The sequence below is a fragment of the Ochotona princeps genome, chromosome 2 (genome assembly GCF_030435755.1).
Source record: "Ochotona princeps isolate mOchPri1 chromosome 2, mOchPri1.hap1, whole genome shotgun sequence".
Lineage (NCBI taxonomy): Eukaryota > Metazoa > Chordata > Mammalia > Lagomorpha > Ochotonidae > Ochotona > Ochotona princeps.
The window spans coordinates 99,869,376-100,013,554 of NC_080833.1; the positions used below are offsets into that span (position 1 = coordinate 99,869,376).

At 44.1% G+C, this 144,179-nt stretch overlaps 2 protein-coding genes, 1 long non-coding RNA gene and 1 other non-coding gene across 5 annotated transcripts; 2 read left to right on the forward strand and 2 right to left on the reverse strand.

Annotated features, from left to right (window-relative positions):
* Positions 1 to 10,932: 10,932 nt before the first annotated feature.
* TRIM45 (tripartite motif containing 45) lies at positions 10,933 to 20,742 on the reverse strand. 2 transcript variants are annotated; one of them, XM_058660112.1, is made up of 7 exons: positions 20,319 to 20,742; positions 19,237 to 19,487; positions 16,959 to 17,692; positions 15,276 to 15,405; positions 14,558 to 14,672; positions 12,233 to 12,359; positions 10,933 to 11,195 (listed from the first exon to the last, which is right to left on the reverse strand). In XM_058660112.1, exons 1-7 carry the CDS (start codon positions 20,406 to 20,408, stop codon positions 11,047 to 11,049), a joined length of 1,596 nt encoding a protein of 531 aa, XP_058516095.1. In that variant the 5' UTR covers positions 20,409 to 20,742; the 3' UTR covers positions 10,933 to 11,046. The 2 variants fall into 2 exon arrangements, with proteins under 2 accessions (XP_058516095.1, XP_004581925.2); XM_004581868.3 differs by lacking the exon at positions 20,319 to 20,742 and having other exon boundaries at positions 19,237 to 20,085.
* A 30-nt stretch (positions 20,743 to 20,772) lies between these two features.
* LOC131479497 (uncharacterized) lies at positions 20,773 to 44,179 on the forward strand. The gene is made up of 4 exons (XR_009244907.1): positions 20,773 to 21,856; positions 36,854 to 36,900; positions 42,897 to 43,170; positions 43,257 to 44,179. It is a non-coding gene; the product is annotated as an uncharacterized LOC131479497 (long non-coding RNA).
* A 1,402-nt stretch (positions 44,180 to 45,581) lies between these two features.
* On the reverse strand, positions 45,582 to 80,455 carry VTCN1 (V-set domain containing T cell activation inhibitor 1). Its single transcript, XM_058655298.1, has 6 exons — positions 80,450 to 80,455; positions 77,303 to 77,403; positions 71,004 to 71,068; positions 51,731 to 52,078; positions 50,156 to 50,434; positions 45,582 to 45,827 (listed from the first exon to the last, which is right to left on the reverse strand). The coding sequence occupies exons 1-6, from the start codon at positions 80,453 to 80,455 to the stop codon at positions 45,703 to 45,705; spliced, it is 924 nt and encodes a 307-aa protein (XP_058511281.1). The 3' UTR covers positions 45,582 to 45,702.
* A 51,136-nt stretch (positions 80,456 to 131,591) lies between these two features.
* On the forward strand, positions 131,592 to 131,698 carry LOC118758658 (U6 spliceosomal RNA). The gene has a single exon (XR_004995759.2). It is a non-coding gene; the product is annotated as a U6 spliceosomal RNA (small nuclear RNA).
* The last annotated feature ends 12,481 nt before the right edge of the window (positions 131,699 to 144,179 follow it).

Consider the following 144,179-nt stretch of genomic DNA (forward strand, 5'->3'; position numbering starts at 1 on the left):
TCCTGGCCCTGGCCATCATAGCCACTTGGGGAATGAATTAGTGAACTAGCAGAGAAGGGTAAACCTCTCCCTGCTTCCTCTCCCTACCTCCTCTGTAATTCTGTTTTGTTTTTGGTTTAATTTAAGATAAATTTTTACTTTAAAGGCAAAACTACAAAGAGAATGAGAAGCAAAGAGATCTTTATCTGCTAGTTCACTCCCAGATGGCCACAGTGGCCAGAGCTGAGCCAATCCAAAACCAGGAGCCAAGAGCCTCCACTGGGTTTCCCACGTGGGGTACAGTAGTCCTAGGACTTAGCCCATCCTCTGCTGCCCAAGCCACAAGTGATGGAGTGCAGCTGGGTGAATGTGCCCCACAGCGGTGGACAATTGGGCCTGTTGGAATGCAAGGGGCCGAGAGAATCAAGATGGCAGAATAGGGTAAGGACACATTTAAACGGACAGAAAAACATTTAATCAGGATGAAGCAGAGAGGACATATTTCAGGAAATAGGAAAGGACAGAACAACAGCAGAGGGGTACCTGGAGACTGACACAGGAAAGCAGAGGACACAACAGTGTGGTGTTGCAGTGACTGATACTCAACTGGCATTCAGCTAACGGCCATCTGAACTCCACCAGCAGCTGGAACTCCACCAGCAACCAGATGGGAAGGGACTTTCACTGAGAGCTTGGGAGGTAAACCCAGGCAAAGAATTGTCTGTCCTGCTGCTCCGTTTGATTTGATCAGGAACAGAGACAGCAGACCTCAGATGGGCAGTGCAAAAACAGGGTGGATTTCCATAGCCCAGTCAGCCCCATAGAGCTGAATTGGGCGTCATTTTGCATAAAGAGGAAAGGGCAAAGGAAAGGACTGAGCATGCGTTGAGCTGGGAGATAGCTCATTTCTGACTCGGTGAACTACATCGATGTGGCATTCTACGGGTTCCACCCAGGGCAGGTCTGGGTAGCCCTCGGATCTGACGGCCAGCAGATCAAGAACTGTAGTGGTGGTATGTCAGGCGCCATTTTCGGCACTGTGGCAATAGCTTTGGGACTGCAGGGGACAATAGTGAACTGCACATATGCTGATCTCAGGAGAACTTGCTGAGTTCACTGGATTGCACTGGCCCCACAGGAAAATAATACTGACTGTGGCAGCCTACTGGTCAAAATAGGTCCGTGTGGCACCCAGACCTGACGTCCAACAGGTTCCAGCAAGATCAGGGCCACCAACAACTTAATTATATAGGACACCTGGTGTATCTCTAATCCTGGGGACCTGCTCCAACCAGAAGTGGGAGAAAGGATGCGGAGACAACGGTGTAGCCCCAGCACGGTATCACAAGAGGAGGAGAGTGGTGAGCCAAGAGCTGGGGCTGTGGAGACCATGGTGGAAATCTGACATAAGAACCCAGACCTGGAACTCGCTGGAGGTTGTGGCACTAGTGGCTGCAAGCAAAACTTGTGTATCAACTGCAATAAGTAAAATCACATTGTAGCCCTGTGGGTGACACAACTTAGAAACCTGCCCCAAGCAGAAGACTCTGCTAACCAGAAGTGCAATGAAGAGACAAAGGCACAATGAATATTATTGAAGACTCCCCTGCAAAGGAGCAAAACCCTATGCCAACCTCAGAGTTAACTGAGGAAGACATCGAGAAAATGGGGCACACAGAATCCATAAGACTCATTTTAAAGATTCTGATCAACAAGAGTTCAAAGACTTTAAGGAAGCAATAAAGCAAATCAAGGCTGATATATCAGAAATTAAGAACACAGTAGAGCAAATTAAAAGTACAATGGAGAGTCTCCAAAATAGAATGAAGCAAGCAGAAGAAAGAATCTCAGAATTAGAAGATATTTCTTGTCACCAAGGGGAAGCAAACAAAAAGCTGGAAGCAGAGCTGGATCAGGCTAAAAAAAGTATTCAAGAATTGAAAGACACTATTAAGAGGCCAAATGTAAGAGTATGGGAGTCCCAGAAGGTGCAGAAAGAGAAGCTGAGTTTGCAAATGTATTTAATGAAATAATAAAGGAAAATTTCCCTAATCTAGAGAAAGAATTGGGAAACAAGATCCAGGAGGGGCACAGAACTCCCAACAGGCCTGATCAAAAGCGATCTTCAGCAAGACACATGATCATCAATTTGTCTTCAATCGAACATAAGGAAAAGATCCTTAAATGTGCACGTAAAAAAAATCAATTGACATATAAAGGAATGCCAAGTAAACTCACAGGAAACTCTACAGGCAAGAAGAGAATGGAGTGACATATTCCAGATTCTAAAAGAAAAAAATTATCAGCCTAGGATAACATCCAGCAAAGCTTTCTTTTGTCTTTGAAAATGAAATAAAATTCTTCCACAGTAAAGAAAAGCTAAAAGAATTTGCCTCTTCCAATCCTGCCCTACAAATGATACTTCAAGATGTTCTCTTCACAGAGAAGAGGAATAGCACCTACCAAAACCAAAGGCAAATGTGAAGAACATCCCACTAAAATGACAACAGAAGACTAAACCAATGAACAACCCATTCCTAAAATGACAGGACCAAAGTACCATCCATACATATTAACCCTGAATGTAAATGGCTTAAGCTCAATCAAACGTCATAGATTAGAAGACTGAATTAAAAACAAAACCCGTCTGCTATTGTCTGGAGGAGACACACTTCACCAACAAAAAGCAGCGGAAACTATCGCATGGGTTTTGTTGTTTTCTGTTGGTTTCATCTCTTCAAAACACTTTCTTCTGATTAAATTATTCAATGACTCATAGATCATGCAGTGGCATCATTTTCTTCAAGAAGGTTCTTGATTTTCACTTCTTCAGCTACACATTAGTGATTTAGTAGCATGTTATTTAACTTGGTGTTATTAATTTATTTTTTCTCCCGGATGTTGATTTTGTTTTGTGGCTCTTCATTTAGGGGGATGTATAGTAGCTGTGTAATGGACTGTCATATCTAGTAACATGTTATTTAACTTCATGGCATTGTAAATTTCTATTTTTCTTTCTATTGTTGATTTTGTATCATGAATTTTCATTTAAGGGGATGTACAGTAGCTGTGAAATGAAGACTAACATCCAGATGTGAGGATGTAGTGTAGTATGCATTTCTGTGTCCAGACAAAGGTGGACTTACAATGAAACTGTTTACTATATCTTGACAATAGGATGCTGGACTCTCTGCCATTGTCCATGCCCACAATGATGGACATATGACTGAGTATGAAGAACTATATGTTAGTAATGATATAGAGGAACTAGGTGGGGGGGGGGAAAGAATAGGGGAGGGGATAAGGGAATATGGAACTGTATCATAAAATGATAATAATAAAATGTAAAAAAAAAAATCTTAAAAAAAAAATGGAATGCAAGGGTCCAGGCCCACTTGTGGGAGGTTAGGGCAGTTGGAAGGCAGTTCAGTTAACCACTCTTGCTTTTTGAGAGCTTAAAAGCCCCTGACTTCAGCCAGGCAGTGCAGTGTCTCCTAGACTAGCAGGAGCTGCTGTTGCCAAGCTTGCCAATAAAGATTCCTCCTGACACTGCCCAGCCTTAACTCTCTCACTGTCCACAATACAGGCAGGGAGCTATGTCAGAATGGAGCAGCCAGGGCTCCAATTGGATTGGGCTTCCAAAGGGAGAAACTTAGCCTACTATGCCATGGTACTGACCTCAGTTCTTTCACATAAGTAAATAAATATTCTAAGAAAAAAAATAATTATTCCTCACATGAAATATTTCTAACTTTGAGTTGGGTTAGGAGAAAGCCCTAGGTTAGCCTAGTCCCAGCATGGTCCGATGGGGACACTGGAGCCTGTTTAAGCAAAGATCCCCGAGGACAAGATCGGAAGGCTTATAAAATTAAGGACAGTGTTTGGTGGGGAGAGTTGTAATCTAGAACCTAGACTTAATTGCAATTTTGGGTGTGTAACCTGGGAAGAATATGAACTTTGCTGCACTGTGCTTTCCTTATTTGTAGGATAGTCCTTGTTTTTGGAACTCAGCAACTACAGTGTGGACCCTGATAAATGCAGTAAAGGAAAGAGGTACGATTGCCCTCTTAAAATGCTGTTACATCAACATAAGATGGACTCACCTAAAAGCATAGCTTACAAGCCAGTTAGAATGTACAAACCTGGTTCAGCCATTGCTAAAATTATACAAAAATAGGCTGGTTAGATTCCTTGGGCATCTTGGGCTTTCCATGTGTAAGTTGTGTGGATTAACATGTATGAGTGGTCTTCACAAGTTCCTGCAAAACACATATTATGAAAAAGACTACACTGATGTAACAATTCTTTTGTGCCAAAATAGCTCTTTTTCAGAAAGCTTCATATCTCATTTCTACCAGAATTTAATAACACTTATGCACACTATATCTTGTTTGCCCAGGTAGTTTAGTAGTATTGTCAATCAGAAGCTAGCAAGATGACCCTTATCAGTGCCCATTTGTTCAGGGGAGAGGAAGTCTTAACTTTCAGGTTCAAGTTTTCTGACTTCTGGTTTGGAGAGGCACGCGGGAATTACGACTTATAACTTTTAAGATATTCAGAGCCCACTGACACATGTAATCTCTAGAAGATCGATTACTCCAGGAATCCAGGTATTAGATAAACATTTCTTTTAATGTTCTGATTGTAAGCTAGCAGAGCTGTCTAATTACTGTCTTGAGTAGGTGAGATGCTATCAGTGTCATTTGGATGTGAAACAAGTTGGCATCATTGTCCTAAACGGATAGAGTGTATCAAGTGTGTATTTGATCCCAATCCTGAGATGTAAATGTCTCATTAGGAATTAACAGGAGTGTCATTCTGGTGTCTGTCTCAGGCTTTTGTTTGCTTTAGTTAGCCTGGGGCAATTTTTCGGGGTCTGCCTATGACAAGGCAGGTCTTTGCACCCTCTAGCCATGGTGAGTTACTGCACAGAGATCTGCCAGCGCCGGCTTGCTTGCCTGTATGCGACACCACTACTGCTGCATTTTTATTTCACCACTACCTCCCCAGGTGGGCATGGATGGTGTGCCTTTGGGACACAAATGCCACTCAGTGGGGCCTGACATCAGAATGCCTTGGGAGAACTGGATTTACAAGGTGGGATGTGGTGCTGGTGATATTCCTGAATATTTCCTAGATATTTCCTATATTTCCTAGATATTCCTAGATATATTTCCTAGATATTCCTAGATATTCCTGAATATCTAGGAAAGGGAAGGAAGGAAAAACTGAACAGCTAAAAATAATTAGAATAGAAACTCAGAATTGTTTAGCATATAACCCAGATTTAAATATTTACATATTTTCATATGTGAAAATGAAATCAAGGTCAGTTACAGTGCAAAGCGCTTTAGGAATCAGCTTGAGAATGAAGATGGAGCTGAAAGCAGTCTAACCCCTAGGAGTGGGACACAGATATGGGTACGTAGCTATATCGCTATCTGGAGTCCTCTTTACCTAGAATCCACAACTCAAACTTGTGTTGACAGAGTATGTAGGAAAGGAAGGAGAGAATCCTACTCCTGCTGTTTAATTATTCACACACTAGTTAAAAAATACATAATGAGTATTTACTATGTGCCAGACACTAATGGAGATGCAAGGGTATGCAAAACTGACATGATCCTGTGTTCCTGAGGCCTGGTGGCCAGTAAGCAAGACAGGCAAGAATGAAATAGTCACAGAAGGCTGTGAGACAGGATTGTGATGGCAGTGATAAAGTGTACAGAGCTAGAGCACACACAGACAGGTGTGTCCCAAGCACCAGAGGTCTTTGGAGAAGTGATTAACTGCAGTCAATACACAGGAGCTAACAAGGCAGACTACAATGTCTTTTCCTACATTCTGTTCCTACTTAGCACCCACTTCATCAAACCACCTCTTGATTTAATCAAACCCAATACCCAGGTTTGCATCCTTGGGCAAAGTTGAGCTCCAGCTGCATTTTTGAAATCAGAAAAAAGATGGACTGACGGGTTTATGTGCATATTTACCATCCAAGATGGTTGAGGTGTTTATCCTGTTAGAACATCCCAGAGGACTGAGGCTCTAATTTGTAGCTCTTTTCTCTTACCTGTTACACTAGGGGCATCCTCAGAACTCAAAGGCGATTTCTGAGGCACACTGCTAAGATAATTCTTCCATGCTCACCTTCCACACTCCTCACCCTGCAGTCTTGGGTTCTGGAGATCAATCACACTGGTCTTTCAGCTGGCAGGGCAGTTGAGACTTCACTGGGCAGGGCAAGGAGCAGCCTCCATGTTTCACTCCCATAAACTTCAGATCCTGACAACATTTTACTGCTTAAAGGCTAAGGCATTAGCTAGAAACTAGAGGCCTTAAGGAAATTTTCTATAGTAGTATTGTTGGTTACTGAAACTAACTGAAATAAATGGTGGCTTTTTTTTAACTTTTTTTTTTTTTAAATCGGTCAAAGATACATGGGAAAGATGATGTAATATAACAAGCTCTTCATGGCCAGCAGTTCCCTAGATGGCTGACGTAACTGGAAAAGTCAAGGCTAGTCCCTCAGGTGCATTTAGTTTATCCAACAGGTTTAAGAGAAGGCCTAGATTTTCTCCCAAGTGGTCTTTGGTTAAGTGACAAACAGAGCAGTTCGTAAGAAGGAAGTGTGGTTTTTGAAAACAGACTATTAAGGAGATTCCAACTAGACACAGCAATAGCCAACGAGATGGGAGAATTAAGAACAGAGCTGGAGCAGGTGCTGTGGCTCAGCAAGCTATAAACTGCCATCTGCAGCACTGTTACCTCGTACAGCAGTTCAAGCCCTGGCTGCTCCACTGCAGTCCAGCTCCCTGCTCGTGTGCGGGATGGCCCAAGCGCTGGAGCCCCTGTACCCACATGGGGAGCCTGAATGAATCTTTTGGTCCCTGGCTTTAACCTGGACCAACCCCGACCATTCCACTGCAGCCATCTACGGAGTGAATCAGCAGCGGGAAGATCTGTCCTTCCCTTCCTACAGACACCTCAGGCTTTCAAAAAATAAGGAAAACAAATCTTAACATAATAGTGATTCTGCATAAACGAAGAAAATGTTTCCTAGTGGGGAAAGTGATCAGCTGTAGTAAATGCTGCCAACAACACACTGTCACATGGACTCTAGTGGTGATTTTGACAAGGCTGTTTCAGTGTAGATCTGGGGAGCAAAGACATGATTAGAGAGCTGAAAGGAAAGAAAGCAAAGATAGTGAACAATTCTTTTGGGGTCTTTGAAAAAAAGGGAGCACAGCAATGACAGGTTGCTAAAAGATGTAAATTTGTTCTGGACCTTTATATTCTCCAAAATGCATAGATTACAGCTCTAGTCCCTAGTGTGGCTCTATGTGAAGGCAGGGCCTTTAAGGAATTAACTAAGGCTAAATAGGGTTCTAGGATTGGGGTCCTTGTAAGCAGTGGGAGAGATACCAGGAGCATGTGCAAAAGAGGAGCGGCCATGTGAGGAAGCAGCAAGAGGGCCTGCAAGTGAAGGAGCAAAGCCTCACCAAACACCATCCTTGTCAGCACCTTAGTCCTGTGCTGTGGGCTAAGGAGTTGATTAGTGCTCATTAGGCTGAGTAGGAACAGGAACTGGGTTTGTGGCTAAAAAGCACCTAGACTAATTGGACTTACCTGTATCCAATATTCTGCTAAATGAGGATGTGGGGGGAAGAGTATATAAGGAGAGGTGAAGGAGCAATAAAGCGAGACTTCCCAGAGACTTCCACCATCACTGGTCTCCTGTTGGTGCTTCACCCCCAGGCCCTCTTCGTGTCCACAGCTCTGCTGATCAGAGCAGTCCTGGGCTTCCAGACTCCAGAACTGCTGACTGAGCCACTCAGTCTGTGCTATAGTCACAGCAGCTCTAGAAACGCAAAAATCAAGGAAAACTGGTGTTTGAATTATTGTAGCATGTTTGTTTTCTGAAATGAACACTCTTGTGTGCCGGGCTATGAGGGGTTCCTGGAGCAATGTTCCTGGAGTGGGATCTAGCAGACAGTGTGAAATTTTCACAGGAATAAAAGTAGACTGGCAGAATATAGAAAGACAGGGAAATTGTCTTTTAAATCCTTTTTATGTTTGTGGTAGAACAGGAAGCAAGGTCTTAAGTGGACAAGAGAGTTGGGGGCTGAGATTGGAATTTGAGAAGAATCATTATTTCAGGAGAGTGGGAGAGTAACACCAACCAAAATTAATGGTCATAAATCTAGAGTGAGACTAGTCAACATGCATTGTGTTTTCCTGCAGGATCATTCATTTGAGCAAGATGGAGGGCTGCATCTGATCTGGGCTGGGATTTTGCCAGGCAGGAATGACAGAAGTGGACTATTCCCAGGAGAGTGACAATAGTGATGGTGGAATCAAAGCTGAGAACAGGAAAGCAAAGGCTATAGGGGAGGTGAGAGGAACAGTAAGTAGGCAGTGGAGCCAGTGCGTTGTGGGTTTCCAGGAGGCAGCATTAGTTATGCCAGGATAGTACAGTGTGTGGGTTGGGAGGATGGGGAAACTATAGGATGTCTGAGATTAAAATAGTGCAGAGGATGCATTGTTTTTTTTTTTAATTATTTATTATTTAACTTCATTAATTACATTGTATTATGTGACAGTTACATAGATACTTGAGTTCTCCCCACCCCTCTCCAAACCCTCCCACCATGGTGGATTCCTCCACCTTGTTGCATAACCACAGCTCAAGTTCAGTTGAGATTCCCCCATTGCAAGCGTATACCAAACATAGAGTCCAGCATCTTATTGTCCAGTCAAATTCAACGGCTTCTTAGGTATGCATTGTAATTAAGGTCTAAGGTGTGGTATATGGCAAGAGGAAAACAAAACTACACTGGGAAACTGGCCATAGAACTAATTCTGTGTAACTGTAATCATTCCAAGATTGACAAGGAACAGAACTGCAGTGACAGTAAGTTAGGTGCCATACACTTCAAGGAATGAGGAGGAATCACTTGGGCTCTACAGATGGCCAAACCACGGGGCTGGATGAAGACAGGGAGCCTTTAGGCAGCCCGTCCATTTTTTAGAGATGATGATCTAGAGTCAGATTTCTCAACTGAAATTTGGGATGGAATAATTTTGTTTTGGGAAGCTGTCGAGCTCTGTTAGCATTATTGACCTCTACACAGTAGCACTTTACCCCACTAAAAACAACCAGTTCTCCCCAGAGTTTGTCACTTGTTCCCTGGAGGGCAAAATCATCCCTGAGAACCAGAGATCTTTATTGCAACAACGAGCTGAAAGAACACCTCGCTAACTCTGGGCTCAGTGATAGCAGAGTAGTATCACTGAGTGACAGAAGAGCAATTGGCTAATAAGTTGGAGGCTGAGAGGCAACAGTGTCTTCTGGAAAGATTAGATTTTGGACATAGAATGAGGCTCAAGGAAATGTTCCCAGAAAGGGTTAAGAATGTGGAGAATATCCTCAGATTTTTGGCTGTGGTGTACTCCACACTTGTCAGTTTCAAGGAGGAAATTACTCCATGAAGCCCTGACAGTATCTAATTACTTCACTCCTTTGTCTGACCCAACTTAAATAAGTTACTCACTTCCTAAGGGTCTTACAATAGAGATTTAAAGAACCACAAAAAAAGATTTTGCTCGAAAAAGTTACAGGATGTGGAAGAGATCTTCCATCTGCTGGTTCACTCCCCCTAAAAAGCTGCAATGGGTGGAGCTGGCTGTATCTGAAGCTGGGAGTCACGAGCTAAGGACTTGGGCCATCCTCTGCTGATTTCCCAGGCCATTAGCAGGGAGCTGGATCTAAAGCAGAGCAGTTGTATGGGATACTGGAGCCACAGGCAGATTTTTTTTTTTTTTTTTAAGATTTCTTTATTTCTTATTGGAAAGTCAGACATACAGAGAGGAGGAAAGACAGGGAGGAAAATCTTCCGTTTGCTGATTCACTCCTCAAGTGGCCACAAAGGCTAAAGCTCAGCTGATCCAAAGCCAGGAGCTTCTTCCAGGTCTCCCATATGGGCGTAGGGTCCCAAGGCCTTGGGCTGTCCTCAATTGCTTTCCCAGGCCACAGGTAGGAAGCTGGATGAAAAGTGGGGCTGCTGGGATTAGAACCTGTGCCCATATGTGATCCCAGTATGTGCAAGGTGAGGACTTTAGCTGCTAGACTACCGTGCCAGGCCCCACAGGCAAATTAACCTGTATTCTGCACCCCCCGATTATGGAGATTTTAGTAACAATATTTAATACTTGCTGAGTTTGTTGCTCTATAAGAAACAAAGAGTCCTAGAAGGGCACATAAATGGCCACAGTGAAGACCTGGGTAGGGGTTCAGGTATTATCACCACATCTCCCCAGAGTTCTCTAGCAGCTAAAAGCCACCCTGACTTTCAAAGCTGTGAGGTTCTAGGTATGAGTATGCAAGTAATCTTTTAGAAATCCCTTTGTATAGACAAAAGCAAAGACCGATAATTAGACTTGAGATCTAGATTGCTTGGCATGAAGAGAATTGCAATAAATGGATGATGTTCTGTTTCAACACCAGTACCTTTATTAACTTTGTATGCCCTTGAGCAAATAGTAACCTTCCAGGATCAGTGTGGAGAGGAAAGAGGTGGATAACCATTAAAACAGCAAAGTATGTTATGAAGCTCATGACAGCCATTTATCAATAAATCCACAGAAAGTGGACAGGAAGATTTTATTTTTTGAGGGAAAATAGCTAGTATGTAGTTCAGTGAAAAATAACATAGGCTAGATAGAATGTATTAGAAGGTAAAGAACTAAATTACCACCAATTCCCCACACACACCATGTTCTCTAAATTCTAATGGTACAGACACTTGCATACCTGTACAGAAGAGAAAGGAGACTCCTGTATTATAGAAAGGACATTCCCAACTGACCCTTCAAGAGAAATGTCTCTTGTTCACAACCACCCACAAAAGCAAGCAGTGAGTAACTCATAAAAAAAGCACTTGAACTGTAACATAAGATAAGGCACTTTGTTTTTAATTCTGTCTCTTTGGAAGTAATCAAGGTCTGGGGCACTCTGATAATTTGAATTCCCACTGGCTACAGCTTGAACAGGCCAAGTTCACAGTGTCAGAGTGCCACGGTCCTGAGCAAGCTCCTTGGTGCACTCTGCCCACTCGTGTTTGTACATTCGGACTTCTCGGTAAACTTTCCACAGCATGACCAGTGGGGACGACCTGGGTGGCCTTTGTGTCCGTGGCCACAGCCTTGGTACCCACCTACATGATGCAAAAAAACAGAGGGGAAAAACAACCGTTAGAATGGAGTCCAGCAGTTTTCATGGACATTAAAACTCATGGCAACATCTGGCATCAGGAGAATGAAAATACGAAGAAACCTGACAAGAGGAACAAGCCATCTGAATCCTCTATCATCAAGACTCCCACCAAAACCAAGTATAGCAAATCAGGTAATGTTAGCCAAAGTTCTAAGATAATTTGAGAATTTATGGGGCCTAGTGTGTGGCATTGCTAAATAGCTGCTTATGATGCCAGTATCCCATATGAACTGTAGCTTGAGTTCCAGCTGCTCCACCTTCATTCCAGCTCCCTGCTGATGCACACAGGCATTAGCATACACAATGGAAGATGACCCAAGTCCTTAAGCCCCTGCCAGCCTTGTGGGAGACCCAGATGAAGCTCCTGGCTCCTGACTTCAGCTTGGCCCAGCCCTCACACTGCAGGCATTTGGGAGTGAACCAGTGGACAGAAGACCTGCCTGTCTCTCCTCTCTGTAACTCCTTTCAAATAAATAAATAAATCTGGAAGAAAAAATTGCTCAAACAAGGAGATGAGTTATTTTTGGACATGAACTGTAGATGAACTGGTTTGTATCTTAACTGTAAAGTGCTTAAAAAAAAAGAGTGGAAATTTAAAAAATGAGGGGAGGGAGATCCTGAAATGTGCAACTGGGTATTTTAAGGCCCACCATGTTAGAGTTATTTATTTATTTATTTATTTTTAAATAATTACAGATCTTGTCTGGTTGGCCTCCCTCCACTCCCACCCAAAGAACTGGACTTGATTGCCTTTGTTTATTATCCACTCTCCAGCCCTAGCTGCATCTGGAAATCTCTTTCATATTTCCATTTAAAACAAAGGATCTTAATGAAACTTAGAGCACTGTTATCTCTCTACATATATCAGAATGTACTCCCTAAAATGTCCTACACCTTCTGGTTGGTGATAGTGAGGGGTTGTCACCTGATTCTCACTGCTGGCTGGCAGGCCCAGCTGGTAATGACCGTCCTCCTTACCTGGCATGGTGCCGCCACAGGCACAGCGGGCAGTCTTCTGTCCTCCACTGGAGCAGAAGGTACAACAATGAAATACACCTGTGTGTGGGCGGTGCTTTCTCCTCACAGTCACAGTGAATGGCGAGCCCTTCAGTGTTGAGAGCAAGAGCAAAGAACAGCACCTTATGAGTGAACAGGATTTGCTGAGCATCACTGCAGGATGCACAGTCTAAAGTCACAGAGCCTTCTTTTGGAGGGTCAAGGACAGCAAGTAGGAGATCACAAGACAGGACCTTTGCTCAGTTGGGTGGGGAAGATAAAAATGCAGTGAAAAGAACCAAGCAGTGGGGCCAGTACTGTGGTGCAGCAAATTCAGCTTGTGACACTGACATACCACATCAGAGTGTTGTTTGAGTTCCAGTTGTTCCACTTACAATCTAGCTCCCTGGTAACATGCCTGGGAGAACCATAATTGTAGCTCAAGTACTTGAGCCCCAATCAACCAAGTGGGAGATCCAGATGGAATTCCTGGTTCCCGATTTCAGCTTGGTCCAGTCCGAACCACTGTGCCTATTTGGGGAGTAACCAATAGATGGAAGATCTTTCCTTCTCCCCACTACCCCCATCAGTCTCCATAACTGTGACTTTCAAAAAAAATCTCTAAAAAAGAACCAGTCTGTGTAGCCCTTCCACCATGCCTTTCACTGCAAATTCTAAAGACTCTTCACCACCATGAATCCTTCCCTTGTAGCTAGATGTGCACAGCTGACGCAGACACCAGGTAAGCTCTGGTTTCAACGACATCTGCCTTAGCAGGCGCTTGTGCATTCAAGATGAGCGGAGGCCAGCTCCACAGTAGGGTTAACCTTCCTGAATGGATTCTGCGTTACTTGAACCTTGCATGGAGTGGAAGCACATGGACCTATGACATGTCAGTCATCCAATGTGTGCTCTTGATGTGACTGACTCTGCTCTGCAATTCTGAAGAACCTCAGGGGATACAAGGAAAAGGTTGTGACCAAAGAGGGAGGATGGCCTGTGGGCCTTTGTTCACTTTTGTAGACAGGTGCCGCCTCTCCTCACATACTGAGCTAGCTTCTCTTTCCACCTCTTTACCCTAGACTCAACACACCTGTTTACTCATCCTCCTAGTCTGGGACTGTGAGGGGACAGAGAAGGGTTAGATATGCATAGCCAACAACTGTTAAATCAGAACTCTTTCATCTGCCTCTTGTCCTTCAAGGATAACTTTACTTCTGTAGTCTCCATTCTATGTTAAATGAGAAATACCTACTAAGTGTTGTAATGTGTCTGTTACTGTGTGACATCCATGTAGCTTGAGAAAACACAAAGCAGACAGTCACACAGGGGTGGGGACCCTTTTTTTCTGCTGAGGGCCATCTGGATATTTATAGCATCATTCACGAGCCATACAAAATTAGCAGCTTAAAAATCAGCCTGCTGTAGATTTACAAGTCCCTCCTGGCCTTAGCATGGCACTCCTGGCCTAGAACTTCAGAAGCGTTTACTGATTCAGTCTAGCTGAATGATGGGTGATGTTCCTGAGTAGTTCTGAGGAAAATGGAAAAATGGATGTAACCTGTTGCCATTTCTGACACCGCCATGTAGCTATGCTGAGCGTGAGTCTTTGTAGGACACAGAGTATCAACCACACATGAATGCCATATGCTATTGTATTGTTCTTGTCAGGGTGATTTCTGGCTGCAAGGACTTCTGAGTACTCCGATGTCAGCAGAGAAATATTGCTGAATATGTATTACTCAATTCTCAAAGCTTCACAGTCTCTAAACCAGAAAGTTATGCTTGTTTGTGGAGATGGCACAGTCATCATGGCAACAGACAAGCGCATCTCTAAAACAGACTGGAGAATCCCATGGTTAGGCAGACAGATGACTGGTCAGTTGAGAGGACACAACCCTCCCAGATGCTTTCCAGTAAGTTCACAGGCTGAACAGAACTGGGAAACGCTGAACCTGTTTATCTCTTGAAGGTGCATGCTTGTCTGCTATTAGACTGCATCCTCAGAATAACACATCTTGCTCAAATTAATAATTCTAACAAACCCACTATGAGAATGGCGAAACATAAGCATAACCACTAGGAAGTAAAACGGGAGAGCTCTTATGGACATCAGCAGCTTCTAGCAGGAAAATGAGTAGTAAAATCTGGGCCATTTCTGTAGCGATGAGGAGTGAAGAAGAGTATCCTATTCAATCTCTGTATTCAGCTGACCCTGTGATAAAATGACTCCAGATCCTGAGACAGCAGAACCAAAGAGGGACGGGGAAAGGAAGGGAGGCAAGCACAGTCTCAGGTGGTACTCACCTGCACATGCTGTTCTTTGATACAGACCCACACGGTGTACAGACCAGGCTCCTTGGGGGTATAGGAAACAAAGTATGTCCCATCCTTGTTATCCTGGACCACTGTTCTGACTGGACTGGGAAGGGATGGAAGTAAGAATTCAAAATACCACTCATGCCCCTGGGGCTACGTCAGTTCTCTGCTATCTTAGGATGTGAACTCCATCCCATCCCATTCAACACTGATTATAAATGTCCCCCAAACAGGATGCTTCTTCCCCTTGCCTCTGAATGTAATTGTATAATGGAGGGTAAGTAGCATAAATTCTAAAGTTCAGCTGAATTCCTTGAAAATGTTATTGTGGGACTGTCAGGGGCCTCAGGTATATCCTGTTGTGCTCTATCATTCTTCCTTACTCCAAATGCAGAAGTAATATAAATCTGCTCCTGGCACAATTTAGTAACAAGGGAGGGATGAATTTTGAAGGCATCACTTAGCCCAACAGGAAATTTCCAGTCTAATCCAAACCTTGGGGTGAACACATTACAGGGCAGACTTGTGTTGGAGAGAACACAACAAAGACGTAAACCCACCGAAGACAACCCATTTGCATGGCTGGGCACGTCATGTGTCTTTATAGCATCCCAGGAAGGGAAGATAAACCACTGCCTCAAAAGACCTCATGTTCCCAGTTTCCACGTTGCTTAGTACCCATGACACACAACTGTGTGATACAAACCTGTCTTTCTTATCCTTAGGGACAACAGCAACACGAATGTTGTCTCCGCCTCTTCCCATGTTCTCTCCTGTGGCATCCTTACAGAGCACAGTGAAAGAAGCTGTCTGTTTCTCTCGGGCTCGGTGGAGATCTGCAAATGACAAGTATTCATCCTCACTTGAAGGCAAACTGCAGTGATCACATCCCCAGACCAGACACCCTTTGCTTTGTCTTCAGAACAAAGGGCTGTGCTTCCTGTTTACTGCAATTGCGCAGCTGTCTTCTCTTCCCCTGTCTCCCTCTTGGGAATCCCTCCCAGCAAGTCAGGTTATCTCTTAGCCAGCAGCTGCTCTTGGATCAGATGGGATCCTGGACCTTACTTTTAGCCACAAGGCAGCCCTGAAAAACACTCAGAATTTACCCAGAGAATTGAGGAAAAAACCTGTAGAGAGGCTAGTATCACCCAAAGCTATCCTCTCCTAGCTTTGGATCATACTGGAACAGCCAGGAGTTCAGCTGACCAGCTGGGACCCTGCCTGCCACGATACTCCCCAACATGCCAAGGTTGTAATACCCAACAGTTATAGACTCTTATCAAGCATCCTCATGGAATAGGGTTACTTAATCTAGGGTTCATGAACTACCTATGAGTCTATGAAGAAGTTTACGAAGAATCTAAGACTCTGCTGGAATTGTTTGTCCACATTGACAATATTCTCAAAGGGATCTGTAACTTCCCAACAGTTACAAATTCATGTACCAAAGCCAGGATGACTCTAGGATACAATTTTCTCACCAGGACTGACTCATGAAATATACCTTTGAAGAATGTGCTTCCTTTAGGGAGAGAATACGGGTCAAGAGAAACCATTTTCTTCCTCACTAAACATTTATCACATCCTTTTAAATCCCAACACTATGAGGTGTACACAAATCAAAAGAAGCATCAAATGTAAGAGAAACACCATCTTGTCTCATGTTTCCCTCATTCTTCTCAAAGTCCCTTTGGATCTTGATATAAACAGGTATACCACAATAGCCTAGTGGCTAAATCCTTGCCTTGCATGTGCTGGGATACCATATGGGCACAAGTTGGTGTCCTGGCTGCTTCACTTTCCTTTCAGCTCCATGCCTGTGGTTTGGGAAAGCAGCAGACGATGGCTCAAAGCCTTGGGACTCTGCACCCACGTGGGAGACCTAGAAGAAGCTCCTGATTCAGGTTTTGGATCAGCTCAGCTCTGGCCATTGTAGCCATTTGGGGAGTGAACCAACAAATGCAAGATCTTTTGTCTCTCGCTCTCTCTGTAAATCTGACTTTCCATTAAAAATAAATCTTATAAAATGAAAAAAATATAATAAAAAGAACTTGACACAAGCAACTCAGGGTCTGCCACACCCCCCTCTGAGCAGGCACCACTCTCCCTGACATGCTCAATGAAGATATCTCCTACGGGCACTGTCCCAGCCCTGTCACCTGACAGAAACAAAGCATGATGTCTTGGTTTCTTAGTGGTTGCTCCTTTCCTAAAGTGAGAAAGTGCCCAGCCCCCCATGACACTGAATAAGTGAATCTTGCCTGTCCTCTAGGAACAGAACGAATCAGAAGGAAAGGGGCCAGGAGATGGTGAGGGGAAGGTTCATTGCCCTTTAGATTCTTTTAGCAGGTCACTGCCCTTTTGGTGCCAGCAAGAAAGGCCCTCCTACCTTCTCCTTGAAGAACACATTTGGTGGGATCAACCTCTTTGGTATTAATGGCCCCATAAACTTCGTAGCCACGGCACTGGCCTGCTTTCTCCTGAGGAGAGAAGTAGATCTTATCATTCACTCCAGGGCGGGCACTGTACTCAATTTTGTTGAGCTTCCTGAGCCGTTCTACCACCACACCCTTGGTGATGAGGATCTCCAGGTCCGAGCCACTGGTCAGCAAGTGCTCAGTGAACTCCACTCCAGTCCGCATATCTGCCAGCAGCTGTTCCAGCTGTGCCTTCTGCAGGTGCAGCGAGTTCTCCTTCTGGACCCTTATGTCTTCCAGCTGCTTCAGCAGCTTATCCCGGTGCTCCTGGATGGCCTTGATGTAGCCCTCAGAGAAGGTGCGGATGTCGGCGGCCACAGCCTCCACCCGCTCCTGGAGCGCACTGCTGAGATCTTTTATCTGAACCAGTGCTTCCTCCAGGGCCTCCACGTGGGGCTGAGTGCCTTTGAGAATCTCCCGCACGGAGTCCCCATGCTTGTGGATGACGTTGCTGGTGAAGTCACAAGGATGCTCTCGGTGCTCCCCCACCACGCAGTCCCGGCACACAGGGCGGTCGCAGCGCTCACAGAACAGACTGAGCTCCTCGGTGGGGTGAGTAGGACATGGTATAGGCTTCCCAATCCGGCTGTAGCCTTTCAGGTCTTTGAGGTCCACCATGGTGTGGTAAGTGGTTTTCTTCTGCCGCCTAGGGGCAAAGTCAGAACAAGACATTATGGAATAGGCTCAGCAGACAGGTGGTTCCTTCCTCTAACCTCTAACTGCTTTAGCCTCTCTGATAGTGGTTCCTCAGCTGTAAAGTAGTGGGAATAACATTTATATGAAAAGGCTGCTGTTGAAGAGTACATTAGGGCTGTCTGTTGCAATAACACTCAACCTAAATACCTCCAGAAAACCCTGCCCAGAGTTCATGTTGCAAATGTAGACACAAGCTACAGCCTGCTCCCTACGTCAAGCCAGAACTGACAGCATGATGGAAAACCAACACCAAGAGATGGAAACTGCCATATGACATAGCAACAACCCAAGCAGTTCAAAAGCAGCTAGCTGGGTCTGACAGCGAAGTATCACCAGCTGCCATCCAGAGTATAATGAGGCATTTCCCTTGACCAATAACTCTATCACCCAACTCAGCAGGCTACAATGTCCCTCAAGGCATTAGCATTATTAGAAAGTGAAATCAGCGGACAGCCGAATAAAAGCTCTCTTTCAATTCCCTTTTCTGGAGGCCTCCAGAGATTCAGGGAAATTCCTAAGAAACCACAGTGACAGCTCACGGTTTCTCCATTAGCATCTTATCAACTGGAGGCTCATGTGCCTGTCCAGGCACCAGAAAAATGGCTGCAGCGAAAACGGGGGCAGCTGTTTAGCTAGATGCAAGGTAGTCATAGTTACAAGCTAAAAATAGAAAGACTGAAGACTACTCAGCGGTTCTGTTGGTGAGGCCAGAAAACAAATGGAAGCCAGAACTTAACAACTGTTTTAGGCTAGTCCTAAACCCTGGCTCATTCTATAATCTGATGTCCTGGAACGGGTAGGGGACAAAGGGTTGGAATAAAGACAAAGAACGATCTGTCTGTACGCTGTTCACCAAATGTAATGAAAGGCATCATCTGCCCCATTCAGTTCCCCCAACCAGCACACTCACCGAGTTCTAAAGTGACTCGAGGGCACAGGGGCAGCCTACGTGAGGGCGGCCTCTCAGCACCTATACGGGCAGGGCAGCACAGGTCAGTGCTGAGCAGAGATCATAACCAGAAAAGGATCTGACACGGGGCTCCACTTCACACTTGGTACCAGCTCTGCAGAGGCCAAATAACATAGTTTGTTCCCTCAATTAATAACGTGATAACAATTGTGCTCGCCCTTCTGTTAGAGAGGTAATGACCAAATGAGACTGGGGGTAGAGTTATGCTATTGTATTCCTCTTCCTGTTTCTCCAGGACCCAACACATCCATTTACTATATAAACAACTGATGACTGCAGGGAACTGGGGAGCATCATTTAGGTCTATAGGAACTTTTACTACTATTATGACTACACGTACTCTACCAGGCTGACCAGGGTTAACCATTGCTTTAAAACATTTGCTGTCACACCATATATTGCTCATTGGCATTCAGTAGTGTTTGAGGAAGCTTTCCTTTTCATCTGCTCGCCAACAGATTTCTGTATCTGATCCCTCTGTTCTTTGCTCCTAAGCCACACCCAGTAGGGTTTCCCATCTTTACCTATGAGCCTGGCAGCAGAAGTGGCAGAGATTGGCTTTGCAGGTCTGACACCTCTTCTCCACTTCCCTGTCGCTGCACAGGTCACACACCAGGCCCTGGCCTTCCCCACGCAGGCTCTCCAGCATCACATCGTTCATGGCCAGGTGGTCTATGGTCAAAGCCTTCACTCCACCCTTGGGCAGGTCCACCTGAGCATCACATACCGGACAGAGGATACCAATCTGCGGCTGCATGCTGCGTGGCTTGAGTTCCTGGAACATGGACCCTTCAGAGCTCGTGTCTGAGTCGCCTCCTCGGATGTCCACTACCGAGAAGGGTTCCAGCTGCTCCAGACACTTGATGCAAACCGTGTGCAAACAAGGCAAGAGCCGGGGGGCTTGGAAAAGCTCAAAGCAGGAAGGGCAGTGCGTCTTGCCTGAATTCCCGGGTGCAGTCCCACTGGGGAGTTTGCGCATGAAGCCCAGCAGCGGCTTCCCGTTTGCTGACATAATCCCCACTTATCAGAATCAACCCTGGGTCGTTCTAAAGTAAAGGAGTCGCTGAGGAAACCCACCCAATGAGAAAGTTTCCAGAACCTGAACAGAGACCATGGGGACTCTCTTCTCTGCAAATAAAAGGGCACCCGGTAGGAGGCCGCCTCGAAGGACCCACCCACAGATCTAGGCAGGATCTGTGGCGAGGACCCCTCCTTTCCACGGCATCCCATACCAGACCCGCTGCCGCCCTTCTCGGCCTCCCAATCCTTCCTTGGATGCGCTTCCAGGTCTAAGCCTCACGCTGGTAGCACAGCCCAGCTCCTTGACCCCTGCATCTCACGCCCTCCACCGCCACCCCCTCCAGGTGCCCTCCCGCCCCACTGGCCCCGCAGCCGACACGCGACAAGCGCCACCTTCTCCCCTCCGCCCTCAATGTAATGAGGTAGGGCGCCCTCCGTGGAGGGCGCGCGGGGGGCGACAGAGCCGCCACGCCCCGCCGGTTCCTCGGCGGCCACAGCACCTCCGCTCCTCAGCCCATGCAGGCCGGAGAAACGCGCCTCTCATTGTACCAATCCCAGCCCCGGCTGCTCCCGCAGGTCCAATCACCGTCCGAGAGGGGCGGTCCTCGCCGCTCAGGGCCCCGCCGTCCTCCAGAGTGACGCTACCACCATCCAATAAGCTTTGGAAATTCCACATCTTCGTCTGTCCCCTCCCACGGGGGATGGGATCGAACTAAGGGCCGGAGGTGGGGCGGCCGAAGGGCTTGGAGCGGCGGAGAGGAAGGAAAAGAGCGAGGCAGGGAGGGAGTGACATAGTGTAGGCAGCGTCACCATGTTACGGAGCCTGTCCCTTTCTCTAGCTCTGTGGCGACCAGAGGCCTCAGGCCCACTGATACAGCCGCGCAGGTGTGCCACACACACGGCCTGATTTCCGCCCTTGGATTGGCCCCGCGAGTGCAGGCTGGGCTCTCCCATTGGTCCGCGGCGCCGTCAGTTGCCTTCGGACGTGCTCCGCCCGGAGCTTGCTGGGAGTTGTAGGAGCTTTTTTCTATCCGGCGCTGAGGTGTCTTCCAGGATAAGGGCATGTCTCTTCTCTTTTGCTGCGCTGTGAGCTTCGGGGGTTCTTGCGTGGCCTTGGGGTTGTTTTATTTCAGGAATCCGTCAGGCCTAACATGCGGGTTACAAGAAGCTCCGAGGTTCGGTCTGGGGAGCAGTCAGGGAAGCCTTTCGATAGGGCTTCACTGTAGTTTGGCCCACTAGGGAACGAGTGGTGGTGACCTGAGAGGCGAAGTGTTTGTCACCTGGAATCCTACAGTTCTGTGTAACGGAAACCAGCAAGCAGAGCCAGTTTGACGCTGCTTTTACCTGTCAACCAAGGAGTGGTCACAATGCGACAGTGGAGGATGTTGTCCGTGAGCAGACAAGCCTTTGTCGGCCCACAGGCGAATTGGGAAATGAGCACCTCTAGCTCCTTTCAGTTTTATCATTTTGTTGTCTTCTTTGCGAAGACTCCTCTTGATTTGCCCTCGGAGGGCTCTGCTACACCTGACATCTGAGACCCCTATCTCGCATATTCCACAGACGGTACCAGCTCGCTGGCTGCTCCTGCCCGGCGGGAGGTCTGCCGTGGCCCGAGCCTGTGCAGAGGGCCAGACTGCCTCACTGGTCATGACATTCCTTACTGGATTTGGACCCCGTGGACAGCTGGGTAACTGATGTCTTCATTACCCATTTTGGGCATAGTGCATGGAGCTTTTTAAAAATACAGCAGGAGAGCGGCAGAGGTGAACTTGGTGCAATATGAAAACTATCAAGTAAAACTACTGAAATGTGGCCGCTTCAAAAATATAACATTTCAATGAATTAAAAACCACTTTTATGTGACACTCACATGTATTTTCCAAATGTAAGCATGTCTATAAAGGCCTCAAATAGTCCTTACCTAGACGTTGTCAGTCTCTGGTCCCTCTCCACACTTGTGCTGCCTCAGAAGCTGCAGTTTCTCTGCTCAAGCATGTTGGACTAAGTTACTAAACCGGGCCTGGGTGTGCCATATATCCTTGCTCTGAACTTGGACTCTGCCCTCCCAGGTACTTGGCTGTGCTTTGCTTCATCTCTTATTCATGCTGGGTTGCATTTCCAAAGGTAGGAGTTCCTCACTTTTCTTATTAAGAAGGGCTTTTAATTTATGGGAGCGTTATCTCAATTCTCTTGGAACAGCTTTTGGAGGCAGTTGTCTTTTTTTTTTAATTCTCTATTTTGTTGATAATCTTTACATAGTTGATTAGGGCGCAAAGGGTTAAGGGCTAGAGGAAAATGAATAAGACCATTGTTATCACATTCTTTTTTCGTCCTGCAGCTGGGGGGGAGGGGAGAGACAAAGGGAAAAGCCCCATCCAGCCTCCCAGCCATCCCAGGATTCCGGATGTGGGGCATGCTCCAAGGGCTCCGCTCAAGTGGGTTTGATACTTCATCAGTTCTGAATTGTTGCCAGTCTCGCCATTCCAAGCACGATGAAATCACTCCAGAATCCACTGGCTGATATATCCCACCTTAGAATCCATTTACCTAGATTGTCACTGTTTGAGGCAGTTGTCTTAAGAGAAGTTTGGTGACCAGCCCATGGTAACCTGACTGGGACTTGGACACAGTCTTGGGATACCCTGTTGCCTCTGCTACCTTTTCAACTTGTTAAACATGCAATCCTGGACACTCTGAGCAGCTGCATCCAACTGCAGAAAGACAGAGCTGTCTGGAGAACTCCCTCACCTTTCTGCTTCAGAATCGGTGATTCCTCTCACCTCATCCCTCTCATGATTGCTGTTTTTCTCTTCCAGGGTTGGCCCATCAAGATCTTTCTTTGCTCATCCCGAGCTCTCTGGCCTCCTGAGAACTGTTCTGTTTTCAATGAGTCCTTTATTAACATTTTGTTAATAAAGCCTGATGCTTTCTGAAGGGCGAACAAGTCTTCCCTTAGCCTCACCTCTTTTTCAGCTAATTCAGTTTGGGGGAATCTCACCACCGTGTTCCTCTAAAGATACTCTCAACTCTGTTTTCATCACCATTTTCTCTTTTTTACCATTACTATCTGATTATCCCTCACCTCTTTTCTATTGAAACTTGTAGCTCAGGAGTGACCGTACTTCTGGCCATTTCTCAATCATTTCTGGAGTATTTTTCATGTCTCCTTAACCAGGAAACCTGCTTCTTCCGATTTCCTGCCCATCCAAGCCAGGATGCTTCTCCAAATCTTCATCACCAGTTCTCCTTCCTGTGGTTCCCCTCCTTTTTCCATCTTCTTGGGCTCATGATTCTGAGATTGACACTTTTAATACTGGCCTATTCCCAGTGGTTTTGTCCCAACCTTCCATAATCTACATCCAGTTGTGTTCCCATCACTGCTAGCCCCACGTCTTATTCTTTCCTGGACTCCTTGGCTTACCAAACTGTCTTCTGAATGTTCCTGCTTTATTCTTTCCAGGGTGCTATCAGTCTCCCTTCTCTCCAACTTGAAAGCTTACAGTGCCACTGGCCTACTTTTCCTTTTCCCATGTCTAGGCAGGTATAGTCTTTTTTTTCCCCCATCTCCATTGCCAACTTTATTGTGTAGAATTTTAAAGATGATACAGAGCTTTATCACCATCACATTAAGTATCACTGTGGTCTCTAATGATCTACACAGTTATTCCACATTCACTGTAAAAACATTATGTAAGTCCGTCTTCATCCTGAAAACCCTCAGGATTCTCCACCTCCAGAGGAGGAGATCTGGATTCCTTAATGGAACCATGAAATTGGTCTTAAAATTGTTCAAGCACATTTAAGGCCAATTTGCCTGGAACATTTTCCTACCGTTATTATTTAAATCTACCCTTCCTCCTAAGTCAGGCCTGCTCCCCATTGCTTCCCTGAAGCTTTTCTCATTATTTCAAGGGTCTACTTTGAACTCTCTTAGCTCTTTTACCAATATTATTCATTTTGCAGTTTGTGTTATCTTGTTATATTGCTTTCACCTATGTATGTGTGTATATATTATATCTATATATGTGATAAATATGTACACACATATGAAGGCTATTACATCTCTCTCTGTTAAAATGAAAGATCCTTGGTAGCCAACCTTGTACCTACACTGTAGGCATTTAGTAAGGGTCTGTTATTGACGAGACAGAATGATGAACTCAAACAATGGAAGAACAACAATCCCACAATGATGGGAAAGGGAGCAGCCGGGATGTGGACTGGCGCCCATATGGGATGTGCTGTGCTACAATACCACCCCTTTCTTCCTTTTTGTAGCCAAGATTCTTGTCCTGTAATTGTTGCTGTTGTTGCATTTTACTCCCCAAAACAGGGAAATCTAGTGTCTGCTCTCAGCTGTGCCCCTGAAATCACGCTTGTCAGTCACCAGTTACTTCCTATTTGCTAAATCTTGTGTCTTCTCTTCATTGCTTGCCTCACTGAGTTCACTGTAGCTGACACATCTGTCTTGAAGCTCTCATCTAGCTTGCTGTCCACTAACCCTAAATTTCCTTCCACCTCCTTCTCTACCTATGCCTGTTTTTCCCTGCAGTGTAGTACTTCTTCCACTGGACTCAAATGTTGCTATTTCCCAGAACTCTTGGCCCTCTTTTGTTGTAACTTTTTTTTGAATCCTTTCATAATTGTTTTGGTATTTGGAGGTGAGCCATACAAAACACCAATCTGTTTGCTGTCTTGGGACTCTTTTTACTGTTAGTATTTTTATCATATCTGAATTCAGTTCCTCCTTTCCATCCATACTCCTTATTTTAGCTCTTTTTATTTATTTCTTTATTATTATTATTATTTTGTATTTATTTGGAAGGGAGTAGAGTGTAGGAGAGTAGCAGAGAGAAGGAGAGCCAGTGAGTGAAAGAGATATTTCCCATCTTCTGGTTCACTCTCTAAATGGCCACAGCAGCCAGGGCAAAACAAGGCCAAGGCCAAAGACAAGAACCAAGAGCTTCATTCAGGTCTCCCATGTTGGTAAAGGAGCCCAAGAACTCAAGCCATCTTCTGCTGCTTTCCCAGGTGCATTAGCAAAGAGCTGGTTCAGAAGTAATGCAGCCGGGACTGGAACCTGCACCCGTGTGCATTGCAGGCAGTGGTTTAAATCATTGTATCACAACGCCAACACCCAGCTCTTGTTCTTACACTTTGTCTGGGTTCTCTATTCCATGTCCCTATTTCTGATCCACTCTCTTTTATCCTGCTAGTGATTTTTCTTTAATTTTTTTTCTGTTCCCTGTCATTCTTTAGTACCTTCATTTATTCATCATGTATGATTCAACTTAGAATGTGTTTTCCCAGCTGTCTTCATGGCTTACTTCCAATAAGAAGAGTACATTCCATGAAGAAAGGGACTTTTGACTATGTGTCGGGCACCAGATGTGGATCTGTCATTGTTAGAGCAAGCAAAAATTTCTGCTCTTGTGGGTATTGTCTTCTAGGATGAGAAAGCAGTGAATAAACATTGAGCATAGTGACTCAACTCTACAGGGTGTCCAAATGTGAGATGTGCCATGAAGCGGAGTGAGGGACATCTGCAGTACGGGATGGGGTGGGGTGCAATGGAAATGGAGTGATCAGGACAGTTGTTATTGCGATGGTAATATTTGAGCAAAGATTTAAAGGTGGAAGAATGATTCAGACAGATGATTGGAGGAAAGGTATAGAGAAGAGGCTGTAGTTATGAAAGAAATGCCTAATGCATTTCAGCAGTGCATGGGAGTCTGGAGGCCAGGACAGTCTGAGCAAGATACACGGCTGTGTATGTTTCCTCCCAACCTACTGCTGCCAATGCCAGCCTGCCTCATTTCTTGCATTGCCTTATCCCAACCCCAGTATGCATCCTGAGCATCAGCTGCCTTTTGTGCTTGTCCAAGCTACTTGTTCTGCTTAGAAGGCACCCTGGTAACTATCTTTTAAAGCTCAGTTGAGAATCACCTATTTACCGGGTCTTCAGTAGGCACCCCTCTGTGCGCTACCCACGTTATCCTGGTACTCTGATAATGTCTATTAATTTTTCGTATTTCACTTTTCTACTTGTGTGATTCTGACTTCTGCCCTCGTTACAGTTTCACCACACTGCAGTAGGACAATGCCTGTCTGTCTGGTTTGGTTTTTTAAAGATTTTATTTATTTTTATTGGAAAGACAGATGTACAAACAGAGAAACAAACAGATCTTCCATCTGTTGATTCACTCCCCGTGTGGCCCCAACAGCTGGAGTTGAACCAATCTGAAGCCAAGAGCCAGGAGCTTCTTTCGGGTCTCCCGCGTAGGTGCAGGATACCAAGGCTTTGGGCAGTTCTCAACTGCTTTTCTTTTCTTTCTTTGTGAAAAAAAAAATGCGTGATTTAATTATTAAAATGGAGTTACGGGGAGAGGGAGGAAAGGATGGAGGAAGAAAAGAGAAAGAGAGACAGCCTCTGTTTCATTGCTAGAATTGAATTCCATATGATCTCCCTCATGGGTGCAAGACCCCAAGTGTATGAGCCATTCTGCTTTTCTATGTGCATTAGGGAGTTAGATTGGAAGTAGAATACCTGGGACTCAAACTGGTACTCCTACGAATTCAGACATTATGTCTAATTGGGGACACAGAACAACATGGTCCTGCAGTTGACGTTGTGGGTTTAAGAAATGTTCAATGAGCAAATAAATGAGTGATATTAATGTTTCATTCCTAAAGAGTGGATTATAATGACAACAAATAATTTCTGCTTGTGATTTTAAAAAGGGCATGGTTCCTAAAAAAATGAATCTCTAGTGCCATCTAGTGGGTGGCTGCCATGAAAAATATATAAATTATGATTGCTTCTGTGGTTTTTTTGTTCTGAACTGAGAGTAGGAAAGACATAATTGCATAGATTTCACAATGCATTGCTTTATGAGTGTTTGGAATTTTAAGTTTAAATGTATTTGAAATGCCAAGTAGGAGAAGGATGAAGATTTTCCATCCATTCTTTACAACCCAAATGCCCACAATAGCTGGGCTTGGGGCAGGAGAGAGCCAGGAGCATGGAACTTAAAAATTCTGGGTCACGGGCCCGGCGGCGTGGTCTAGCGGCTAAAGTCCTCGCCTTGAAAGCCCCGGGATCCCATATGGGCGCCGGTTCTAATCCCGGCAGCTCCACTTCCCATCCAGCTCCCTGCTTGTGGCCTGGGAAAGCAGTTGAGGACGGCCCAATGCTTTGGGACACTGCACCCGCGTGGGAGACCCGGAAGAGGTTCCAGGTTCCCGGCATCGGATCGGCGCGCATCGGCCCGTTGCGGCTCACTTGGGGAGTGAATCATCGGATGGAAGATCTTCCTCTCTGTCTCTCCTCCTCTATGTATATCTGGCTGTAATAAAATGAATAAATCTTAAAAAAAAAAAAAAATTCTGGGTCACATGGATGATAAGGACCCTAGTATCTGACCCATTGCCTACTGTATCTCCTGATGGGCATTGGCAAGCAGCAGGCACGGGGAACAGAGCTGAGCTCAAAATTGAGATGCCCCAAATAGCATCTTAACTGCCACAGTGAATGCTTGCCTTGGAGATTGGGTTTTTATCTAGAAATCATTATGTCCTGAGATGATTCTGACTGTGGTATCTAATAAACATGAAATAAACCTTCTTCATTTATACAAAATGTGGTATGGTAAGTGGGTAACTCTTCAAGTTGCAGGTACAGGTGAAATAGCTAGAATACAGTAGTTATTAAGTTCTTGTGTAACTTCTTTCAGGTCAGACTGGGAATATACAAGATATCAGTTCCATTATTACATAACTACCTACTATTTTAGAAAAAAACTTCTACTGTGTCGTTCAAGCTCTTCTAGCTCTTCTCATTTAACTCCTAGTTGTCTGACCAAATCTTTACCATAATTCCAGACATTCTATAGTTGATGCAGTGTGGGAACCACACCAAATCTATTTAATATGAATTTCAGTGATTCCTAGACTGTGTACCTTTATTTTCTTGGAGAACTCCCTTTTTTTGGTTTATCACAAATAGGATTAATTTTTAACCTATTTTGAAATGTTCTTTAAAGTACCTGCTATATAAATACATCTTATTAAAAATAAATGTAGTGAGCAGGCATTTAGCTTAGCAGTTAAGATGCCTGAGGTCTCTATTGCACTGTCTGGGTTTGCTCCTTAGCTCTGGCTTCAGACTGCAGCTCCTCACCAATGTGGGCCTTGAGAAGTCATGATGGCTCTGGTCTTTGGATTCCAGGGACTGATGTAGTAGTTGAGGTCCCAGCTCTCAGTTCCAACCAGTGTGAGCATTTGGGTAGTGAACTAGCATGTGGGAGCTTGTTTGCTTGCTCTTTCTCTGTCTCTGCCTTTTGAATAAAAAAATTCTTTTAAAAATGGGGATAAATGCTTTGTGTTTACATGATATTTTATATAAATCAATTTTCCATATAAAACATAATAAAATGGGTAGTAATAGAAATAGCACAGTTAGAGATTGGATTTCATACTGCATATGGCAACATGCCTCTGGTTAAAATTAGAGCAGCAGCTGGGAGTGCTCATACTGCTGTGTTAGAACATCAGTTACAACATTCATGTTGCTAATATTTTGAGAACATTGCATTACAACTTGACATGCACTATTTTTTTATTTTAGGATTCTTTGATTATATTTAGTAAGTGTGTCAACTTTCAAGATTAGTTATGCAAATTTTTGTTTAAAAGGGGGCCTTTGCGAAGGGAGTCTACAGTATGTTTGCCTCAGATACATTCATGGTTTGCTCCTTACCAGAGTGGTAAATCAGTGAGGGCAAAGACTATTGTCTGTTGAATTTCTTTGCATACCCATTATTTAGGTACATTTCCAGCCCATAAATATTTGTTAAGTGAATGCATGAAAAAAACTGAGGCATGGTGAGGTAGAAACATTGGCTTAAGGACACATGCAGCTACTGGTAGAATTAGGGTAAGAATCGTGTCAACTATATCATTGAATTGTTCAATATCACACCTGTCTCCAATCAGCATAGCTTTTAGATCCCTCTCCTGTGATCCCTGGGCCCTTTGCTTTTTTTTTTTAAGATTTATTTTATTTTTATTACAAAGTCAGATATACTGAGAGGAGGAGAGATAGAGAGGAAGTGGAGCTGCCGGGATTAGAACCAGCGGCCATATGGGATCAAGGCGAGGACCTTAGCCTCTAGGCCACGCTGCCGAGCCCGTGCCCTTTGCTTTATTAGAAAAGATTTATTTATTTTTATTGCGAAGTCAGATATATATAGAGAGAAGGAGAGACAGAGAGGAAGATCCTCCATCCAATGATTCACTCCCCAAGTGACTGCAATGGTTGGAGTTGTGCCGATCCGAAGCGAGGAGCCAGGAGCTCTTCTGAGTCTCCCATGCAGATGCAGGTCTCAGGGCCTTGGGCCGTCCTTGACTGCCTCCCCAGGCCACAAGCAGGGAGCTGGATGGGAAGCAGGTCCCATATGGGATCCCGGCACGTTCAAGGCGAGGACTTTAGCTGCTTGGCCACTGTGCTGGGCCTGCCCTTTGCTTTGAAAAGAGCCATCCTGGCCTTTCTTCAGCCACACAACATTGTATGGGCCAGAGAATTCCAAAAATACAACTCCTGGAATATATTTGCTAATTTAAATGTTATTTGTACATAAGAAGGCTGAGACATAATTTGCTCAAGAACACACACTGCTAAACTGTGTGCATTTTCAGTGTCCTCAGGAAGTTAATTCCTCTGCACTGACCAGATTACCTATGTGTGTATTGAGATATAAGGTGGTCTATCACTTCTCGGCCTTTTGGCTAAGATCAAGTGAGATATAGGCTGGTCTGCCAGATGTATACATTTTGACATTACATCCAAGAACTTAGCCAAATGTTGATTAAAATATAGTATTTTAAAATTGTGTCTATATTGAACATACAGACTCATTTTTGTTATTATTTCCTAAATGATACATAGCCACTATTTACAAGGCATTTACGTTGTGTGAGTTTGAGTATTACAAATAACTTGGTTAAATGCAAATCCTTTATATGAGGAACTTGATCATTCGTAGATTTTGGTGTCTACTGAGAGTCCTGGAACCAATTCCCCATTGATTAATTGATTCCCAAGGATCACTGGGTATGTTGTTGCTGTGTACACTTGGCTATATATATATATATATATATATATATATATATATATATATGCTTTAATTGAGAACATGTGTTTGATAAAACATGCAAAAAATTTTTAAAAGTATAAGAACATAGTAAATCCCCTATAGCTGGTCCCAGGTCTGAAACAAAAAATTTTAAATGTTTTTGTTAAAAAATACCCATGCATTTAAAATTTTTATGAGCAATGTTTAAAGTTTTTTTGGGGGGGGGTGACATTATGCCTCTGATGTAGATACTTAGTATCCTCCACTCAGCTGCACCAGTGCACAACATTCTGTCTTTGTCTAACATGCTTCCCCACCCTTTTTTTTTTTTTAAGATTTGCTTTTACTGGAAAGGCAGATTTACAGAGAGAAGGAGAGAAAGATCTATCTGCTGGTTCAATCCCCAAGTGGCTGCAACAGCTGGAATTGAGCCAATCCGAAGCCAGGAGCCAGGAGCTTCTTCCAGGTCTCTATCATTGGTGCAGGGTCCCAAAGCTTTAAGCCATCCTCCACTGATTTCCCAGGCCATAAGCAGGGAGCTGGATGGGAAATGGTACAGCTTGGACATGAACCAGAGCACATATGGAATTCCTACACTTGCAAAAGGGAAGATTAGCCAATTGACCCATCAGACCAGCCTATTTCCCCAACTTTTCCTTTTGTTATTATTTTCTTTGCTGGTGCATTCTCAAGAAAATCCCAGATACCAATTTGATTTAATTATGGTGAGGTTATTTTGAGATGCTTATTTGTAACTGGATATAAAGTTGGAAAATATTTTGCCTTTAACTTTTAAAATTTCCTACTTCATTGCAAAGAAGACTCATTGAAAGTCGGGTCTTTAATACTAACTTTATGAGGGCCCAGCACAGTAGCCTAGAGGCTAAAGCCCTCATCTTACATGCACAGGGAAGCCATATGGGTGCCAGTTCATATCCTAGCTGCTCCACTTCCCATCCAGCTCCCTGCACTTGTGGCCTGGGAAAGCACTAGAGGATGGCCCAAAGTTCTGGGACTCTGCACCCACCTAGGAGACCCGGAAGAAGCTTCTGGTTTTGGATTGGCTCAACTCCAGCTATTGCAGCCACTTGGGGAGTGAACCAGTGGATGGATGGAAGATCTTCTGTCTCTCCTTCTCTCTGTAAATCTGCCTTCCAATAAAAATAAATAAATCTTTAAAAAATAATGACTTTGTGACTGTAGCACTTACATGCATGCACATATGTATGTATACTTGTCATGTCCTGCTGCTCACGTCAAGCAGGTTTTTTTTTTTTTTCCCAGGATTAGGTGAGTCATTTATCTTACAGGCAGAGAACACATGTCTTTTTGTCTTACAGGCATTCCACTCTGTGTTTCCTTTTTTTTTTTTTTTGGAAGAGCTGTTGAAAATGATAAGCAAATAAATGCCTTTTTTCCTCCCTCACTTTTTTTTTTGGGTGACAAAATCTGAAAGTGATGACTGTAAAAGGGCAGATGATGATTTAATGTAGGGCCCTAGTCCTAACGCCAGCCTACTTTCCTGAGCTACAGTGCACTCACATCTTGGTAATAGCACTAGAGCATGAGTAGGTAATAATATATCATGGCACATACAGAAGCCCATGCATTAGTTCCAGGAATGTTGCTAGGAAATAATGTCTCTGGTTGCAAAGAAATATAAATAACCCTCACCTACAGAACCAAAGCCTAGCTGATTATTTATGTATTGACAGTAACTTTTTTTTCCCTTAAGTACCTATTTTCTCAGTAACATCTAAATCTTTTCTGCACTTTAATAATACATTTTTCATTCTTCGTGCAGTGTGCCAGACATGAAAACCGTCTCCCCATTTAGTCATGAGGAGTAAGTGATATTTTCAGGAGATTATGATGTGATAAAGTCCTCTTACTCCTCAGTATCCCAAGCCTCTCTTTTAGTGTTTCATCCAGCAAAATCCTTTGAGTGGTGGTCTGCAGCTGCACTGCAGGCAGGGTATGGGGGATGATGCACCTGCATGTCTGTTGCCAAGAGAGAACGGTCAGTGAGGGATGAGATTGATTTGGCAGCTGCCTTTGCAGTGCAAAAGCACATTTCCCTCCTACCTGGATACAGAGTAGCTTGGATTGTGAAGTAGGAAGAGTAGAGGGTGGGTGAAGCCCCTCTCCCTGGCCCCCTTTCCAGCCTCCTGAACTGCCAGGATACTGTCACTGTATCAGACTGGTACTGGCTGACACGAAGGCCAGTGTCCAGAAGCGGCTTTTAGGCCCTTGAAATGTTAAGGGTAACACAAATTAAGGTAATACTTGTAGTGTGTACTACATACTGATCTTCAAAAATGTATTGTGGGAAAATATAGATACTTCATTAAGAACGTATGTTAATTGATTGTTAAAGTAATAATGTATGTTACATTTTCAAAGATTTACTTATTTCTTTGGAAGACAGAGTGACAGGAAGAGAGATACTGATCTTCCATCTGCATGTTCACTGCCTAAATGGCCAAGATGGCCAAGGTTGGTCCAGACTGAAAGCAGGAGCCTGGAACTCCATGTGGGTCTCTGCTTGGGGGGCAGAAACCCAAGTACTGAGCCATCCTTCTCTGCCTACTCATTCACATCAGCAGGGAGCTGAATCAGAGGCCATGACTTTACCAATGCCATCTCTTATTTTTATTATTTTAAAATGCAGACTATTTATTTTTAGAGTAGTCTCAGGTTCACAGCAGAATGCTCACGTACTGCTTCCGAGACATAGGCCCTGGCTGCTTCACCATCAACACCCAGTGCTGGAGCGATGCATATGTTACAGTTTTTGAGCCCAAATGAACACACCACTATTTCTCAAAGTTCTTAATTTGCATCAGGAATCACTCTGAATATTACACATTCAGTGAATTTTGACAAAACTGTATGATATGCATCAACCATCCTACATAATTAAAAAATTTGAGGGTGGCTGGCGTGGTGGCTAGCTGGCTAGTCTTTCATCTGTGGTGGTAGCATTCCATAAGGGTGCTAGCTGGCATTCTAGCTCCTCCACTTCTGATCTAGCTCTCTGCTAGTGTTGCCTGGTAAAGCAGCAGAGGAGATGGCCCAAGGGTTTGGGCCCTACCACCAACGTGGGAGACATGGGAGAAGCTTCTGGCTACAGACTGGCCCAGTTTTGGCCATGGTGGCTATTTGGGAGTGAACTAGCAGATTGACAATGTCTCTGTGATTCTGACTTTCAAGTAACAATAAATCTTTAAAAAAAAAATTGTGGAGAATGAAATTGAAAAGGTAGACTTATATAGAAGCAAAGTGTTGCAATCCATGCTTAGCTTTTTCCACCACTGAAGATCTCTCATAATATTACACAAATTGTTTTTAAAGCTTTAAAAGTCTTTTGGCACCACCTACTTATCCCTTCCTTCCTCCTTCAAGCGCCTGATAACCCCCATCTCTGCTGTGGCCAGCAAAGCCAGTAACGTAGACAGGAAGAGGGTCTGGGGATGAAGCACAGATAGGAGACCAGTGATGGTGGAAGTCTTTGCCAAGTCTCCTTTTATTGCTCCTTCACCTCTCTTTATATACTCTTCCCCCCACATCCTCATTTAGCAGGATATTGGATATAGATGAATCCAATTAGTCTAGATGTTTTTAGCCACAAGCCCAGTTCCTGTTCCTACCCAGGCTAAGGAGCACTAATCAGCTCCTTAGCCCACAACACATCTCTCTAGCTTCATCTTTTCCAGAGGGCCATATGGTCAGAGTCATTCAGTACAGAGCCTTCCAGATGACCTTCTCGCTTAGTCAGATGCACTGACATATCCTCCATATCAGTCTGTGGCTTGGTGGTTCATTTATTTTCAGCACTGAATAATATTTCATTGTATGGGTGCACTACAGCTTTCCTAAAAAGTATTATTTTAACAAAAATATGGTAAAGCAAGCCCATTAGTAAAATTAACTTCCACTGGTTGATTTCTACTTTTTAAGAATAGAATATAATTATGTAATTAGAGTGAAGTTTTGATCTTGTGCTTAATACTGCTTAAGATGCTTGAATCCCTCATTAATCAGAGTTCTTGGGTTTAATCCCTGGTTCTGGCTTTTGTTGCCAGGATCATCCAATGCAGACTCTGTGAGACAACTGTGATGGCTTAAGGAATTGGGCTTCTTCTACCCACATGGGAGACCTTGATTGAGCTCCTGGATGCTGTCTGTAACTTGTTGTAGTCCCAAACGTTGTGCATATTTGACATGCAGAATCACAGAGCTCACTGTTTCTCCTCCCAAATGGCTGAATTGGTAGGGTTTGGGCAAGGCTACAGCCGGGAACCTGGGACTCTGTTTGGGTTTACCATGTGGATGATAGTGCTCTGAGTGATTGGGCTATCTTCTGCTGCTTCCGCAGGGACATTGGCATGGAGATGGATTTGAAGGGGAGCAACTGGGACTCCAACAGGTGCTCATAGGGGAAGCCAGTGTTGCAGGTGGTGACTTTAACTGTGCCACACAGTGTCAGCCCCTCAGTAAATTTTAGTGTGTGTGTATACAAGTTCTTTCTTATACTGAAGCTGAGAATCACCTGTCTTTAGTCCTACTCATAGATTCTTGGCTTTTTGAACCCACTGGTTGAATAGTCACTTCTGTGTTTTCCCAGCTGTGCTCAAGAGCATCTAAGGGACTTGTCAGAATTATTGAATTGGATCAATGTACACTACAGTGATCTGGTAAAATCCTGTTCTATTTCTAAACTTTAGCATTCAGACAAGGCCTACTGAATGCTTGCTTTTTCCTTCCTAAGTCATAATGAAACTGGAGGCAGGAAGATTACTTGATAGACTGAGGCAATTGTTACCTAAATGCAACTGCTCATCCGAGCAGAGTCCTGCAGTTCTCTCCTTCCTACCTCTGGCAGGGACCTTGCTCACTCTGCACTTGTGACCAACCACAAACCCTTGTGAGAGTTCTTGCCAAAAGGTGGGCACCCTTTGTGTTGGCTTTTTGACTGGTCATTGCCCTACCATATGCACATGTTGTGTGGAGAACCTGTGCCTCCCTGTGAACGTTGGTAGGAAGGTCTGATTAGCCCTTTTCCTTGACTGAGCAGATACTCATGTGAAGGACTCAGGAAGCCTTTGACAGTAGAACAATCTAACATCAGCGCCGAGGTTTATGGCATCCCCTCTAATAAGAACTTTTTCTTAGTCAGTGGCCAGGAGGGAGAATGGGGAGGGTGGAAGGGAAAATCCCTGAGTCTATGAATTTATCATGACACTTTTTTTAAAAAAAGACCTTCTTCTGCACTGGAGGCTTCTACAGTGTCATAATTGCCTGTCCTTCTTTCCCTACAATTATAATAGTGATCATAACTGTGGGGTAAGGTTCATCCTTCATTGTGATGGGACTGGGGAGGCTTCCTTATACTTGATCTCAGCCAGAAGACTAAGAAGCAATGAGGACACCAGTCTGTTTGGACACATGGCCCTAAAGGATCCAGATATGTCCAATCTAAGCACAAACCAAGACCTCAGAGGACTATTCTCCTTTAAATTAAGTGTAAATTTTTCCTCCAGATAAGCCCTTTTTTGTTTACACTATGTGGCACTAGAGGAGAGCCTGTGTGTGTCCCTTTAACACCTTGTTCAGTACACAGATATTTTCAATCGTGAAGGACTGCAAAAAGTTAAGAGTTTTAGTGAGAAGAAAAGAAGAAAGAAAAAAAAAATTCCCAGGATCCCCAGGACAGAAAAGATTGTAATCTGCCTGGCCCAAAAGCAGTCCTAGTACTCAGCAATTTCATTCAGTCCCATGGAGCCCAGCTGCCCCACGATGATTCAGTTCTCCTTTTCTGAAGATTGGTCCCATGCTGGTTTTATTTTTCGTCTTTTCATGCCCCGTGGTCCTTTGTAACATTGAAAATAGTAGCCTGGGGTTTGGGGAGGCCATTAGCCAATTCAGTCCCCTTAGCAGCATGCACCTGCTGAGTCATTGTGCTCTAAGTTTCAAGTGTCCTCTGACATTGCTTGAATCAGTTATCTATTTGGACAAGACTTTCCATTGTGTCTCAGCTGTTCAAACGTTAAACTGTATATTCTTGGTCAAATGGAGGTAAAAAAGCAAAATTGCTTCTATCTTTCCTGTTGTAGTTTCTTGATATTCTTTGGCCCTGCCTACCCCATCAATGTGCTTAAGAAATTTTTTTTTTAATTCTTTTACACAAGGTTAATGTTAGGGACTGCGTTCTATCTTCCGAAATTTACATGTTGAATTCCTAATCCCCAGTGCACCTCAGAGAGTGATTATATTTGGGGATATGGTCTTTTAAAAGGTCATTAGTTATAGGAAGCCAGATGGGTAGATCTCAATCAAGTGTCCTTGTAAAAAGATGAGGGAGAGATGCCAGACCTACACAGGTGCAGAGGGAAGGCCCTGTGGGACATAGCAAGCACACAGTTGTCTTCTCTGCAAATCAGAGGAATCAGGGTAAACAAGACCGTTAGCACCTTGATCTTGGACTTTGGCCTCCAGAGCTGAGAAAGTAAACTTATGTTGGCTAAGCTGCCAGGTTTTAGCATTTCATAATGGCAGCCTCGCCAAACTGTTATAACCATACAGTGTCATAAACTGTTTCATTTTATCTATTTATCATTGCCTTATTTGAAAGACAGACACAGCAAAATTGTCCACCTGCTGGTTCATTCATCACAATACCTGCAACAGCCAAGTCCTGGCCATGCCCAAGCCAGGAGCCTCAAGCCCCATCCAGGTCTCCTGGGTGGCGGTAGAGACTCAGGTGCTTGAGCCATCACTTGTTGCACCCTGTATTGTACAGCAGCAACAGGATGAGTAAGAAATGGAGGAACTAGGGATGTAACCAGACACACTGACATAGGATATGGGTGCCTCCAAAATGCATTTTTAACTATTGAGCCTATGAAGGATTTAATTGTCATGGTTACGAACTGAATCGGGTGTTATTTAGGCATGGATTCCTAATATAAATTTTTTCCCACTGCAGGAACTCATTCTGAAGTACACTCAGACCTGATCTGACCTTGAAAGTAGGTAAGTGGAGTGCTCTGGCTTGTGAATGTGTGAGATGGAGAGGGGCATTTAATGGTGTCAAGTGTTTGCCTGACAGGTGTGATTCTTAATCCAGATTGTGTTGATTTCTTGCTCATTACACTTAAGGAGCACAAAATGATGTCCTTAGAGTATGGTAGGCTTACTGTTTTTCCTAGTCTTGTTTCTGTTGGTGCAACAGAATGAATTGTGAAGCTAAGTAAATCACAAAACTAAGGGGTTCGTTTGATTTATGATTCTGGTGGCAGGAGGTGCTGGCATCTTGGCCAGGGCATCACAACATGGCAGAGAAATGGAAAGAGACTAGATCCTGATTTATAACAGCCCATTCTCATGGGAATAGATGCAGTCCAAGACCAGCATTATTCCCTAATTATATTCTAACTGGTTCCACCTCTTTGAAAAAAAGATTTATTTATTTTTATTGGAGAGTCAGATATACAGAGAGGAGGAGAGACAGAGAGGAAGAACTTCTACCTGCCAATTCACTCCCCAAGTGGCCACAACAGCTGGAGTTGACCCTATCCAAAGTTAGGAGCCAAGCACTTCCTCCAGGTCTCCTGTGTGGATACAGGGTCCCCAGGCTTTGGGCTGTCCTCGATTTCTTTCCCAGGCCACAAGTGCAGGGAGCTGGATGGGAAGTGGGACCGCTAGGATACGAACTGGTGGGATCCTGGCACATACAAAGTGAGGACTTGCACCACTAGGCTACTGTGTAGGCCCAGGTGCCACCTCTTTAAGGATCCATACCTCTTCCCCTCCTCACTGTGCTGGGGAGGCCTCCAGTACAGGACCTTTTGCAGGGACACACTCAGACTCTCTCCAAACCACAGCACCCAGGCAGCCCCTGTGAGCCGGGGAGGGCCTGAGCACAGAAAGGGGTCATTGCAGTGCCCTCCAGGGAGAGGAGCTGTCCTCCCTGCAGGAACTGACAGTCGTCATCAGCAACCAATTCAGAGCAACACGACCAACACTTACATAATGTGTGAGCTTATAAGTAGCACTTGTATACATGCTCAGACTCTCAGGCATGGTGTGGCTTGTGAAGATAGAATTGGATTTGGTTTTGTTTAACCTATTGGGGGGATTTGGGATGTATTAGGGAACCTCTTAGAACCTGTTTTCTGTCTTCAATCAATTGCTGACAATGCAAGAACCATCGTGATACCCACCTTAATAGGAAAAGGATGAAATAAGAAATATCTAGAATGATATTTGACATGCAGGAGCACACAGTTTTTCCTTCAGTACAGGCTATAATTGGTTTCAGTTGACTTTCATGTGAATTACATACATGTTCATATGGATAACATTTTCTTTGACATCTTGTTTTGTTCCAAAATGCTTGACTCCAATAGCTGGGTGTGGAAGCAGTAGCAGTCTGTATTATCAGCAAGTGTCTCCTTCTTCCTTGTTGAGAATCACATCTTTGTTGTGACAACACATCATCTTTCACTCTTATTGCTTTTTTTCAGTGAAGCAAGGATTTGACCCCATGGGAGGGCAGTGAATTAATCTAATGAAAGAGATACTTGAAAAACTACTCTTTCACATGGAGCTAGACATCAGGGAGGATCTGCAGAGAGTTGTGGAAAGATAAGATAAATAATACACAGGGCCTCGACGAAGATTGACTGGATCATTTGGGGAATGTGAATAAAAGAGAAAGAGGTATTGAAGATGATTTTGATTTTTCTTATACAATCTCATGTAGCTGGCTGTGATTTGGCTTTTTTCGGGGATGCCTGCTTCCTTTCACTATAACTAGCATCTATGCTGGAACCCTGTTACACGTCGAGTCTCGCCTACTCCAGGTCTAAGATCTGGTCCCAGGACTTGGATCACATGTGTATCTTGAATACTAAAAAATTCTATACTTTTATCTCTTAGAATCTAAAATCTTTTACCTGTAATGCTGCATGAATTGTTTTTAAAAAAAATTTTTTTGGATGATTTGTACATACTTAATTAGGGTGATAAGGGTCAAGGGCTATAGGAAGATGGGTGCTACCATTATTTCCATATTCTCTCTCTCTCTCTCTCTCTCTCTCTCTCTCTCTCTCTCTCTCTCTCTCTCTCTTTCCTTCCTGTATTGGGGAAAGAAAGAAGATAAGGCGAGAAGCCACACCTAGCCTCCAAAATACCACTGTATCCTGGGATAGAGGACAGTCACTTGACACCACCCCAGGGTCCCAATTGTGGGGCATGCTGCGAGGGTCCTACTCAATAGGCTTTGATAGTTCAACAGTTCTGAATTATTGCTGATCTTGCCACTGCAAGCACAATGAAATCTCTCCAAACTCCACTGGTTGATATAGTCTACCTTAGAGTCTCCATTTACCCAGATATTCATTGCCAACACTTGGCTGGGGTAGTTGATCAATTTGTTCTGTCCTCCATCCTCTGTTATGTTACCAGGTGTCCTCTGTAAACTCCAATGTATTGCCATATCTTCCATGTGCACCTGGATATGCTGTCCGCTGCTCTAAGCCACTGAGGAGGCCCAGCTCTGACATATACACTGTAGGATCAGACCATGGAATCTGCAATTCTTTCCATGGTTGGGGTTCTGAGTCCAGCAGTTCAGTTGGGGGAATCCCCAAAGAAACTTCATCTGAGGTGATCCCAGACCTGACTCTTGTATGTGCTTACCAAAAATACAGGGTATGGCACAGATCATTGACCCAGCCAGCTTATGCACATGATGGTGGTTGCAATTGCTAGGTCAATTCTATTTCCAGCCCTATCTGCTGCACAAATCAATGTATGTTAGAGCCTAGTCCGAACCAGCCACCCACACACTTGGCCTTCATGCAAACCAGTGGGAGCTGTAGCCTAGTGAGAGCAACCTGCAATAACCCCCATCAGGCCTGCCTCTTCCCTGGTTCCCGTGTTTGCCAGCTTGTACAGCAGATTGGTCCAGTCTGTCCTACATCCCATCCAGCTCTCCTACATGTCAGTGAGCCTTGAAGCCTAGTTCAACCCACCCAGTCCCCTTATCCAGCTCATACATGTGCCGGTGGGTTCCATTTTCTGACTAGCCATGCTTGCCCCAGTCCTGGTTCTCATGCTCACCAGTTGGAGTGGCAAACCAAGAGGGAGGTGCCCACTATTTCCCCACTGGGCCCACTCCCACTCCCAGATCTTGCACTTTTCAGGTGGTACTACAGTTTAACTTGACAGAATTTGCCACCCCCATGCCAGCATCTGCCAGCTGATGCTGTGGCAAAGCCCAACAAACCCACACCTACTCTGGCTTATGCATGCACCAATAGGAACAGTAAATCCAGCCTGGCTTTCCCCTGATCCAGCTCACATGAGACCAACAGTGTTGTACCCTGCCTGGCCTGGTCTGAGCATGGAAGACTAGATAGAAAGGATCTGGTCTCTGTTTTGAACAGTTTATAGGCTAAATTAACTGAGTGTTATTGGTTGTTGTAAAGGAAAAGATACACTACCAAAGTGTCTATAAAGTTCAGAGTTAGAGCAATGATTATCATTTGGAGTAAAGGACGTTATAACTGAAAATACTAAGCATATCTCTTAGGCCAGGCAATTATATTTGAACTGAGAAGTTAAGATTAAGCTCAAGGTCAAAGTTATGGCTTTGAGATGAGTCAGGCAATATTATCATTTGGAGCAGCCATGCCTCTTGTAGCCAGGAACTCCTGGAGTGATAATGACAGAGTCCTCTTTCCAATCAATGACTTAACTGCTGTGACCCAGCACACACCATCAGTAAAGGAGTAAAACAATCTTCCTGGGGAATGCACTTGACCTCTTTCACAGAGCAAATCTTTAAGGACTGTCTGAGCCTCCCTTATTATGTTATCATCTTTAAGGAAGCCAAAGTGCCATCAGTGGAAAAAATAACAGTGTATGATTTTTGTGGTAAGTTGCATGGATTGGCTTTGGATCATTCAGAGAACTTAAGGTGGAAAGAATACTTTTTGGACCTTCAGGGTGGGTAAAATGTAAAGAAAGATAGGAAGGAGCACAGTGATGCTTCTGCTTGTATGTCTCTGTGTATTTTCATAGGTGATGTTCACATTGAAACTCCTGAGAATGTTTCTTGTGAAAGGGGGAAAAGGCTGAGGTTAGAAGGCAGTTAGAGTCTGAATTAGAGCAGTCAGGTATATGTATGAAAACTTCACCATCTGGAGAGAGAATGGGAATTACAAGTTTCACCAATAGATCCAAAGCACCCTTACATATTCCACAGGGCAGAATTCTTTTTATTTATATAATAATGACCCCATACCCCTTGGCTCCTCAATAACCTATAGATTTAAGTCGTTGAACTTATAAAACAGGTTTACTTATTACCTATGCATCGCTGGTATACTGTATTTCATTTTTGTACAGTCGTTTGTCCCATCAAGTTTGTTCTTTCTTCTGAAATGGCTTGACCTTTTGTATTAAGAGTTGAACATCACTGGAAATTTAAGGCATATGTCATATTCTAGTCCATACAGTGGAGTTGATCAGAGGCATCTGTTGTCATGTGCATTTGTTATATGCTCACCAGTAAGGCCAGAGGATTAACCTGTGTTAGAAGTGTTTCTGCAACTAGAGTTTGGTTCAGGAACAATCTTTCCTAGAAAAGTATGTCAGGTACAACTGGTAATATACCAGGGCAGAGATGTTCATAGAGTCCCCAGGAAATCTGCCCTTTGGCAGTTAGATTTTCTGTGGATTACATCCCTCACTGACTACCAGTGTGGCTTTGGCAAAGTTTTGTAACCCAGGAAAACCAGTTGCTCACACTTTACCTGGAATCTTCAGGTATTTATCTGAAAGGTGAGAAGATCGGCAAGTAAGATTTTAGGTTCTTACAGTTCTAGAGTTGGAGATTCGATAATTCCTCAACAGAAGACAGACTTTTTGAACTTACAGTAATTCATTTGTCTCTCTCTGTGTATTTTTCTATTTATCTGGCTCAAGCCCACTGCTGCAACTATTTCCTAACTTGTATTAACCAGGGTGACATAAATCTAGTGGAATTTCCTTAAGAAACTATACCCAGGCACCTGGTTGTATTCACAGCTCCCACATTTCCCTGCCATAATGTACTTATTCATGCAAGAAATGTTCTGAAGGTTTGTTATGTGATAGACATTAATATTTAGAAACTTCCCTACGGTATTTTCGAACCCATCTTCCACATCACTCACTTTCTTTGACAAAGCAGACAAGTAACAATGTAGGAAATGTGTATTTAATCATTCTGAATGGTCAGACTCTAAAATCAAGCTTTCTGTAACTGTGTAATACATTTGTGGTGAGTCCCAAGTTCCAGGAAGGCAGTAGTCATCACACAAAAAGTATGGGAGAAGGCCTAGAAACACAACATCCTTTTCCATCCGAGCTTCATTCCACAAGGCCTTATTTCAATTCCTGCTTTCAGAAGTCTCCGTGTGTTTCAAGGAGGGGCCCTGGATTGCAAGAACAGGGTCCTGAGAACTGAATTCAGAGAGACCTTGAGATGGAATTCTGGCATCTCTGTCAACAGAACTTAGTTTGCAGGGTAGTTGGAAGGGAGAGATCCTAAATGGTCATGGAGTTGAAGATACTCCTCTCAGAAATTCCCCACAGGCCTTGTCAACTCAGTTTGTGGGAAGATGCCATCCTGGTTGCCTGACATGGGGTTCCAACTCTCCATGCTGGGGCAGTCGTCAAAGACACAGAAGCCAAACATGTATTTGCTCCCTTATCTTCCACTCTAAGTCAGGGTTTCTAACCTTGGCATGATTGGCAGGAGCTGGATAGTTCCTTACTGAACAGGAATTTCTTCCCTATATATTGCAAGATGTTGAACAACAGTTCTGGGCCCCATTTACCAAGTGCTAATAGCACCATGTCCCTACCTCTCAAGTTGTGACTACCAACATTATCAACAGACATTGTCAAATGTCCCTTGAGGAATAGGGGTGGACAGGGTGTGCAAACTTGGGCCCAGTGAGTCTTCATTGCTGTAGATGGTGATGGAAACTGAACCTCCAGTTGTCAACACAGGATGGAAAGTTGAAGCCCACTCCTTGTGATGACATCATAAGTCCTTCCCAGATAAAGTGACATTGGTTTGTTTTTGTTTTATTGGTGCTCAGATTATTTAGAAAGTGAGTGTCATCCAACTACTTTTGCTTACTAAAATTATTTTTTCATTCTTTGGCATGTATAAGATGGGGAGGGAGCCAAGGTACTTTCAAAGGCATTGAAACGAACGTGAAACATTTGATGTACCTTTGAGTGGTGCAACAGCAGCTGACCAAGTTTTTTCATGGCATGCACATCAGTTTAGTTTGTGGAACACAAGATGTGAATATGCCATGAGGGAGACTTGCCAGGAGCTTCCCCAGAGCAAAATCACAGCACGCGAGACTGAAATTTCAGAGCCGAAGCAGATACACTTCCCATCCTCTCACTGCCCGGGAGTCTACAGGAGGTCCTTGAGAAATGGGATGTGCCTCTGGTACTCATATTCAGTCTCTGCACACTTCTCCAGTTCTTCTGAATTAGTTCCCTAATCTTTCATGTATGTCCTTAAAGACAGACTTGCTTGTATAGGAGTCTTCCATGGGCTGCTTTTGATGCCCTTTTGTTTCCTGTTTTTGTTTGTTCACTCCAGGCTTCTAGATGTGAATGTATTCCCCCTACCCCAGAAATATAAAAGTAGGTCATCTCTTCTGGTAAAATAGCTCCGTAGATTCCTGGGATTCTGAAAATAACAGCAATAAGGCATCATTATAGCCATTCAGCAAACTTCTTTTGAGAACTGAAACTCCCTGCCACTGTACCAGTGGATATATTGTTTAGAAATGGGCTGGTTTTTCTGTATTTTGATGTCCTATTGAGGTTACATGGTCCCACAGGTTGCTTGAGCAAGGGACATGGTTTGGAATTTGCCCTTATAGGAGGTCATTCCAGTGGACATGTCAGGGAAGACAGACAGATCCTCTGAGCAAACAGAACTAAGATATGAGGTGTGGCCAGGCTCCCAGGTAGGGGTGGAAAAATGGCTTCTGCCCCAGTTCTCAAGCAAGATATATGTGTGACCTAAAATGTCACGGTCAGTCATAATATATGTCTCGAATAATGACTGGATCATTTCCAATTATCTGTTGGATTGAAGGTTTTTCCTGTGTGGTTCTAGAGAGGAAGAGGTGAGGTGGCAGCTGATTGTATAACACTGTATCATCCTAAGTGCACTGCCTGTGAACATCATCCATTCTGTGTATGTTACGGCTTTTTATATAAATATATATATATATATTAAGGAGCTGCAAATGATTGCTTTTAGAGGAAAATGTACAGATAATAAGCTGTACTTTATAGGTCCAGCTGTCTAGTTGTAGGTTATTAAAAAGTCTTTTGCAGTGTTGTGAGAATTCAGGGAAGAAAGAAAGGGTTCCTTCTACTTGTAAGATTGCCAAGGGGCACTTTCCTCAGGGAAACCTTCTTCCACTGATGACAACTGTGAAGAATGAGAAATGAGGGTAACAGGTAAGTTTTCTTATGAAGAATTTACTGTGTGCTCTGCACGGTAATAAGAGCTTAGGAAGCAAAAGGAAGCATGAAAAGAGGCAGGTCAGATCTTTGCCTGACCTGGGGACTGAGCAATCTAGGCAAGGACTTGAGAACCACTCGGAGAGTGTAAGATCAAGGATGTGTGTATGTCACAGGGGTGAAAAGTCCAAGGACCCCCAGAAAAGGGGCTGGGAGCTAGGAAGTGGCATATGCGAGTTGCTATAGAGTAGAAATTTACAGAAAGGGGCAGTGGGAGAGGGAGCAAGGGTGTGAGAGGAGGAGGAGGATGCTCAGGGAGGGAGGTCGTTAGAGGGTTGTGACTGCAGAGCTGAGAACCGTATCCATGCAGCGGTGCCCCAGAGTCCATTTATCTTCCAGTGCAAAAGAATTGGGTGATGACAGTAGTGTGGGACCACCCCGAATACGTTACCTTGCTTCAAATCAGCTGAAAGAGGAAAAGGAAGCAGCAAGTACCAAGGTTTTAGAACTAGATGAGGTATGAAATGAGGAAGATGGGCTTAGGATCAATCCGAGAAATGATGCAACGGGAACCATGTTCTGGGGTTGATAATCCACTGACATGGAGAGCAGAGAAGACACAAAAAAATTGCTCTGATGCTGTGAGCCAGTGACCTGGCGAGGAAGCCACTGAAAAATGGAGGGAGTGCTGGCTTTAGGGCCTTGAGGAGCTCTCTCACACACGGATTCCACATGCTGGAGGAGGAGAGGTCCTAGCAGTAATTGGAACTAGAGGAATACAGTGAGTAAGAAAAATCTCAAGACGTGCCCTTGGTGAGTCATCTGCCCATCTGCTGCCCACAGGGACCCTACTGGAAGGACAGGAGAGAGGTGACTTAGGTGAATGATTATGTCATTATGGGTAGCAGTGGAATTTGGGGTAATTCAAGCTAAATTTCTCCTCAATAAGATATTTTTACCTTTGTTGATGACTCAGTAAATGAAAAGGTATTTGAGTTTACACAAATATTGAATTGTGTGGAGGTTTTTTCCTTTTTTTTTCTTTTTTCCTCTATCAGTAAGATCTTTGCGCTTCATTAAGCTAACAAATGCTTACTTTTCATAATCCTGCTGGAAATCATGTCAGAGCCCTGGCCTCATTAAATGGTTCTCTCAGCAGCTGCTACTTAACTCTCATTAGGCACGCACGCTCGCCCAGAATCAGTCACCCACACAATTTGTGACTCATCTCACCTGTGGCACCAGGGACTTTGCGTACTTTTGTATGGCGGGGACATGTTATGTCAGCATCAGGTAACAGGAGAGGGGCAGGAGTACCAAGCTGATGGCGGAGGATGAGGAGACACACAGGGAAGCCTTTGAGTTCAGCAGCTGCAGGTGACTCCGCCTTTTGATCTCAGAGTCTGTGAAGGGGGAGAAAAGTACTCGAGGTCATGCAGGAGAAGCAGGGTGTCATCTTTGCCTGTCTGCAGAGCCAGGCACTTCCCAGCACAAGCACTGTTGTAGCCCTCTCTCCATGTTTGAAAACAGAGTTCTCCCTTTCGGTAAAGAAAGTTTCATTCCTTGGTTCACTTAAGTAAGCCCTTAGCCAAATGAAAAATTACACTATCAAAGAAGTTGTTATGGGTCACCAAATGAAGAATATGCTAAACAAACAGCCTTGGCCAGGTGTTGGCCTCAGACACACTTTCCCTCCAGGCAGTGACCTTCCCAAGTTCTTTGTCATTGGCTTTCCTCACACCACTGTAAAGTAAGAAGGAAGAATTAATTGTCTTCATTCTGAAGTAGAGAGAGATGAAGTCAGAACATCACTGTTCCTTAGATAATCCAATCTCATTTAGTTCATTTCTGTTCTGTCACTGTGTGACTTTAGGCAACTTATTCAGCATGTACTGGCTCCAGATTCTTTATAAAATAGGATTAAACTAGTAATAACCTACTTCACATGGTTTTTAAGTGAGGATTAATGGGTTAATGTACTCTCTCCCTTTCAGAATCAACAGATGGAAAACACATGAAAGTGAATTAAAGATTTAAACTAAAATAATAATAAAAAAAAGCAAAGCACTTGGAACAATGGCTGGCACACAGTCAGCCCTCAGTTTGTATTAGCAATAAAAGCAACAGCAATCCCGGTTGTCCCCATCTGATCAGTTCTAATTCTGCCTCCACAGTTAGCATTCTGTATCAAGTCACACTTCTAGATTTAGAGTTGCCACTAAATGTGTCTGTTAAAATGTAACAATCCACCTACTGCTTTGAGTGCCTACTTCTGCAGTTCAAAGAAATCCAAGAACTAGTATCTTTTCCAGATTAGCTCTGAACCAATTAAAGAAAAGAAAGAAAAGAACAAAAAGGATAAGGCAGAACTGGATGACCAAGACATCACTTCACTTAAATTACTAAAAAAAAAAATCAGCTAACAAGGGATGAAACACTGTAGGTGGACTGCAGCTGCAGCCCCGTCTTCCCAGTGGTTTCCAGAACCGCACTGAGGAAGGTTTCCTCCTGCCAGGGCAGGTTCTACCCCTGAAAGATGGATTACTTGGAGACTTGGAGGAGCAAAGAATGCACAGTTATGGAGAGTTAGTTAAAGAGAAAAGGGAAAAAGGAACTGAATTGGATATATGTTGCATACACTGCGATTGGCTCCTGGGTGGTTTTCTAGTCTATTAAAATAATTTTTCTTCTCCTTCGTCACCCAAGTTGAACTCTAGCTTATGCACACAATCCCCTGATTCATCACAATCAGTATTATCAGCTCCATCTGGATTATCTCTCCATCTCTACTTGGTTTCTATAACTCTGTCTTCCAAAAAAAATTTTTTTGAAATGAAGTTAAAAGATTTATTTTTATTTGAAATGGAGAGCTACAGTGAGCCAGAAAGAGAGAGGGGGGGAGAGGAGAGTGAGCGAGGAGACAGATCTGTCTTCTGTCCAGTGATTTACTTCCCAAATGGCTGCAATAGCCTGAGCTGGGCTGGTCTGAAGCCAGGAACCAGAAACTTCTTCCAGGCCTCCCATGAGGGTGCAGGGGCCCAAGGACTTCAGTTATCCTCTGCTACTTTCCCAGGCCATAAGCAGGGAGCTGTATTAAAAGTGGAACAGTTGGGGGCCTGGCGCGATAGCCTTGCATGCTGGTTCATGTCCCAGCTTCCCCGCTTCCCTTCCAGCTCCCTGCTTATGGCCTGGGAGGGCAGTTGAGGATAGTCCGGGGCCTTGGGACCCTGCACCGCGTAGGAGACCCAGAAGACGCTCCAGGCTCCTGGCTTTGGATCAACTCAGTGGTCACTTGGGAAGTGAATCCATGGATAGAAGGTGTTCCTCTCTGTCTCTCCTCTTTGTATATCTGACTTTCCAATGAAAATAAATATAAATCTTTTTTAAAAATGGAGTAGTTGGGACATAACACCCATATGGGATGCTGGTGCTGCAGAGTTGCAGGTGGAGGCTTTCTTTTAGAAAATACGTGAAGACCTACTTTGTGAATGGCATTATTTTCTTAATTTAGAGTTTTCAAAAGTTATATTTAGTCCTAATACTAACACTTGGAATATATATTCCAATAGAATTAGAATGTAAGGGGAAAATGCTTACTGAAATAAAGGTGTTCTCAATTTACATGTATATATACACATATTTACACATATATTAGCTATTGCCTTTCCAGTAATAGGCATTAGATATATAGTTTGGAGCTTTTCACTGACTTTTTAAAACTGAGGTACTGATGTCAATAACTATTGTTTAAAAGATTGGTGATTCATTCCCTCCCCTTGCCTATTGGTCTAACCTATCAGAGACTGCCTCATTGGTCTAGGTATGGTCACATGACCCACATTGTTTTTGGGAGTACAGAATGGGATTGATGGATGAGGTCAGCTGGATCCATCTCTTGAGAGAAAGAGATTTTTTAGATTCAGGAGCTTTAGCAACCACATCTTGCCATATACATTTAAAGAGTGAAGAGAGAGTACTATGGAAATGAGAGACAATCCCAATGAAATTTAAATTCCTGGCTCCACCTGTTTCTGAAATCCATATTTTTGATTCCATGAAATATCAATATCTTTTCCATAAATATCCGTAGCAATTCATTTGAATGGGTTTTCTGTTACAGGCGCCTGAGAGCATCTTAACCAGGATAGTCACTATTTTGTTCTTCAATAGATCTGTATATGTTTGGTTTCTGTTTCTGTGAATCTGACTACTTTAGATGCCTCATTTTAGTAGACATATCCAGTATTTGTTTTTCCTGACTGCCTTGTTTCATTTAGCATAATATCCTAAATAAGTGTTTATTCATGTTGTGCATGTGATAGGATTTCATTCCTTTTAAAAGTCTGAACAATTTTGTATATTATATATGACCTTTTGTCTATCCACTGATGCATTCATGGACCCTTGGAGGTTGCTGCTAGCTTTTGTCTAGTCAGTAGTACTGTTATCCACATGGATGTGAAACTGTCTTTGTGTGACTGTGCTTTTAATTCTTTTGAATATACATACAGAAGTAGGATTGCTAGTTTATAAGGTAGCTCAGTTTTTAATTTTTGAGAACCTCCTATACTGTTTTCAGTAACCATTGCATCATTCCAGAATCCCACCAACGAGTGCAAATGTTCTCTGCATTTCTCCAAGTCCTCCTGAACACTTATATTTTCTTGTTTTTGTTTTGCTTTTGATAATAGCTGTCCTAATGGGTGTGAAGTGATGTCCCATTGTGGCTCTGATTTGCATTTTCTGATCATTTGTGATGTGACGCATCTTTTCATGTGCTCCTTTGGTCATTGGCATATACTGGTATATTATCTTTGGAAAAATGCCCCTTGTTCATTTTAAAATTGGACTCCTTATTAGATATATTATACATGTATTTTCTTAGTCTCTAAGTTTCCTTTTTGTATAATTTTAAATTAAAAACATAAGCTGGTAGGAATATGTTTTATTCAGTTAAATTCAGCATTTATATAACAGGGCACTTAGAGTGTGCAGGATAGTTTCTGCCTAACACTGACCTTGACATAGAATGTGGCTTTCTTAGCATACTCTTTTCTCTATAGTCTGAATCCAGTCTATTCCCAGGAGAAATGATCTTCAAAGTCATCATTTCAGTCTGCACATTTTCTTGACCACTAGCTAGCTCCACCTTAAATTTTGTATGTACTAACACACTGCAGGGAAGCTAGGACATGGACTCTGTCTCAGTCAGTGCTCAATAAGAGAGCTGGGAGACCAGCTGAGTCTGTAGCATTCAGTTCAACCTGGGCAGCTATCAGCAGGATTACAAATCAGTTCCAGGATGGCAGAGTAAGTCTTGACCTATCATCAGATTCAAAGCTGGGAGGTGGCAGGGGACTCAGTTGGTATTTAATATATCAACTGACTATACCGAATGTGTCAAGGAATCATTACTTTCATCATTAACACACAAAATTAGTCCTGCTGAGTTAGACAGAGCCTCTGAGCCCTGAAGTCTGCACTCCAGAAAGCCAGTTGGTGAACAGGTGCAGAAGATGGAGCCTGTTGCCATTGCTGACCCTGTGCCATGAATGCGTCTCCTGTCAGATTTACCCTCAGGTAATCCCACCTGGAATTGTGATCCAGGTCTCAATGATGAGGACTAGAAGTTTTTGTGCCCTGATACATAGTATATTTGTTACAAGAATTGAATTTTGATTTTATATTCTATCCCCCAATAAAGTCACACCCAAACCACAGAGGAACCCACCTGTAACTTTGATATCCCCTGTAGCTTTGGCAATGTCATTTTCAATCATACAGGAGTAGGTGTTGTTGATGGTGACATTGTAGAGCACAGAAACCACCTTCATGGTCACATTCTCTGAGTTCAGCTCAAAGCTAGTATTGGAAACTTTGGAGAAGTTTGCTCCCTGGTCCATTTGGGACGCCCAGACCACAGTGGGCTGGGGGAACCATCGAGGAGCCTCACATCGCAAGCTCTCTGAACTGGCATTATAGTCCACATTTACCTCTGGTATGCTGAAAGCTGCAAGGTCAAAAGGCCAAAAGGGCAGATGTCAAAGTCAAATAAGACAATAGAACATTTGAACTGCTAAATCTTAAAAACACAGTTGCTTCCACCATTGAAGTGACTTAATACCTCTTTAGAGAGCTACCTTTGTAAAACCTTTTGTGTTAGACACAAACAATGATTTGCTTATGGTGTTGCTATATATCACAACCCTTTGGACAGTATCACAAGTATTTAAGTTCTATGTATAGTATTACTATAATGAATCATTTTCTCCAAGAAAGTCCTTGGAATCACACACACACACACACACACACACACACACAAAGCTTATTCCTCAGGGAAATTGGGCATTTTCTCAGAAACCAGTCTTCTAGATTTTATATATTTTTCTACCTGGTAGATAAACTTAGGGTGAAGGGGGAAAGGCAAAGGGAAGAAACAAATAGCATTCTTCTGTCACCCACAGAAATTCCTTCCTTAGACCTTTTCATCAGAAGGGCTTGGAGTTGACTTGGCTGGAGAGTGACTAGCCCTGATATTCAGGTATTTAAATAGGCATTTGTCTTCTTCTGAGATAATTTGAATTGGGGAGATAACTGTATTTTGAAATTAAGATTAGCTTCCTGCCATATCAAAGCAGAGAGACACTTGTGGGACAGTGTTAAGAACTTTTTATTATGCCAGAATGACAAGATACAATCTACTGATTAATTTAACATCTTCTTTTGTTCAGGGATTGGCTGGTTCTGAGTGAGTGGAAAAAGAAAAACCTTAGCCTTGGCCTTAATAAGCCTGTTATCTAGCAGGGGAGATGAGCTCTGTCTGCTTGGAGCAGACAGGGAACAACTCCTGGGAAATGACTAGGGAAACTACATCTGACAAGAAATCACCATCGATTGAGGGTGTATTCTGTGCCATCACTGTATTCCCAGTGTCACTTCATTCCATCTTCATGACAGGTCTATGGATGTCTATTACTACCCCCATTTTAATCAACAATTTTAGAACAATTTTAGATTCACAGAAGTTTGCAAAGATAACACAGAGTCTCTATAGATCTATATACAACATCCAGTTTCCTCTAATGTTAACATCTAAGATAACCATGGTGTATTTGTCAAATATGAGGAGCCATCAGAAGTACAATAATACTAAGGAAACTCCAGATTTTTGTCTTCTACCAGTTTACTCACTAATATTCTGATGTTGTCTTTCATGAACACAACATACTTTTTATTAGCAACCCCTGTTTTTTTGTCTCAAATAACTTTTGGTACTTTCTGTCCCTTCTTCCAAAAATTAACTTACCTCCAGTTTTATACTCAAGGTTAGCATTTCCCTTGCCTTTAGAAGTGATGATGTAACACTTGTAGGTGCCGGCATCTTCCAGTTGCACATTCCTCAACCTCAAAGAGGCATTACCAACTATCACTTGATCTGTGAACACTGCTGTTCGGCCTCGGAATACTTCATCCTGTTCTGAAAGGTCATCTTTGCCATCTTTGAACTCGTGGACCAAGCCTGTAACACCTTCCTTCAGCCACTGTATCACAATATCAGAAAGTCTGATGTCAGGTTCAAAGGTGCAGCTCAGGATTCCATCCTCTCCAATGTTCCCAGCCGAGGTTAGAGTTGTGACTGTGATGGAGTGTCTCCCTAGAATTCAGGAGCAAGAGTCAAGGCCAAGGGTAGACTTGGGGTTTCCGCAACCACACCACTCATGATCTTTTTGCTTTTTGTTTCTTCTTAGAGATTTACTTATTAATTTGAAAGTTAGAATTACACAGAGAGAGGGGGAAGAGAGAGATCCATCCATTGGTTTATTCCCCAAATGACCACAACAGTCAGAGTTGGGCCAGTCTGAAGCCAGAAGCCAGGAGCTTCTTCCGGGTCTCCCATAAGGGTGCAGGGTTATGCTCAGCAGTTTTCCCAGGCCATTAACAGTGAGCTGGAATAAAAGTGGAGAAGCCGAGACTTAAGCCAGCATCCATATGGAATGCCAGTGCTGCCAGTAATGGCTTTACTCACTTTTGTCACAGCACTGGCCCCTAGGTCACACACTATTACAAGCCAGAGTCTTCTAGGCTAAGTTAGAAACACCGAAGAACAGGTGAGATACTTGAAAAAGCCAACAAGAATCAAAGTAAAGGAAGACAATGATTTTATTACCTATGGCAGATCTGCCCTACGTTATAGCCTTTGTGAGACCGAGAAATCCAGACTCTGGAGGTAGCAAGAGAACATGTTGGACTTGGGTTTATCAGATTAGAATTCAAATCCTGCCTTTGTCACTTTAAGGTTGCGTGATCTTGGACAAGTCATGTAACTTCCTGCATTTCAGAAAAACTGAGGCAACACTGTCTTACCTATGTTAAGGAGATCTTTTGAGGGTCAAGTCAAATGGATGTGAGCTTCATTTACAAACTGTAATTATACACATAAGGTGTTATTCTCAGCTAACTGGAAGTGACATTAAAATGAAATCTCATGTTAGCTAAATGAAGCTAGTACCTATGAAGGATGTTAAATTATAAAGTGCTGCTATTTTTTCTCCATTTGAATGATGAAAATAAGGAAGAGAGGATAAGGGATTTGGGCAAGGTTGTAATTCTAACTTAGGTATAATGAAAAATGGCATGAATTCAGTTGATATTTGCCTAAAATACAGGCTACACTCTCCTTTCTGAAAGCATCACCAGTAGAAATATTAATTATGACACCAGCTATTTGCAACTGCCTTTTTACCACTTTCCAGGGAAAAGGGAAAGGTCCACTAGCTGTTCTTTATGAACTGGAGATGGACTTGGGCCACCTTCTGGGAGGATTTAATTTTGCTGGATCTGCTTGAGAGATTTTGTGAAGCTAAGGAGGCGATGGCCTTGGAGCCCAAGATACACACACGCACACACACACACACGGAAGAGCCCTGCTTGTGGCCTTGGGAAAGCAACTGAGGACAGCTCAAAGCATTGGGGCCCTGCAGCTACATGGGAGACCCAGCAGAAGCTCCTGGCTCCTGGCTTTGGATCGGCTCAGCTGCGGTTGTTGCAGCCACTTGGGGAGTGAATCAACAGATGGAAGATCTTTCTCTCTGTCTCTCCTTCTCTTTGTAAATCTGACTTTCCAATGAACAAATAAACCTTTAAAAAATCTTCCAGTACATTCGGAACATGTCTGTTTTCTAATGACCAGTCTTTCATGGCTCATCAGCACTGTGGGATGACTGTCAAGTTGGCTAGCATGATCTTCAAAACCAAACACTGTCTGGCATATACCAGATGCTGCACAGATACTAGCTGCTACCTTGGCAGCTGCATTTCCCACTCCATCGTTCATAATCCATCCTATTTCCCTCAAATGATTTGTTGATTTCATGCCTTTGAAAACCTATTGTCTATCTATCCATGTAAACAAAACATATATTTTCATTCCTAATGTAAGCAGTAAACATTATGAACATAGGAATGTCCTCGGCTCTTCTCTTCTTCCCTTAGCTTTGGAATGGCATAGTTGACTCCAAGATCTTCATAAAGCAGATTAGAGTAATAAATGAGTAACAGTTCTAGAAAAGCAAAGCTGGATTTATTTCCACTAGAAAAAAGCAATTGATGGTACAAGAAAAATTAAAAGCAGAAAAAGAGGCATAGGAAACAAAAATATGTGCCTAGACCAGAGTGGGAAGATGTTTTGGAGGCTTGACAAAGTGGGACAGCATAGACTTCAAGAGCTGCTCCCGTGCATGGCCATTCATGTGGGAAACTGAGAGAAAAATTTAAAGAGAGGACAGTTTGAAATTTTCCCTACTGAATATGAATGCACTACATTCCTGTCCCTGCCTGGGCATCTTCTTGAGCAGTGCTTTTAGGATTCACTTTGCATTTCAGTTGTTTTTGCTGGGCAGACTGATAACCAGGGCATGCCAGGCTAGCATGAGTCATGCAAGTATGCTCCCTGCTTATTTTGCATCTACTTTTCATAGTGGCCTCTTCACTTTTATTCACATTCTACTTATGTATGAGTCTGTTCAGATGACAGCCCTCCCAAGAAATTTTCTTTTAATCCACCTAGATAGAATTTGTAGATTCTCTATTCTTCCTTAACACTTTCTTTCCTGTTCATTATAGCAGCTATCACTGTCTACCCTTGTTTCTAGTCTATGTCTGGAACTAATTTGCCAGCTTTTCAAAGGAAAGATTGTCTTAATCATATCTGTCAGTATTAACAATGGCTAGGGTTATGTTTCTACAAAAATACTCTTTACTGAGTACATGAATAAATGTGTGGATGGATGGAAATCAATAAAATCAAAGCCCTGTTAACATAACCTATCGAGGCACTAAGTAGTACTAAGAAACATTTAGAAGAAATACCACATTTAGACTTTGGAGAAATGTGAGCCAGCAAAAAAGGTAATACAAATGCCCAGAAATTCTCAATAAAATTATGGAGCAAATGTAACTATATTAGAGCAAGATTTGATTATAGTTTGTAAAGTGCCATTAAAGTTGAGAAATTACTTTTCAGGAGAAAAATATATGATTAACATAGTATAAAGGGAAAATGAGATGATAATGACATATTTTAGTTTAGTGATCATGTCACTGAGTTAATTTTAATGTCTTGGCCTTGAGCCCACAGGTAGGGAATCCATTGAGATATCTCCTAGAGAACTTAATGATTAAAAGTAGGCAGCTGTGAAGTGCCCCAGGGACCTGCTGCAAGTTCTAGTCATTTAAGGTTTGCATTAATGATGTGGCAGATGGAATGAGTGTAATGTCAATTAAATCCCCCTCCCTCCTCATATTCAATATAGAGGAGGAATACAAACCAGGAAGGTCTTAAGCTGTAAGTACCTTGACATTGCTTTGCAACCAGAAAGTTGTGTTAAGAGAATCAGTGGGAATTAAAAGCAATTTAATTTACAAGCAACAATTTGTGTAACTGTTATTCTCACAAGAGTAAATCTGGGGCTGGGTTAAACAACTGCCTATGACACTAGCATTTTCTGTTAAATACCAGTTTGAGTCCTGTATACTCTACTTCTGATCCAACTCCCTGCTAACTTGTCTAGAAAACCAGTAGAAGGTGGCCCAAGTGTTTGGGCCTCTGCCACCCATGTGGGAGACCTGGCTGGGATTTACTGGCTCCTAACTTTGGCCTATCCTTTCCCTAGCAACCATCATGGCCATTTGATAAATCAACCAGCAGATGACATCTCTCTTTCCCCCCCTCTCCGCAACTCTACCTTTTAAATAAATCTTTAAAACCCCAAAAAAGTTTGTGTTCCAACTTGTGAACACATTTTGGCTCAAGGAGTATCATGGAGTCTGGCCTTAGATGATTTTCCAGGCCAGTAAGAACCAGAGCCCCCTGTATGGTCTGATGGAGGCAGCTATCAATTGCTCCAGGAGCTATTAAACACACATAGATTTTAAGTTTTTCACTGGTTTCTAATATTTCATCCCACCCCTTCAAAACTGGAAGAGCGAGCTGCCTACCACAAATGTGTCAGCCAGTCTGGAGGGACTAATGGTGACCACAGCTATATATGTATGAAGCAAGGCAGCTGTCACAGGGGAGCAGGCTGAAATCTGAGAAGCTCACAGGGTGAGCACTGTTCAACTGGACCATAATTATAGCAATGGAAATCTCTTGGAAACTGAAGTACAAATAACAAAAAGCAAGGATTCTTGGTGGAAATTGTGGCTCGGTACTGGATAAAACCTGGAAAAGAAACTGTTGCACATGCCAGACACTTTCTGATCTCCCTCCATTCACTGTCACAATGACCCTGCCTATTTTACCAAAGAAGGACTGGAAAGTTAGGTTGCATCTGGAGGAACACAGTCAATGTCAAAGCTAAGACTGGATGTCTCTCGTCCTTAAACTCCTCCACTGACCCACATCTTTCACCATACACTAAGATCAAATCTAAATGGATAAAAGACCTAAACCTACACCCAGAAACCTTCAAATTGTGGAAGAAAATGTTGGAAACACCCTGCAAGATTTAGGTATAGGCCCTGACTTCCTAAAAAGGACACCAAAAGCACTAGCAATCAAGACCAAACTAAACAAATGGGACTTCATCAAACTAAGAAGCTTCTGTACAGCAAGGGAAACAATCAACAAAGTAAAAAAGCAACCCACAGAATGGGAGAATATCCTTGCACACTACATAGCTGATAGAGGGCTAATCTCCAGAATATACAAAGATCTCCAGAACAACCAAAACACCAAAACAAACCACTCAAGAAATGGGCACGGGAAATAGGCAGAAGTTTCACAAAGGAACAAACCCAAATGGCAAACAAGCATATGAAAAAATGCTCAAGTTCCCTGGCAATAAGGGAAATCCAAATGAAGACAACAATGTGGTACCACCTAACGCCAGTAAGGATGGCACACATACAAAAAACCACCAACAACACTTGCTGGCGAGGATGTGGGGAAAAGGGAACCCTACTCCACTGCTGGTGGGACTGCAGACTAGTACAGCCTATATGGAAATCAGTATGGAGAACACTCAAACAACTGAAAATTTACATACCATATGACCCAGCAATAGCACTCCTAGGAATATATCCAGAACACCTGCTATACGAGAAACCAACATGCACCCCTGTGTTTATAGCAGCACAATCAATAATTGCCAAAAATTGGAAGCAGCCGAAATGTCCATCAATAGGAGACTGGATAAGAAAGCTATGGTTCATTTACTCCATGGAATACTACTCAGCTATTAAAAAAAAAACAAAATGCAGTTTTTTTGTGGCCAAATGGGCCCAACTGGAAGCCTAATGGAAATGAGCCAATGCTAAGGGAAATGAGCCAATCCCAAAAGGTTAAATACCACATGTTTGTCTTAATATAAGGTGAAAGGATATCAATCTGGAAAATAGTACCTGTATATTGTAATATTATTTTAACCTCAAACAGCCTGTATCTAATGCAATAAGATATTGTGATGTTATCAATGAACATACAAACAAAATGAATCAGACTGCTTATGATCTACATCAAAGAATTGTAAAACCTAATATACGTTTAAGACACTATGTTATTCCGTAATGGGGAGGGAGAGCAGAGAAATCTTCCATTTCCTTAGAATGTGTGAGGAAGACGTAAAGTACAACCTATCAGAAACATAACAGGTAATTCATCCAGGCGGGGGCCCAAGCAGCTTGGCCCCGGGCCGCCATGCGGCCCGGGTGCGAGGGTCCCTGCCACGATTCCAGCCTAACACAGCCAAGCTTTCCACCACCTGCGCAGGTACATGGGGTGCGAGGCTCTCGGGCAGCTTTCCGATTTGCCGGGGTCCTGGTCTGATGGCCTCCTTCTGGGTGGGAAGGTTGTCCCAGGACCCTGAGAAGCGGGTTGGGAATGCCTCTGAGCCGCCATGCCAGGGGCTGGAGTAGGGGAGGAGCTAGCTAGCACGATCCAGGCGGGGGCCCAAGCAGCTTGGCCCCGGGCCGCCATGCGGCCCGGGTGCGAGGGTCCCTGCCACGATTCCAGCCTAACACAGCCAAGCTTTCCACCACCTGCGCAGGTACATGGGGTGCGAGGCTCTCGGGCAGCTTTCCGATTTGCCGGGGTCCTGGTCTGATGGCCTCCTTCTGGGCGGGAAGGTTGTCCCAGGACCCTGAGAAGCGGGTTGGGAATGCCTCTGAGCCGCCATGCCAGGGGCTGGAGTAGGGGAGGAGCTAGCTAGCACGATCCAGGCGGGGGCCCAAGCAGCTTGGCCCCGGGCCGCCATGCGGCCCGGGTGCGAGGGTCCCTGCCACGATTCCAGCCTAACACAGCCAAGCTTTCCACCACCTGCGCAGGTACATGGGGTGCGAGGCTCTCGGGCAGCTTTCCGATTTGCCGGGGTCCTGGTCTGATGGCCTCCTTCTGGGCGGGAAGGTTGTCCCAGGACCCTGAGAAGCGGGTTGGGAATGCCTCTGAGCCGCCATGCCAGGGGCTGGAGTAGGGGAGGAGCTAGCTAGCACGATCCAGGCGGGGGCCCAAGCAGCTTGGCCCCGGGCCGCCATGCGGCCCGGGTGCGAGGGTCCCTGCCACGATTCCAGCCTAACACAGCCAAGCTTTCCACCACCTGCGCAGGTACATGGGGTGCGAGGCTCTCGGGCAGCTTTCCGATTTGCCGGGGTCCTGGTCTGATGGCCTCCTTCTGGGCGGGAAGGTTGTCCCAGGACCCTGAGAAGCGGGTTGGGAATGCCTCTGAGCCGCCATGCCAGGGGCTGGAGTAGGGGAGGAGCTAGCTAGCACGATCCAGGCGGGGGCCCAAGCAGCTTGGCCCCGGGCCGCCATGCGGCCCGGGTGCGAGGGTCCCTGCCACGATTCCAGCCTAACACAGCCAAGCTTTCCACCACCTGCGCAGGTACATGGGGTGCGAGGCTCTCGGGCAGCTTTCCGATTTGCCGGGGTCCTGGTCTGATGGCCTCCTTCTGGGCGGGAAGGTTGTCCCAGGACCCTGAGAAGCGGGTTGGGAATGCCTCTGAGCCGCCATGCCAGGGGCTGGAGTAGGGGAGGAGCTAGCTAGCACGATCCAGGCGGGGGCCCAAGCAGCTTGGCCCCGGGCCGCCATGCGGCCCGGGTGCGAGGGTCCCTGCCACGATTCCAGCCTAACACAGCCAAGCTTTCCACCACCTGCGCAGGTACATGGGGTGCGAGGCTCTCGGGCAGCTTTCCGATTTGCCGGGGTCCTGGTCTGATGGCCTCCTTCTGGGCGGGAAGGTTGTCCCAGGACCCTGAGAAGCGGGTTGGGAATGCCTCTGAGCCGCCATGCCAGGGGCTGGAGTAGGGGAGGAGCTAGCTAGCACGATCCAGGCGGGGGCCCAAGCAGCTTGGCCCCGGGCCGCCATGCGGCCCGGGTGCGAGGGTCCCTGCCACGATTCCAGCCTAACACAGCCAAGCTTTCCACCACCTGCGCAGGTACATGGGGTGCGAGGCTCTCGGGCAGCTTTCCGATTTGCCGGGGTCCTGGTCTGATGGCCTCCTTCTGGGCGGGAAGGTTGTCCCAGGACCCTGAGAAGCGGGTTGGGAATGCCTCTGAGCCGCCATGCCAGGGGCTGGAGTAGGGGAGGAGCTAGCTAGCACGATCCAGGCGGGGGCCCAAGCAGCTTGGCCCCGGGCCGCCATGCGGCCCGGGTGCGAGGGTCCCTGCCACGATTCCAGCCTAACACAGCCAAGCTTTCCACCACCTGCGCAGGTACATGGGGTGCGAGGCTCTCGGGCAGCTTTCCGATTTGCCGGGGTCCTGGTCTGATGGCCTCCTTCTGGGCGGGAAGGTTGTCCCAGGACCCTGAGAAGCGGGTTGGGAATGCCTCTGAGCCGCCATGCCAGGGGCTGGAGTAGGGGAGGAGCTAGCTAGCACGATCCAGGCGGGGGCCCAAGCAGCTTGGCCCCGGGCCGCCATGCGGCCCGGGTGCGAGGGTCCCTACCACGATTCCAGCCTAACACAGCCAAGCTTTCCACCACCTGCGCAGGTACATGGGGTGCGAGGCTCTCGGGCAGCTTTCCGATTTGCCGGGGTCCTGGTCTGATGGCCTCCTTCTGGGCGGGAAGGTTGTCCCAGGACCCTGAGAAGCGGGTTGGGAATGCCTCTGAGCCGCCATGCCAGGGGCTGGAGTAGGGGAGGAGCTAGCTAGCACGATCCAGGCGGGGGCCCAAGCAGCTTGGCCCCGGGCCGCCATGCGGCCCGGGTGCGAGGGTCCCTGCCACGATTCCAGCCTAACACAGCCAAGCTTTCCACCACCTGCGCAGGTACATGGGGTGCGAGGCTCTCGGGCAGCTTTCCGATTTGCCGGGGTCCTGGTCTGATGGCCTCCTTCTGGGCGGGAAGGTTGTCCCAGGACCCTGAGAAGTGGGTTGGGAATGCCTCTGAGCCGCCATGCCAGGGGCTGGAGTAGGGGAGGAGCTAGCTAGCACGATCCAGGCGGGGGCCCAAGCAGCTTGGCCCCGGGCCGCCATGCGGCCCGGGTGCGAGGGTCCCTACCACGATTCCAGCCTAACACAGCCAAGCTTTCCACCACCTGCGCAGGTACATGGGGTGCGAGGCTCTCGGGCAGCTTTCCGATTTGCCGGGGTCCTGGTCTGATGGCCTCCTTCTGGGCGGGAAGGTTGTCCCAGGACCCTGAGAAGCGGGTTGGGAATGCCTCTGAGCCGCCATGCCAGGGGCTGGAGTAGGGGAGGAGCTAGCTAGCACGATCCAGGCGGGGGCCCAAGCAGCTTGGCCCCGGGCCGCCATGCGGCCCGGGTGCGAGGGTCCCTGCCACGATTCCAGCCTAACACAGCCAAGCTTTCCACCACCTGCGCAGGTACATGGGGTGCGAGGCTCTCGGGCAGCTTTCCGATTTGCCGGGGTCCTGATCTGATGGCCTCCTTCTGGGCGGGAAGGTTGTCCCAGGACCCTGAGAAGTGGGTTGGGAATGCCTCTGAGCCGCCATGCCAGGGGCTGGAGTAGGGGAGGAGCTAGCTAGCACGATCCAGGCGGGGGCCCAAGCAGCTTGGCCCCGGGCCGCCATGCGGCCCGTGTGCGAGGGTCCCTGCCACGATTCCAGCCTAACACAGCCAAGCTTTCCACCACCTGCGCAGGTACATGGGGTGCGAGGCTCTCGGGCGGCCTGTGCGCCATTTGGCGCCAGGCTTCGCCTGCTGGCCGCCCGGCCAGGAAGTTCTGGCATTTGGTTTCTCTGATATGCTGCATGAGACGCTCCGTGCTGAACCCACAGTACTCTGAGAATATGTATTAGTCCTTAAGCTTTTCAAAGGCATTTAATCTTCCTCTGAAGAACCTCTAGTCACTTTATAGTGCCGATCGCCAACATCAGCTCACTTAAAAGGCAAAATTCCGGGCTTTTACAGCAGGATGCCCCATTACCTGATAGGATGAGGGATCAGCAGAGGGGTCACAGAAGGCATTACTATGACACTGACTGGCATTCAAGAACCATACTCGGGGCTAGAATGTGTAAGGCATACGTGGACCAATCCCCTGACACTCTGACCCCATTGGATGGTTTAAAAGGACCGGTGGAGTCTATGCAGGAGGCATGACAGTCTATAGGACGCTCTGGGCTGACCAGAGCAACCTCTGGCATAGTTAACACTGGCTGGCAACAGGCCTGGTTGGAGAGCGTGGTGGAGGCCTTGGCTGCGTGGAGCCTACCACTAAGGGGCACAGGAACTGGAGGGAGGCTGAGTTCTGGTCGGGTCTCAGTTGTAATCCCTTGGCACAAATATCAATTCGGCTTTGATGCACCATGCCGGATTAGACCACAGCACAGTTTGGTGCTCCGGAGGACCAGGATAGACGTTGGACGGGCTCGGCTAGGCCTCAACCCCATCTGAGCCATGTATGAGATATGCGTGGGTATGGACGAGCCGTGGCTGGGCTGAAACTCTCAACAACAGGAACCAGAATGGATTGAAGAGCGGAGGTGGCTGAAGGACCTGCTGGAATGCGTGAAGCCCGACACCATGAAGGAGTCGGAGGGAGGAACCTGAACAGATCCTCTGACAGGACACTGACTCTACAAATAAACGCAAGAAGCATGGAGGTAAATAACCCAGAAGAGGCTTTGGAATGTGACCCACTGGAATACACTTGGCTCGGGTTGGGGCAGACCAGGCTGAGTCGGTTCACGTCATCCACTGGCAAGCCCAAGTGCTGAAACTGTGTGGGGGCCTGGCCGGGTTTGGTTGCGATAAAAAAAAAAAAACAGTACAAAACACAAAATGCCAAGGTGAAATGGCCTGTGCTAGTAGGGAATGCAACACCCGACCAGCACTCCTCCCACTGGTTTAGGTGAGGGACGAGAGTGTGATGGGCAGAGCCGGGGAGAGATGCGATACTCATTGGTTCCAATAGAGGTCGGGGCTCAGAAGAGAACCAACCCAGGGGTTAAAACCATCAGCTGATCGGAGTGATGGACGGTGGCGGGCACTGTGCTTACTAGTAGTACATGTAGGAGCCTGGACTGGGAATGCCTCAAAGTTTTTTTTTAGGGGGATTCCCCTGAACAAAATGGAGGAATCAAAGCATTAATCAAAAAAAAGATGGAAAATGGAGTAGATGAATCAACCACCTCAGCTTTATGCTTGCAGCGGAAAACTGGACAAGGGGAAACCCTAAGACGGACTATGTCAATCAGTGGACTCTGCACCAGCCTCATCATACCTGGACTGTTGCTGATGATATGTTGCAGCTTCTAATTGATTGAGGTGACGCTCTGCTGGCTCTGCCTACAAACCTGAGAGGGCCTCCCTAAGAGGCCGTTGAACTTGAACTGGACAAGTGGGATGCTGGACTCTGTATGGTGTAAACTTTTAATTAGGGAATCTCAACGGAACTTGAGCTGTGGTTATGCATCAAGGTGAAGGAATTCATGATGGGGGAAGGGTTTGGGGTGAAGGGGGGGGGGAATCCCAGTCATGTAATGCAATGTAATTAATGAATAAATGAATATTAAAGAAAAAAAAAAAAAAAAAAAAAAAAAAACAGGTAATTCATAGACAACAGACTCGAATCAGCAGTAAATAATAGTTAAACTACAAAGACATATAGGGGGAATCAAGAGCGGTCCTGACAACCTCTTAACAGGAGGTCATATGCACAGAGCAGGGGGGGACCCCAGAGTGGAGCAGGGGGACAGGAGGAGGCTTGTATCCCAACCCTGGAGACTCCCAGATCCTCACCAAGGACTATCAGTACGGGCATCAAGGACTACATCCCAACTGCCAAGGAGACCACGGGGAATTGGAGTGCCTTCAGAGGCCGAGAACTCTGAGGTCATCCACTCCTGTTTGGATCTCCCACATGGGATGGACGAAGCCCAAATCCTTCCTCGCAGGATCCAAGGTCATCGGAGCAACAGCCAAGAACCCTGAGTGGTCTGCAGAAACAGAAGAACAATAAACTTCCTTCGGGACTAGGGAGAGGAGCTTTTTCTGGTCCTTACTTAGTTCCAACTTTGGATCCCCACCCTCTCTTGCAATGACCATCAGGATCGCTCTGGAGGGCCCCCCCCCCCAAAATGGAATAGATAGTCAGAGAAATACAAGGAAAGCTTAGAACCAAACAGGAAACGGTCAGCGTAGATCCCCATATACCTTACTTGGTAGGACACAAAGATTAGTTACTCCTCACTAGGGTATCGAAGATTTCTCTGCACACCCCTCTTAAAACTGTTCTAGCACCTCAACTGTTGACAAATGCCTTGTTAGACTTATAAGCCAGTTTAGACTATCCTAAAATCTGCCAAGTTCAGCAAAATTATGCTTCAACACAATAAACTGCTAAATACTAAAATGAAAACAGACGCGAGACAGCTGAATAGTACCCTATAGCCACTTTAAGGTGTATAGCAGCCGGGTGTGTACAAACAAAAATTGAAGTGTCAATGAAGTAGTCACAGGGTGTGGATAAGAACTTGCATTGTTTTAACATATTGGTTACTCAATGCCATGTCAATTAATTCCATAATGCTGTAAATTGTTGATGTTGTGCTGGGGCTTCTAATTGATCGGAATGATATTCTGCCAGCTCTACCTTCAGACCAGAGATGGTCTTCCCAAGAAATTGTTGAATTTATCTGGACAATAAGATGCTGGACTCTATGCTTGGTATACGCTTGCAATGAAAGATTCTTGACTTAATTTAAATTGTAACACAGCAACAAGGTGGAGGAATCCATCATGGGGGTAGGGCACAGGGAGGAGTTGGGGGAATCCCAGAGCCTATGAAAATGTGTCACATAATGCAACGTAATAATAAAAAAAAAACTTCTCCACTGGACAGAGCTGTTGGGAATCACCCAGGGAGTGGGCCAAGTTCAGTTAGAAGCCTTTCCGCTACATCTTCCTTCTCAAATGATCATTCACAAAGGCTGTCTTTTAACCAGGGGCCAATGGAGTCCCTCAACCCTTCTGAACAGTTAATTTCATATGGGATCTTTATTTATAATTGAATGATTATGCGAGATAATATATAAAACATTAAGAGAATTATGACAAAATACCTATTTTTTGTATTTGAGAATATTTAAAACCCTTGAAATATGTCTCTCTCTCTGTGTGTGTGTATTCTGCTTGCTTGGATGACCAGAGAATACTCTTCTCAGCCACAAATGTGTACAAATATTATCTTGATATACAAAGTATAGCTTCTAGAAGCAAATTCCTAGGACTTGAAGCACAGTTATACCCACTTGCTTGCTGTGCTTAACTTAGCACAAGTGTATCATCCAGACATAGTAATAATATCTATCTCTTATTTGTTGTCAGAGCCCAGTGGGACAATATATGCAGTCATTTGGGACAGTTTGAAACATGAAGAGAGGGTTAAGGAGATATCATTATCATCATGTATTTAAATGATATTTGCTTAGCTTCGGTGTTTTGTATGTTAAATCAGCTAACATCTTACTTAATTTATTTTAAGTATGGTAACACTTTGCTCTCTTGTAAAGGTTATGATCTTTTAATGGACGTAATTTAAAAACTCCAGCTAAGTGGTATTAAATTAATAAGCAGCCCATTTTATCCAAAATAACCAGATTTCACCCTGAAATTGGAAGGCGGCAGAAAAGCTCTCTGTTGATGTAGCATTTGAATATCATTGATGGTACTGGTTTGAGTAAATTTAACTGCAATCTGTTGATTCACAACTCCATGCATCAGTTTATTTCATTTGAAAAGCACTTAATGAGTAGCTCTGCATTCAAGGAGCTGAACTGAGCACTTGGGATCACTGTCAGTACTTGAGGTTGCTATGGCAATGCACCAGGAAAAGGTATGAGCAATACAAGCGTTGCCTGACACAGGGAAGCTGTGACATCATAAAAATTCTTACTAGGGAAGTTAAGGCCAGCAACAATCAAAATAGAAACAACTTTTTGAAATAAATCTGATGTCAAATGTTAGTTCATGACCCAGAAGAGTTAGTCTTGACCCATTGAGATTTAGCATGAAGATCAAATACGAGGACTTCATTCAAGGTGATATGTAAGATAAAGAATAGGATGAATTTTAGGCTGAGAAAAGTATAAAACTTAGGAAGGTATTAAAATGTACCTTAGCATTAATATATTTAAGTGTTATTCCAACATACTTGTCTTCTCAGTTAATATTTTATTTTATTTCCTTATAAAGAATATGTATGTATTTTACACACACAAATATGTTTATGAATGTGTGTTTATATATGCCATACTGAAGTACAACACACGTCCATGAAAATTCACTCATCCTAACTGTGCCATGCAAAGAGTTAACAGAACTTCAGCCCACAAAATCACCACCTACAGAGAGAAGTACAACAGCAACACTCTCCTGGAGTTCCCTCATGCCCCTTCCTCATTGCTACCCCTTCCACTTCCCCAGGGGTAATAATCTTTGCCTTTTAACATCATATTTGTGGGCTTGGGCATGATTGCTCAGGGGTTAAATCTTCCCCTTGAATATCCCAGGATCCCATATGAGTGCCAGTTCATGTACCAGCTGCTCCACTTCCCATTCAGCTCCCTGCTTGTGGCCTGGGAAATCAGTCAAAGACTGCCCAAAACCTTGGTACCCTATGGCCATGTGGGAGACCTGGAGGAAGCTCCTGGTTCCTGGCTTCAGATTGGCTCAGCTCTGGCCATTGTGGCCACTTGTGGAGTGAACCAGTGGATGGAAAATCTTTCTGTCCCTCCTTCTTTCTGTAAATCTGCCTTTCCAATGAAAGTAAGTTATAATTTAAAAAATCACATTTGTATATTTTAAAAATTTTATTTATTTAGTTGAAAAGCAGAACACACACACACTTTTCATCTGCTGGTTCAGTCCCCAAATGCCGACACCTAGCAGGTGACAGGGACCCAAGTATTTGGCCCATCATCTTCTGCATCCCAGGATGTGCACAGCAGGAAGCTGGGGTTGGGAGTGGAACTGGCACTTAAATCTGGGTATTCCAATATGGGATGCGGGCATCTCAAGTAGTGTGTTAACTGTTAAGTCAAGCATCTTCCCCCATTTACCTGTTTTTAAACTTTACACACATGGTCTCATACAGAATATGCGCTTTTGTACTGGCTTTGTCACTCAACATGAGTACCGGTTCAAATCTAGCTCCCTGATAATATACCTGGAATGGTGGCAAAACTGCTGCCCCCGTGTAGGAGACCCAGACAGGGTTTTAGGCTCCTGCTTCCAGCTTGGCCCAGACCCAGCTGTCATGACCATTGTACTAGGAACTGCAGCATCTCTCTCAGTCTCTCTTTTTCCCTCTTTCTCTCATCTTTGTAACTCTGCCTTTCAAATAAGTAAACACATCAGTCTCCTCAGTCACCAGGAAACAGAAATTCAGACCACCAAATTTTGCAACCTCCAGTCCTGGGGAGGACATGGAGTGTGGAGTTCCTCATTCCCTTCCAATGAGGCATATATGGGAAGTCACTTTGGAAGGCCGAATGACAGAATCGATTGTCAGTCCCTTCCTGGAGGTTTGCATATACTCCTGTATGAAGTAATTATTTAAGATAGCAGAGAAAGAGTTTTTAAAAAATCACAACTGAATAAAGCAGAAAGAGGGGACATCAGTGAAGATAAAAGTCAGAATAGCTCAACTGGCTAATCCTCCACCATGCAGGTCTGGCATTCCATATAGGCACTGGTTTGTGTCTGGCTACTCCACTTCTGATCCCTGTTTATGGTCCGGGAAGCCAGTGGAAGGTGAGCCAAAGACATGAGAGACCTGGAAGAGGCTCCAGGCTCCTGGTTTCAAATTGTCTTAGCTGTGGCCATGCAGCCATTTGGGGAGTGAACCAGTGGATAGACGATTTTTTCTGTCTCTCCTTCTCTCTGTAAATCTGCCTTGCCAATAAAATAAATAAATATATATTTTTCAATTAAGCACTTATGTTTCCTGAAGTAAATCAGGATAGTTAAAAAACTTGGTTGTATGTATTAGCAAATCTACAATATGTCATGCTTTTTTTTTAACTATCCTGATTTACTTTAGAAGCCTTGTTTAAGCCAGAATAATACTTTCCACAAATTGAGAACAAGCAGATACAATCATATCTGGATTTATTTTGCTTTACACATGTTTCATTTCTTCCCAGTTGTAGCTTTTTGGGACAGATAAGCAAATTTCCCATGTAGATGGAAGAAGCTGATGCCACGGAAGATTTCTGTAGCAAGAGAGGTGAAGTCATTACCTGGCTTCAAAGCTTCAGTGGCCAACCCTTCTGTCAGGAGCTAATGGACGCCAGTGGGCACTTACCATTCCTAAAACCCTCGGGCCCTACTTGGCCCATGCTTTCTAAATGGGATGACAAAAGCTGGATGACACCACACCTGTTGACAGCATGGTTCACTGAATACCATAAGCCCATTGATGAGCCCTGACTCTCAAGACAGCCAAGATTCCATTCCAAATGTCACTGCTCATTCATAACACACCAGGTCACTTAGGAGCTCTCATAATGTATAATGAGGTTAATGTGTTCATGCCTGCTAACACAGCATCCATTGTGTTGTAACCCCATGGATCAAGAATGTCAACTTTTAAGTCATATTATTTAAGAAGCCCATTTTTAAGGTCAGACTTGCCCTAGACAATTATTCCTTTGGTGGATCTGAGAAAAACAAATGTAAAACCTTCTGGAAAGGGTTCAGCATTCCCAATATCTTTTTTTTTTAAGATTTATTTTATTTTTATTACAAAGTCAGATGTACTGAGGGGAGGAGAGATAGAGAGGAAGTGGAGCTGCCGGGATTAGAACCAGCGGCCATATGGGATCAAGGAGAGGACCTTAGCCACTAGGCCACACTGCCAAGCCCCATTCCCAATATCTTTGAGAACATTTGTGATCTATTGGAGAGGGTCAGAATACAACTGTTAACAGGGGATTGGAAGCAGTTAATCCCAGACTTCACATACGACTTTGATGGGCTCAAGGATTCAGTGGATGAAGTGATTGAACTTGTATATTTTTTCAATATTAATTCTTATATTCCATCACCATAGGATATCTTTCTATTTATTTGCCTGATTTTTAAATTCTTTCATCATTGTCTTATGGTTTTTTTTAATTTATTTTTAATTGTAGATGAAGTTAACATAGACTGCACTTGTATTTGCAACAGAACTAAAAATTTAAAAAGTGGCACCTGTAAATGTGGCTGAATTACCACAATCACAATTAATCTCACAATAACATTTTATCAGATGAGGGTTTATTTCTAGCGAAGAAGCGGAGAATGATTTCTTGAGAAGGAACCTGATGCTAGTTAGGGTGAAATGACAACATAGGACTTGGAATATTATACAAATTCAGTTAATAAGGCAATGCCAGAATTTGAGAGAACTGACTACAATTCAAATACTATCAAATGACATCACAAATACAGAACAATCTTTCACAAAAGGAGGAGACGGTGGATACAATAAACTTCATTCTTGTCTCACTTTAAGAAACTGCCACATGGGGCCAGCACTGTGGCATAGTGGTTAAGCTGCAAGCTGTGGAGATTGCATCCCATGAGCACCAGTTTGGATCCAAGCTGTTTCTGCTTCACAGCCAGTTCCCTGCTAGTGCAGCTAAGAAGGCAGTGGAGGATGGTCCAAGTACTTGTGCAAATGTCATGCATGTGAAAGACGTGGAGTTCCTGACTCCTGGCTTTGCCTTGGCATAGCCCTGGCCATTGTGACCATTTGCAAAGTGAACCAGCCGATGGAAAAGTGTCTCTTTCTCTGTCTGTCCCACTCTCTGTAACTCTGACTTTCAAATGAATAAACAATTTTTTTAAGAACCTGTCATCGTCACCATAACCTTCAGTAACCATCCCCCAATCAGTCAAGTCACCAACAGCAAGGCAAGACCATCAGCAAAATGATTATGGCTGCTAAAGGCTCAGATGATAATTAGCAATCTTTAAAAATAAAAATACTTCAAACTTAAGGTATGTACATTATGCTTTTCAGCCATGATGTTATTGTACATTTAATATACTATGGGATAATATAAATGCAACTGTTAAAAAGATTTATTTATTTTTACTTGAAAGTCAGAAATACAAAGATAGAGACAGCTTCCATCCATGGTTCACTCCCCAGATGGTCACCATGGCCTAACAGTCTGAAGCTGGGAGCCAGGAGCTTCTTCCCAGTTTCTCTTGTGGGTGCAGGGGCCCAAGGCCTTGGGCCATCCTTTACTGTTTCCCCAGGCTATTAGCAGGGTGTCAGATCTTAAGTGGAACAGCCAGTACATAAACTGGTACCTATATAAGATGCTGGAGCAATAGGTAGAAAATTCACCAGCTACATCATTGCCCCAAACACACCATTTTTCTATACAATGAACAGCAAAAATCCAAGTGATTTATTTTATTGCACAGTGGGCTTTATTGTGGTCTGGAACCAAACTTACAATAGCTCTAAGATATAACTGGAACTCATGAGGAAAATGGACAAAAACCAAAATACACACATGATTATAAAGAAAGCAGAGAAGAGTACACAGTATCTTCTCTAGGCCAATACGTATGTACCAAGTTTTGTTGGTTTTGGCCTTTTGATCGCTATTTAATCTCAGCACATCCATGCTATGGAGAGAGGGACAGAAAAAAAGAAACCCAAGACTATCAAAACAAAAGTTGTGAAGTGACAACTTTGGTCACTAACTGAAATAAATGTTTCAGGTGACTGATGGGAAATAGAGTAAACAATCTGCCTCTGGGAAGACAGCTGCTAGCCTGACTAAATCTTTGGCTAAGGTGGCATCCATAATAGATGGGACACTTCAGAAAAATGGCCTGCCCACAAGAGGAAGGGGAATGCTACTGACATCAGTGAGCTGCACTGAGGAACTAACCATCCATGCCAGGATGGCAGCTGTTTCCTACATGGTCACAGTGGGCTCTTTACGTAAAACACATGCGTGCAAAGACTTAGCTATTCTTCAACATGCCAGTTGAAGTTCTACTGCAAATTATCCATCCATGTTAACCACAGAGAGAATGGCTCAGAGGCAGCACTTTCTCTGTCAGCTCAGATGTCACCTTTAAGTCTTGATTGGTTGGTTGACTACTGATCAGCATTTAAAATGAGAGAGTCAGCTCCAGCAGTGTGGCAATGCTGGCATCTGGAATGGATGCTAGTTTGAGTCCTGGCCACTCCACTTCCAACGTGGATTTCTGCTGATGTGCCTGGCAAAGCAGTGGGGGATGGCCCAAGTACTTGGGGCCTTGCACCAATGTGAGAGACTGGATGGAATTCCAGAATCCTGCCTTCAGCCTGCCTCCCACCCCAGTTGTTGCAGCTATTTGAGGAATGACCCAGCAGATAGAAGATTTTTTTTCTCTCTCTCTCTCTGCCTTTCAAATTAAATGAATAAATCTTCAATAAAATAAAAGAAAGAGACTAAGGCCCAGGGAATTAAATGATTAAGGTGAAGGGAGTACAATAAGTAGAAGAAATCAATGCTCAACTTTGAAGTTTTGGGGGTCAAGTCCTGTGCACTTCCCAATATTCCACCTTGAGTTTTAACAGGTTCAGTGGTGAGAGATGAATCGTTTAATGTGAAAAATCACATACCTGAAATGCCAAAGCCAATGATGAGTGCAATTGCTCCAGCCAGAATAATGATGATACTAATGATGCTATGGAAAGAGAGAGGAAAACAGGAAATTACTTTTTCATTCCACTGGGCACACTGTGACCTGAGTACACATCTGTCATGGGGACGCTACGTCACATAGGGCGCCGAAGCTTTTCTTCCACAAAAGCTCTTTCCTGAATATGTGTCCCCTAGAAAGGAATCTCAGCAATTCATCCCCCATCTTCTAACTCAAACACACCAGAGATCCTCGGTGGGAATTTGCTTTCTCTCATTAAAACAGTAAGCATGTTTAATTACAGAAAATTTAGAAAACACAAATAAGCAGAAACAAGACAACAAAATTACTTATAATTGCTTCATCCAGACACAACCACTACTAACATTTTTCATATGTAGCCTACTGGTTTTAAGCTAACAGATTAACAAGTGACACTGGAAAATAGAATAAGTAAGCCAATACAGAAGTGTTACGTGTACTGAATGCAAGAACTGGATAACAGGTGTGTTGTTTTCAGCACCATTTGTGGATTATTTATCCATTCAGTACCCTGATCAGGTAAAGAAACTTCTCATCTCCATCTCACTGAGGAATAAGCAACAAAGATCAAGCTTCTTTCTTGAAATCATGTGTTGACAAGCAGCAGAGATGAGATTAGAATCTGTTGGGGCTGGCACTGTGGTGTAGCAGGTAAATTTGCCACCTGCAGCTCCAGCATCCCATATGGCTGCTGTTTCAAGTCCCAGGTACTTCACTTCATATACAACTCCCTGATAATATTTCTGGGATAGCAGCAAAAATGGACCAAGTGCTTGAGTCCCTCCATCCATCTGGAAGACCCAAAAGAAATTCTGTCCCCTGCCTTGGAACTGGTCCAGTTGTAGCTATTGTGGCCATCTGGAGAGTGAACCAGTGGATGGAAGACCTCTCTCTCTGTGACTCTGCCTTTCAAACAAACAAATAAATAAATCTTTTAAAAAGAGATTAGGATCTGTCTTAAAAATCTGCACTAGTTACTTTCTACAATGCTTTCTCAGGGGTTGGAGACTCACTCTTGGGGTGTCCCTCTGCTTTACCTGGGGGAGCCCAGACTCTACAGGGTGACACCAGCATCAGTTGTTCCTGGGAGGGATGTGCACTGTTGCTTGCCCCAGTGTACACCAGTGGGCCGTACTCTTACACAACTGGCAATTCACACACTCCCCACACCCTACTGAGGTGACTCAATGGACAGGACAAAAGGGAGATGAGGCAAAGAATGATGTCACAGAGAGCAAAGAATGATGCCACAGAGCATTTTACTTTCTGCCCTGAATAGCAGGCTCATTGTAGCCAGCTCCCCGGGCTCAGGCATGGGCCCACTAGAGAGAAACAACAGACTCAAAAGAAACAGCTTGAGTAAGCAGTTCCTCTGGAGGTCAAGGCTCCATGAGATGCAGCCACAGAAGCAACAAGTGAAGCTTTAATAATAGGGAATCTGTTGAGCTGATTTGGTTCCTCCTGGTCCAGTGTGTGTCAGTGGCTCCCCTCACTTGCAGCAGGAGGCACCACTTGGCTCACCTGGATTCCTGAGCCAGGCAGCAGATCTGTACTCAGTTTGAATAAGTTACCTCTTTTCCTGAGACTCAGCTTCTTCATCAATAAAATGGGAGCAAAAGTAATTTCCATTTTACCTGCCATAAAAATGCCATGGATGGGGCCTGGTGCAATAGCCTAGTGGCTAAAGTCCTCGCCTTTAAAGTGCCAGGATCCCATATTGGCACCAATTCTAATCCCAGCAGCCCCCCTTCCCATCCAGCTCCCTGCTTGTGGCCTGGGAAAGCAGTCGAGGACAGCCTGGAGCCTTGGGACCCTGTACCCGCGTGGGAGACTTGAAAGAAGCTCCAAGCTCCTGGCTTCGGATTGGCTCAGCTCCGGCCGTTGCGGCCACTTGTGGAGTGAACCATTGGACGGAAGATTTTCCTCTCTGTCTCTCCTCCTCTTTGTGTATCTGCCTTTCCAATAAAATTAAATAAATCTTTTTAAAAATGCGATGGATGGGAAGTTCCCCACGCCAGCCCCAATTCCCATGTGAAGTCGTAAGTTCCAGTGCCTCAGACTGTGACTTTATTTGGAGATAGACTTACTGCAGATGGAATTTGCAAGGATGAGGTCATCCTGGACTACGGCAGGCCCATAACCCACCAGTACAGATGTCCTTTTCTGAATGGAGGAATCTCAGACAGTGCACACAGGGCACGACATGATGTGAAGGCAACAGCAGTGATCCATACACCTGCAAACGCCAGAAGCTGCAGGAAGGAATGGTTCTGACTGGCTCATCTGGCTCCAGGAAGAAATAGACCCTGCAGGCCGCTGATGGAGGACTTCCAGCCTCCACCACTAGGAGACAGCACATTTCTAAGAGGCACTTTGTCATAGCAGCCTTAGCGAGCTAATGCTGAAGGGTCACCCTGGGCCCCAAATCCAGCCCGGAGTTGTTGTGTTATCCAAAAAGGGCTCTTCATGTGTTACTACTAACTCTTAAGTTTCACTGTAGAAATCTACCTTAAATTTATGCTTAAAAATTTCTCATATTCATGATCAAAATTTTAGGGAGTGATGGGGGATGTTGGACACCCACTGGGAGAAGGGGACCCTGAGGGCTCAGTGCCTGGGTCACAGCAGCCAGGTCCCTGAATCCCTCTGGGCCCACAGTTCCCTGGCTGTCAACACAGAGCCCTGCCATCTGCCAGCAAGTTCTGTAGGCAGGATTCACCTTGAGGCTTCCTCAGTACTGGCATTCCCCTGGGGAAGCAGCTCAACTCTGCAGCCTTGGGAAGAGAGGCAGGAACCATCAGAGCAGCCAAATTAAATAATTCCTGTCTGCTTGCTTATTAATTTTTTAAAAGATGAATAAAATATTTCACACAAGGTATTCTTCCACTGCCTTCCAGTCTTGACTTTCCCCAAATAATTTCCATTAGCTATGCTACAGGAAAAGTTTTCATGCCAAACCATGCATTCTAACCACCACATTAGAATTCACAGCGTGTTTTTGTCTGACATGACTCACAAAAAGGACCCAAATAAAAATCAGCAATTCTGGAAGACCGGTGCATTTCATATATACGCTTACTATTTGATGGAAACATGCTGGTGAAATTAACAAAATCCTTGCCCTTAAGGAACTTACGTAGTTTAGAATTGTGGTGCGCATGCACACACAGAGAGACATATACACTGCTTTGTAATTATAAAGGGCAGAATGTGATCAGGGCTTCAGTAAAGAGAAGAACAAAAATTCTCACAGGAATTCTAGGGATGTAGGGAGTACTTAAATCTGGGGATACCCAGGAGGATCAGAATGCATTTTCATGAAAGCAAAGGGAATTATTTTATTCTAAAATGCATGCATTTAGCTAATGCTCACTGCTTCTGACTTTGCCCAAGACAGAAAAACAAAGAAAGGCTGTTATTTCTGCTGTCCTGGCAAGGAACGGATCTTAAGCCCCACCCTGGAGTGCTCAGGGCCTCAGAGCTGGCTTTGCAGAGTGAGGGCCTGGCTTGGCAGCCTGGCCATGGGCCGAATGTGCCGATATCCTGCCTTGCATGGTTGTATTCACTTCCTTTCCATGTCTTTGCTGCAGCTTCTGCTGCCTTATGCAGCACTTGAAAGAAATTGAGTCAGATAAAATGTACATTCCTGCATAGCCTACCATTCTGTAAAATGTCACACGCTGAAGGTCATAGGGCTTTCATGGGGAAAAAGGAGTTGAGGGCAGACCACTCCAAACCTGTGTGACCTTGCACTTGGTCTATTGACAGAAGCAGTCCTTGATCCATCAGGGGCTAAGGCAGAGCTCTGGAGGGCCAATGGCTGCAGCAGGTGATATTACAAATACATGAAATGATTGAGATGCACACTCTGGCTTGTGAGTGCTGGGAGCCCCTCGGTTGCTGGGAGCTGGACACAAGGGAAGTCACCCCACTTAGGGACATATAAGGCTGGAGTGCTCTTCTTAAGGAGAAAGCCTTAAGCCCTGTATTCACTAAAAATGAAAGAGAAACAACAAAGAACTAAAATGCAGAACCAACAGCTGTGCTCAGCCCTTCCCACTGCAGCTGGCCTTGCATGCTACTCTTTCAACTCTCCTCATCTTGGAGAACACGCACGTGACCCATACAACTTGCATGTCATAGTCAGCCCTACACTGTTTTCCACCCACAGGTGTGTAAAAGCTGGTACAATGCAAATACAAATTATTCATTGCAACAGAGATGCCAAATTCTTAAGGACCCACTTCTGCCATGTCAGAGATCTATGATAGTGGTCAGACAGTAGCTACCTTCTGTCTACAGGCCTGTTCTTTAAGACAGGAGTCTGCCTACAGGATCTCGTCCAGTCTTCTCAATGACCATGTAAGATATGCAGCACTTGTTACAGGTGGAAGCTGAAGCAAGGGTTAAATCATGTAAGGTGAAGCTACAGATGAAGCTTGGAGGGCCAGGAGGTGGGCAAGCCGGGAGCCACACTAGTAGCTCGCTGCTGTACTGATGAGCCTGAAGACGAAGGCCACAAGTTGGGAAGGCTCCTCTCATCTTGCCCTTGTGTGTTGACTCCAGCTCCTTTTCTGAGAACAGGAGTGTTGTGGATCTACTGTGTGATGCGTGGAGTCCACAGTCAAGAAAACACAAAGCACTTTTTGTTTTCATTCAAGGATCAGTGATGTCTGTGGTCAGGTTTCTGTTTCCTCAAACAATGATAGAACTGAGAGATACCACATTCCTTATAAGTCATCAGTGAACTCCACTTGTGTGGTGGGTAAATGTGTAGAATGCTGAACACCGGATTAGGTTAGCAAGCATGGCATTAATCGGAACATAGTCTGCTTTTAACATAAGTGTGCCAAGTAGAATATCTGAGTTAATCAAGTTGTGCCACCATATTATTTTGTCAACTGACCAGGCGATGAGATTGATGAATGTTGAGACTGAAGATGCTGATGGAAGCATATCTGAACAGTTTTTGTCCTTTTTAAAGTCTCCCATGAAAAGGCAACAGCAACTATAGTCAGCCCTCTTTATCTGTGCCTTATGCATCTGTGGATTCAAGCAACCATGGACCAAACATGCTCAGAAAAAATTACATCCTTACTGAGCAAATGTGAATTTTTGTTCTTATTCTTCAATCAGCAGAGCATAAAAGCAATTTACATACAGCTTTCACACTGTATTGGGCAGCATAAGTTATCTGGAGAGTTAAGTGGGAAGCTGTGTGCAGGTTACATGCAAATACTGTGCCATTTTAGGGACTCAGTCTCTGTGGGTTTCAGTATCCACAGGGACCCTCGAACCAGTTCACTGAGGATGCTCAGGGGTAACTGCATTTTAAACAGCCTGTGGAAAAAAGCCTTCTGTTTCAAGGCAAAATTATCCCATTTCCTAGAAATTGATGAGCATGGCTTCAGGTTTCTGAGCAGCTTAGATTCTACTCAAGTTACAAAATTATTGCTTGTTTTCCTGAACAGTCAGTGGTGCAGAGTATAGTTCCTCATCTCTACCTCCCTCTCCTGTATGTCTTTATGCTGGTGAAGTCTAGATCGGCTTCATTCTAGAGAGATGAAGGCAGGAGCAGCAGTTTGGTGGGTGGAAGGTAGAGGAGACACTCCTTTGTAGGCTTAAGGAATGCATGTGGAGAAAGAAGACCTGGGCAGCCCTGGCTCTGGCTCAGACACTACTGCATTCATGGAAATGGATGTCCAGGCTTTGTGCTTGGGAAAGGATGTAAGGGCAGAGCATACAGGAGTCTTGGATACTGTGGAGTGTCTGGTGTATCCTCCGTTCCTTCTGGCTGCCTCTAAGAGGTATTGCAGAGTCCCCAAAGCATAGGAACCATGATCATATCATGACTTGGGTACCAATGCTGCAAAATCAGCAAAAAGATTTTATCTTGCCTGCCAACAATAATTTATAGTGTGGGTAGTGGTGGCCTAGAGCATTTCCACTGTGTGGGGAAAGATTGTGAGGCAGCCCCAACACTCACATGGAGGAGTGCCCCCAGTCTTCTTTCAGTGAGCAGTGCGGATCTGATACACCAGTGCTGAGTGAGCAGCAGCAAATCTGAAAGAGGTCTTCACTGACCACTAACCACAAAACTGGCAGAACCTCAGTCTGGTTTAACAGAAGTGCTGTGACAATATGAAGGCAGTGGAAATGGAAACTCCTCTGTGCACAACTGAGAACCTTGACTAATGTGCATCCGTTAGGAAGGCCTTCTCAGCCTCTGTTCAGTACTGGAGTGGACAGTTCTTCGCTGCTGGAGATGCTCTTGTGCACTGGAAGTAGTTCAGCAGCATCCCCAGTCTCCACTTTCTAGGTGAAGCATCACCCTTACCCTTGTGGGGAAAACCAAAAAGGTTTTCAGAGATGTGTCACCTGGCTTGACAAACACTACCCAGAAGAAGGGAGACCAGGGAAGAGACATGACTAGAAGGCCTTTCTCTTGAAGAATGATTGAAGGCAGCTAGAGTGACTTAATTTAAGAAGGCTATAATAGAGCAATGCCATTTCAATATTTGACAGGTGCTTTGTGGGCCTATGTTCCATCATACTGAAACAAAGCCAGCAGGTAAATCCACTAGGGAATTTGAGTGAGACTGCAGACAGGCTTTCCAATGGATCCATCAATTCACTGACCTCAGGCTGCTGAGTCCTTTGACATAGAATGTGCATAAAGAAGGGGGATCACTTAGGAAAAGAAGTGAGTAGTAAGCGTTTCCAGCACCAGAGAAAAAGTAGAATAACTTTGGAAGCCCCTTTCAGACAGGTATTGTGTAACTGTATCATTGGCTATACTTGGGGGCTTGCTTTGCTTTTGTCATCATTGTATCATCCATGTATGCCTCCCCCAAAGCCTTGGATAATGATGTAACAATGGTTTGCTGAGTGCATGGCTTCCTGGGTCTCATTCAACTCCCACAACAACTCTTTGAAGTACAGATTATTATTTTTGTTTCACAGATGAGAGAGATGAAACTTTATGTTATGTAACTCCCCAAGGACTCACCCCTGAGAAATTATAACAAAAGTGGACTAGGTTCAGATATACTATCACATTGGTCTTAGTTATTATACTGTAGCTTATATAAATCCCGAATTTAATAAAACCTGGAGCTCAAATTAGTTGCCAGACTTGCATTTTACAGAGTTATAACCCATGAAAGGACACTGCACAAGGTTTTATATAGATTGAAAAAATATTCAACTTCCCTAGGAAGTATCTTCGGCCTGAAACTCTGGGTGGGGAGTATCAGGTGTTAAAACCAAGAATGTTAATACATACATTTCCCTAAGCAAGGTTTGAGTTGGTAGCAGGTGAAATGTGGTTTTATTAGTGTTGCCCCATTTACACCTGTTGTCCTGACCACCATGAACGTTCCCTTGGCATTTGAGCAGGTGTGCATACCCTTTTCCATGGAGGAGCGAAGAGGGCAAGAGCCAACACAAGGTTGAATGTGAGTGGGTTTCCCAGCCAGACCTGTAGTTCCTGTTCCTCCTTATTCTCAGTACGGGGTGTGTGTGGGGGAACATTGCCAGGAGATTCCCTCAGCATTGTAACTGTTCCCATTGTGTTGAATAACAAACACTCTTCATAGCGTTTATGACCCTCCCACGTCAAGTGTCTGTACTGTTAGAGAAAGCCAGGGATCCCACCTGCGCTCTGTGTGGTCCACACTGAAACAGCCTGATTGTGTGTCTTCCAAACCAGAGTGTAGGTGGGCGAGATCACTCACAGCCCTTGTGGTGAGATTTGACCCTCAATGAACTCTTCCTTTTTGTGATCGGCTGCGTTTCCCTTCACTCACAGCCTTTTCCTGATTCTGCATCTCTTGGCTTTCCTCACATTTCCTCCTTCAGCCCAGCCACAGAGAAGAACAAGAACTTGACCCCATGGCAGCCTGACCCCATGACATCCCCACAGTGGAGAAAGCAAAGGGAAGGTGCTGTGTCCCCTCTCTCCTTATCAGATGATTGCAGTTTGCAGTTCCAACAGAAGCCAGGGTTCAAGATCATCTTTACTTTCCCCCTAGTGATTTCACTAGCCTTTATTCTTTCTGGAACCCTGAATTCTCATCAGGATCACCTGGGTACTGTGCCTTCAACTCTGCCTAGAGCATCCTTCCACTTCCCCTCAGGTGACAAAGTTCAGTCCAGCTCTTCCTGACCTCATTCATCTTCCCCAGGGGCTAGCACAACATTGCTTTTTTCTTGATAGATTTGAGGGATTGGGATGGAAGGTCAACTTCAGATGCTGGACCCTGAATAGGAGGTGGGGTGAGTGTGTGCACTGGAGCTCAGAATGGCAGGAGTCAGACCAGGGAAGGTGGAATGGAGGAGGATAGGGCAGGCCTCCAGGGAGAGCGCACTTCCCGTTAGCAACCTCCTCATCAGTCACAGTTGTCATGAGTCCACAGTGACCAGGCCTCAGGCACAGAGCTGGCGCCACAGAGCCAGGGAGCTACAGCCTTGAGATGACTTCTGCAGCTCCCTAATGCTGCACAGACTGACTTCTTGTTCCTTTCTTGCCTTTGGGAAGCTAGGGGTTGCCACTGAGGAGGTTCAGAGAAGTGTTGGGGTTGGGGACCACTACTCAGAATGCCCAGCCCTGGCATCAGTCAGCTCATTGTTCATGTATGAATCAAGCTGAAAGCAAGGATGCAGCCCTCAGAGTTTTGATCTGCCTAAGCGCACGCACCTCTCCCAGGCAACCTGGTTCCCTTGTGATCAAAGATGGGGCACAATGTCAGATTTGGATGCTCCAAGGTTACAGGCCATTTTTCTGTTTAAGTAAGACTGGAAATTTTCCCAGAGAGAAGCAGACCAGTGCATCGTACGAATCAATAATGGATACATCGCTTAGTCTCCAAGCTCCAACCAGGGATTCTGCTGCCAATGCTTGCCACACCCTCTTTGTTTGGACTTGGGCTTGGTTCTTCCAGGCTGCTGAGAACTGAAGCATCACAATCAGGCTGCCAGATCTTTCCTCTGAGAGTTCAGCTTGCTTGAGCCAAATTCTGCAGCTGCAAACCCTGGAGTGGCTCTGTGATTCAGATCCTGTTCTTTAGTTTCTCCCTCGAGTCCATCCTAGCTTTAGGACACTGGTCACAGCCTTGTCCTACAGCTCCTCATATTCCTCATAGTGAGCCTACCAGATGCCTATGTGGGCTAGTCTGTGGTGTCCTGTTGCCACTCTGACCCACTGCCGTCCAGTGCCAACTGCACACCAATCCCCAACGGTCAAAATGCTGGTGCACAAATATAAGCTCAAGAAGAGCCCACATGTATGAAGATTCCATTTGTCTTCCCATTTGGGATTCACTACCTTCATGTTCCATCCGTTCTAAATGATTGAAGCCTTAATTCTGCCAGGCTCTTTCTTACCTCCATGTCGTTATCATACTATTTTTTAAGTTCTTGGAACATGGTAGAAATTTAAATGATCCATCCTACAGACTACTCCCGCATGTGAAGTACATTCATTTAGTAAATAAACATCTATATTGTGATATGAAGGCAGATGAGCAGATTCTTAGCTTTTGAGAAGCTGTTTATGGGAAAAATCATCATTAATCTTCCACTCTAAAAGAAAATATCCTTTTAAAGAAATTTTAGGTATGAAATCTTGCTGATGCCATGAATGAACACAAGATATCTTGGAAACTGGGAACAAGTCAGATCTTGTTGGCTGTGGTCAACAGGCAACCTGTAGAAGGAATTAATTGGCAACAGTTGTGCTTGGTTAGGGGTCAAACGTGAATCCTCTCATTCATTTCTTTTCACAAATGAGCTATGACACAGCAATATCCCACTAAAAGCCAAAGGAATGTTGTAGGAATCAAAGAGTTTAATTTCCAGTCATAATACCCATTAAATGTCCTTTGAAAATACAGCCTTAATAGTAAAAATGAAACCACTTGAAACACACACATACACACACATACCCTTTTGAATACTTGGACGCTTGGTTTTCCAGGTGAGGAAAAATAAGGGCGATTGGCTGGAGCTGACAGTGAAGCCACAATATGCTCTCTGAAACACAGCTGCCAGTCATCCTGCAGGCTTGTGGCCTGAGTTCACAAAGCCTCTAGTCTCAAAGAAGGTTACACCAAGACTTCATTTTAAAGAGCACCAGGTTGGCAAAACTCCAGCGTTCAGTTGAAGCAAAAGCAAGTCTTCTCTGAAGAAACTCATTTTTAACCCAGACCTCAGCAACTTTCAGTGGATAAAATTCTCAAAAAGTATGAGCTCAAATTTAAAAAATCACAACGTACCTTGGGAAAAAGCCTGGGAAACCCATGGGACATTTGACAAAAGCAAGGGATCGATTTGAAAATGACAAGGCTTCAGATATGAAACTATTAGATGCAAACTATCCAATAGGCAGGCGTTTTAATATGTTAAAATCAGTGAATAAGGGAATAAGGAAACAGAAGCTAAAAATACCAAATGGATTTGAAAAAAATCAAAACAAAAAATCTAGACATAAAAAATAAATAGCTAAAATGTAAAATGCACTGGACAGGTTAAGTTAAGTAGATTGGATAAACTAAGCATGAAAATTAGTTAAGCAGAAGAAAAAGCTGAAAAAATATCACAAAGAGAATGGGGGTGGGTGGAATAAGACACATGAAAACCCAAATGAATTTTAATTTCTATCTAATCAAGGTTCCAGAATGGAACAGTAGCAAGTGAGGGTAAAGTAATTTTTTCAAAGAGAAGAAGATTGTGTATATTCCATTATGTATGAAAGACCCCAATCTTTAGACTGGGGGAGGAGAGAGTTAGTGAATCTCAGGTAGGATAAATAGAAAGAGGACTGCAAGATACTTGATAGCGAAACTAAAGAAGAACAAACCAAAGCATATTAAAAGTATAAAGAGAACAGAAAGACTACCAAAAAGAACGAATAGCTTACTTTTCAAAATAACAAAGAAAACCAGAAAAATGATTAAATTACTTGCTCAGAGTGCTAAGAGAAAAGGAAGTTTTAGCTATGGTGTAGTTTTAATAATTCATATAATAGACACTTATATGATAGAGGGAGAATATGGTGCTCACCATTAATTACATCCTCATTTCTGTTAGACTGCCAAATGGTGCTATAAAACTTAAGAATAATCTTACTCGAAGATAGAATCAACCTCAGTGGTCTCCCAAAGACTTGATCTGTTTTAAGCATAATGAGTAAGTTGGAGAAGCAACTCTTTGCTGTGCAAGAGTCCAAGCTATCCAGAATTTCCAGAGAGATAGACTATGGAAAGCATTTCTTGAGTTAGTCTAGGGCAGTCTGAGGCTTAGCACATATCCATCCCTGGGGACAACTTGACCTTCCAGTATTAACACAGCAGAAAAGCCACGTTGACCAACACACTCACAGAAAGGGGCCAGAAAGGGACCACAGTAAAGGATCAATCAAGTTATCTAGATATCTTCAGTAAGGGAAATGAAATGGCACTGTTTTGGCTTAGGCGTACATTACTTGTTTTACAGTTTAGTATTCTTTCTACTTTGAATTGAAGGCTGCAGAGGGCATTGCTTGGCACCACTACTGCTTTTTTTGAAGCTTAGGGCCTTATTTCTGGGAAATATTTAAGATCCAAGGGGAAAGTTACCTTCTTATCTTATAATATATGTAACATCTATAGGGTAGTGTCTGGCATGTCACAAATACATTAAAAATGTTACTCCATGTCCCTAAGATCCAGAAGCTGAGACCCATGGGTAAAAACCAGGGTAACAGTGAATACAAATGGTGGACTATAGAGTTTAAACAGGAAGGGCCCATCTGGAAACACCAATGGCAGATCCTTTAAGGAATGGGGAAATTTCTCAGTCTCCCTTATTTTTCCAAGATCTGGAAAAGGACTAGCTTACTCCCTACCCCCAACCCAAAGACGAGAAAAGGAAACACACTAGTGGCCCTTAAAGGTGCCTCAGCTAAATTGAATCTTGACTTAGCTTTAAGAAATCAAGCCAAGAAACTATTCCATGTATATTTACAATGTTTCTTAGATTTTGGGCATATTTTTCTCAAGCCAAGGACAGAAAAAGTCTTGTTACTTCAGTTAAATCCTACTTGGCCATGGGAGTGAGAAACTTGGAGACCAGTGGGGTTGTGGCAACATAGAGTGAGGCCATGCAAGGAGAGAAGCAACAATGACTGGGGATCCTGGTCCTTTCTTTCTTTACAAAATTAATTGATTAATTTGAAAAGCAGAGCTACAGTGCAAGAAAGATCTTCAATCTTCTGGTTCACTCCCCAGATGGCCATAACAGCTGGAGTTGGGCATATTTGAAGCCAGAAGCCAGGAGCTTCTTCCAGGTCTCACACGTGGGTACAGAGATTCAAACACTTGGGCCATCTTCCACTGATTGCCCAGGCACATTAGCAGGGAACTGAATTGGAAGTAAAATATCTGAGACTTGGGACTTGAACTCGTGTCCTTCTGGGATATCAGCACTGCAGACAATAGCTTAATCCGCTATGTCCCCATGCAGGCCCCAGATTTACCATTTTTTTCCTTCCGTTCACACCCTTTTTGTTTTCCCTGCATAGTGTACCTCACAGAACTTGGAAGCGTGAGTTGGAGAATGAAGAGACTTAACAGAAAATGCCAGGGTTTTCTTAAGAAGTTGCATATATAAAGAAGAACCTTCCAATATTTGTTTTTCCTTGTTACCATATAAACAGGGAGCCTTTAAAAATGGGCAGTGTTAGGAGGAAGAGGAACAGCTATTTTAGTAGCTCAAAGAGCCTGCAGGAGTAGCCTTACTTCACCCTGCAGCAACTCTCAGTGATGAAGTGAAACTCCATAGAAACAAATCTACTAATGAGCTTTTGTTTCTGACTTAAGTGTTTAGCATAATATTTCACTGATTGGAATTTGTGGAGATTCCTGTATTATTTGCTGTATTGAGAATGGAGTCAGAGGATAAACTAAGAGGAATGGGGTTAAGAAGAAAGACATGAGCAAGATGATGGGATAAGAGGTCCCTCCACTCCCCATTTTTCCACGTCAACAATATTTTGTCAGCCGTCCATGAGCAAAAGTGCATTCATGGGAAATCTGGGGTCCACAGAGGCAGCTGTAGAACCCTGATGACGCACAGCCCAGAGCATGCTATTTGGAGTAGGCGTGTTCACTGACTGTGCTTCTGGACTTCAGAAACAGACAACAGCACCATCCCCCATGAAATCTTGCCACCAGCACCATCTGCCAGTTGGGCCGGGGAGTGTGCACAGTAGTAGTACCTAAGGGAACAGCTCACTGAGCTTGGTCCCAGCCATGGATGCTAAAGCAGTCTTTGACTTTACTCCAGTTCTAGTCAGCCCAACCCTGGTCAAGGAGTAGCCCTATGGGAGAAACACTTGATCATGCTCTTGGAGGCTAAACTAACAAGTTGGGGCCAGTACTGCCCAACTGTGACCTGAAGGCAGTCCTGCCCACTCAGCTTGGTAAAACACCCTGCCTCCCCCATGTCCCCAGTAGAGTCTGCAAATTTCAGTCTCAATGTGAATGCCAGGAAGTCCTGTGACACGACTCCAGGCCCTTTCAGCCACAGAGAAGGCCAATCCTACTTGCTTAATGACCTGGTCGGAGTCATTAGGAACCCAACTGGGGTCATGGCCATCCACGCACTCAGTTACAGACCCTGTTTCAGGGTCTGTGGACCCAACTTCAGACCTTGAAGTGGATCTTTCACCCAGCATCAGCCCTGTTGGTCTAAAAAACATTCAATTTATATGGTTATGCAACAAGGTGGAGGAATCCACCATGGGGGGAGGGTTTGGGGAGGGGTGGGGAGAATCCCAGTACCTATGAAACTGTGTCACATAATACAATGTAATTGATGAATAAATCTAAAAAAAAAAGAAACCATTCAGTTTATCCGACCTACTGCAGTTCTCCAGATAGCTGTGTGAACTCTCTCCAGTCCTACTTGCCTGCAGTCCTGAAGGCAATCCCATCAACTTAAAGACCCAAAAGAAAAAAATCATTGCCTTCTTTGTTTAAAAACTGGAAGGGATATTTGCTCCTTCAAATGCATAGATAGCTAGGTAAGGCTATACAGATCATGAAAATTCAGGCAAACACAGTACCACCAAGGAAACTAACTAAACTCCAGCAACTAATCCTAAAGAAATGCATATCTATGAATTGCCTCAAGAATTTAAAATTTTTTTAAAGATTTATTTATTTTTATTGGAAAGGCAGATATACAGAGAAGAGGAGAGACAGAGGAAGACCTTCTGTCCGATGGTTCACTCCCCAAGTGGCCGCAGTGGCTGGAGCTGAGCCAATCTGAAGCCAGGAGCCTGGAGCTTCTCCAGGTCTCCCACGCGGGTGCAGGGTCCCAAGGCTCCAGGCCATTCTCGACTGTTTTCCCAGGCCACAAGCAGGGAGCTGGATGGGAAGTGGGGCTGCCAGGATTAGAACCGGCACCCATATGGGATCCCGGGCGTGCAAAGTGAGGACTTTAACCACTACACTATCACTCTGGACCCAAGAATTTTAAATTTTTAAAATAATCACTCCAGAGAAATCTAATGAGATACAAAGGAACACAGACAACTTTGGTAAAAAAAAAAATGTATGAACAAAATGAATTAGATAAAGGAATGAAATCCAGAAAAAAGAATCTGGAGTTGATATAATGAACTAAAACATCCAATAGAATATTGAGATAGCAGTTGGGGTACTACTCGGGATGCCCACATCCTGTGTGAGAATATGCAGGTTTGGGTTGCAACTCCTGTTCTGATTCCAGGTTTCTGCTAGTGGGTAGCAGCAGGTGATGGGTCAAGTAGTTGTATCCTTTTCACCTACGTAGGAGACCCAGGTTGAGTTTCCGGCTCCTGACTTTGGCCTGACTCAGTCCCAAATGTTGCTGGCATCTTTAGGGTGAACCGGTGGATAGGGGCTCTCTCTCTCTCTCTTTCTCTCTCTTTCTCCCCAACAATGCGTTTATGCCTCTGTTTCTTGGCATTTCAAACAAGCATGTTTTATAAAAACCAGCAACAACAAAAGAACACAACAAAGACTACTGTACCCAGGGAAACTAGCCTTCCTTCAGAAATGAAGATAGGGAGAAAATCCAAGTAAAACAAAAACTGAAGGAATTTGTCACCACAAAACCTGCCTTACAGGAAATGCTAAAGAGAATTCTTCAAGTTAAAATGAACAGATGCTGTGTTTTGATCAAAACTGCCATGTTCCAGTAACTCCAAAAGATGATGAATGCAAACGGGGAGAAGAGAAAAATCCCATACCTGTTCTCCAGGCCTTTTAGAAAACATAGTGCTGCTCCTTGGGCCATATATATGCACATTTATAAAGAAAGTGGCATTGTAGACATCAAGGGAATGGGTGTAGTTCAACAGGAATGCCTGTAAATGTTGCCATGGCAAAACTGGAAGTCTACAGTGTTATCAGTGTTATGCCGTTGGCACTGTTGTAAGCAAACAAGATAAATCACCATTCTTGCCCAGAGAGTTAATGTGTATATCCAGTCCAGTGTATTAAGCACTCTAGCAGCCCAGACAGTTTCCTGAAACAAGAATGAACCAAAGAGGAAGACACCTAGATTCAGCCGAAGCCCAGGCTGCTCCACCCAGAGAAGCCCACTTCATCAGAAGCCATGGAAAGGAGCCTGGGCTGCTGGAACCCACTCCCTCTGAATTCATAGCATAGTAAATGTGATGGAAAAGATCTCAAGACTTTAAAAAGTGATGCTAAGAATATGAAAGCACATGGAAGTATAAAAATCACCAACACATATATAGTCAAATTGGAAATATTCCAATACCATAATGGGGCTGCATAAATCACTTTTAGTTCTAGTGAAAAAGCTAAAAGGTGACAGTACTGAAGTTAATTATAGCTACAATAATATCTTAGTGGATACACAATATAAAAAGATATAAAGTGTAACATCAATATCATAAAATGTGAGAGAAAAATAAAATGTAGAGTTTCTGTATGTAACTAAGATTAGGTTATAATAGAGTGTTATAACTATAAGATATTTTCTGTAAGCTTCACAGTAACACCCCCCCCCAAAAAAACCTGTAATAGATACAAAAAAGACAAAAAGAAATTTATATGCTTCTGCTACTATTACTGAAAGAAAACAATAAAATCACAAAGAAAAACAAAGCAGGACAAATGTATCAAATTTTTTGACCAGTCAGAAAACGTATTTTTAAAAATAAATGTAAAAATAAATTAAAAAACCAAAATAATAGGTGCTTATTAATAATTTCATTAGATATAAATGGATTTTATTCTCTAATCTAAAGACACATAGTGGGACCGTTGTTGTGGCATAGTGGATAAAGCTGTTGCTGCAATGTCTGCAATCTACTGGGCCTTGGTGCAGGTGCCAGCTGTTTCACTTCAAACCTGGTTCCCTGTAAATTGTCTGGGAAAAGCAGCAGAAGATGGCCCAAGTATTTGGGTCTTTGGTCCCTTCTCATTCATATGGCAGACCTGGGAGGTTCTGTTCCAATCCAATTCCTGGCTACTGTGACCATTTGGGTAGTGAACTAGTAGGTGGAAGATCTCTATCTGTCTGTCTCTTTCTATTCCCCTATTTCTGTAATTCTGGCTTACAAATAAATACTTTTTTAAGGCAGAGTGGTTTGGTGAATTAAAAAATAAGGTCCAAAAATATCCAATTGATAAGAGACTCATTTAGTGCCTCAGAGACTTACAAATAGTCCAGCCAGTAACATCAGAAAGCATATTCTTTTTTTTTTTTAATTTATTCATCAATTACATTGTATTATGTGACTCAGTTTCATAGGTACTGGGATTCTCCCCACCCTCCCCACACACTCCCCCCATGGTGGATTCCTCCATCTTGTTGCATAATCACAGTTCAAGTTAAGCATATTCTTTTCAAGGGTACATAAAACATTCTCCAGGATAGAACAAATATTGGGCAACAAAAGGAATCTTAATGAATAGAAGGATAATTTCTTACCATAACAGTATGAAACTTTAAAAAACAAAGAAAATTGGAAAGTTGACAAATATGAGGAAATTGAACAACATACTCCTTGAACAACCAGTGAGTTGAGGAAAAAAAGAAAATCAAAAGATCTCTTGAGACAAATGGAAATAGAAACACAGCGTGCCAAAACTTACAAGATGCCACAAAAGCAGTCTTAAAATGAAATTTTATGGTAATAAATGTCTATATGAGTAAGAACTAAAGAAATCAAATAAACAACCTTACTACATATCTCAAGCAAATAGAAAAAACAAGCTAAATCCAAAGTTTGAATAAGGAAGGAAATAATAAAGATTATAGCAAAAGTAAAGGAAATAGACACTAGGAAGAAAAAGGAAATGATCAGCTGAACTTAAAGTAATTTTTTCTAAAGATAAAAAATCGACAACTCTGAGGTAGAAAAAATAGAAAGACAGAGAATCAAAAAAGTAAATTATAACCGAAAAGATGAGACATTATAAATGACAGAATGGAATACAAATGATTATAAGAGATTCTGGATAATTATATAGCAAGTTGTGTAACCCAGATGAAATGGATAAATAACTAGAAACATATGCTCTGCCAAGACTGAATAATGAAGACATAGAAAAGATGAACAACAGTTCTCAAGGAGATTGAAGCAGTAACAAACAAACAAAAAAATCTGCCAACAGACAAAAGCCCAGGACCAGCTGGCTTCATGGGTAAATTTTACCAAGTACTTAAAGAAGAATTAGTGTTACCTTGCTGCAAAATTTTCTGGAAAACTGAATATGAGGAGCACTTCAGACTCATTTTTTAAAAGATTTATTTATTTTTATTGGAAAGGCAGAATTACAGAGAGAACGAGACACAGAAAGGTCTTCCATTCCTGGTTCACTTCTCAAGTGGCTGCAATGGCCAGATCTCAGCCAATCAAAGCCAGGAGCTTCATCTGATCTCTCAGGCAGGTAAAGGGTTGCAAGGTTTTGGGCCAGCCTCTATTGTTTTCCCAGGCCACAAGGCAGGGAGCTGGATGGGAAGTGGAGCAGCTGGGACATGAACTCTGTATGTTTTCTAGGAAAGCAGTGGAGGATGGCCCATCATCTAGGGACCCTGCACCTACTCGGAGACCTGGAAGAAGCTCCTGGCTCCTGTATTTGAATTGGCTCCGCTCCGGCTTTTATGGCCATTTGGAGAGTGAACCAGCTATGGAAGATCTTTCTCTCTCTGTCTCTCCTTCTCTCTGCAAATCTGCCTTTAAAATAAAATTAATATATGTTTTTTTAAAATCAGCAGTTGATATATCGCATTGTTAGAACAAATGATAAAAATCATAATATTGCGGCTGGCGTGATGACTCACTGGCTAATCCTCCACCAGCAAGTGCTGACATCCCACATGGGTGCTGGTTTGTGACCTGGCTATTTCACCTCCACTTCCCACAAAGCTCCCTGCTTGTGGCCTGGGAAATCAGTTGGGGGTGGCCCTAGTCCTTGGGACCCTGCATCCATGTGGGAGATTCGGGAGCAGTTCCTGGCTCCCGACTTTGGATCAGCTCAGCTTTCTTTGTAAATTTGCCTTTCTAAGAATCATTGAAAAGATTACATGATCATCTCAATAGATACAGAAGAAGCATGTGACAACATTTCAGATACTTTCTAATTTTAAAAATTAAAAAAAGTTTAGGTATGGAAAATTGAAGGAATTTCTGTCAACAAAATCACATCATTTATAATGAGCCCGTGAATGATATCAATACTCAACAAAGGGTAACTTTGCATTCTAGGTTCAGAATCTAGACAAGGGTGCTCACTCTTGTTATTACTATTTTTTTTAAAAGTACTAGAAGTTTAAGACAGCACAGTTACAGAATAAAGAAAAACAATAGGTTTTTTACAAAGAAACAAGTTAAATTCTTTGAAAATGACATGACTGACTTTATGTAAAGTCTTGGGAGTCCATCAAAAAAAAAAAAAACTAGCACAGCCAATAAACTAATTCAGTGAGTTGTAATATACAAAATCAAAACATGAAAGTCAGTTGTGCTTCTATACACTGAAAACTAATTTCATGAAAAAGAAGTTAAGAAAATCTCATTGACAGGAGCATCAAACTGAATAAACTACTTAGGAATGAGTTTAGCCAAGGAGGTTAAAGAACTGTGTAATGAAAATATGCATTTTTTGGTATAGTTCTATTTAAGAAATTGAGATAGATTCAATAAATGGCAAGGTGTCCTATGATAATAGATTAGAATATTTAACATTAAAATTTTCATACTACTCAAAGTGATCTACAAAAAATGTAGAGTTTGACTTTTCAAGCTTTTAAAGAAAGGCAGGGGAATATGATATTTTGGGTTTTGATATGGGGACTCCTGGGATGCCAATTGCCTGAGCTCATGATAAAACATAGCTACTAAGTCATCAGACAGAGGTAAGACATTCTCTAAGAGCCCCTTCATCATTAGTCCTAGCACCCCAACTTTCCTAACTACTTCAAAAAGTCTTATTATTGAAAGCAAAAATTTTTCCTCAACCAGAAAAGAACATAGATTTTTAAGGCAGTAAAGCATGTTTTTTTCAGTTCCTTTTTCCCGTGGCGGCTTAAACAACTGTGATGATAGCTAGTGATATAGTTGATGATGCCAAAAAGTGCAGAAAGTGGCCCCATGGCCCAGATAGAATCCTGCCTTGAACCAGTGGTCTGCTGACTCAGCCTCTCTCCTTGGTCATTTGAGAGTCAGTCTCACAGCTGTTTGAGTTTGAGTTTGTGGATTTGTATATCTCTTAATCATCTGCCCAAACATCCCTTCTTGTTGATGTTCTCATATCCATTGAAGGCCTATTTTACTCAGCTGCTCAATGGGGAGGCCAAGCTCTGTTTAACTCTGCTGCTGGAAGTACTAAGTTTGGCTGGTGCTCATCTCTCTAGCTGCCACTTCCGGTTGCTACATTGCCTTCCTCTTCCCATTCCCACTCCACTTCATGGGCCTTTTCCATTGCAGGATGCTCTTCTCACATCTTCCCACTCAGCTAATCCCGCTCAGATTAGAAGCTACCTCTTCCAGAAAGTTTCTCTACCATCTAACAGGGCCAACACCAAGACTAGAGTAGAAGTGATACCAGGGGCAGGGATTAAGCCTGGCAGTTAACATGCCCATGTACCACATGAAATGTCTGAGTTCAGATTCTATCCCCTGACTCCATTTACAGCTAAATATGCAAGCTGGGAGACAGAGATGGTGGCTCAAGTGCTTAGGTCCTTGCCACCCATATGAGAGACCTAGATGGAGTTCTTGGCTCCAGACTTCAGCTTGACCCATCCCAAATGTTATTGGCATTTGGGGATGAACCAGAAGAAGGGAGCTCACTAACTGCTTCTTCGTGTCTCTAGCTGCCTCTAAAATAAATAACAACAGTAATAAGAACCTGACTCCAAAGTGTTCTGAAACTGTCCTTGGTGGTAGTTGGCATACCATGTTGCAATTGGGTTTTAATGTCTCTCCTAACCTGTACTTAAGTGATGGTGGATTCTCACCTTAGCATCTATGATGCCAGGAACACAGTACATGCTCAATTAATGTTTGTTAAATGAACAGTATAAACAAAATTCCTAGAAGATACTCAATAAATATTCCCTAAGTAAATGCAGAGCTCCCGGAGGTGTGCTGGCAGCACTCCATGGAGGCTGATGATAGTGTGGTAGGACTATGAAGTGGGCCTGTGGGAGGGTCACCTCTAGCAGTGACATACGTTACAGGTCCAGAAACCCAGGTCTGGCCAGCTTCCTGATACGCAAGGATTCTCTGGAAGCTGTCCTCAAAGTGAACGTGGGAAGTGAACCATGGGATATGTTTAACCAACATTTTCAAGACTTTTGCCCAAAGTCCAGGGTATATGGGTTTTGCAAGCTTTGAAAACCTGTGTTACTCTAGCAGGCCATTAGCCCTTCAGTGATAGACCAGTTGTGCCTGGTAATGTTGTATGCTACCATTGTCATGGTTGTGAGCAAATCATTTGCATCCAATCACGTATGAGTCTCAGGGCAGTCCCACTTACTGTCTTTACTTAATAATGAAAGAAAAATCCATGAGGTTCAAAGAAATTTGAATAGCATCAGATTCACATGCAATAATTTAGGAAGGATTTCAGGCCAGGTCTCATCATCTCCTTCTCAACCCCCACTTCCATTGCTATCAGAGCAATCAGTCAATTAAGAGCATTTGACTTTATGACTTTACAGAGAGAGGAAAAATATGACATGAGGGTCCAAAAGATGAAGTCACCTGTGCAGGGCTTACCAGGGTTTGCTCTTTCAGGAAGCCCGAATCAGGGGCCTTATTTCTGCTTGCTTTGCGAGAAACCAAAATGTTTGTTGTCATTTTTTTTCTAAGAATTGCATGCTCATAGCAATGACCCTGAGAATTCAAACACTTTCTTTTGTAGGCATAGTCACTCTAGGCTTTGCCTTACACTTGCAGGGGCCAGGGAACTGACCTTACTCAGTGTCACAGGACCAGCATCGTGATGCCATGCGTTAAGTCACTACCACAGGCATCCTATGTGAACACCTGTTTGACTTCTGGCTGATTCACATCCCATCTTGCTAATGTGCCTGGGAAGGCAGTTGAAAGATCACTCAAGAACTTGGGCACCTGCCACTCACAGGTGGCAAGGCTCCACGTGGAGATCTGGATGGAGTTCCTGGCTCCTGGCCATTGTAGCCATTTGGAGAGGGAGCCAGCAAATGAAAGATCTCCCTTCACTCCACTGTGTGTGTTTGTGTGTGTTCTATCTCTGTAACTCTGCCTTTTGAAAATAATTTTTTTAAGTCCCTCACATTTCATATAACTACAATTATCTCCTATAATTAACTCTATTCTCAAAGGGAAACAACACACTACTTTTAAATTCTCACCCTCCATGTCCTCAGGGATATGTTGCAATAATTCCCACAGGTCCCTTACAACTGCTAGATGACTAGATCTGCAGTGATGTCAAAATGCACCACAAGTTGGTCACACAGATGACCTTGAAGTATGGTGTGAATGATAAGCAGCCCTCTTAAAGCTTCTTTCATGTGAAGAATTCCAGACAGTGGGTCATCTAAGTAAAAAAATGAAAGTCTTGAGTATGTCCTGGCCAGGCCACTGCCTCCTTGTACTTGAATCTACCCCCATCCAACATTTCCATTCCCTATTTGGGGACTTTGGCTCTGGTAGCTGCAGAAAAAAGCCAACTCTCATGCTGGCTGTGTGTGCCTTCAGCATCTACGTTCTTTATCATGGAGACATAGGCAGCCAGGGCGAGTCTTCTCCCTGCACCCAGATCAACTTAACTTTCCTCATGGTTGAAAGCAAATTAGATGAACACCTAGAAACTGGGATGATAATACCACCTGGAAAAGATGTACTAATTAGTAATTATACTAATGAGAAGGCATTCAACATGATATCCATGGTTATTTTGTATCTGTCATCTGGAGAACATGAGGTGAGCTATTGTCACCTTGTGAATTGTCTCTACAGTTGTATGAGAGAAGAAAGGGCCTAATTGAGTTACAGGAAGCCAGCGTGGGGTAAGGCTAATTGAGGAAGAATTGCTATGGAACAAGAAGACCTGGAAGATAAAATGAGTTTGGATATGAGAAGAGTGAACGCTCCTGGGAGGTGAAGTGCCGGCACCCCCACCCCGAGCCTGTCATCTGGGGGTGGATCAGGCTCTCACATTATCCCCACTTCCCTTAGTCACACACCTTTTCCTACTCACAGCTTCTATTTTTTTTGTAATTACCCCAGCACGTTGTTTCTCAAAGGTGTCCTAATGTAGCTCAAGAAGTCTTTCCTTAAAGAGAATTACATTTGCCTGTCAGTGATTTCTTCAAGTATATAAGACTCTTCAAAGTCTTTAATATGTTAATTTGCATAATAAATGTCCCACGGGAATATCTCTTTCTCTCTCTCTATATATATATGTATATATATGTGTGTGTGTATGTGTATATATATGTTAGACCAAGCCATTTGAAAATACTATTTTTATAGGTCAAAACCAGTTCAATGTTAGCAGTTTCATATGGTGCAGCTCTCCCAAGCTTGCTTGACTAGAGAACTCTCCTGGGGAAAGCACAGATGCATCATGGCTGTCCTCAGAGCTCACTCTGAGATCCACTGTCTTTGGTAGGCTTAGATAGGGATGCTGTCAAGCACATGAGGTGCGCACATTACTTGGGTTCCAGGCATTTGGATTCTTCCAGATAATGAGTTGAGCAGAATGGGAAGCCTCCAAAGGCTGCTGGGCAAAGTCCTACCATGTCTTCAGGCTGATTTTCCAGGAAAGGAAAGCCCAACATGGCACTTCCCAGTCTAATAAGAGTTCAGGATTGAGACTATTGCAGGATCAAAAAAGCAGGGCTTTTTAAGCTATGAAATTGCTTTACCACTTAGTTTTTGTCAAAACCACATACAGTTTCCATGGAAAACTCAAATAAAAAGAACACATACTGCATTAATAACTAGGTCAGCATGTCTTCTCCTGGGTTTGAAACAGAAAGAAAAAGAAAATAGTCATTTGCAATGATAGATCCATGGGTGATTTTTGTTTCCTGTTTTCAAAATATCCTTAAGTGTTCTTAGTTTTTACTATTTCACAGTAAAAGTATATATAAATGTGTCAGTTACTCCTGAGGGTTTGGGTTCATATAAAAATTTCCTCTGGAAAAAGCTAAGTGCTCTTCTCCCCACACTTACAGGTAGGAGGGGAGCCATGGAGAAGAGACCTCCACCAACTCCCTGAACTTTGGTAAATGATGGCTCTTTGGCATCCTCACTTTGCTGGAGGGAGCAAAGGCCTAAGGGGCAGGGGTAAAGCATCCCTCTTGAGTAGCCCTGTCTCTGTTGGTAAAGACAAAGCCACTGACATGGAGTCCACACTTAGGTTGATTTGAAGCCTTGAACCAGATCCTGTAGCAACAGTATTTATAAATGATGATTAGCTTTCTCAGCAAGGACCCCCAAACTGGTCGAATCCGAATCTTTTGATTGGCATTGGGCATTTCCCATATGATAACTGGAAAGGGAAATTGTAGCAAACATAGCCAACATGAAAGCACCTATTACAGACGCAATGTGGAGTGCTTAGACTTCTGTGGGCTGACTTGGGGAATCCAAAGCTGTGTCCGTGGGGAAACATCCACATAGCCTGCTTACTTTACAGCCTCAGGGGAGCATGCCTTGGTGAAGGGGATGGTTATCATTGTCCAAGGGACTTTCCCTGCCAGGCCCTTAAGCAGAACATGGTCAGCAAGAGAGGCTCCCAACACAGCAGCATCACAGAGCAGCTGATCAGGAGCTCAGGCCATGTGACAGCCTGCAGGGTGACTGCCCTGGCTGCTTCTTGTGAAAGTTCTGATCAGCTAGATCAACAGCTGTGATTGGCCTTGCATTACAGTCTGGTCTGCACCCCCAAAATCCCTTTCCTGTGTACCCCAAGCCTTCTTTTCCCTGCATCATCCCAAGTCTCTTTTGCTGTGCAGTAGAAACTGCAAGTTTCACTATGCAACAAACTTAGAACCAATGCAAACTGGAAATATCTAGCATGCTTACTGGCTGCCCCCTACCATGTCCCTATAACCTTTAGATAGTTATAATATAATTACCATGATTGATACTGACACTCCCATTATGCATCTGATGCCTTGACACTTCTGAGATTTCCATAAATGGGTGTGAAAATGAGTAGTACTCAAGCCCCACCCCAAATTCCATCTCTTTTACATATTCAATTAAACCCCATCCCAGACACCATCCCTGTGCCTCCCAATAGTGTAAAAGAACAGGCTTTCATACTTGTTAAGGACACCTTAGCTTATTCTCCCTGGAGCTTGCACGTGCTCATCCTTTGAATGTGTGCTTTTGCTTTGAATAAGCCTTGCTTCTTGGCTCACCTTTGTCTACCTTGCAGACAAGAATTTGCACCATGCCTATCCAAGAGGCATCCTGTAACAGCTCTGGAGGTGAAAAGATGAAGTACCTGTCTGCTGACTTCTGCGGGGAACAAGGCAAGATACTCCTCTGAGACTGGGGTGGGGAAAAGAAATGAGAGGTCTCAAGAGGAAGAAAGGAGAAACAGGTGCGAACTGGTTATGCTGGGAGCATGGTGTGAAGAAAGTGTATGAAGAGGCAGGGAGGGTGGGGAAAGGAAGGAATCCAGGTCCCTCACTTTCTGGCTGCTCTCTTTGAAATCTTGCACAGTGTTGATTCCATGTGGTTTCCCGTTCTAAATCTGCAGAGAAATAAAGAAGGAAAATTTCCTCTTCTCTGCTTACTGCTGTGTAGGGAATGGGAGAGAGAATTTGAAAGTGATGGGGTTGTAAATCTGAGGTATTCTTGGCACATAGTTTGGGATTGGGGAGAAGTAGTAAAAAGAGAAATATAACCTGGACTTCTTACCCATGACAGCTTTTGCTTTTCCCCTTCATTTTCATGCAGACCCATCTGCTGGTCTCTTAAGGAGGAATGTAGAGGGACAAATGGTCCCAGTGACAGAATTTTATCTCCCTGGGGTCAGTCTTCACACTGTCTCAGGAGCAGAGGAGCTCCAGCGAGGGCTGTCTTTGCAGTGCACCAAATCACCTGGCGTGCTGGGCTTGGTCAGCCTGGAGCACTGGGCCACCCCCCTGGGCTTGGTCAGCCTAGAGCACTGGGCCACCCTCTGCATTTTGGTCTGGTGCTGCTGGTGTGAACAACACACTGGGGATTTAGAGGTGAGTGTCTCCACCTCAGGTGGCAGGGCAGCTTCCCATCCCTCACAGAGCAAGGACTGAAATTCCAGAATATTTGTGCACACAGGTTCCTTGAAACCCAGATGCAGTGACTGAACATGACATTTCTTCCGCTACCTACTCCTTCTTCCAAGTCACTTAGTTACCTGGAAACATTGGGAGGGAATAAACTGAGTGTAATTCACACACGAAGTGCTTGCTGTGTGTAAGACACTGCTCTGGACCCTGTATGTACTAACTCAGTCTTCACAACTACCCCAAGAGCTAGGTACTGATGTCAACATCCAACTGATGGGTTGCTGATGAAGGCACAGAGAGGTTAAGTAACTCTCTTGAGATCACCCTGCTGAGAAGCAGAGAGCAGACCAACTCCAGGATTCACAGTATTCTACTTCTTCATATGTCAAGGGTGAACATGAATGAAATTTCAATTTCAAGTTTTTGCCATCTTTGGTATTTGAGTTAAACAGTGGTCTTTCGGGCCCGGCAGCGTGGCCTAGCGGCTAAAGTCCTCGCCTTGAACGCGCCAGGATCCCATATGGGCACCAGTTCTAATCCTGGCAGCTCCACCTCCCATCCAGCTTCCTGCTTGTGGCCTGGGAAAGCAGTCGAGGATGGCCCAAAGCTTTGGGACCCTGCACCCGTGTGGGAGACCTGGAAGAGGTTCCTGGTTCCCGGCATCGGATCGGCGCGCACCAGCCCGTTGCAGCTCACTTGGGGCGTGAATCATTGGACGGAAGATCTTCCTCTCTGTCTCTCCTCCTCTCTGTATATCCGGCTTTCCAATAATAATAAATCTTTAAAAAAAAAAAAAAGAACTCCTCTTTTAACAAAAAAAGAATGGTCTTTCGGGATGCAGAACTATTTTTAACTAGCTTGACTAGGAATTTTGGATCATTGAAAAAGCCCTTTCCCAACATTAAAAAAAAAAAATTTATTTTTATAGCAGGGTGACAAAGCGTGCCTGTGCTTCCATCTGTTGGTTCACTTCTCAGATGGTTACAGTGGCCACAACTGGGCCAGGTAGAAGCCAGAAATCAAAAACACCATCCAGATCTCTGATATGGTTGGCAGGAACCCAAGCAGTTAGGCCATCATATGCTGCCTTCCCATGTGCATTAGCAGGGAGCTGGGTCAGGAACAGGACAGTAGGAATCAAACAGGTGCTCTGGCATGGGATGCTGGCTTTGCAGGCAGTGGCTTTCACACCTGCCACAATACTGGGTGCCCTCTTCCATTCTTTAACAACATGACTCTTGGGAAAGTTGCACATGGGATCTTGATTATCTCATGCTTCAAATGAGGTGATGGGGAGGGGCTAGTGCGGTGGTAGACCAGGCTAATCTGTCTCCTGTGACACTAGCATCCCTTATAGGTGCCAATTCGAATTCTGGCTGCTCCACTTTTGATCAGTTCCTTGCTCATGGTGTGGGAAATCAGCAGAAGATGGCTCAGGTCCTTGGACTCCTGCACCCATGTGGGAGACCAGGAAGAAACCATTTTGGGAGTGAACCAGTAGATGGTAGAACTCTCTCTGTAGATCTAACTAGAAAATGAGATGATGTAGAGACTTTTTGTATTTTCCAGCTCTGAAAGTCCATGATTCTTGCTGAGCTTTCATCATTTGTTATTTCTGTTCTCGTTCCTCTAGAGCAATGCAGGAGACAACACAGCCCAACAGCTCACAGTAAGCATCAGCCTAATCCAGGGACAGGCAGCACCTCCCTTGGTCAGCTAAGAACTCTGTGACTATGGCAGTCGCTGTCATGGAGAAAGTGAGCTTGTGCTGGTGATGAGCTGGGTTCCAGTTTAAGTTGCAGGGTATGAGGCAGAAACTTTCTTTCTAATACAAGCAAGTAAAGAGGACTGGGCAGGAACTTCTTTATTTCTGCCATTGGCTGACCAGGAGACATTGAGAAAGTTGTCCTGCCCCAACATTTGCAACTGTAAAACGGAGATAATTAGGAGTGTGAGGTAGTTTGGTTATTCACCCATGAGCAAGTCCTTGGTTGTAACTCCAACTGTCCCATGAGGGTTACTGCTCCTCGTGTCAGCCGTTTTTCCCTAGGGAGACCTAGATGCTGAGCTTGCACAAGCAAGGGCCTCCCCTCCAAGGCTTACCTCATCCACCCTGAGGCTGTTTCTATCACCCTGTAATGCTCATCACTTTGCATTTAAGGTACAGAAAAGAATCATAGCTTAGGAGGTAGACTCAAGTTCATCTTCCAGAATAAGAATATTGAGAACTCAGGAGTGGTATTGTGGTACAGAGAGGGCTAACCTACTGCTGGAGACTCCTGCATCCTGTACTGGAGGCCTAGTTTGAGTTCTGGGTACTTGTGCTTTCCATTCAACTTCCTACTAATGTGCCTGAGGGACAGCCAGTGATGGCTCCAGCCTTGGGCACCCACCAACTAACTGGGAATCCCGAATGGAGTTCTAGGTCCTTAGCTTCAGGCTGGCCCAGCCTTAGCTATTGCAGACACTTGGGAAGCAAAGCAGTGGATGGAAGGTCTGCTTAAGAGTCTTCAAGGGTCGCTGATCAGCCACAGCAGATGCTGAGTCCTGATTCTGTAACTAAGGCCCTGCCTCACCTGGTAGATCTACCAGTCTCATCTCCCAGACTTAAGCTTCAGCTGTGAGGATAACATTTGGCACCTTGCTGTTTTTCTAACACATCATGCTGGCTGCTAAGTTGTATTTTGTTGTACTTCCACCACCTGGAGTGCCTTTTCCACTTGTCTTCACATGGGTCATGCCAGCTCATTCTTCAGTCATGCTCAGGAGCCTCTCTGTGAGAGGTGCTCCCCTGTGCCTATTGCCTCCCTATTTATGAATGGCCAGTTGGAATTCTGTGAGAATTCTCTACCCTGGCCTGGCTGCAATCTGATCAGTATCCTAGTCGCCTCTGCCCTAGCACCCAGCGCTGTAATCTGTTTGGTTCTCTGAATGACCACCAACCCATTGGTCCAGCTTTCCAATTCCTATCCATGCCCCCATGAATGCTGTTTGTTGGCCCTCTTCCTGGGGACCCCATTGCACCAAGACCCTGCGAGCCTTGTGCTTGTCACTGCTTGTGCAACCTCAGGGCATGCATAGCTAATGAGACACGTTGGAGCCAACAAGAGGAGCTTCTGTTGACTCCAATGGGTCTCTTAAGAGTGGGGGATCTGCAGTGTGAACATCCACCTTCTGCTAATCCTCCGGTGAAACCAGTTGGGCTGGTTGTAATGTGTCATTAGAAAGCCCACACGCTTGCCTGCCTGCCCATTCTTGGGACAACACAGCCACTTGCTGCATGTTTCACATCAATGGGACCAAAGTTGAAGGATTGGGGAGACAAAGGGAGGGGGCAACACTAACTGTAGGCATAGGCTCAGTGGGGACAGCATGGAGCTTCAGTGAGAGGTGGAGTGACCTTGAGCAAGAGACTTAAATCCTCTGAGGAGCTAATGAATTCTCACAGGGAGAGCAGGGCAGGGTGGGGAGAGGCACTCACAAAATGCTACATTGTCTGATGTGAGGACAGTGTCAGGGCAGAAGAGCCTGAATGTAAGTCCTCCCACCAACTGCTCCCTCCCAAGGAAGGCCCCAACATTGCCCACACTGTTCAGGTGAACATGCTGAGTCACTTTGTTACTGCTTTTGTTACTGTCCTTTTGACATTCTACTTCCAATGAAGAGAATTTTCTAGGCTGCCTCTGGGAAGCAGAGCTCTTTTCTCTGTTAGCCTGAGGTTTCCTCTCCTCCCTCATTCCTGTTTTTTTTCCCCTTTAATCAGAAAAAGATGACCTTGCAAGTTGGACAGGATTCTCTCCAACAACCCCTGGAGCCTGCAAGTATCCGCCTGCTGCCGCAGTTGACACTAAATCACCACTTCCAGAAAACCCTTCATTTTCCATCTTGCTCCCTCCACAAAGATCAATGGTGAAGCAGGATGGGGTGGAGGTGGGGGAACAGAGAGGCAGGGAGAACTGCAGAATGATGCTGAACGGTACCGGGGCACGCTGCCTGCTTTCCCATTTCTGGAGCACTAAGTGGCAGCAGCAGCTGCTGTGGCAGCAGTAACGGTCTCCTCTCCAAGGGAGCACCCAGGAAAGCAAAGACATCACCCTCAAGCAGAGCTGTCAACATGAAGTGCTGGGTGGTGCAGAGAAATTGCACCCACAGAGAAGAGCCCAAATACACTCACCTCCTCCATCCTGGGGGCTGTGCACAGGGGCTCCTGCATACCCCGTCACAGCCATCCATTTCCTGCCAGCCTATTAGGTGTCCTCATGCTTCCTGCTCAGTGCCCACTCACTGCTCAGAACCTTACCCTCTCAGTAGACACCCTAGCCCGGCACATATTCTCCTCCAGGGCAGAATCCTCCTCCTCCCAAAACCTTCCTGGCCCTGATCAGGTGCTCTGGGTGGTTGGATTGTGGTGCTCAGTCTAGCCTGGTTAGGCTGGAAGTGAACTAGTAGATGTGAACCAGAAGTGGGGACCCTGTCAGCCAGCCCAGCACCCCAGAAGACCGCACGCTCCATGCCTTCCACCTGTTAGGAAAGAGGCAAACACATTACCTCCAGAAGATGATCTGTCCGAGGGAAGCCATGGCTGCTGGTGCTGGGCTGCGTGGAGCTGCTGCCAACCTTTTGGATGCTATGACTCATGGGCGGCACCTGTGTGTGTGTGTGTGTATGTGTGTGTTGTGTGTGTGTTGGCCTTAAATAGTGCACACAGGCCGGGAGGGGCGCACAAGCTGGGGAAGGCTCAGGTATGAGGAAGCAGCTCTGCTGTGCCCGCAGGCACTGTGGCCTCCCGTTCCCCACTGGGAAGCCCAGGCTCAGGGCTGCCCCTCCACCCTGCAACACAAGGCCTGGTGGGGAGGCTGAGAAGGAGACTTCCCAGGTCCCCACCCCTGGTGTTTGTGTTCAACACAAGTCTGTTCCTCCTGACAGGAGAAGGAGCCTGAAGCAGGGAGATTAAGTCTCAGAAAAAACTGGAGTGGCTGTGCCTTGGCTATGGAATCTGGGGGCTGGAAGTCCCCACCCCTGCTGGCAACCAACAGCCAGGTAGAGCTAGCTCACCCCTGCTGGGGTCCCTCCTGGTGGTGACTCATGCCGATGGACCTCAAAAGGTCATCATTAACTATGACGAGAGCACTGAGATTGAGACTGAATTCTCTGGGGGGCAAATGTTTCCTAGTGAGAGGACCCGCCCGTCTCACCTCACTAGGTTTTTTCAGATATTTCCCAGAATACATAGTATTAGCTTTACATAAAATCCATTGCTGTTGCAAGGGAATGGATACTTTAAAAGATTTATTTATTTAAAAGACAGAATGAGAGAGAGAGAGAGCGAGCTGCCATCTACTGGATCACTTCCCTTCCCAAATGCCCGCAGTAGCTGGGGCTGGATCAGCCCAAAATTGGGATCCTAGAATTCCATCTGGGTTCCCCACATGGATGGCAAGGACACAGATATTTGAGCCATCACTTGTCGTCCCCCAGAGTGTGTATTAGCTGGAAGTAGGATTGGAAGCAAAAACCACCACTTCTGATACAGGGTGTAGGCATCCCACACAGGAGCTTAATCCACTGTGCCATGCTACCTGCCCCCAGCTGGATGCATGAAGTACGAAGCTTGCTATCTTCATAGTGCTGATGAACAACAGTGCTGATGATGTGCCCCTGATGAACAACACATAGGTGTGAGGCATTTCTGGCTGGGTGTCAGGCTTGCTTACTGCCACTCTCTGCCTCTGTTGAAAGCAAAGGCACTCCCAGCCCTGGGATGACTGCAGTTACTCCACAGGGGCTTGTGAAGTAAGCGTGGAACCAAAAGAGAGTGAAGGGCTGGGGAGAAGGTGGCAGACGAGAGGGGAAACTTCCAGAGTCTGTCAGAGCTAGACTCAAGACCTGAGCTAGGATTTCAAACATTAATTCTGGAGAGAGACACAATTCAGGCAAATCCATCCTCTTATTGACCAACTTCAGTCCCTCATTGTTTCCCCCTGGCACTGAGCTGTTTAGATCCACTTCATTATTCTGCCCCTGATCTGCCTCTCTGAGTACACCTGCTTCTGCTGCAGTGGTGTTTTGAACACACAGTCCTGATAAAAGCCATGTCCCTGCTTAAAACGATTGGTGGTTCTCCAGGATTTTTGTTCTGGCTTCTGTCTACCTTCTCAGATTTCCGCCATCCATCTGCTTCATGAGCACTCAATCGAATGGTGTGGAGGTTCTCCAAAGTCCCCATACTCTCCCAAGCCACTCTGCTTCTTATCATTGTTGCTTTCTTTGTCTGGGGCCCATCCCTGTCTTTTTCTTGTTGTTTTTTTTTTTTAAGATTAATTTTATTTTTATTGGAAAGCCAGATTTTCAGAAAGAAGGAGAGACAGAGAGGAAGATATTCTGTCTGCTGGTTCACTCCCCAAGTGACTGCAACAGCCAGAGCTGTGCCAATCTGAAGCCAGGAGCCAGGAACTTCTTCCAGGTCTCCAACGTGGGTGCAGGATCCCAAGGCCTTGGGCCATCCTCGACTGCTTTCCCAGGCCACAAGCAGAGAGCTGGATGGGAAGTGGACCACTGGGATTATTACCAGTGCCCTCATGGGATTCCAGCGCGTTCAAAGCGAGACTTCAGCCGCTAGGCAACCACGCTGGGCCCTTTCTTGCTTTATAGAAAATCTATGAGAAACTTCCAACCACTTCTGTCTGGCAGATGCTGTGCTCTGGGCTCCCAGGTGCACCAGGTGCCAACTTTTGTGTTCCTAACTTGTGGCTGTTGACTTGTTTGTTTCCTTCACTAGACACAGCTTAAAAATAGAAAAGGTGCCTGTGTATTTTATACCAGCATAAGGCATGCACAGGGGAAACAACCATAAAAATATCTGTGGAATAAATGCACATTTTTTCTTTCACAGCACACGATAATAGTACTATTTCCTGTTTATGCATCTAGCTCATTGCTAGTCTGTGAGCTCCCAGAGAATAAAAACTATGCCTCATTCATCGTTTTCATCAGCAGCCCCAAGCACCAAGCCAGATATAAAAAGGGCTTGGTAACATTTGATGGATGGGTGAGCAAAGATCTGCTTGGGTGTGATCCATCAAACGCTTTCTGGAGGAGAAGGCTTGAGGGCTGGATTGACGCTATTAGAGGCAGAGAAGAACAAGTTCCACTGGAGATGAAGGAGTGTAGGAGATTGGAGTGTAGGATTGGGACAAAAGACAAAGCAGATGCATGGAATAAACACGGAAAACTGTTTTCTCCTTGTTGATCTTGGGAGGAAGCTAGACTAACCATGTGTCTGGAATCAAAACGTCTTCTCATAAATTAAAAAAAGAATGAAGGAGCTCAGGCCCCTGGAGGTTCTTTGCTCCGTGTGTATCTGTTTCTTCTACTGTGCACCAGGATTGAGATCAGAATTGCAGCATATGCTGCCATGCACATGTGTGTTGGGGGGAAGCTTTCTGCATCTTCCCAAAGGCCTAGAGCTCATATAACCCTCTGAAGTGAGTCTTATAAGTGGTAAGTGGCCTTAGAGATTAAGGAATTTGTTTGAGGTCAGCTAACTTGAACTTCTACCAAGCCTTAACTTTTTTTTTTAATATTTATTTATTTTTTATTACAAAGTCAGATATACAGAGAGGAGGAGAGACAGAGAGGAAGATCTTCCGTCCGATGATTCACTCCCCACATGAGCCGCAACGGCCGGTGCTGCGCCGATCCGAAGCCAGGAACCAGGAACCTCTTCCAGGTCTCCCATGCAGGTGCAGGGTCCCAATGCATTGGGCCATCCTCGACTGCTTTCTCAGGCCACAAGCAGGGAGCTGGATGGGAAGTGGAGCTGCCGGGATTAGAACCGGTGCCCATATGGGATCCTGGCCCATTCAAGGCGAGGACTTTAGCCGCTAGGCTACGCCGCCGGGCCCCCAAACCTTAACTTGTCTGCAGGCACACATGGGCTCATATTAATAAAAATTAAAAGATTTCACTAGTTCTTGAATCCACCTGCTAGGACATGAGCCTAGGATCATCTAGCCTGCCTACCTGCTTTACTTGTGGGGCCTCAAAAGAGCAAACAGTGAAGGAATCTTCCACTGACATCCTTGGCTCCTGGGACATTAGCAAACTAGATGCATGGACAGCTTTGGAAAGCCTTGTGCGTTGACCTTGCCCTCTCCGGTTGTAGAGAACTTCTTCCCTCTGTGGGGAAAAGCTGGTGAGACAGAGATGAGCCATAGCAGTGGGGCTCCCCACATCAGCCAGCTGCCTGCTGACAGGTCAGCTGTTGGCAGCTGTGGGAATGACTCCAGAAAAGGAGAAAAGCTGGATTGTTGAGCACAGGCCAAGTCACTGACCCACATAATCATGAACAAATCAAATAGCGTAGAGTTGTTTTAAGTCATGGTGCGTTGGAGGGGCTTGTCACACAGATGTACAGTCCTTTCCCTGATGCTGCTCCTTATTGCTCTCTGGTGCTCACCAGCCCTGAAGTTCCTTAGGTGGCATTTTCCCATGGGCTGCTGAGGCTTACAAAGGCAACCTTACTCTAGCAAGGGTGCTATATTGCTTCCAAATGGTAATCCATGTATTCCATGGAAACCCCCTATGGAGTAAGTCAAATGGCACATGCACATATACCATTGCCTCAGAGTCAAAAAAGAAAAAAAGACAAAGCACAGCAAATAAACAAAAATCACCCCATTTTATTGTTGAATCTGCCTGCAGGTAAAAAAACAAATATAAGGGGGACTCTCACCTGCCAAAAGCAAATGCCACACTCAACATCTGTATCTTTTCATCAATATTTCAGACACATTCTACACACAAGCAAACTCTCTACCACACAACCTGTTCTAAGTTTTGGGATCAATAAGGACTGGGATCTTGTGCAGTACTACTAGAGGAAAAGAGATCTCGCGAATCTCAGCAGAGCTGGAAGGAACAGACTTTAAAGAAGCAGCTAGGAAGGGATGTTGACATCTAGCAGACTCGAACTAGCCATCGTTTTGCCTGAGAGTTTGACCTGTTACTCATGAGTGTTTATTAGGGATAGTCTGGCTGCCCCCTCTCTGGTCACGTCTCCCCTCCATTCTTCCTCCACCCTCATTCTTCAGCCACAAGTGTGGATTCCTGGCAGCCCTCCTCAGCAGTTCACACACTAGCCAGCACCTTCCTGTCATCACCAAGTCAGAATGCACTGGAGCATTCGTGCAAACCCTGAGCAACTGACTGCAAGTTCAGTTCTGCTCCCCCACCCCATATTCATGCAAGATGTTGCTGATTCATCAAGGGTCCTTTTTCTGTGAGTGTGGATGTGGCCCCAGAAATCCTTTCATCCAAACAGTCCCAACCAAGCAGCTGGAGTTAGTCCCTATATCATTAGCTGCTGGCAAGACAGAACAAAGTAACACAAATGGTGGCTTCAACAGCAGAAATTGATTGGCACACATTTCTGGAGACCGTAAGTCCAAAGTTGAGATGCTGGCAGAGTTTAATTCTCTCCACTGGCTTTGCAGGAAGAACGTGTTCCAAGCTCCTCTCCAAAGCTAACAGATGTTGTCTTCTCCTTGTCTGGGCAGTCAGCTTCCTTCTATGTGTGTCTGTCTCTGAGTTTAGCCCACCTCTTTACAAGGACGCTGGCCGTGTTGGGTTAGGATGCAACCAAATAAAGTTACTATAATTTGATTTCCTCTATAAACCTCTTATTCTGAGTAAGACCACATTCTGTGGAATTGTGAGTGGCATTAGGATGCCAGCATATCTTCTTGAGGATGCTGTGATTTGAATGTTTGTGCCTGCTGCAAATGCTCATGTTGAAATCCTGACCCTCAGCGTCATGGTAGGAGGGGGTGGGGCCTTTGGTGTGTAACTATGCTGATGTAGCCCCCTGGATGAGATGAGTGTTGTTCTAGAAGCAAGCTCCAAGAGTTCTTTCACCTTCTCTCTGCTGTAGGAGAAAAAGCAAGTCAGCAGCTCAGGGCTGGTGGTACAGGAGGTTACGCCTCTGTCTGCGACACTTCCACCCCATACAGTGTACTGCTTCAAGTGTAGGTTGCTCCTTTTCTGATTCAGCTCCCTGTTAATGTACCTGGGAAAGCAGCAGGTACGTGCCAGAGACCCAGGTTCGTTTTGGCTCATTATGACAATCTGTCCAACCTGTCCATTGTGATCATTTGGGAGAGTGAGCCAGCAGATGGATGAGTTTGCTCTCTCTCTTCCTATAACTGGCTTTCAAATAAAATCCCAGGCCAGCAATCTGAATCCCAGAAATGGGTTCTCACCAGAGCCTGACATTATTGATTAATACCCTCATCTTGGACCTCCTGCCTCCACAACCATGAGAAACAAATGCTTTGTAAACCACCCGGACTATGGAATGCCATGATGGCAACCTGAGATACATCAGATAAAAATACACTATTCGATCTATTCTAGTGTTCTAGAAGAGACACACTCTCCCCAATATTCTGTTCCAGATCATACACCTGCCCCATGCCCTGATCAGGATGAAAGATCTATGGGAGAAAGGCTGGATGTGGAGCTAATTTGGCTTAACATGTGTAACTATAGGACAGAGACTATCCAAAATTAAACAGGTTACAGAGCGTACATGTATACAGATGGATTTGTTTCCATGTGCTTAAAGCACAGAGCCAGTAGCAGGCAGTATGAGAAATTTCTCATTATACTGCTTTTGTACCTTTTAATTTGAAGCTTGTATTATCTGTGAACAAGTTTAAATAATCAACAGCAGAATTTTCATATCTTATTTCATATCTCACTGTTGCCAGCACAAAGGGCTAGGTACTTCACATGCCTATAAATTTGATCTAATCCATTTGGAAACTTGGGGAATAAAGTATCTTATTTCTATTTTAGACCTGAGAAAATTGAGAGCTTTGTTAATTCAGCTAATGTGTGACACATGTATACTTGAGTTCAGGTGCATCTGACACTGAGGTGGCCTCTCAATAATCAAAGGGGATCCTGCTACCCATCCTTAGGAATGGGCACGGCTGCGGGAAGAGCTGGACTTCATCTCCATTCTTAGATCTATTCACGTGATGCTTCTAGTGGGTGACCTCCTTTTCTCTCTTTGTCCAAATGTTAGCCATCCTTTGAGGTCAAGGAACTATGACCTCAAAATCCAACTTTCCCTGGGAAGGCCTTCATGACCATACTCTTAGCAGTTACCTCTTCTTTCTCTAAATTCTCACTGCCCTTAATGCCTGTTTTTGTTGTTGTTGTTGTTATTGACATATACTTGGAATAATACTCATTTTTTATCTCCTTCAGTGGTATGTAGCTCCTTTTCTCTGAAGCTGTTTTATTACTCTGTATAAATGAAACAAAGTATGAAAAAGGCCTAACTCAGAGCTTGATAACTACAAAATATTCAACAAGTGGAAACTGATAGAGTCTCCCTTAGTCCAGCACCTACTGCCTTGTTTCAACCAAGGTTTCCTTCTCAGCAAAAGATTTCTTGATGGAAAGCTCAGATGTCCTGAGGGCCCTTGAGTTAAAAACAGAAGAAAAAAAGCTTACCATAGCAGGGCAAATATCCAGGTAAGAGGCTGGCAGTTAGATGGAGTCACAGGGGTTGGTGCAGTATAACCCCAACGCTCACAGCCCTGTTACAGTGCTCTCTGCTACAGTCTCAGAACAAACAACATACTCTCCTCCAAATGGCCAGTCTGAGACACTCATGACTGAGGCCATACCTACCCAACCCGAATAACTAACAGCAGGTGTGACCCAGTGGCTGTTGAAAGATGTCCATGAATTCTGAATCACACACTTATGGAAGGGGCAGTAGTGTATGTTTGAGACACATGTATTGTTTAATTCAATCTTTCTAACATCCTTTCTCTTCAGAATGAACACCCCCATCTTACAGATGAGAGCCATAGGCATCAATGAGGCACCCCTCCCCAGCAGTTCACACAAGTACTTCCAGGAGCAAAATTGAAGGTCAAATTGCTGTTCTCAAGATAGCTGAGAAGTGATTTAACGAGCAAAAATAACTACCCTGGAATTAGTTACTGTAGGTCAAAAGCTGTCTGCTTAGGGAGGAAGAAAAAGAGAGGAAGAAAATGAAGAGAACAGAGAGGGAAGAAGAGGAGTTGGGATGGTAGCTTGGAAATCCTCTGTGGTGAAGCAGAATCTACCATCCTAATAGTTTATTAAGGAATTCAAAAGTAGAATTCAAAAGCTTAAAGCCCCCCTTGGTTGGTCCTATAGTCCCTAGGCTCGCGGCATCCTCAGAGTCGATGATAAACCTGGGCGTTCTGGCACTCCCTTTGCTTTCCTTTCCTCTCTCTTCCACGGATCCACACAGCTGAGTCTTTGTCTTCCACTGTGGCTCTCTTCTCACACCTTTTTTTGCTTCACAGCTAGCCCCTGTCAAAAGCCAAATCAAAGCAGACCATTCAGCGTCTCAGCCTTTGGGGTTCAGTGCTCTGGGCTCAGGATGTCCTGCAGAGGGTGCAGTTCAGGCTGCCTGCAGTCTCCACACGCTTCAGAGGAGGCTGCTTGAGCAGAAAAGAGTGGAGGGACTGTGGGTGAAGAATGGGCATCTTGCTGTGCCAGGCAGCACCCAAGCACCCTCCACAAGCTCTCTGGCTGCAGGAGGAGTGAGGATCATGGATTAGCACCTGGTAGTAGCACAGCAAACACTCTCTCCTGAAGTAGTTCTCAAGCTGCCTGATGTCAGGCTTGCCCCAAAGCCTGTGCTTCTCTCAGCATCAGCCATGATGAATATAAGCACAACACGCATCCCATCAGATCCCTGCTAACAGCCCTCCAACACTTCTCGCTTGCAACTAGACTCCTACAGTTTGTGAGGTCTGAATCCATGTACTCCCTGCCTGCCCAGCTACTCACTGCAATCTCTATTTCCTCATCTACAGAATGGGGATGAACTCAGCTGCTTTTAGAATGAAGCTAGATGACATACAAGGACACTGCCAAAGTCCATGGAAAATTTAACTGAAAAATAGAATTGAAAGAAATTGAAAAAATGCACTAAAATGGAATGAAAAGATAAGTTTATTTAGAATAAAGAATGAACATTGACCTACTTAAGTTGCCCAAGAGCTGAGACCAGACATTGTGTAAGTTCAGACATGTACTTGTATCTTTCCAGTCCAACTTCCAACAGTACCACTTCCTGTCATGGTTCTGATTCCAGGCTGGCCAAGCACTGCAATGATCTTGACTGGTATCCAGACCTCATCTTGGTCCCTTCTGGTAACAAGATACTTCACACATTCCTAATTAGAATCTGAGGTTACTACTGAATAATCAAAGGGATCTAATTCCTTACCAAATACTCCATTTCTAACAGAGGGGTGAGGGAAGAGACTGTTTTAGAAGCATTATCAGGAAACCACTATTCAGCTTGATTGCGTTAAGCAAACAGCAATTAGTTAGCTGGCAGTAAAACATGAAGCCAACTTGGAACCTCAAGCTGAAACCATGGTTTCAAATGACGATTTGTCACTCTCTGAAATTATCGACTTAGAATTTCTTTTTCCCACCAGTCCCAAGGCAGTTGACCTCTGCCAAGGCCCTATGAATCATGCTTTTACCCCAACAATAAAGCCCAGGGCTCATTTCTCAGTTTACTATTCATGAGCTCCAAGAAAATGGACTTCAAGTTAACTCAGCCAGTGTTCCTCTTCACAGTGGCTGTGATTAAATGAGAGCTGCTACTTGACTCAGTAATAGGGTTTCCCAGTGGCTCCTGTTCTGTTAACTGAAGAAGGAAGAAAGCAGGTACATATGAATAGCCCTGGTCGAAGATTTCAGAGGTCACTTAGAGAGAGCATGTGTTCCTGCAGGTTTTTGTAGTTTCTCCTCTGGCATTGATCTGTTGTATGATCTTGAAGAAGTCCTTTTGCCTTTCTATGCCTCAGTTCCATCCTCTGGAAGGTTATGCTAGGGATATGCTGTTTACCTCCTTACTTGATACTACACATTTTGAACCAGAACTCAGCTGCCCTCGCATTGATTTCTCTTTACAAAGGTGTGGTCTTTTTTGTATATACACCTCATTTACCCAGTACAATGGGCTATTTTGTTTTGGATGATTGGATTTGCTGGCTCATTGCAGTTTTAAATATAGAGCAGGTCACACAAAATTCCTACAAATTATTCCCTGAGGCTGACAGAGTTGACAGGCAAAGCAGCAGCATGCTCCTTTCAAGATTTGACTTGCGCACACAGGTTGTGTGGCAATTGGAGGATTCATGTAGAATCAGGATCCTGATATAGATATTATTTCATTTTGTAAGATTTAGTTACCTGTTTTGAAAGTTAGAGTTTAAAAAGGAAAAATAGAAGGAGAAGGAAAGAGAGTGAGGGAAAGAGAGAGGGAGAGAGAGAGCTTTCAGATGCTGGTTCACTCACTAGATGGCTGCAACAGCCAGGGCTGAAGTAAGCCAGTCAGGAGCTTCATCTGCACATGGGTACAGGGACCAAAGCACATAGCCTACCCTCTGCTGCTTTCCCAGGCACATTAGCAGGAATTAGATCAGAAGTAGAACATCTGAGACATGAATCAGTGCCCATATGGTTTGCTGGCATTGCAGGCAGAGCTTAATTCATCATGTCAGCCCCTGAACTTCAGTTTTTTAAGTATCAGAGCACAGAGAAAGGAGAGGATTATTTAGCCCACAGCCAGGACTATCCTATATCTGAGCCTTGATCCACTACCTAGTGACCTGCTGGCTGCTTTGACTCCTTTGCCGTAGCAAAATCTTAGCCCTCTTTCAAGATTTCCAAAGTCTCCTTCACGTTGCCTACCTCACTCCTTTTCACTCTTTCCCCTATTTGGAGGAGTTCTTGCTCCTCTTCTCCCTCTGTATGCACTCATTTGTGCAACAACTGTGAGTTCTAGCACACTGCTTTGTACTGTGGATGTCTGTACCTCGTTTGACTCTCTTTCCTGAGTCAGGGCTCACTGTCTGTACCATTTTCTTTTTAGTGCAACCAGCACAAGGCAAGTGGGTAAGAAGACATTGAGCATGAGGAGTCATTGATGTCATTCTGCTCTCTTCCTTCTCTTGTATGCCATGACCTTGCTGTGTTCCTAGGACAACCTGCATTAGTAACCAATGAACATGAGTCTTTAAGGGTCTAGCCCCTAATGGTGATTTTGTCCAACTTGAAGGGCTATCTTAACTACTGAGCTTCCTGTAGGATTGACTGGAGCCTTCAAGACTATATCCCAAGCCAGGTTTTTTTTCTTCTGCCCGATCCTGTTTCCTTCTGTTTGCTTTATGGCTGTGGCTCTCAGGAGCACTCTCCAACAGAAGGCATCCACATCAAATCCCATTGCAGAACCTGTTTCCCAGGAGATGTATAGCCTTCAACAAGTGCCTGCTGTGTACCAAGTAATGTTCTTGGTTATAGAGTTGGAGTAGTGGATGAGACCAGGTACCATCTTTGTGGGACATTTATTCTATTGAGGAAAGACAGCCAACCAACACACACATATAGTAAGTTAAAGAGGGCAATAGAAGGAATCAGAGAGTTGGAAAGTGACTCATGAAAGTGGGAGGAATTCTATTTGAATGAAGAGGCTTAGAAGACTTCACCAGTGAGTAACAATAGAATTCAGGAGGCATAGATGTGTCTTGTGAAAGAATGTTCCAAGGAGTTGGAATAACATGGGCCAAAGCAGCAGCAAAGAGAATGATATCAGGCATGGCATCATTATACCCAGAGAGTCAGACAGCAGAAGGCGTAGAGTCGATGTTCTGTTTTCTGTATTGGGAAGTGAGTTAACAGGTACTTGTTACATTTCTTTATAAGAAGTAATCATTTTCAGGGTTAATATACATGGGTGGTAATTTGGTCCTGTCATTTTATGAATGGGTTATTCATTGATTTAGTCTTCTGTTGTTATTTTAGTGGGATGTTCTTCACTTTTGCCTTTGGTTTTGGTGGGTGCTATTCCTCTTCTTTATCAAGAGAACATCTTGAAGTATCATTTGTAGGGCAGGTTTGGAAGAGGCAAATTCTTTTAACTTTTCTTGACTGTGGAAGAATTTTATTTCATTTTCAAAGACAAAAGAAAGCTTTGCTGGATATGTTATCCTAGGCTGACAATTTTTTTTTCTTTTAGAATCTGGAGTATGTCATTCCATTCTCTTCTGACCTGTAGAGTTTCGTGTTAGAGGTCTCCTATGAGTTTAATTGGCATTGCTTTATATGTCAGTTGATTTTTTAACGTGCACATTTAAGGATCTTTTCCTTATGTTCGATTGAAGAGAAATTGATGATCATGTGTCGTGAAGATCGCTTTTGATCAGGCCTGTTGGGAGTTCTGTGCCCCTCCTGGATCTTGTTTCCCAATTCTTTCTCTAGATTAGTGAAATTTTCCGTTATTATTTCATTAAATATATTTGTAAAACCAGTTTCTGTTGCTGCACCTTCTGGGACTCCCATACTCTTACATTTGGCCTCTTAATAGTGTCTTTCAATTCTTGAATACTTTTTTTTTAGCCTGATCCAGCTCTGCTTCCAGCCTTTTTGTTTGCTTCCCCTTGTTGACAAGAAATATCTTCCAATTCTGAGATTCTTTTTTGTGCTTGCTTCGTTCTATTTTGGAGACTGTACTTTTAATATGCTCTACTGTGTTCTTAATTTCTGATATATCACCCTTAATTTCCTTTATTGCTGCTATTTTTGTGTAACTTACTCCTTAAATTCTTCGAACTCTTGTATGTGCTTCTCATTGTTGACCAGAAGCTGTATAATGAGTTTTCTGAATTCTGTGTCCCCCATTTTCTTGATGTCTTCCTCAGTTAACTCTGAGCTTAGCGTAGGGTTTTGCTCCTGTGCAGGGGAGTCTTCAGTAATATCATTTTGCCTTTGGGTCTTCTTTTGTTCTTGATCATAAACTTCTAGTTATCAGATTCTTCTCCTTGGGGCAGGTTTCTAAGCTGAAAGTAATGGACTGAAGCTCAATCAAATCACATAGATTAGTAGGCTGAATTAAAAAAACAAAATGCATCTAGTTGTTGTCTAGAAGAGACACGTTTCACCAACAAAAATCAGCAGGAGCTCTATCTCATGGATTTTGATGTTTTTGTGTTTGTCAGTTTCATCTCTTCAAAACAGTTTCTTGTGATTAAATTATTCAATGACTCATAGAACATACAGTAGCATCATTTTCTTTAAGAAGGTTCTTGATTTTCTTTTTCATTTCTCATGCTCACGATGGAAGTTGCAGCCCATCAGAGAAGTACCCACAGTTACCAATTAGGTCCACTTACAGTCCCGTATCTTGCACTTTCCAGGTACTTCTATGGTCTAGCCTGACAGGATTTGCTCTCAGTCCCAGTACTTGCTAACTGATGCTTTGATAAAGCCCAAGCAGCCTGAATTTACTCTGACTCATGCATGCACCAATGGATATGGTAACTTAGCCCAGCCAGGCTCTCTCCCTAAGCCAGCTCACATGAAGACCAACAGGTGTTGTAGCCCTGCCCAGCCTGGTCTACTCCAAGTCCCAGCTCTCATGCTCACCAGCAGGAGCAGTGGCCCAGCAGTGGAGTCCCCACAGCAGCCCACCTAGGCGCACCCTCAATTCTGTATCATATATGTGCTGGTGGGAGCTGTGGTCTAGACTGGCTTGGCTAGCCTCACCTCAGCATCCATTTGGCTTGGCCTGGTCTGCTCTTAGTTCCAGCTCATGCTGGCAGGTGCTACAGCCTAGCCCAGCACAGCCTGCCACCAGTCCTGACCCTAAAGTGAACTGGCTGGTATGTGGCCCAACCCAGCCTGTCCTGTATCCCATCCTGGTTCTTCCATCTGCCTTTGGGTGTTATGAATTGACCCAACCTGGCCTGGCTTTCCCTGACACTTGACCCACATGTGTACCAGCTGGTACTGTAACCTGGCCTTGTCTGGGCTACTTCCAGCTTTGGTTCTTGCACTCACCTGCAGGTACTGTGTCCTCACAGAACTGTTCCCCAAGCTCCTCTAACAGTTCACCTCCCAATGGGAAATCTCATGGACACTGGTGGGTTCTTAGCCCATTCTGACTTGGTCAACCTTTTGTCCTGTCAGGAAGAACAGCCTTGGCCAAGTGTCCCAAACCCATTCCAGTTCTTTCTGTTGATGTTACAGCCCAGCCCTGCCTAGTCCACTCCCAGAACCAGCTCTTATGTTGTTCCATGAGTTCAGAGACCCAGCCCAGCCTATTGAATACCTACCCTGGCTCTTGGGAGCACCAATGGGTGCTGGAACTATTGCAGTCTGGCATATTTTACAGTCAGAGCATGCTCATGCCAAGGGATTCTGCAGCCCAGTCCATCCTGTACAGAGCCAACAACCTAGCAACCTGCTGACATCTAGTCCTGACTCATGTGCTCAGCAATGAAAGCGATGGCCCACTAGGGGAGTTCCCCAAATTCCCACACCAGGCCATCACAGAATCACATCTCATGCATTCCAGCAGTACCAGGTCCTTACTGCCTGTCTGCCCCCTAGTGTAGGCCTTTGTGTGTGTTGGTGGATGTTGTGGCCCAGCCCACACAACACCCTGTTCTTGGATTGCTTGTGGGTGCTACAGCCTGGACCAGCCTGGCCTGTTTCCAATTCCATGAGTGTTGTTGAGTTCCATGGTCATTCCTAGCTCAGCCCATCAGCACTCCAGCCCTCAAGCAATCCAGCTACTATGGCAGTCTCATGGGGGTGAGCCCATTATCTCCCAGAATCTGCTCCCAGACCCAGGTTGTTTGTGAATTGATTAGTGTCATGGCCTGTCCTTACATGGTCCACTCCCTGCCCCAACACTCAATAGCAGGTACTGCTTGGTCGAGCTCTGTCAGATAAGCCTACCAGCCTTTTGTGTGTGTTTTCCTGTGGATGGTGGTCAACACCAACAATCCCAGCTCTGGTCTCCCACATGCGCAGGTGTACTGGTTCTGCCCACAAAGGTCCTCCAGTTTTCCTCCTCTTAACCATCCAGTCTCAGCCCCCTCATTCACCTGCAAGTGCAGTAAACAGGTTGGTGGAAGTCCTCCAGAAGTCACTCCTCACCTGTCACATCCTCCCTCAGCAGTCCTTCCTCCCACACATCTCCAGACTCACTTCCCTCCGCAGTCCACAGCTCTCCCTTGCTCCCACTGGTGCCAGTCTTCTGGTGGTGTACCCTGCCATCCTGGGACCCTGCCTGCCTACCCAGGGCCCATGAACATTTGCATGCAGGTCCCCAGACCCTGTCTGTTGGTATGCCATCATCTGCACCCCACACATCTTTATAAAAAATATGATAGGTGACTATGCTGTCACACTGGTCTAGTTAACACAAATTTGGCTTTAACCAGGCCCAGGATGCCTGTCGGCTATTAGCTGCTTTTTTCCCCAGAATTGTAGCATTTGCCTAGGTACAGTGCAACCTAGGCTGTTGCCTACAGCTGGGGAAAGAAATGTTTTTATTAAAGTGAGAGAGATCACAAGAGACTAAGAGGTGACAAAGTGAAGACATTGAAAGTATAAACATTGCACTTGTGGATTATACTGTCAGAGAAATATGATGGCCTTTGGAGATTTTGTGGGATTTTGGGACCATTAGCAATGGATTGGTCAATGTTTACTGAGTGCATCCTAATTTTCAGGCACAGAACTCTGCCCTGAGACAGCTTGGGTAAACTCTTGCGGAGGATGCCTTGGGTTCCTGTAGCCTTCCACAATGGCAGATCCAGGAATGGCGTTGTGCCGGGTTCCAGTACCCCACCTCAGACACATAACAGAACATCTCATTGCCTTACCTCACCAGGGATTCCTCCAAGAGCTACAGCTGACAAGAATTACCCAGCTAAGAGGGAGAAAGTGGAGGATGCCAGAGAGCTAGGAGTCAAGGCAGGAGGGGACATGGCTCTGAACAAATGAGAGGGTTCTTGTGACATGGGAGCTGTGAAGAAACGGCCTTTGTGGTCAGAGGGAAGGAGCCCAATACGGGTGGGGTTACTGGTGGGTCAGCTGACTTGGTTGTGGGAGGATGTGAGTGTTCCCTTCAGATTAATTCTATTTACTCGGTGAATTAAGTAGCAAGGTCAACAGCAGAGTTTGAATTGTGCTGCAAAGGTTTGAGGTCTGAAAATAAAATTATGAGTGCTAGGCTGAACATTCACTGCCCATGTTGTGTGCCAGGTGCTCTTCTGGGTACCTGGGTAGACCAGTGAATACAATGGAGTTGCTGCTCCTCCTTTCTCCCCCAGAGTTCACACTTCTTTGAATTAATTAGAGAAGTGCTTTCAGATTGCTGTATATAAAACTAAAACTAAAACTGAAATGTCAATGGGCTAATCATAGGTTGTGGTTAAGAACTTGCTTTCTTTCTTTTTTTTTTTTTTTTTGTAACACACTGGTTACTCACAACCATGTCAATTCCATAATGTTGCAAATTGCTGTTGATGTTATGTCGGGACTCTTGGTTGAATGGGATGATATTCTGCCAGCTCTAACAACGTACCAGAAATGGTCTCCCCAAGAGACTGTTCAACCCATCTGGACAATAAATAGCTGGACTTTATACTTGGTATATGTTTACAAGGAAAGAATCTTGATTGAATTTGAACTGTAATACTGCATCAAGGTGGAGGAAGCCACCAGGGGGGAGGGGCGTTGGGGGGGATTCCCAGAGCCTATGAAACTGTAACATAATGCAAAATAATTAATAAAAAAAAAGTGAGAGTGGTCAGATGGCAGAGTATGGAGCTGAGGGTCTGATAACCATTAGGGCAATGTCTGGAGAATATGAAATAGAAATAAACCCTATATAAAAACCAACATTTCAGAAAATATGTCTAAGGCTACAGAAAGCCCAACTTTATGTCCTGAAACACCTCCCACTCATGCCCTTCTTCATGTTGCTGTTGCTCAAGCTTTATGTTCTCAGCAACACTAATTCAGTGGTCTTAATTTATTTCTCTTTTCTGTTATTTTCTCCTCTTAGCCTAGTCTAAAAAAAAAAAAAAAAAAAAAAAAAAAAAAACCTTGTTAGATCACTTTCCTGTAAATGTAACTGTCAATGTGTCACTCTGCTGCTCAGAAACTCAGACAGCTTCCTGCTCTCTTCAGGATCAAAGTCTAGACTTATTTTTATCTTCAACACTACTTTCCATTCGATTCTCAATTTACCCATGCCACTCTGCCACCTGCATATTTTCTATCCTGAATATCTTGCTCCATTCAGATACTCTGAGGTCCTTGACCTTGGCCTGCTCTTGATAGCATCCTACTGAGCATCTGAAATACAACAACCTGAGAACTGTTGCTGCGATGTTGAAGATACATACATCCCACATCAAAGAGCCTGTGCTTGAGCCCCGGTTTCACTTCCACTTGCAGCTTCCTATTGATGGCACAATTAGAGAGGTGTTGGACGGATAGTTGAAAACCTGTCACACACGTGTGAGACTCATACATACTGGGTCCTTAGCTCCTGGCTTCGACAGCCCAGCCCTAACTGTTGTGGTCAGTTGGGAAATGAATTAATTACCAGATTGGATCAAAGATTTCTCTTGGTCTTCTTCCTTCTGTCTCCATCTCTCTTGTGCTGTCTTTCAATTAAAAGTAAATATAAAAGTAAAATTTGAGGAAATAAATGAAAACACTACAGCCTGTCTGCTAGCCTTTATGTTCTTCTTCATCCTTCAAAGACCTTCTTGGGTAGTGTCTCCTGCCCGCGGGACAGGGAGCCCTGCTCCCACTCTCCACCAGCCTACTTTCACCAACTGAGTACTTTTAAAAAAAATTTTGTGCAACCTATATTTAAAACCTAATTTTTAAAATTTAATAATTTTACTTTTTGGAAGTAAAAGAGTAGACCTGTGTGAGAGAGTTTAGAAAGGCCTTCTATCTGTTGGTTCACTTCCCAGATCTGAAGCCAGGGTCCAGGAAATCAAAGGTCTTAATGGACTTTGTGCAAACATTCCAAAGTATATAAAACCCCCAGATTGCTTCCTTTCATGGATGTTTCCTTCTGAAGTCTCAGTGTGGGTAGCAAAAATTCAAGTATGTGAGCCATCACCTGCTGTATTAGTCAGAAGTTGAATCAGAAGAGGAGCCAGGACTCAAACCCAAGGACTCTGACATGGGAGGCAAGCATCTCAAGCAGCATCTTAACTGCTGAACCAAACCCCTATCTCATGTGAAGCTTTTATTTTCTTATTTTTATTTATTTGAAAGACTGAATGAAGAGAGAGAGCTCTTCCATTTTGCTGGTTCACTCCCCAAATCCCTGCAACAGCCAGGGCTGCTCAAGGCCAAAGGCACAAACCAGGAACTCCATTCAGATTTCTCACATGGGTGACAGTGATCCAAGAATTTTAGCCATCATCTGCTGTTTTGCAGACTAAACACAAGACACTGAGTTAGAAGCACAGTTGAGACTCAAGCCCAGGCACTGCAGGATGGCCTGGATCCTGGATGGTAAGGATCCCAGCCAGGATCTTCATCACTGTCTCAAATGCCCCAACCCTCAGCATACATTTATAATGATCTTTGATGTGTCCATTTCCTGCATCTGCAGTTAGATTATCCACTCTTCGCAAGAAAGCAATGCCTTACACCTGTCTTGTCTGACAGCAATGTTTCCCATGGGAAGTGCTCAGTGTTTCATGGTGTGTGCTCAGAGATGATCAGGGAACACTTGAACCACACCTGGGTTAGTGGCTGCAGCACAGGAAGCTCCCAAAAGAAGCCATCTCTCATTTCTTTTCATTTCATTAGGAAATATTTATGTTATTTCAACATTTTTTATGTAACTCATTAAATTAAGCTGTGTTGCAAGCAGTTTAAAATCATTGTGATTCTGCCAGCACCATAGCAAAGTGGATAAAATCATTGTGATTTTGCAAGACTGCCAGCACTTCTGATCTCTTTAGACAGATCCGTGGCATGTGAAAAGCAGCATGTTCAGATGTCAGCACAGCAGCTGGGAGCTCAGCACCTCCAGCTTGTTTGTTGGTAAAGTTCTGAAGAGTTACCCCCACGTTGGCCGAGGAGGTCACTTGGCTGATGAACAGTTTTTGCAGATATAGCTTACTGTTGAAAAGCTGCAGCATACTAAAGGCAGCCTCTCCTTCCCCAGACCAATACACACATACATTCTCTTTTTCTTTTTGTGAATAAAAAGCAACTTCAGTGTCTCAGCAAAGCTCCAGCAATTGTAAGTAAAATAAGAATTTGTGACTTCGGAGAATCTCAAGTTCTTAGTCCCCAAAGTAAGAGTTATTTTGCTTGAAGCTGAATCTTTTCTGCACCCAGATCTTTTATCGTTTTTTTCCCCCAGTTAAGATTTATTGAGAGCTGATTAGTCATCCAGGATGAATCAGGGAGGGTGAGCAATTCCAGGAAAAATAAGGGCTGGGTTCTGCTCTTAAGGAGTTTAGAATCTGTTGCCAAGAGGTCGGAGATAAGTGATTTAACTCAAGTTCAAGTACAGGTAGAGATATATAAGTTGGAAATAATGGGAAAATAGGGAGGGATAACTTGGATGAGAACAGAAAGAGCAGTTCATAAAGGTCTTCTGAGAGGATTATTTAAAAGATGCTCAATTGGTTGGCATCTCTTCAATAACTGAAATATAAATTACCATATGACCCATAATTCTACTCCTTTTAATGTAATTCCAAAAGTTCATGAGAAATGTGTATTATGAAAAAAAAGTTCATGGGTTTTAAAATTGTATTGCATAAAAATGAACTTATTTTGTAATTCCATTTTTTCTCAAACTTTTTGAAGTGCGCTAATCCTCCCACCCCAATTGAATGCAGGTGCAAACAAAAATTTACATGTGTAAGGTCTTCAAAAATTGGTGGGGCACTAGTTTGGTGTGGTGTCAGCTGCATAGTTTGCATAGAGTAGTCAAACTTGGACAAACAAAATGTCACTGTATTGGGTTTGGACATTTGTGAAATTCAGGAAATTTTATTCAAATGATAGTTTGCTGTGACAAGATAAAAACTCTTTATGATGTGTAATATGTCCTTATTCTATGAAATGCTTAATTTAGAGAGCCACCCTACAAGAGGAGAAATGTGAGGCACAGAAACTACCTGAGCAGTGTATATAGGAAGTGGCATGGGTGCTGTTAATTGGAAGGGGTGACCCTTTTCAACCATACTTTCTGATTGAAATAGTTCAAAGGAAGTGCAGATAGTAGCGAACCCAAGGTTTACCTATACATCAAACACCTCCAAGAAGGTATTCTAATCCATAGCTGACCTACTGATTAGAAAGTAGCTTATTTGTACCATACTTTACCTCACCACTTGAGCTTAGAAATCCCTGTCCATTACCATTTGTACTTCAACTTTGTTAAGATCTGACATTGGCCAAAATTTCTTCATTGCTTTGCTGATTAACAGGATAGCTAAATGAGAACTTATCTCCAAGAAAGTATCTTAGCTCATTGATTGAAGGTCTTTAAAAATGAATGGGAACAGTGTGGCATACTGCGCGTGGCACTGTCTGACAAAAAGCACCATGAATCACCAATGTGGGTTTAGATTTTCTAGTAACCTCGATAAATACATGGGGCCATTTAAAAGCTCATGGGTAATGCGTATTTTGGGCGGGGAGGGGGAGGCGGAGAACTACACTGATTTCAAAAAACTTTGCACCAAAACAAACGGATGTCTTAACTTCGTTTTTCTATGAACCTTTTAAAAAATGATTTATGTATTTTAGTTGGAAAGGCAGATTTCCAGAGAGAGAGACAGAGAGAAAGATCTTTCATCTGCTAGTGTACTCCCCAAATGGCCACAATGACCTGGAGCTGAGCCAATCCAAATCCAGGAGCCAGGAGTTTTCTTCCAAGACTGCCATATGGCTGCAGACTCTAGACCATCCTTCATTGCTTTTCCAGACCATATGCTGGGAGCTAGATGGGAAGTGGAGCAGCTGAGACATGAACTGGTACTCATATGTTTGCAAGGGGGAGGATTAGCCAGGGCTCTTCAAGTGGCCAGTGAGCTGCTGTGCTGAGCCCTTTCTACAGAATCTTTTAAAATTCATTCTAAAAATATTCTAGGACAAGTGAAAGTAGGAAGAGAGTTTGGAAAAAGAAGGCAGAAAAGATGGGGAAAGTTGTGCAAGAAACTGGCACAAATGTGTGTCCATAGATTTAAGCACTCTTTGTTCTCAATCTACACTACCTGCCATAGGCAGTTTTCTAAAAAAGAACAGTGTGACTTGATAAAGAACAGCAGGGCAGACTATGCCTGGAATCCTGAGTTCATAGACTGCTGGTGCCAGAGACCAAGGTCAAACTCTGTGAGAAACACTCTGTGAGTGGGCAGAAGTCCAAGACCAAGGTTGAGGCCTGTGGACAAGGGTCTGTATTTTGACCAAGATCCAAGGCCACAGAACTATGTGTTTTAAGATATCCTTGAGACAATCACGTACCAACTCCTGTACTTGGGCCATGCTGTTGCTTCCTGAGCATGAAGCATTGGCTGGTTAACATCAACATGGGACACAGCTGTCAATGCCTGTGCCCCACCAATTACTGTGATTTGTCTCCCCAGGCAGTTCAATAAAAGATGGAGGCAATAAGCTTTCTGGGTCAAACTCCTTCTTCAAAGATAGGAGCTTCCTGCTGGTCTCCTGCTTTTGTAGTTTTTATCTTGTGTCCATTTCATTCCTTATGTTCTCAACTATGTGTTGCCTCCCTATCCAACTCTGTTCATTCTGTTCTGGCCCAAACATTCACAAATACGTAAGCACTGATGCTCATCTATAGGTATGTATTTGTTCCCCTAAGACAATGGCAAGAATGATTAAGCATGGGTGCTGGAGTGGGGGTGTTGTATGCTTTCATATCCCAGCTGTTCTACTTCTGATCCAGCTCCCTGCTCATGGCCTGGGAAAGCAACAGAGGATGGCTGAAGTCCTTGGGTCAGTTTTTTTTTTAAAGATTTATTTATTTTGATTGGAAAGTCATATATACAGAGAGGAGGAGAGACAAAGATCTTCCGTCCGATGATTCTCCCCAATGTGGCCACAACAGCCAGAGCTGAGCTGATCTGAAACCAGGAGCCCAGAGCCTTTTCCAGGTCTCCCATGTGGGTACAGGATCCCAAGGCTTTGGGCCATCCTTGACTGCTTTCCCAGGTCACAAGCAGGGAGCTGAATGGAAAGTGGAGCTGCCAGGATTAGAACCGGTGCCCATATGGGATCCCAGTGCATGCAAGGCAAAGATCTTTAGCCACTAGGCTATCACACCAGGCCCTGGATCACTGTTATCTACCTAGGAGGCCAGAAGAAATTCCTGACTCCCAGTTTTGGATCAGCTCAGCTCTGGTCATTGTGAGTCAAATTTGTCTACTCAAATGAACAGAGTCTTACCTGGCTTATACATTCACAACTTCATTTGAGTCACTATAGTAGCCACTGTCTGCCACCCAAGCCACACAGCTATCCCTTGTCACTTCCCCTTTCTAAAATTATCCACAGTTTCCCATTCTCCTTTCATCACTTTTTAGGCCCTGCCTCTCTTGCGGTGATCAGTTCCTGTGACAATTTCTCCAGAAACTTCTCTTGTCCCAGCTACATGTGATATCCTCCTCCTTTGACCCAAAATATTCAATCATTCTTTTAAAAAAAAGGATTTGTTTTTATTGGAAAGTCATATTTACAGAGAGAGCGAGAGACAAAGAGAAAGCTCTTCCATCCACTGGTTCACTCCCCAAGTGATCGCAAAGACCAGAGCTGAGCCAATCTGAAGCCAGGAGCCAGGAACTTCTTTTGGGTCTCCTGCGTGGGTGCAGGGTCCCAAGGCTTTGGGCCATCCTCTACAGTTTTCCCAGGAGGCCACAAAAAGAGAACTGGATAAGAAAGTGGAGCAGCCTGGATACAAACTGGCGCTCATATGGGATTCCGAGGCAAGCAAGGCAAGGACTTTAGCTATTAGGCTACTGCTCCAGGCCCTTAGTCATCTCTTAAAGAATGTATTCGTTTTTCCTCTGGTAGAGTCATTTGTTTGCCTCTCTTTTTCCTTAGATTCAGAAGTTTCAGAAGTGCAAAAACTGTGAGTCATTCCTCTTTGCTGAAAAGTTATAAAACACATGGCCCAATGGTTGGTACTCAATAACTATTAAACAAATGATTGAGTTCATGTTTGGTTCAAAATATACTTTATCGTTCTGTGTTGTTTTTTTCTCTTCCAGTAGTTAAAAAAGAAACCCACAAAGATATTAAAGTAAAAAAAATTCATTCCTTTTTTGCAAAAGCAAAACATTGGTGGCCAGTGCTGACATCCATCGGTGATCATTATCAATTTAGATGTCAGTGAGCTACAAAAACACATTTATTGTGGTCAAAGAACATAAAACCATTTGCTAACTTACTAACTATAACAGAACAGCTTGGGATCCTCAATTGAGGTCATAAAACAGGATCCTAAAATGAAAGCAAGAACAAGTGCACTGAGTGACCATTCAGTTTGCAACATAATTTAAACATGAGAATGGTAGGGTTGTCACTCAGCACTTCAGCCCTCAAGGTTATTTGGCCCTGCTTTCTATCCTGGGGCAATCAATCTACTTTCTCCTAGGTAGATGTGAAAGTTGGATGAACTATAGGAGGCAGGGCCCACCTGCCTTGCTTCCTGCCCACAACTGTCCTGGCTACTGTGGATCAGTTTCTACCCCTGAGGCTAGAGAAAATCTGTTCTTGGCATCACACAAAAATGTGGCATGGAAATGATGCTATGGATTGGGGCTGAGTATGTCGAGATAAACATTTTAATGATCTTCCTATATTTAAGAATATAACTGGGTGACCTATGCATACCCCCTTCATGATTTGCCCAAAGGCATTTTGAATTCCTACCAACAGCCGAACTTTGGAAACACACTCTTTCTGGAAGATGTTCTCTCCTTTCCTCTCTTAGTCCCGTTGACCTTGAAAAATGGCTCAAGGTCCTGCAACCTCTGTCCTCCAGGTGTGGAAGAGGTCACAAGCAGATGTACCATTGTGCTCAACTACACTTGAAATTCCTTGCAAGTGACAATTCTTAGACAGCAAGAAGAATGACACTGAAATGAAGCTGTACATATAATAAAGCAGTGAGGATAATGTTTGAAATTTTCTTTCTGTTACCAGGATGATCTATTCATTTGTGCAAACAACTACTTTACTTCTGCCACAATTCACCTGAAACTGTTCTCGTCTGCCCAGAAATCATAAACTCACAGGGTTGAAAGAGCCCTTGGAGATCAACTGGTCCAATGCTCTCGTTTTCCCCACAAACAAAATGAAATTGCCTCAGTTTTATCTTCATTACAAATGTTATGAATGCTTCCTATGGGGTCCAAGTGTATCCTATTGGGTTCTATATTGAACCAGATTTGTTTATAAAACTTCAGAAAGAATTAATACATGGTGTCGCTTTGGATAATACATGATAGAAAACAATGTCAGAATCAATTCCATAAAGTGGAATTATGGAAATAAAAGGCCACAGACTAGAAATTTTAGATTAAGGCTCTGTAAACAGGAAGAATGATTTTAAGATGCATTTGCAAACAGTGGCTTAGCTTTCAGACTTCTTGGTACTTTGGGGACACATTAATTTAGATATTTTTGAAACTAGCTGAGTAACTTGGGCAAATAGCTGGAACCTTCCTTAAGAGAACTGTTGCTGTGGTTAGAGATTTCTTTGTCCAAGCACTGTTTTTCTCTCTTCTTTTGCATGATTAAAATTTCTTATGACATGGAGAAGCTTTGTGTAAGGGTAGCACAGGGGAATGGATAGGCATTTGTTGCAGTAGTTAAAATATCAACTGGGACTCCCGCATCCCACATCAGAGTGGCTGGGTTCAAATCTTGGCTCTTCTGATCTAGCTTCCTGTTAAGTGCGTACTGAGATACAGCCGTGATGGCTGAAATAGTTGGGTTGCTGTCATGCTTGTGGGAGACCGGGAAGGGTTCCAGGCCTCTGGCTTCAGCCTGACCCAGCCCTGGGTGTTGCAGGCACTGGGAGAGTATGCCAGTAGATGGGAGAGCTCTTGATCATTGTGTACATGTGCGCATGCGTGTGTGTGTGTGTGTCTGTCTTGTCTCTGTCTTTTTGCCTTGCAAATAAATAAATAAACAGCAAAAGAAAGTTACTTTGAGGGCTATCTTGTGACACAGGATGACTAGAGACACTTCTAACTATAAAGGGATAAGTGAAGATGAGAAAGAAGAGGGAGTTTGCGGCAAAACAAACCTCAAATATAAATGAATGCAGATAAAAATATGACTATTGAAACTAGAATGATAAAATAGCCTCTGAAATGAGAACATTAATTACTCTTCAATCAGATCGGTTTCACCTTTATCTAAATTATGTATTGAGACCCCTAGTAACATTTTGCTTAGAAATGGATACACTATAGAGTATTAAAAAAAGACTTTAAAATCATTGATCTAATTCAATTCCCTTGATTTAAATAAATTAAACTGACGTTAATTAAGCACTTGCTACCTTTTGTGAACTCTGCTGGTTTCTAGGGACATAAAGATGAATAAGAAACACTTTCTGCTCTTCAGAAGTTTATCATTTTGCGAGAGAGACAGACCCATCTATCACCACAACAGAGATGATAAGAGCTATGGGGATACAGATGAAGGGACAATTAATTTAGCCTGAGGGAGCCAAATAAAGCAATAGAAGTGCAACACGTGGGTTGGACCTTTAAATATGCCAAAGTTTGTCAGGTAGAGAAGTAGGATAAGAGCATTCAAGGTCAAATACAACTGAAAAGGATGGACAAAGACACCTACAAGGGCATTGGCTTCTGCTGGCGCTGCTCTGGAGAGAAATGCTAGGGCCAGGCTAGCAGGTTGGTTCAATGAATGAACTCTATGTTGAGTGGTCACTGGTCATTGATATTGTTTTAAGAGGAGGGGTGAAGTGTCAGATCTATGCTTTGAAGATGCAGGAAGCAACATGGAAGGTAGCACAAAGAGGAGAGCTCAACTGGGATGGCTTGAAAAAATCCAGATAGAAGAGGTGAGAACCTGGACTTTCACTGGATCTGGATGGGAGAAAAAGAATGCAAGCAATATAGACAAGTGGAACTGATAGGTCTAAGTGAGAAACATAGATATAAGAAAGAGGAGCCAAGATGACTTCTTCCTTAGGAAGGGTGTGGGTATATTCCTACTGTCTATAAGGGTAGAAACTCTTCGCCAGCTGTAGGTTGTATTGTACCTAGGCAAGTGTTGCACTGCTGGGAGAAAAACAGCTGATAGCTGACAGGCATCCTGGGCCTGGTTAAAGCCAAATTTGTATTAACTAGACCAGTGTGACAGCATAGTCGCCTATCATATATTTTTAAAGATGTGTGGGGTGCAGATGATGGCATACCAACAGACAGGGTCTGGGGACCTGCATGCAAATGTTCATGGGCCCTGGGTAGGCAGGCAGGGTCCCAGGATGGCAGGGTACACCACCAGAGGACTGGCACCAGTGGGAGCAAGGGAGAGCTGTGGACTGCGGAGGGAAGTGAGTCTGGAGATGTGTGGGAGGAAGGACTGCTGAGGGAGGATGTGACAGGTGAGGAGTGACTTCTGGAGGACTTCCACCAACCTGTTTACTGCACTTGCAGGTGAATGAGGGGGCTGAGACTGGATGGTTAAGAGGAGGAAAACTGGAGGACCTTTGTGGGCAGAACCAGTACACCTGCACATGTGGGAGACCAGAGCTGGGATTGTTGGTGTTGACCACCATCCACAGGAAAACACACACAAAAGGCTGGTAGGCTTATCTGACAGAGCTCGACCAAGCAGTACCTGCTATTGAGTGTTGGGGCAGGGAGTGGACCATGTAAGGACAGGCCATGACACTAATCAGCTCACAAACAACCTGGGTCTGGGAGCAGATTCTGTGGGGGATTATGGGTTTACCCCCATGAGACTGCCATAGTAGCTGGATTGTTTGAGGGCTGGAGTGGTGATGGGCTGAGCTAGGAATGACCATGGAACTCAACAACACTCTTGGAGTTGGAAACAGGCCAGGCTGGTCCAGGCTGTAGCACCCACAAGCAACCCAAGAACAGGGTGTTGTGTGGGCTGGGCCACAACATCCACCAGCACACATGAAGGCTGATATCGGTGGGGGTGGGTTGGCGCAAATAGCCGGGTAAGGACCTGGTACCTGCTAGCATGCATGGGATATGGGTCTGGGATGGGTCTGGTGTGGGAACTTGGGGAACTCCCCTAGTGGGCCATAGTCTTGTTGCTGAGCACGTGAGTCAGGGTTGGGTGTTGGTTAGGTTAGGAAGATCTGCTTCAGTGGTCTGCAGATGTGTGGGTTGGCTTAGTAGGGGTGGGAGGAAGACCAGGCAGTGCCAGACCAAACAATATTATGCTGTCATGTGTGTGAGCCTGGATGGAGTGCAGGCCATGCTGGACTAGGCTGGGCTGTTACATCTATCAGGGATAGGGTTGGGGAAGAGGTCAAGTCTGCAGTACCTACCAGCCAGAGTACTGGGCAATGACCAGACCAAGCCAGGCCAGGCTATAGTATTTGATGGCAAAGGCCAAGCTGGGTGATAGGTTATGCTTGGCTGGTTCGGAGCAATCACTGGCATGTATAAGATCTGTGACTGAGAGCAAGGTTGGTTGGGGAGCTAGGGGATGTCCATGTTATGCTACAGTTCCCACGAGTGAGTATGAGAGCTATAATGGGTGCAGTAAACTGGGCTGGATATGGCTGGGGCATCCCTCAGTATGAGTGTATTCTGGGTCTAGGATATGCCAGACTGCAACAGGCTCCAGAACCCACTGCTGCTCCCAAGAACCAGGGTAGGTATTCAATAGGCTGGGCTGGGTTTCTGCATGTGCTGTAGCATGCAAGAGTTGTTTCAGAAAGTGGACTAGGCAGGGCTGGGCTGTAACATCAACAGAAAGAACTGGAATGGGTTTGAGACACTTGGCCAAGGCTGTTCTTCTTGACAGGACAAAAGGTTGACCAAGTCAGAATGGGCTAAGAACCCACCAGTGTCCATGAGATTTCCCATTGGGAGGTGAACTGTTAGAGGAGCTTGGGGAACAGTTCTGTGAGGACACAGTACCTGCAGGTGAGTGCAAGAACCAAAGCTGGAAGTAGCCCAGACAAGGCCAGGTTACAGTACCAGCTGGTACACATGTGGGTCAAGTGTCAGGGAAGGCCAGGCCAGGTTGGGTCAATTCATAACACCCAAAGGCAGATGGAAGAACCAGGATGGGATACAGGACAGGCTGGGTTGGGCCACATACCAGCCAGTTCACTTTAGGGTCAGGACTGGTGGCAGGCTGTGCTGGGCTAGGCTGTAGCACCTGCCAGCATGAGCTGGAACTAAGAGCAGACCAGGCCAAGCTGGGTAACGTGCAGCACCCATTAGTGGATGCTGAGGTGAGGCTAGCCAAGCCAGTCTAGACCACAGCTCCCACCAGCACATATATGATATAGAATTGAGGGTGCGCCTAGGTGGGCTGCTGTGGGGACTCCACTGCTGGGCCACTGCTCCTGCTGGTGAGCATGAGAGCTGGGACTTGGAGTAGACCAGGCTGGGCAGGGCTACAACACCTGTTGGTCTTCATGTGAGCTGGCTTAGGGAGAGAGTCTGGCTGGGCTAAGTTACCATATCCATTGGTGCATGCATGAGCCACAATAAGTGCAGAATCAGCTGGCAACTGCTAGGACTAAGGCAAATCCTGTCAGGCTAGACCATAGAAGTACCTGGAAAGTGCAAGATATGGGACTGTAAGTGGACATAATAGGAAACTGTGGGTACTTCTCTGATGGGCTGCAATTCCCATCGTGAGCATGAGAACCAGTGCTGGAGGTAGGTCTGGCTAGAGAGACAGTGGCACGCACCAAGATGAGTGTGGGCTGAATAGTAGGGTCAGTTGGGTTGAGATAGATTCCCTTGATGTGCACTAGAGCTAAATGGGATGTGAGACAGACTGGGTCAGTCTGCTGTACATACAAGCATACACATGAACCAGGACTGGGGCAGGCCTGGTGAGAGTTACTGGGGGTCACTACAACTAGGTTGCCGTTCCCACTGGTGTACATGAGGGCAGTTACGCTTGACCGCAGCATGCATTGGTTTGCATATGAAATGGGACTGAAGTCAGAACTGACCAGGTGACTGAAACCACCAGTGTGTGTGTAGGCTGATGTGGATGATCAAATGACCTGGACCCCACACTGGTGGCACACACAGGAATCATGTCTGGGGTCACCTCTGGTGTGATTTTTGGGGGGACCTGCCCCCACCACAACTGAATCACTGGACTCAGAATGCCAACCATGTTGAAAAAAGATCACAAGCTCTCTGGTCTGACAGTGGAGTACATATGTCAGAATTGGGTCTTCTTGGTTATTGAGGCCTGTGTGGTAGACTGCATGCTCAGATGTTCGTGGAGGACATGATATCCAGGTCACTGAGGCCTGCAGAGGACATCTAGTACCATGGAGGACAGAACAAATTGACAGCTCTCCTGACAAATATCTGGGTGTTTTAACGAACAACTTCATTAATATATCAGTAACTTTAAATGACCTATGCATATCTAAAGTACATAATTTAATAAGTTTTGAGATATTTATATAGCTAGGAAATTAGCATAATCAAGTTTATCACCATTGTAGTCATCATTTCTCTTTTATTAAGATTTATTTACTTATTAGAAAGAGATATAGCAAGAGGGAGAGAGAGAGAAAGAGATCTTCCATGTGTTGCTTCACTCCCTAACTGATCATAACTGCCAGAGCTGGGCTGTCTGAAGTGGTAAGGTGAGGTCTCCTCTGATTCTCCCACATAGGTTCAAGGGACCAAGTACTTGGGTCACTTTTCACTGCTTTCCCAGGCACACTGGCAGGGAACTGGATCATAAGAAGAGAGCTGGGACTTCTACTGGCACCCATATAGGATACTGATGCCCCAGGCGGTAGATTTACTTGCTTGCCTCTGAACTTGCTGCTCCCTAAGTCTTTTCATAATTCCTTCTCTCTACTCCACTCTGCCTCTTCTTACTTCAGTTCCCTTCTCATCTTAACAGTGACTGAAATTTTAAAGAAATGCATCTTCAAAATTTTGTTTTTGGATTCATTTACTTCCTTCTGGCATTTTTCTCTCTTATCAACTCAGGCTCGCGCGCATGTGTGTGGTATTCATTCTGTTTCATCACTGAGTAATATTCCATCAGCTCTATCCTACTCCCCAGGCTATATTTATTCTTTTTGTGTTACACGGTCAGCTCATGCAGAAGAAAAGATGGCTCATAGAAATCCCAGAGTTTACATTTTGTGGTTACCTCCACCAAGAACTTCCTAATTTTCTCTGTAATGTCAAGTTCTAAAATTCCCAAGAAGAGCTCTGATTAGCTCTTGCTCAGATCAGATATTCAGCCTGGGGCCAAAGAGCTGTACCTGGATGGGAAGGGCCCAATGAAGAGCACAGCAACATCACAAGATGTTCTGATTGTGCTTGATTGCAGCTTTCAGACCACATGGAAACACATTATGATCTCTTCACTTTACTATGCAGGCTGTCACTGAATCTGTGAAAAGTATCCCTTTAGAAAGAGTCTACTTCAGTACCATTTTTTATTCTCAGATTTCCTGCTATTTGGAATACATCTCTTCTTTAGCTGGTATCTCAGTGATTTGCCAAGTTTCAAAATCTCTATTTGCAAATCCACGAAACGGAATTAAAATTTCAAGTAGTAGATCCAAGCATACATAGAAATTTGGAATGTTGTGCTTGCTTCGGCAGCACGTATACCAAAATTGGAGCGATACAGAGAAGATTAGCATGGCCCCTGCGCAAGGATGACACACAAATTTGTGAAGCATTCCATATTTTTAAATTACAAAAAAAAGAAATTTAGAATGTCACATGTTTACATTCTTAAATTGGCATGGGAAAGCTTTGTTAATGACATCTGAAGTATCATAATCAGGAGGTGATAATGGCCTGGTCAGAGTATGGGCTTTAGCTACCTACCTCAATGTCATAGAGTTCCTTCTGTCTATGCGATCCCATCTTGTTGCTTGTGCCTTGCCTTCTGTCTTCTTCATGGCTGACTCTGGCTGGGGGAGTTGGTGATGGCCTATCAGACAAGCTTGTTTCTCCTGGGGGTGCTCTCTGAGGCTATTTGGGATACCAGTAGAGGCACTGTTGTCCTGGGCAGCAGCAACATGGGTGCCATGTAGACCATTTTTGTGTGGCTGTGGGTGCCATCAGCACTGCCTTCTTAGCCTACAAGGACTTTGCTTTGGCTGTGGCTTTGGGAGGAGCAGGAGATTCCTTCTTTGTCTCCAGCACCATCCTGATGAGAAAACTCCAGAACTATTAAGATGGTTACCATTGGGCCCAGCACAATGGCCTAGCGGCTAAGGTCCTCGCCTTGAATGCACCAGGATCCCATATGGGTGCCAGTTCTAATCCCGGCAGCTCCACTTCCCATCCAGCTCCCTGCTTGTGGCCTGGGAAAGCAGTTGAGGACGGCCCAAAGCCTTGGGACCCTGCACCCGCGTGGGAGACCCGGAAGAGTTCCTGGTTCCCGGCTGCGGATTGGTGCAGCACCAGCTGTTGCACTTACTTGGGGAGTGAATCATAGAATAAAAGATCTTCCTCTCTGTCTCTCCTCCTCTGTATAGCTGACTTTGTAATAAAAATAAATAAATCTTTAAAAAAAAAGATGGTTACCATTTGGAGCAATAAAGCAGAGCACAGCACAGCATATGGATAAGGAGTGCAAAACAGACATATCTCTACATTTATTCATTTAGCTTTCAAGAATATGAACACAATATCTAATCTGCATCTAATAAGAGCTTAGTTTCCAACTTCTGATGTTGTTTTGCGATTCAAAAGTATTATTTTAATTCAGGAGTATTTGCTAGTATCAGTCCCGTGGAACATTTTCGGCACCTCCAAAATCTTGACTGCTCTGCAGGTCAGGACAGCTGTATGTCATGCTCCTTCTGCATGCCAAGCACTCAGCCAGATGCTGGAGATATAAACAAAATAGAATGGCATTCCTGCACTGCAGGGCATGATTTGCTTGTTAGCTCTTTTCCCTGGGGAAGGAGTTGCATCAGTCTCTTTGAGGGTAGAGATGATTCTGAAATAGGGAGTTCTTTGACAGATCTAAAGTCGCCAGATGTAAACACAGAAAATACTTTCATATGCTGCGTAACCGGGCAGCATGGAAACGAAAAGCCAGCCATCACGTGTGGCCTCGTGTCGCTCTCATCACTGCACAGGGTGGAAGACTGGGAGGCTGAGAAATGGCAGATGAAGCCTTTTTAATTTGCTGGCAATTAATTCTTTTCACTTACTTTAAATTAAAATGTTCAGCTTCTCCCAGTCACTCATCATCAACTGTTAGCATCAGCATCTCTTCAGCACACACAAGACTTGGTAGAAACAAACAGCTTATTCTCTGCAATGAAAGATTAATGGCAAAACCTTATTTAAGCAGAATGCTCTGGGAATGAGTTTTACTGGCTTATTGATTATTCTGCTTATTGGAGACTTAACCAGAAAACTCTTGTCTTTTTTTTTCCTTTTAACATGTGTTCTTCCATTTGTTTATTTCGTAGTATCAATTAATCCACCTAATCTAGAGTAGTGGCGAAGAGCAGTCGCTGGTACCAAGCAGCCTGGATTTAATTCCAGTCTCATCACTGTGTTACTGAGGAGAAACAGCTAAGCTTCTCTGTAATTCTGTCTTCTCATCTGCAAAATGAGATGGTAATAGTACATAACTCAGCATTTCATGCTAACTCCAAAATTCATGGGCTATTGCCCAGCACACAGTGAATGCTACACAAAGGCTACTCTTTTTTTTATACATTTTTTTTAGATTTATTATTATTGGAAAGCCGGATATACAGAGAGGAGGAGAGACAGAGAGAAAGATCTTCCATCCGATGTTTCACTCCCCAAGTGAGCTGCAACAGCTGGTGCGCGCCAATCCAAAGCCGGGAACCAGGAACCTCTTCCGGGTCTCCCACGCGGGTGCAGGGTCCCAAATCTTTTGGCCATCCTCAACTGCTTTCCTAGGCCACAAGCAGGGAGCTGGATGGGAAGTGGAGCTGCTGGGATTAGAACCAACGCCCATATGGGATCCTGGTGCTTTCAAGGCGAGGACTTTAGCCGCTAGGCCACGCCACCAGGCCCTCACAAAGGCTACTCTTATTGTTGATCACTTCCTCTATTCTGTACACTACAAGGCAATGGAAAATAAGTACAATCTCTGCCTCACCATAAATTCCCTTTACTATAAAAAATTCAAATAACATAAAACTGTACAGAATAAGTGCACAAAATTAAAATATGAAATATGGAGCCATACAGAATAAATGAAAATGCACCCTATTTTTCTTAATGCTACTTTCCAGAAATAACCATCGTTAATAATTTCATTGTATGTTCTTCCAGAGTGTTTCTGCAGGCATGTGAATATATACGCATAAATATCAGCAAAAATAGGATCCTTCTAGCAATGCACATTGTATAGTTTTGCAGGTAGGTTTATATGGAGATGCTCTTTTGACGTGGCTGCTTTCCCTTGCCTAAGATAAGCTGTACTTTGTTTACTCTTTGTCACAGTAACAGACATTGGTTGATTCCAATATTTAAAAACATTTTAGTTCTTTTTGAGAAGCAGAGAGACAAAAATAACTTTAATCTTCCAGTTCACTCCCCAGATGCTTACAACAGCCATGAGCTGGGAACTCAGTCTAGATCTCCCACGTTGCCCATAAGGACCTTGGCCTTTGAACCATCACCTGTTACCTTCTTGGGTACTCATTAGCAGGAAGCAGGAAGCAGGCAGGTATGGAGCTGGAACCTAAACCTAGGTTTTCCAATCTGAAATACAAATATCTTAACCAATGTCTTAGTCACCATGCCATGTGTCTGTTTGCAGTATTTTACCAATGCAAACAATACCATAATAAGCTTTCATTTATGAAGATGCTTTAAAAATTATGAAAAATAGAAGCAAAAAGTACATTTATTTTTATGCAAAATTTCTAAATCTGTGCATAATACACATTTTCTATAAACTTTCAAATACTTCTCATATATTTGTAGAGTATTTCCTTAGAATAAATTACTTGAAATGGACACTGTAGCCCACTTTTCTCCCAAAATGTAAGTGTTCTCTTTTTCTTTTTTTCCTACTGTGTCCTCTTTGACAAAGCATCGCTATCTGATGTTGAGGGGGTGGCCTCACAGCCTCCAGGACAATTTTTCAGGATGTAGACTGACACTCTGGCTTAGGCCCAAGGAATGGATTTTTTTTTTTAATGAATCTCTGATAACTTATCTGATCAAGATTTTCTTCCTTCTCAAGGTGTTGAAAGCACTGACATTAACAGAGGCTGTGATTATCTATGTTCCAGGTAATTAACATCTTCATAACAAAATTTTAATTCACATTCCTTTCTTCTGCTAGTCCACTCTCCCTAAGACATTGTAATTCAGCCAAGAAATTCCTATATCTCTATGACTTTGGTCCTTCTCAAAATATTTAGCACTCCTGAATAATGAAAGAGGAGCAGACGAACAGAAACAGAGTGTGTTAAAAAGAAATGACAACTAGAGTGGTATCATGGTAATGTTTAAACTGGGACATCACTCCAGGGAAACACGTGCCACAGCTGTGCACAGATTATGACAAACTGGGTAAATGACTTTATAGTCCTGAGCTAAGCTAAAACATGCCAAAAGGCAGACCCTGAATGTGTGAGTTAGAGAACAGGCTTAAGTGCTCTGACAAAGAGATCCAACAAGACAGTAGTAAAATAAGACTGAAGATTAATACTGACTTGGAAGAATCCATTGGTAGGCTAGAACAGACTGACAGACAACACTGTTCTCTACTAAGATCATCTGAAGACAGGCCCTAGAGCATCTCTTCCATTCTCATGGTGGCTCCTGCCTTCCACCCAAGCTGGCTGTTGAAATTTCTGATATTTCCTACACAAGAGAAAACGGAGAGTGTAACACAAGCTCGTTTCTCTAGAAGAATATGACTCTGATATTGCTCACATCACTTCTGCTCAAATTCCAGTGGGAAGAGTTTAGTTAGACGTCGCCCGCCCCCCCCCATCCTCTCTACCTCCAACCCCCAGCTGTAAGGGAGGCTGAAAAATGTGGTTGCTCCTCAGGTGACCATTTGCCATTCTGATTTTTGGTATCTTATTGCAATCACATCGCAAACAAAAACAACAAAGGGAAGATGTTAGTGGTTTTTATCTCTTCCACTCTTATGTGGAAAGACATTTTGTAAGATTCAGAATTGGAAGGTAAATCTAACAACACTGTGCAACAAGGAGTAAAACAAACTAGGCAAGGGCTGGGACAGTGTCTTGAAGCCCAAATATCCTCTACTCTCGAACCCCACTATTGGTTTCTGTCTCTAAAGTTATGATCAACTTACAACTGATGATCTGTCCAATGACTGACTTTCTTGCTCGAGTGGAAACTCCATGAGAGAAAGAATGATATGTATCTTATTCTTCAGTGCCTGCTTATGGTTTGGTACTAGTCAGTGCCCATTAAATGCTTGTGGAATGAAGGGGGAGCAAATTTAAGGGATACCCAGTCTTTTTTCTAAAGTCATTCACAGTTTAATTGGAGAAGTGGGAGTATAAGCATATGCACTTAAATCCCAGGCAAGTCCTGTAAGAGAGTAGTTCAGAAAGTGGGAGCCTACCAAGAAAATGACATACAACTGAGAAAGTGCCTGCTGCCATTAAAATCCTATGGCATTGAGGTCCAAGTTCATCTAAGGAAAGGAGGAACCAGGATATTCAAGATGAGAATATTAATCCTGATATGTGGCCAGCAACTGAGCCTAGAGTCATGGTATAAAGCATAAAGTAACAGGGGAGCCATTACTTGACTGTCTCAGGTCTCACCTACCAGCTAAGTATCCACTATTTCAAGATCTATCTTTCAGTATCACTTTTAATGACTGATTTACTGGTTCGCTTACCTCCACCTCATCCTGATCATATGGAACTTCTTCCTTTCCATGTTCCCTTTGAGACCCACATTTTATATCAAAGCAACTTCCAAGTCCCTACGGTCTGAAACTCAACAAGGAAAGCTTCTTGAGGACAGGAATTGTGCTTTAAACCTTTGCTTCCCATCACACTGAACAGGACCTGAGGCTTAGAGGGCATTCAATAAATGTTGAATGATGGGAGTCAACCAGTGGCCTGGGAGTCAAACACAGGTTATCTGAAATGCATTGGACTATAAGTAAAATATTTGTACAGATTTTACCCATTTTTCATGACTAATCTGAAAATCTAGAATCCCAGAGCTCCATAATCTAAAGCCTTTAGAGTGTAACATGATTTTTAAAAAATGGATTTGAATTATTTTGGATTGCATATTTTGGAATTGGTACTCTTAACCAGTATTTCCAAGTCAATGAATCTGTGCTCATTAACCTATGTGCTGTCTTCTACACTCATTTCTTTACACATGAGTAGGATTTTGGCAAGTAATTGTGACTCTTTGCCCTTTGGCTAAAGAAAAGAGGATTCTTAACTACAACCAGCATTGACTCAGGGACAATGAGATGTAGCCAGTACGTGAATGGTTCAGAAGATGCTGTTTCTGTAATGACATGCATGAATGGGTCTAGGATATGAAACACTCAAACATGGAACTTCAACCCAAAAATAATTTTGAGCTGAAGACAACTGAGAAAGAGAAGAAAAAGCTAAAGAAAAAAATTCTCTCCAACCTCTTCCTCATTATCTAAAATCAGAGCATAAATTTCTTCTTTTTATACTTTTTAAATTATTATTATCATTTTATGATACAGTTCCATAGGCCCTAGGATTTCCCTTATCCGCTCCCCAATTACCTCCCCCCTCACTGAGTTCCCTAATATCGATACTTTATATAGTTCTTCATACACAGTCATACGTTCATCATTGTAGGCATGGACAATGGCAGAAATTCCAGCATTCTGTTCTCAGGATATAGTAAGCAGTTTCATTGCGAGTCCATCTTTTTAATCTGTTAAGTAGAGATGCGTACTGCATTGTATCCTCACATCTGGATATGATAGCCTCCATTACCCAGTTACTATACATCCCCTTAAATGAAAAGCCACAATAGAAAATCAACAGCAGGAAGAAAAATAGAAATTTACAACGCCATGAAGTTAAATAACATGTTACTGGATATGATAGTCTCCATTACACATTACTGTACCTCCATTATGTACTCCATTACTGTACATCCCCTTAAATGAAAAGCCACAAAACAAAACCAACAACAGGAAGAAAAATAGAAATTTACAATACCGTGAAGTTAAATAACATACTACTGAATGACTAATGTGTCACTGAAGAAATGAAAACATCAAGAACCTTCTTGAAGAAAGTGATACTACTGCATGACCTATGTGTCAGTGAAGAATTTAGTGAGAAAGAATGTGTTTTGAAGAGATGAAACTAACAAAAAAATTATCAAAATCCATGAGATAAACTTTCTACTGATTTTTGTTGATGAGATATGTCTCCTGTAGGAAACTAATAGATGGGTTTTGTTTTTTTTAATCAATACTACTAATCTATGATGTTTGATTGATGAGTTTAAGCCATTTACATTCGTGGCTAATATGGATGGTTGGTAATTTGGTCCTGTCATTTTAGCAGTGGGTTGTTCATTGATTTAGTCTTCTGTTGTTATTTTACTGGGATGTCCTCATTTGCCTTTGGTTTTGGCAGTTGCTATTCCTTTTCTCTGTCAAGAGAACATCCTTAAGTATCTTTTGTAGGGCAGGTTTCAAAGAGGCATATTCTTTTAACTTTTCTCGACTGTGGAAGGATTTTATTTCATTTTCAAAGATAAAGGAAAGCTTTGCTGGGTACGTTATTCAGGGCCAACAATCTTTTGCTTTTAGAATCTGAAATATGTCATTCCATTCTCTTCTGGTCTGTAGAGTTTCCTGGGAGAGGTTTCCTGTGAATTTAATTGGCATTCTTTTATATGTCAATTGATTTTTTTTCATGAGCACATTTAAGGATCTTTTCCTTAGTTCGATTCAAGAGAGCTTGATTATCATGTGAAGATCACTTTTGGTCAACTCTGTTGGGAGTTCTGTGCCTCTCCTGGATGTTGTTTCCCAATTCTTTCTCTAGATGAGGGAAATTTTCCTGTATAATTTCATTGAATACACCTTTAATCCCAGCTTCTCTTTCTGCACTTTCTAAGATTCCCATAACTCTTATTTTTGGCCTTTTAATAGTGTCTTTCAATTCTTGAATTCTTTTTCTTTAGCTTGACTCATTTCTGTCTCCAGCTTTTTGTTTGTTTCCTCCCAGTGACAGGAAAGGTCTTCCAATACTGAGACTCTTTTTTCTGCTTGCTTCATTCTATTTTGAAGACTCTCCACTGTACTTTTAATTTGCTCCACTGCATTCTTCATTTCTGATATATCATCTTTCATTTGATTCATTTCCTGTGTGACATGTTACTTCAATTTCTTGAACTCCTGTATTACATGCTTCTTGTTGTTGATAAGAAGTTTTATAACAAATGTTTTGAATTCTGTATCCCCCATTTTTTCAATGTCTTCCTTAGTGAACTCTGAGGTTGGCACAGGGTTTTGCTCCTTTGCAGGGGAGTCTTCAGTAATATTCATTGTGCCTTTGTGTCTTGTTTTGCTCTTGGTCATTGTATTTCTAGCTATCAGATTCTTCTCCTTGGGGCAGGCTTCTAAGCTGTGTCGCCCACAGGTCTGCAATTTGATTTTACTTTTGTGGTTGGCACACAGCTCTTTGTTGCAGTCAGTTGTGCCACCCTCTCCAACGAGTTCCATGTCTGGGTTCTTATGTTAGATTTCCACCATGGTCTCCACAGCCCCCGCTCCTGGCTCAGCGCTCTACCTCCTGTGATACCGTGCTGAGGCTGCACCATTGTCTGTACAACCTTCCTCCCACTTCCTGTTGGAGCAGTTCCCGGGATTAGGGAGACACCAGGTGTCCTATATAGCTAGGTTGTTGTTGGTGCTGATCTTGCTGGAACTTATTGGCTGTTAGGTCTGAGGGTCACACAGACCCATTTTGACCCATATGATGCCAAAGTTGGTATTATTTTTTATGTGTGACCAGTACAATGCACTGAACTCAGTGAGTTTGCTCCCAGCTCAGCGCGTGCACAGCTCACTGTTGTCTTTACAGTCTTAAAGTTTTTTACACAGAAGCAAAATTCTGGGGAGTCGTGCCATCAGGCTCACTCCAACCAGGTAGACCCTATCTGAGATGCACCTCAGTTGGTATCTGAGCCTCCAAAGACTCCAGATTTCTCTTATGAGCCCCACACACATCAGCAATGCTGTGTAAGCTTAGGAGATACCATGAAATCATGCCCAGGTCAAATCTGCCTCCTTTTAAAATATTTTTTCACCTTCTTTCTTTTTAAAAAGATTTGTTTATTTTTTATTGGAAAAGCAGATCTACAGAGAGAAGGAGAGACAGGGATAAAGATTCCATCTACTAGTTCATTCCCCGGATAGCTGCAATGTGTAGGAGCTGAGTCAACCTGAAGCCAAAAGCTTCTTCTGGGTTCCCACATGGATGCAGGGACCCATGGCCTTGGGCATCCTCCAATTCTTTCCCAGATTATAAGCAGGGAGTTTGACAGGAAGGTCAAGCAGCCGGAACATGAACTGGTACCCATATGGAATATAGCATTTACAGATGGAGGATTAACCAGTTGTGCCATTGCACCAGCCCCACAGTCAATTATTCTTAACCCTCAAGCAATTGAATCTCAGGCTGCATGAACCACTTTATTAAAGAAAAGATAAGACTTATTCCGAGAAGCTCATGACAAACATGTTGGTGACATGTTAGAGGGAATTATGCAATTCACAGATATTCCAAAGAACACGTAAGAAAAGATGTCATTAGAGTTGTCTGAGTTTTTCTTGGATTTGGCCAGATTCACTGATCTTTTTTGAGGGGGGAGGTTACTTATAGCACACTGTGAGAAGCTATTTGTTTTCATGACTGCTCTGATTGGAGAAACAGATTCACTTTGTTATGATAAGGTTTGTGCTTTCAAAGACAGAGGATACAAATACGGTTCCTGCAGTTGCCATGGATGTACTAAGAGATTGTGAAATGGCCTGTAGCATGATTGCCAGTGATAATGTTTGAGATGAGGGCATTTGCCCTGGTAGAGAATGCTTTCAGTAGTTCCTATGATGGTTGCTAAGTAAAGAGCCAAGCCCAGACCTGACCCCTGAACGGGAAAACTTGGCTCTCCAAGATGGCAGCATAGGCCCACATTATCCTCTCCTCCTGGGTGGTTTGCAGCCTCCAGCTGCTCCAGACCTGAGTCAGCCAGAGTTATTTATCACTTACCTGTTCATCTGTATGGCTCATCCAGTTCTAGAAAATACACTCCCAAAGTCAGTCTCTGATATGAGTTACAGGCAGTACCATAAAAAGTTTTAGAGATGACACCTGCCTCATAGCATCAACACTAATACACCCCCTTCATAGAAAGGGGAAAGGAAAGTGACTCATTGTGGCTCACACAAACAGCCTATATCAGACTCTGGAGCAGAGCCCAGGTCTACAGTCACTTTCCCCACCCATTCTGTTCTCCCTTACCCCTTTATCCTGCTATCTCTCTTGGTCGGTGAACTGACTTTTTAATTAACCACTAACTAATTACCTGCCACAAACCATCAGCAGCTTACACTTAGGTTCTCTGTACCTAATCAACCTGAGAGATCAGTGTTGTGTTCCCAGGGCTATGCAATGTCAAGGATACAATTATCACCTCAGACCATAGACTGGGGGACTGTGTGACAAGGCTGAGCAATTCAGAAGCATGGCAAGAGTCAGACTGGAGCACACACACCCATCCAGCAGGGAAGCTAACCCTTACCTCTAGGAGTCTGAGTTTGAGGTCTCACGTGTTGCCAGGCGTATCCATTTGAGAGATGCTGGAATTTTGTGCATGTTTTTATACAGAATGGCTTGTATTCTAAACATTGGTTCACATTTTAAAATATTTTTTTAAACAACTGGCAGGCTAAACAAAAATCCAACCCACAGGCTGCCAATTCAGCATCTGCAGCACAGCAACAGTGCAGGGTAGGTGATAAAGGCAGAGAGAATATTGTGCATTGTGGAGTAGCCTTTCTGGTGACTTTGGGCATGGCCATCTCCCACCCTCAGGTTTGTGGCCCCATCTCATAGCATTCTAGGGATGATTCCGTGACATAAGGAAGCCGAAGCACTTTTATGTGCTGCTGGCACCAGCAACACTTAGCAAAAGCTGGCACTGTCACTGTTGTAACACTAAGCCACTTAGATGCAATTGTGGCAGGTCAGGGAGTTAAGTAGAAAGGTCTAGAAGGCCCGCTTGTAGTCATCTGCCAAATACCATCCTGCTCCTCCATCCCGTTTCTGGTTCCATGATGCCTACTTAGGAGTTCAATGTGTCCTGACATGTAACTCCCTGCATTTGATCTCTGAGGGGTTGGTCAGATGGAAAGTGTGGACACATCAGGCCACCCACAACAGCCTGAAGAACCCTGGAGGACACCAACACACCACTAGGCATATGAGCATGCATGGGAGGAGAGCAATTTCCTCCAGGAGGCTCCAGGCTTTGGAGTTCAGAGATGAGCACCCTTCTAAGAGCAGCTTGGATCATCTGATGAAAGAACGCAGCCCCTGAACAGACAGCTTTGCCCTGTTTTCTCTCAGCTAGTCAGGTGTAAGTGAAATATGGGCCGGAGATAGGATCTGGCCTGGAGGGCCTTATTAGGGAATGCGGAGGGTTATCATTTGTGGGAAACTCTGGAATGCAGACTGGCTAGTGCTTTGGAGGATAGTCAACAACAAGGATGGCAAGAACTGAAAACCGCAGATGGTAAATGACTGATGCTTTGGGTACAGGGTGTCTTAGTGCACTTGTAGAAATACAGGCAAGTTTGCTTCCACCCCCCAAAAGGTCAGTGATTAATTCTTTTAGTTACATGAAGCAAGCAGAGTGGTAGGAATGTGAGAATGGGGAACAAATGTTGTGTTCAGGTGGGAGGTCCTGAACCACTAGAAATGACCTTAACAGGAGTACCTTTCTTTTGAATCATTTTTGTTATTTGTTTGTTTTTGATTTTTACAAATGATACACTAACAATTATTTTGCTTAGCACTCTCTGGGGCCCAGCACTATGGCTCAATGGCTAAATACTCACCTTGCAAGTGCTGGGAATCTGTGGGTGCCGGTTTGTGTCCCAGTTTCTCCACTTCCCATCTACCTCCCTGCTTGCAGCCTGGAAGAACAGTAAAAGATGGCCCAAAGCCTTGGGGCCCTGCATCTGCATGGGAAAGAAACTCCTGGCTCCTGGCTTTGGATTGGCTCAGCTCCAGCCATTGCAACCATTTGGGGAGTGAACCAGTGGATGGAAAATCTTTCTGTCTCTCCTTCTATTTGTAAATCTGATCTGCCTTTCCAAGAAAAATAAATAAATCTTTTTTTAAAAAAAATACTGTCTGAGGAAACCAAAGAGAATGTTGAATTACAAAGAGTCCCTTACCTATTGGGCAACAGATAAAACCTATTGCCATTCTTTTCTACCATCCTCAGTAATCTATAGATTCCTGATGTACTTGAACACTGAGAAATGTTTCAGATTCTATTTTCAGTTCTTTTCAAGGACATGGAAAATAATAGACCAAGAGGGATGGTTTGACAGGTTTAATATTAATGCAATCACAGGTGTCCCTCCTTTTTTTCTGTAAAATATACTATGCACATCCCTCTCCCTCTCTGTTTTGGGAAAATCCAATTCTCTTCACAGTGCTACAACAGAACTCAAGAAAAGCATCGTGTAGTCTGGTTAGATAAGGCAGTTGTATGGTGGTTAATTGGTCACTTTTTCGAAGTCAGACAGAATTGAGTTTCAAATCTCATGACATCTCTTCCTAGAGATATGGGTAAAAATGTAACCTTTCTAAGCACAGTTTTCCATAACTATAAAATAAAACTAATGATACTGTCTCAGAAGATGAAGTGAGAGCCAGATGAGCTGAGGAATACAATCCATGAAGCAGGATCTGGCCAGCTAAATTGATGGAAGTATCTGTTAACATTTTCTTAACTCTTAAAACCCACACTTTCACAAAACGTGATCCTTGAAGTGAGAAATACTTGTACTCAGGATATGCTAGATTCCTCGTGAAGGAACATGAAGAAATAAAATAATTCTCTGGGTCCAACATGTCTCCTACTGCAGTTGGAGCTTAGTCTCTTAGTCGTCCAGCTACGCAGTCTCA

Excerpts from the sequence above, each read along its gene's own strand:
- TRIM45 (XM_004581868.3), bottom strand. The coding sequence starts at position 19,724 with ATGTCAGCAAACGGGAAGCCGCTGCTGGGCTTCATGCGCAAACTCCCC. Across the intron at positions 15,406-16,958 it reads ATGTGTTCTTCAAGGAGAAG|ATCTCCACCGAGCCCGAGAG; the intron begins GTAGGAGGGCCT and ends TGTCATTTGCAG. Across the intron at positions 14,673-15,275 it reads CCTAAGGATAAGAAAGACAG|TCCAGTCAGAACAGTGGTCC; the intron begins GTTTGTATCACA and ends ATCCCTTCCCAG.
- VTCN1 (XM_058655298.1), bottom strand. Across the intron at positions 52,079-71,003 it reads CATTGGCTTTGGCATTTCAG|GGAGACACTCCATCACAGTC; the intron begins GTATGTGATTTT and ends CCTGAATTCTAG. Across the intron at positions 50,435-51,730 it reads CCTTGAGTATAAAACTGGAG|CTTTCAGCATACCAGAGGTA; the intron begins GTAAGTTAATTT and ends TTGACCTTGCAG.